We start from the raw sequence: 142,059 nt of genomic DNA on the forward strand, positions 1-142,059 counted from the left end.
GATATGGGGATATGGAAGCTCCCCGTTGCAGGGGGACTCACAAAGATGACAAAAGTTAGTGAACCACCCACTCTCTCCAGGCAGGTGGAGTCCATGTGCCAGCTGCAGCAGCAAGCATCCGGCCGGTCCCCCCTGGACCTGCAAACCCAGTCCTCAGATGAGCCGGTGCCCCTGCATGAGGCCCCACGTGGGGTCTTCCGCCTGGCAGCAGGAGACCCTTTCCAGGAGTCTCGGACGGTAGTGTGGCTGGGTGTGCTCTCATTAGGATTCGCCCTGGTGCTGGATGCCCACGAGAACCTGCTGTTGGCCGAGGGCACGCTCCGGCTGCTGGCACGCCTCCTCCTCGACCACCTTCGGCTGCTGACCCCTGGTACCAACCTCCTGCTGCGGGCTGACCGCATCGAGGGCATTCTCACGCGCTTCTTGCCCCATGGTCAGCTTCTCTTCCTCAATGACCAGTTCGTCCAGGATCTGGAGAAGGAATTCAGTGCTGCCTGCCCCCGCTGACCCCTCATTGGGATGGGACTTGCCAAGAGGGCAAGGAGGGAGGCCGGGGACTGACAACAGCCAGCAGAAGCTTGGCATCTGCTTCCTCCCCAGTTCCGGGATGCTGCCACTCCTGGGACAAATGGATGGGACAAGTTGGCAGAAAAGGGGACCATGCAGGGGGGGAGAGATGACTGCGCCTGGCCTCAGGCATAACAGAATACCCTGTGCCTGCAGCTGCCACATGACTTGTTAGACAGCTATGGTGGGCCAGCCTGCTTCCTCTTGACTTCACTTCTCCCATCCCTGCTAGCCAGCCCCACACGCCTTTAGCTGCTGGCCGGGGTGGGGAGGAGCAGCTGCTTGGAACTCCACTCACTTTCTTCCAAACCCACAGCCATTGCTGTGCAAAGAAGTCTCAGACCCACAGGGTCGGGGAGCTGGCCCCTGCCTTTGCAACCTGGGGTGACATCATCAACGGGGTTTTATTGGTGAGGGCCTGCTCGGTGTCCCGCCCCACCACAGGTCACAGGTTTTCAGCAGGGAGATTCTGTGACTTCCTTTGGGCCCATGCCCCTCTGGGCAGCCTTATAATATTGGGCTTTCCCATCTGCCCCACAAAGTGACACCATTCAGGAAGGGTAGGTATTCTCTACGTACCCAGGCACTGTGGCATTATGACAGGAAGTAAATTCACTGTGGTGGGCAGACTGAGCCACTTTTCCAGAAAAAGGCCAAAAGTATGAAGAAGATTGTGCTGAGACTTGAATGCAGTGAGCCCAGCTGCAAATCCCAGAGGAGGCTGCCATGCAGAAGCGAGCATTTTGAACAGGGAGATGAGACAAAGGGCCAGATGATCCAGTTCTAAATAAGCTTCATCTTTTGTTTGCTCTAGAGACGATACAATCCGCAGGTGATGTTCACATCAAAAAGAAAAAGACAAATGATGGGGTGCCTTCAGCCACAGGAGGGAAGGTGCCATCAGGTCTCGCTTTTCAATTAAAAGCACTGGCTGTGATTTCACCCCTTGCTTCTCTGAGATCAGCTGATGCACAGCTCCCATGAGTGCTGCCCCTTGTGACCCTGAAGCTGGGAGCCTTCATGGTCAAGGCCTCTGGGGGCCCATGCATAGTAGTCATGTCCTGATAACCTCACAGAGGCGCTGGGGCTGTGGCTGTCTCTCCTACTCCCTCCCCTCAGTGTTGGGGCTGATCCCAGGGCAAGTTTCCTGACTTTGCACCCAGAGGAAGCCCTCAAGAAGGGCCCACACAGTGGTCAGACTCATAGAGATATGGGGAGGGCATATTAGAGAGTCTGTAACCACCAGCAGCTAGTGGTGGTTTAACATGATTCCTTTGGTGGGGGGGGAAATCCCCCACTTTACATCTGTTTGCATGAGTTGGCTGTTACCTGTGAGGTTCTTCCTGAGTGGTCAGGGAACAGGTCAGTCCCATCTGCTTGCCAAGTGTCCCTTGCCCTTTGGCACCCAGGAGGGACCCAGCCACACCCACTTAGGAGGCAGCTTTTTTTTTTTTTTTAAAGATTTATTCACTTATGCATACAAGAACTGGGGTACAGGCCAGAGGTGTGGGGGTGAGAGGATTCACCAGAATGGAGTGGGGAGCAGAACAGGCAGAACGACTGAAATACACTGCTGAGGGGAGCAGCGGGCGAGTCAGGAGAGGTCTGCTGCACCATGTGGGCAGCTCCTTGGCTGGGGATCTAACTCTCACAGGCTTATTAGGGAAAGGAAAAGGGACAGGTTTGCTGAGAGAGGCCTGCATGGTTGCAGGCAGGCGGCCTTGAGAAGAGCTGCCTCTGCTAAGGGAGATCAGTGAAGAGAAGTGCCGGTATGGTACAGATCATGGGCAGCCAGAAAGCTGCTGCCCTGCAGAGGGAGAGAGTTGGTGAAAAGAGGCACCTGCATAGTCACAGGTGGGCAGTGGGAGTGCTGCCCTGAGCCAGTGCAGAGACTGCACTGGTATAGTCCTTTTTTCTTTGGGAGGGGTCACTCCTCCGTGGAGTGGCCTGCTTGTTGCTGATGTTGAGTAAGAGGCAAAACTAGAAAGGGACCAGAGATTCCGGGGTGGGCCCAATCTCCATATCTTTACCCTCAGATCTGTGCTCCACTCCCTAGAGCAGTCTGATCCTGCTTGGGTCTCATGCCTTGCGCTGCAGCAGCTGCAGACAGCGTCACAGCTTGAGTCTTAACCCCCTGCGCCACCAGGGAGGCCCAGAGGCAGCACTTTTGATCAGGTTTTTGCATTTTTAGAAAAATTTATTTTCACTTATACATACAAAAACTGGGGTGCAGGCCAGAGGTGCTGGGGGTGAGAGGATTCACCAGAGACAGAGTGGGGAGCAGAACAGGCAGATATACTGAAATATACTACCGAGGGGACTAGTGGTTGAGCAGGAGAGGTCTGCTGTGCCATGTGGGTCAGCTCCCTGGCTGGGGATTGAACTCGTAGATTAGTGGCTGCAGATAGATTCATAGTGCTGAGATACAACTCCTTGTACCACCAAGGAGACCCTCCATGAGGGCTTTTTTGTCAGTCTGGGTTTTCTACATAGACAATCACGTAATCTGTAAACAATTTTCTTTCTTCTCAGTCTATATATCTTTCATTTCCTTTTTCTGTGCATTAACTAGGGCTTCTAGTAAGTGTAGGAAGGTAGTGAAAAGGGATATTCTTGGTTTGTTCCTCATCCTAGCAGGAATGCTTCTAGTTTCTCACCACTAAGTATGTAGTTTTTGTAGCTATTCTTTATCCACTTGAAGTTCCCTTTTATTCCTAGGTTGCTGAGAGTTGGATAGCATGACTGTATGTACTTTAAAAAGATGGGGTTCCATCTTCAGCAGCTCAACTCAGCTTCAAAATCACAAGCCCTCATGAGACATGATTAATATTTAGGCAAGTCTAGACTGATGTCTGCGAGCTGAAGGGCACCATAGAAAGATAGAGCCTTCCATAAAAGAAGAGATGGAATTCTTGCCATTTGTGACAACATGGATGGAGCTGGAGGGGATTATGCTAAGCAAAATAAATCAGAAGGAGAAAGACAAATACAAGATGATTTCAGAGAAACAAAACAGAGGGTCAGATAGAACCAAACCAATAATAAAGCCTAAAAGTCTGACTTTCGGATAATTGACACTACTAGAGGGGGAGGGCAGAGTGTGGAGGGGACCTAGTGGACTGTGGTGGAGGACTGTGGGTGCCTTGGTGGTAGTTGTGGTATAGAAACACACATCTGAAGAGGTGTGATCCTGTATCTGAATCAGATACAGTGTTGAAAACCACTGTTACCTCAATTTTAAAGTGTCAGCAGGTAGCGATAATAAAAAAGTAGATGACTCTGGAAGGCTGTGTGTGTGTGTGTGTGTGTGTGTACACACATATATGTATATATATGTATATTGTATATAAAACCTTCTAGAGGTGAATCATATATTCCCTTTTTTTAAGAAGATTTATTTATGCATATAAGAGCTGAGGCGTAGGCCAGAGGGGTGGGGTGGGGAGCAGAACAGGCAGGTCTCCTCAAATACTGCTGAGGGGAGCAGTGGGTGAGATACGAGAGGTCTGCAGTGCCATGTGGATCAGCTCCCTGGCTGGGGATCAGGCTGCAATGGCTGGTGATAGCTTTGTAGTGCTGAGACTTAACCCCTTGCACCACAAGGGAGGGCCCCCCATATATTCCCTTTAAGAGGCAGATAGAGCTTAGCTCATTTTGTTGATAGCTTTTTCCATCCCTGCCATTGCATATGTTTATTGTGTCATTTAATAGTTCCTTTTTGCAACAGGTCATAATACCCAGGAGGGTTTTTATTGTGTCTCTGGTTTCTGCATTACACCCAAACACCTGGCACTATGCAGGCACCCTTATATATGGAACAAATGAATGCATCCATGCGTGAATGAATAAGTGATTTATCGGTGACCCTGGGGACCAGGGACTCTGTACTATCACTAAGTAGCAATTGTTTTCTTGTGAAGCAGACAGAAACAGAAGCCTGTGTGTGTTATATATCAAGATGATATATTAGGCCACAGAGTGCCTTTCCCAGAAGATAAGCTGCTTGTTCCAGCAAAGGCAGCAATCTTGTAGCATTTGTAAGTTTCCTGCTACAAGCCCCGTGGTTCCCAGGTTATGCTGGCTGGCTTTCTACACAGCTACTCTGCCACCCTGCTGTTTATGAGAGGAAGGATCTTCCCCCTCAGTGTTCTGAAAAAGGTGAGAGTTACCATTTACTTTGTCACAGGCCTGAGACTTCTACCCCCAGGCAAGGCAAGTGAAAAAAAAAAAACAAAAAATGGTCAAGACTCCCTCTCTTTGAAACAGTCACCTGGGTTTTCATAGCCTGGAAGGTTATAAAGCACGACCTTCTGTATCCACCACAGTTATACAAGCCACGCCTGTTTGAGAGTCCAGAAGTCTTTGAACTCCACCTTAAGCTAGAGCCGAAAATAGCATTTCCTTTTTGGGTATTGCTTGGAATTGATACTTGATCTGAACTAACAGGGCATTAAAATCCTTCGGCAGCTCTCTGGCTCATGTGGCCTTACAAATGAAGGAAGTTCTGGAGAGCAAGTAAGTGGAGCCTTCCCTGACTTGGAGAAGCCCTGAGGTGGGTGACTGATAGCAAAACTCCTAAGTAGAAATCAGTAACTTTCCTCTGTCCTTCAGGAATGAGTTAGTAAATAAAATGTAAGCCAAGATCCCATTTAGGATAAAGACAAAAAATATAAAATACCTAGGATCAGACAATTTGAAATTAAGAAGACCTATTTTGAAGATTTTGCATCAAACGTTTATAAGCTGGATCTCCTTGGTGGTGCAGGGGTTAAAGACACTGCTATCAAGCTATCCAGCCACTGTAGTGGCAGGCTATAGCTTGATAGCCCAAACCTGTCCTTTTATTTATTTTTTTTTTTCAAACCTGTCCTTTAAAAATGTAGAAAACAAAAACAAAAAACCAAGGTGACCTCAGGGAGCCAGAGGACTCAGAGGGCCTTTATTGTAAAAAGGAAAATACTAGGGCCTCCCCTGGTGGCTTAGCGAGCGCTGGGCTGCGAAGCTCTCTGCAGCCTCTGCAGTGCCAGTTCGATCCCTGGCCACCGGGCACCCACTGCTCCCCTCAGCAGTGTACTTCTTCGTCAGTCTGCCTCTTCTGCTCCTCACTCTGGCTCTGGTGAATTCTCTCACCCTCCCGTGCTTGATTGTACCCAGTGCTTATATAATAAATAAATCTTTAAAAAACAAAAAAAGAAGTGAAGCTTCTCCTGGACTTCAGGACCCTCATTAAAAAAATAAAAAATAAAAAGTAAAATAAAAAGGAAAATACTAGAAGAAAAGGCAACAGAGGGACCTTCCTGGTGGCGCAAGGGGTTAAGTTGCAGCACTATGAAGCTATTGGCAGCCACTGCAGTACAGCACAAGTTCAATCCCCTACCGGCCAGGGAATTGACCCACAATGGCACAGCAGACCTCTCCTGACTTGCCCACTGCTCCCCTCAGCAGTGTATTTCGGTCAGCCTGCCTGTTCTGTTCCCCACTCTGTCTCTGGTGAATCCTCTCACCCCGATACCTCTGGCCTATACCCCAGCTCCTTTTTTTTTTTTTTAATAGAGGCATGTTTTATTTATTTATTTGTTTGTTTGTTTGTTTTGTTTATACATGCACTGGGTACAGTCAGAAGCGCGGGAGGGTGAGAGAATTCACAAGAGCCAGAGCGGGGAGCAGAGCAGGCAGAAGGACCAAAGTACACTGCTGAGGGGAGCAGCGGGCGGCAGGAGAGGTCTGCGCGCCATGTGGGACCCTCCTCCGGTGGCCGGGGAGCAGCCGGGGATCAAACCGGTGCGGCAGAGGCCACGGGCAGCTTCACAACCCAGCGCTCAACCGCTGCGCCACCGGGGAGGCCCATACCCCAGCTCTTGTATGCATAAATGAATAAATATTTTTTTTAAAAAAAAAGAAGAGGCAACAGAGTGTCCCCATAGTTCCCCCTGGTTGGTGGTATTGTGAGTTCCAATTTGGGTTTGCTCATCACATTTCTGCTTTTCCCCAAATTGACTATATAAGTGTGTATTATTTTTTCCCAAGCTTTGTTGAACATACATTGTTTTGTTTTGTTTTGTTTTGCAATACAGTACAATAAAGTAAGAATACCAGATTTAAAACTTATATGAAATGAAGTTCTAAAGGTAGGGATTATATTTTGTTTTTCAGTCTTGGAGAGTTCCCTGAAGGGACTCAGACATGAGGACATTTCCCTCTTTGGGGTGCTCTGGCGTGAGCTGGCCAGAGCTGAGTCATGAGAAGTGAACCACAGCTTTCCTCTGAGACTGGCCTGCAGACATGGGCCACTTGCCTGGGGGTGAACTTTACTGGGGGGTGAACTTTTCTCCCTGAGGGGTGGCCTGGGGCATAGATCACTCTCTGGAATCACCCTTCCACTAATTAACAGGGGATGATCAATGAATTGTACTCATAAAAAGGGTAGAACACAATCAACAATAAAGCAAGATAAGCTAGTTAGCCAGAAAGGGTCAAAAGATGATTTTCAAATTTTTTATTTATTTATTTGTTTGTTTATTTATTTATTTATTTATTTATTTATTTATTTATTTATACAAGCACTGGGTACAGTCAGAAGCACAGGAGGGCAAGAGAATTCACTAGAGTCAGAGCGGAGAGCAGAGCAGGCAGACTGTCGAAGTACACTGCTAAGGGAGCAGCGGGCGGCAGGAGAGGTCTGTCACACCATGTGGGACCCTTGCCGCCGGCCGGGGATCAAACCAGTGCTGCAGAGGCTGCGGGCAGCTTCTCAACCCAGGGCTCAACCAATGCGCCACTGGGGAGGCCCTCAAATTTTATTTTTTATTTTGAAATAATTTCAGACTTACAACACAGCTGCAAAAATACAATATTTAGGGCCTCCCCTGGTGGCGCAGTGGTTGAGCGCTGGGCTGCGAGGGTCCCACATGGTGTGACAGACCTCTCCTGCCGCCCACTACTCCCCTCAGCAGTGTATTTCTGTCAGTCTGCCTGTTCTGCTCCCTGCTCTGGCTCTGGTGAATTCTCTCACCCTCACGCGCTTCTGACTGCACCCAGTGCTTGAATAAATAAATCTTTAAAAAAAAACAAAAAAAACCCAAAAACCAAAAATCCCCCAAAATACAATATTTACATCTTATGTAACCATAGTGCAGTGATCAAAACCAGAAAATTAATATTTATAGACAATTATTAACTAATTCAAAAACCTTAGTAAGATTTTGCCATTTGTCCCACTGACACACTTTCTCTGAGTTGGGGTACAACCCCGGATCCCACTTGCATTCAATCTTCATGTGTCTCCGGTCTCCTTTAGTCCAGAAGAGTACCTGAATCTTCCTTATCTTTGACTATCTTGACAGATTTGAAGATCTGTTCGCTACATACTGCAACATGACTGAGTGTCTATGTCCTCCCACCCCTGTTCATATATCAAAACCTAATTCCATGGGCCTCCCCGGTGGCGCAGCGGTTGAGCACTGGGTTGCGAAGCTGCCCGCAGCCTCTGCGGTGCCGGTTCGATCCCCAGCTGCTCCCCGGCCACTGGAGGAGGGTCCCACATGGCGTGCAGACCTCTCCTGCCGCCCGCTGCTCCCCTCAGCAGTGTGCTTCGGTCCTTCTGCCTGCTCTGCTCCCCGCTCTGGCTCTGGTGAATTCTCTCACCCTCCCGCGCTTCTGACTGTACCCAGTGCTTGTATGTATAAATAAATAAATAAATAAATCTTTTTTTTTTAAAAAAACCAAAACAAACCTAATTCCAAATGTGGTGAATTTGGAGGTAGGGCCAATGGGAGATGATTAGGTCTTAAAGGTTAAGCCCTAATGAATGGAATTGTATTTTTTTAAAAGAGACCCCAGATACCTCCCTTCCTCGCTCCTTCTACCACATGAGGACACAGGGAGAAGACAGTTATTTGTGAACCAGGAGGAAGGGCCTTACTCAGACACCAAATCTGCTGGCATCTTGACCTTGTACTTCACAGCTTCCAAAACTGAGAAATGTTTATGATTGAAGCCAACCAGGCTGTGGCATTTTTGTTATAACAGCCCAAATGGCCTAAGAGAAAGCCTCAGAGTGTTTTTGAGGAAGCCATATATGCATACTTTTACATTTTTAAAGAACAGGGAAAGGAGAAAGAAAAAGAGACACACCTGCACAGTCACAGGTGGGCAGGAGAGCTGCCAGAAGCTATATATATGTTTAAATGCCCTGCAAGGGCCAGCAAAGAAAGGAAGGGGTGACAACTGCATTTGGAAGCCAGTTACCACACACTTCCAGTGTTCATCCCCCAAGAATTAATTAGGTATGAAGTCACTGGACTTGGGATGGGTAGCAGGCAGGAGAAATTCTCCAACCAATCCACATTTCTCTAGTCTTGGCTAAATGAGGCAGAGCTGACTTTATTACAGTTGGTTGAGTTCAGGTATGATATGTGTAAAATGCTGAATGTTGTACTCACAGGGTTACCAAGCAAAGTAATGTAATGCCACCTGGAAAAGGTTTAGGCATCTTCCTATGATTCAGTTTGGGAACACTGGCTGTAGAGAGACATTTTGCACGGTGAGCAGGCAAATCTCTTAACCCCTCTTTTTGCTTTCTTTCTTAAGTTGCAGTACAGAGTGTAACAATCGTTAAGTGTACAGTTGCACTTTTTACATATGCACAAGCCGGTGTGCTTACTACCACTCACATCAAGGTATAGATAGACCCCTCCACAAGCCTCTCTTGTAGCACACCCCTCAACATCCCCCAGAGGTAACCAGTGAGATAATTTCCATTTATGTAGAGGTTTGCCTGCTTTTGAGCCTTGCCAAGACTGGGACCAGACAACATGTACTCTGTGTTTGGCTTCCTCAGCCGTGGTGCCCATTCATCCACGTTGTGTATATCAACACAATAGTTTGTTCTTTTTCACTGCTATTTACTATTCCACAGAGTGAGCCCACAGTGTTTCTCTTGTCTTACTGATGAACATTTGGGTTGTTTCCAGGGTTCACCTATTGTAAATAAAGTCTCTGTGAATGTTATTTAGTATGCTTGTTTCTGGGTGGATGCATACCTAGCAGAGGTTGCTGGGTGATAGGGTTGGCATGTTTAACTTTATTAAGACCTGCCAGACACTTCCCCAAATCTTTTAAGCTCTCTTTGAAACAGGAAAAATAAATCTGTCTCATAATTAGGAGAGCACTTAATGGGCCCTAAGGTGTAAGACTTTAAGCCTGTACCTTGAACGCAGTGGGCACCCAGCAGTCTCCTCTGCCCCAGCAGAGGAAGGGTGAAGCAGTTGGCAAGCACTATTGCTTGTACCCACCCGGTCCTTTGTGCTGAGGCTTTTACCACGCAGCACTCAAGGCCCACGCCCAGCATACTGGGCAAGCCAACCTTGGCACTCCTGCCCTGTTCCCAATTAGGGGTCCTCCCCAGCCTCCCACTCCTGGTTCCTTGGGTCCAGCATTCACATCGCAAGACTGAGCACTCACATCCTTGGGAACTTTGCATGTCACCGGACATTTATAGCAGTAATTGTGTGTCAAGCCCTGGGTGTGCAGGAGCGAAGGATGTAGTAAAGATCCTCACCTCTCAAATTACTCAGCGGGAGGAAGGTGTGCTTTGCACAGGGAGCACAGGCTCCTAGTTACAGACTCCGAGGCTGGTCACCCACTTGGTTTCTAGTCTGGCCCTGGATTTCCCCTGGAAGTTGCTGGAGGCTAAGGAGGGAAGAAAATAATCTGTGTCGAGCAGCCCTGGTGGTGCAAGTGAGTAAGTCTCAGTACTATGAAGCTGTTTGCAGCCACTGCAACACGAGTTCGATCCCCGGCCAGGGAGCAACCCACAGGGCGCAGCAGACCTCTCCTGTCTCGCCCACTGCTCCCCTCAGCAGTGTATCTCAGTAGATCTGCTTGTTCTGCTCCCCACTCTGTCTCTGGTGACTCCTCTCACCCCGCCCCCAACCTCCCCGCCTACACCCCGGTTCTTGTATGCATAGATAAAGAAAAATAGAAAATAATCCGCGCCTCCGCGCCCGCAACTGGAAACTAGGTCGGGCAGAGCGCAGGTTCAGCGTGTGTTAACGCCAGATCAAGGCCAAGGCCAAGGGCCCGCCCCTCGCCGCCGAGCCCAGGGGGGCCGCGGGGCCCCGCCCCTGTCCCCGCCCCGGCCTCCGCGGGGCTCCGGCGTCCGAGAGGGTTCGCCGCGCTCCGCGCCGTTCGCCTGGTGGCGGGGTCCTGGCTGCCCGAGGTAAGGTCGCCTCTCCGGGCGCTCGGTCCTCCCGGCTCAGGGCGCGCGGCGCCTGTCGGAGGTGAGCGCGGCTGCAGGAGCGGCGGGGCGGGCAGGGCCTGGGAGGGCACAGCGCGCGGCATTCAGGACGCCGCGGCCAGCGCTGGGGGAGCGCGAGGACAGCCGCGCGGGGCGTGCGCCGGGGCCGGCGGCGGGCGGGGAGGTCGGGCCCGAGGGAGACCCGCGGCCCCGCGAGCTGCTGCTGTCTGCCGCCCGCAGGCCCAGGGTGACCCTGGGCGGGCCCCAGTACGGCTGCGCCAACCTCTGGCGGCTGCGCCAGGAGCGGAGGCTACCTGGGTCTGCACAGTTCTCGGTGGTGACACTTGCCCGGAAGATCAACCTTCACCGCCTCCCCCACCCTGAACCCGAGCCGAGGCCGTGAGGCCCGGCCCCTCCCAGGCAGGTGGAGATTTCTTTCTGGAACGCACAGCCTCTGGGCCTGTCGGTTCGGAAACTCTTCGTGCCAAGCCCCGAACACTTCACTCCCCAACTTCTCTGCGATCCGAAAGAGGTGCCAGGAAAACATTGGGGGGAAAGAGTTCTCCGTATGGATACTGTGAAGTCTCAAAAATATCTGGGAGGACCGTCAGCCGTCTGGAACTGGCTGCCGCGGAGGGCAGGGGTAGAGTGGCCTCAGACCTGCCTCAAAAAGTGCCGTGCGCTCAAGAGAAGGAGCTAAGTGTATCCTCCCAAGCCACCCTCTCCCGGCCGTGACCTGGCCCCTCACAAGGTGGCCAGAGTCGAGTCTCACTGTGCCCTGCGAGGTGGATGGTGAGTTGCCATGAGAGGCAAGGCCTGGGTTCCTAGCCTGCCAGGGCCACTGGTCAGCGTGGCTCCCCTTCTCCTTGTGACGAGGATTAAATGAAAAAAAATTGGGACTTGCTGCCTATCACGGACCCTCAATAAATGTCGATATGGACTTCCTTTCTTTTTGCTTCGACCATATCAGAGCCCCATACCCTGACCCACAAATCCTGTGCCTTAAGGGCTAAGGCTGGAATGCAGAATATGACCCTCTCCCCGTACCTACCTGGATGCCGTGGGAGGGAAGGCCAGAAGGGTCTGTTGCCCATCATAGGGTTGTTCTTGACTCATCTCCTGAAGCTCAGCACATCCTCTCCTCCCCTCCCTCACCTGCTTGCCTGGCGGCTGGGAAAGCAAGGCATGCAGAGTGAGGCGGTGGGCCTGGTAGACAGGACTACTGCCCTGTTGCCCATGTGGGGAGGGATCTGCCGCGTTAGCATCTTTGGGGCACTTTCTGCTCTGCAGCACTGTCTCCTTGGGTCTCACCCAAGCCTGACACCCACATTTCTACTCCAGCCTGACCCTCTGTCCTGTACCCCCTTCCCTTCCTGAAACCCACTTAGCCATCCAGTCATATGTTAAGCTTCCCTTGTTCACAGTGTAGCTCTGGAGTCCCCTCATGCACTGCTCTTCCCCCAGACTCGCTGTAAGCAGCACCATCCATCCCCCAAGCACCTAGGAGTCACCCTTGGTTCTTGTCTTCCTCATTTCCACATCCACCAAACACCAGGAATCCAACCACCTCTCGCCACCAATGTGGTTTTCATCCTGGCCATCCCTGTCATGTCCCCTGCTGTGGCCTCCACACTTGTCTCCCTGCTTCCATTCTGTTCCCTCCAGGATCCAGTTTCCTCACAAACACTAGAGAGGTTTTCAACATAAATTCTCTCCTTTCCCTGCTCAGCACCTTCCAGGGGCTCCCCATTTCACTCCCAATAAAACTCAAAGCCCCCACCATCACCACCTTGACCTTGGTTTCTACCCATCCCCCTAGCTTTCTGAATCTGGACCACCCAGTCTGCTTTCTGTTCTTCAAACATGTCAAACTCATTTCCAAGTCAGGACTACTCACTTGCTGTGCCCCCTGCCCAGAAGACTAATCTCACAGAAGGGACCAGCTCAGCCTCGATATCCCACCTCAGAAAGGCTTTCCTGACCACCCCAGTTCACGCAGTATGCATGCCCTCCTCTAGGGCCTGTTTCATTACTCTGCTTTCTTCTTTATCATTATGTGCAAGTCTCGTTTATGTATATGTTACTGTTGTCTGCCCACCCAAATAGAATAGCAACTGGATAATGGCAGAGATGTTATCTGTTATTCCCTGCAGGCTTCCCCATGAGAGAGGCAAATAAAAAACAAACCTATCTAGAAGCACCAAATGTGGTAAGCGCTACATAAGCAACTGGCAGTGATTGTATTTGAGACACTTAAAAATGTCAAGCTTATGAAGCTAAGCTATGGTCAAACCAGCTGTCCGAGTCATTTTAGGAGTGAGGATAAACCTAGAGAAATGATTGGTAACTTTCCCCTGATCACATAGTGAGTAGAACTCAGCTTCGCGGCCTAAGAAAACAAGGCAGCAGGCTTTAATGGTGGGCTGGCCTCCTGATCCAGAGCCGGAGGACCTCAGTTCCTTGTTCTTCCACTAACAAGTCCCAAGACCTTGGATTTCTTGGTATTTCATTTTCTCCATCTTTGAAGTAGAGTGAGCCTACTGGGCTGCGTCTGCCCACCTCCTCCTTTTCTCCATTATACCCAACAGCTAGCAGCACTTCTGAGGGGAGTCCTCTTGCTGTTAGGGGCTGGGCATGCATACAGATCTGGCAGCAATGTGGGCAGCCAGAGCCCTCCCCAACACTGGACCGACCCGCAGGGCAGAAATGCACCCTAGACCTTCTAGGTTTAGTCCTTCTGGTTTTAGTCCTCAATCCATTTTTTTAAAAGATTGATTTATTTATGCATACAAGAACTGGGGTACAGGCCAGAGGTGTCGGGGAGTGAGAGGATTCACCAGAGACAGAGTGGGGAACAGAACAGGCGGATCTACTGAAATACACTGCTGAGGGGAGCAGCGGGCGAGTCCAGAGAGGTCTGCTGTGCCATGTAGGTCACCTTCCTGGCCGGGGAATCAAACTGGTGCTGCAGTGGCTGCCAATAGCTTCATAGTGCTGTGTCTTAACCCCTTGTGCCACCAGGGAGGCCCCTCAATTCTTTTTTTTTTTTTTTAAGTAAAAGTTTTAAAACTTCACAATTCAACTTGACAACAAAAATAGTATTCAGGCAATTTTCTGTGAAGAAGGCACAGGTTTTCTAGTTCCCCAGAATTTTTTTTTTCCACCAATTCATTTTAAAATAAATTCATTGAGGGCCTCTGAGATTCAGGCAATCACAAAACAGGATGTTTAAAAAGAGTAACAGGGGCCTCCCTGGTGGCACAAGTGGTTAAGCACAGCACTGTGAAACAATCCGCAGCCTCTGCAGCACGAGTTTGACACCGGCCATCCAGGGAGCAACCCACATGGCGCGGCAGACCTCTCCTGTCTTGTCTGCTGCTCCCCTCAGCAGTGTACTTCAGTCTGCCTGTTCTGTTCCCCGCTCCGTCTCTGGTGAATCCTCTCACCCCCTGCACCTCTGGCCTGCACCCCAGCTCTTGTATGCGTAAATAAATAAATCTTTAAAAAAAAACTTAGTTTGAAAACCTTTAAAAAAAAATAAAAAGAGTAACAAAACTGCCAGCATTCCAAAAAGCTGAGGAAGGAAGCCTCATCCAACTCCACTCCCACCCCTGTTGCCACATGTGATCTGTTCTCTTTCAGTCTTTTCTCCTCTCTTTCCGTCCACCCTTCATGGGTCCCGTCAGGGCCTGGACTGACAGCAATGACGTTTGCAGAGGAGAAGACTTATCAGTATATCCGCCGCTATCACAGCAACTTTTGCAGTATCCATGTTCTGGAGATTCTGCCTTACCTGTACTGCCTCACGACAAGTGACCAGGTGAGCTAGGGCGGGCGGCCAGCCTCTGAGCGGGGGCAGGGCTGTGGAATTCAGCGCTCACCCAAGCCTTCTTCCTTTTGTGTTCTGCTGGCAGTTCTTGACGATTTTTTTCTCTTTCTCAGCGAGGCGTGTTCAGGGTGGCTCTGCAACTTCCCCAAACTCCCTCTTGCGTCTTCTCTGTGTGGAGCCTGGAAACACCACGCTGGCTGAGATCTCTGTGCTCTGGTTTCCCCTCACTCACTTTTACCAGAATGTTCTTTTTCTTTGTCTCTTTTGTCCTGGCTCCTGCTCCTTTCTCCTTGTGGGACCCTGTCCTGGAATGGAGCTCAGGGCCCCGTTTTGAGAGTTCGTGGGCGCTTGAGCCCCTCAGAACTTGCTGGGCCCTTAGAGAAGGGGCCAGACCCCTGCCAGTTTCAGCTGCTCTCGGGTGGAGATGCACAGCTCTCTGCTCCTCCACACAGGTGCTGTTGGTTCTCAAGTCTGTGACTGAAGGGGTTTGGCCCCTTCCTCTTGTATCTTGGGGCTTGCGGGGATACCTGGTTACCTAGTTTCTGCAGTAAATGTATTCTGCAGGTTTTCATTTCCGCTTTCTGGTTGCCTGTTTGCAGGTGTGAGTTCAGGCAAGTGTAAACATTCCACAGCTACTGTCATTGTCTCAGAGTCTCCCCAGTATCCTCATCCTCCCTGTATCTTACTGTTGCCCCCCTCTCTTTTCCTCCCTTCCTTCTTATTTTTCCTATAAATCTTTTCCTTCTCTGCTAATTAAAACCCTTTTTTCATGCCTTGGGGGTCAGTATAAAACCACCACTTTGGCATCAGATGAACTGGACATGGATTCCCGCCCCACGGCAATGGGCTCTTTGCCACCTTACTTCCACTGTGCCTCAGTTTCTCCAGCAGTAGAATAAGAGTAATAATCGCATTGAGTAAGCGAAGCCATGCAAAGGCCTGAGCGCAGTGCTTGGAACACAGTAGGAGTCCATTTCCCTAATGCTGCCTCTAAACTTGGGCTACACCCTGGCCTCTGACCCAGTTTCAGATGACTGGCTCTCTGCTGTGACTTTGTCTTGTCCTTTCTGCAGCTGTCCCCTCCTGAGTGGGGAAGGGGTCAGGGCCACCTGGTTTGAGCAGGGCGGTGACTGTCTCTTCCAGGACAGACTGCGGGCCTATTTCAATCAGTGGGGCAACCAGAACACCCTCTGGGAACTCTTCCATAGTCTTCAGCGGCGGCAAGGCTGGGTAGATGCCTTCATCCAGGCGCTGAGGATCTGTGAGAAGACCGAGCTTGCCGACGAAGTGGCCAGCGTCTACCAGAGCTTTCTACTCCGTGAGCCTCCTGCCCTGGCCCTTCTCGCGTCCTGTCCCCTCATCCCGGCATCCCTAATGCTCTGTCACCCTCCCTCCCGTCACTTCAGGGAATGAACAAAGCTGGTGTAGACCCCAGCTCCATCACTTGTTGTGTCCCTTTGACAAAGTCTCTTAATTTTCCTGGGCCTCAGTCTTCCCTGTAAAATGGGGCTTAGTGGCAACATCCAGCTTGTGTGGTACCACGGGACGGTGGCTTAGTCGGGCTGGGCACTTCGCGTGTGCTCGGCAGGTGGAGCCTCCTCAAGTGTTTGTGGCTGTAACATCAGAGGCCTGCCCCTTTCTCATTCCTCCAGTCTCCCCTTTCTTGGTTCACCTTCCTGCTCTGCTCCCATCTCACCCCCTCCCTCTCGCCACTGTCTTCCTTTGCTCCCTCATAGGCTCCTGCCTTCCTTCCCCCTCATGTATTCCCCTCCCTTGGTTTCCCCTAGAGCCTTCCAGGGCCCCACCCCAGCCTCTCAGTTACCTCTCAACACTCCCTGCCCGCCCAAGCTGGCAAGAGGCGATCCAAGGGGCTGAGCCCGGAGGAAAGACCAGGCCAGCCCGGTTTATGTTGCAGACCAGAGGCAATGCCTGACCCGGCTCAGATTTATAGCCTTAGGATATCTCTACGTTCGCCTCCCTCCCTTAGACATTTCGTCACTTATGGACATTAACACAGATACCCTGAGTACAGAGGGGCGGGTGGCGGCGGGAGCTGGGGAGGCAGCAGCAGGTCAGGTGTCAGTCAGTGAGTGCAGGAGGGGGCGAAAGCCGCTGGGCCCAGGATGCCTGGGGTGGAGGAGTGGTGACTCTTGACCCAGTCTGGGTGAAAGACCCATGGGTGCTCACGTGTTCTTCTTTCCCCTCTCGCTCCTCCCACCTCTCCTTATTTTCCCCAGCTGCTCCCTGCTTCCGCTGAAGAGAAGCTTGTCTCCTCCGAGGAGTGCCTCCCACCTCAGGGTGGCTTTTGGAGTAGTGGGCAGCCAGTCACCGTGGATCTGAGGGTCCAAGAGCACTCACTAGGTCTCTCCTGTTACTGGGAGCACCCTGTTCCTCCTTGACCATGTTCCTCCTTTGTCCTCACCCCCCAGCCCCAAGGGAGCCAGCATCAGTTCCTGCCAAGCTTCCAGGGCCCTCCACAACCTCGGCGACTCCCAGCACTGCCCACAATGGCTACAGAGAAGAGTTAAGGAGCCTGGTTCCTGTCCAGGACTCCCAGTCACCACAGTTCCTGGGAGAGGTACCTCCTCGCAGTCTACCTTGGGCCCCTACATTTGTGCTCCTGTCTGTCCACTTATGCTGTCCCAGTCTTCCAGAAGCCCTCTCCTAGCCCCCACAAATCTCACCTAATCTCTGCTCAGAACCCCAGGTCTTTTCCAGCACGGATCTGTCCCAGCCCAGCCCAGACTGCCAACCAGGGCGTCATTCTGTGGCAGCCTCCTATCTCTGTCCTCACCAGCTGTGAGGGCACAATTTTGGGTCTTCGCAGTGGTCGGTGAGAGATGTTGAGCTTAGTGGAGGGGCCAGGAAATGACCAGACAAGGTCATTGGGAGTGCGAGGAAACAGGAGGGATGGGGTAGGGGCTGGGTAGTAGAGCTGCACTAATCAAGTCTTGGGGAAAGATGAGTGATTCTTTTTTTTTTTTTTTTAAAGATTTATTTATTTATATAAGCACTGGGTACAGTTAGAAGCGTGGGAGGGTGAGAGAATTCACCAGAGACAGAGCGGGGAACAGAACAGGCAGACTGACGAAATACACTGCTGAGGGGAGCAGTGGGTGAGACAGGAGAGGTCTGTTGCGCCATGGGGGACCCTTGCCGGCGGCCAGGGATCGAACCGGCGCTGCAGAGGCTGCGGGCAGCTTCGCAGCCCGGTGTTCAACCACTGCACCACCAGGGGAGGCCCAAGATGAGTGATTCTTTTGGGATGTGAGTGGACAGTGGGGTGTCCAGGAGCACCAAACTGTGGACTTAAAGCCCATGAAGCCCAAGAGGTTTGTGCAGTGGTCACAGAAAGGGAGACCTTTCTATAGAGCCAGAGAGATAGACAGGAACTCCCCATGTGTGTGTTTTCTATGAGGTGGGTTCATAGTCACCTATAGACAGATAGTCTGACTGACCAAAGCTGAGGCAAGAGCTTCCTTGGTGCTTGTGCTTCATGGTATGGCTTCATGGTATGCTGCCCTTGGCCAGCCCCTGGGAGATGTGATTGCCTTATTCAAATTTTCCTCCTTGTAGGATTCAAAGACAGCCTCACAGACATCTAGCTCTGGAACTGATTTTAGGAAGTCAGGCGACCCCCAGGAGCCCACCTCTGACATGGCGGCCCGCAGACCTCTAAGTTCTGGTGGACACCAGGAGCAGGACACAGAACCAAGCAGTGCCCACACGGCAGGTATGCATGGAATCCAGAGTTATAGGGCCTCTCTGACCTCTAGGGAGAGTGGGGGTGAGAGTGCCCCCCCCCCAGCTTCCTTAACAGGAGGCAAGGGTGGGAATAAAGAGCATTCACCCAGGGAGTAACCCATTTCCGTAGAGGGTGTATTAGTTAGTGTTTGCTAGGTAACAAACAGTCCCAACAGTTAGTAGCTTAAAACTTGACTATTTATTTAGCTCATGAATCTGTGGGTCAGTAATTTGTGCTGGCAATTTGGGCCGTTCTGATCTTGGCTGCGTTCCCTCTTGTGTACACACAGCGTACAGCTGTCAGTGGGGGCACTGTGCTTCTCTTTTATGAGTCATTCTCTAGCAGACAAGCTCGTTTCTGAGCAAGGTTCAATGGCATCTAAGATTCTGAGAGAGGGGTGGGGACTCCTGAGGCAGAGGCTTAAACCGTGTTCCTTTTTCTCAATCTATGGCCTGCAGCCTGAATCTGCTCTCTCATAAGAGTGAAATGGCCCCTCCCTCTAGCAGCATCCACAAGCTTGACGAGCGCTATTTATCTTTTGTTCTTTTTCTTGTCCTGCCTGGGGTGCCTCTCCCATCTCCTCATTAGCCTGGTGGAATCCTGGCTGCTGCTGTTGCCATCTTCCACCCCCAACCCCAGCACGATCAGGTCTGGTCCAGAGCAAGGGCCCAAGCAGAGGAGCTCACGACAGTCCTGGGGCATGGAGGCCCGGCCAGCCACCAGCACGTACAGGTCTCCTAGGTCTAGGGATGGGGGTGGGGGCAGTGGGGGCCCGAAGCCACTCCTGGGAGGAGGGTCTGAACTGGGGGAGCAGGTAATGAGAGTTCGTAAAGGCACTTATATCAGGATTCCCCATGGAACTCTGAACACTCACGAGACAGGCTAACGAAGGTCAGGCGTGAATCTGATGCACCCCCCTCACCTCCTCCTGTCAGTTTCAAGGCCAGCCCAAGAGTCAAGGAGTAGGGGAACAAGGAAAAGGACAAGACCATAGATCTGGGGTGTGCAGTGAGGGAGGAGTCTGAGTGATCAGAGACACAAGAGGGGGTGGATGTTGTTTGAGGGTGGAATGGTGGCAGGAGGGCTGTACCTAAGGGGAACAATTACTGTGCAAAGGTGACTGATGATGTAAGAAAAGAAAAAGGAAATGACTAGGGGAATAGACTTCCTCCCTAGATGAGAGGACTAACCAAGTCACATTGCAGAGGGCATGGGTGGTAAGGGAAGAGAATTAGGGCCATGTCCACTCGCTACCAAAGGGACTCTGTAGGGACCTTCCAGCATCTATGGGACAGTGCAGGAGGCAGAGGATGGGGCTGCCAGCTGTTGGCAGGGAGGCCCTTAGGCCCTGCCTTGCCCCAAAGGAGCCTCTAGCTCCCATCTCTCTAGCTCTGTCACTTATCTTCTCAGCCCCCAAGGAAGTATGGTCTTCATCAGCCAGGGGCCTGGACCCCAACACCAGTTTTCAGTGTTCAGGAACATAGACCTGCCCACTCTGACTTTCCCAAGGGGCATCTCTGCACCACTGTTTCCCAAAAAGTGTTCCCCCTGACACCAGACATGCGAGCAGTTAAGCCATCTTAGTGCCCCATGCTCCTGTCATCCTCAAACTGTGACTCACGTCTCCATTTGCAGTCCTCAGCAATGACCGCGCGCCATGGAACACCTTTCAGGAAATGCTGCCACGGAGCAGGGCGGCGAAGGGCACTTAGATTTCAGTATGTGCGTGGACAGAGGTCCCCCAAGACTCTGGTATTAGATTGGCAGGAGGAGGAGGTGAGGGGGGTGCATCAGAATCACGCCTGACCTTCGTTAGCCTGTCTCGTGAGTGTTCAGAGTTCCATGGGGAATCCTGATATAAGTGCCTTTACGAACTCTCATTACCTGCTCCCCCAGTTCAGACCCTCCTCCCAGGAGTGGCTTCGGGCCCCCACTGCCCCCACCCCCATCCCTAGACCTAGGAGACCTGTACGTGCTGGTGGCTGGCCGGGCCTCCATGCCCCAGGACTGTCGTGAGCTCCTCTGCTTGGGCCCTTGCTCTGGACCAGACCTGATCGTGCTGGGGTTGGGGGTGGAAGATGGCAACAGCAGCAGCCAGGATTCCACCAGGCTAATGAGGAGATGGGAGAGGCACCCCAGGCAGGACAAGAAAAAGAACAAAAGATAAATAGCGCTCGTCAAGCTTGTGGACGCTGCTAGAGGGAGGGGCCATTTCACTCTTATGAGAGAGCAGATTCAGGCTGCAGGTCAAGGACTCAGGACAGACAGGACCGGGATGTGCCTGCAGCTGTTTTGGGCCTTCAGACCTGGGAGCAGTGAACAACCTCCTACTGCTAAGGGTTGGGAGGTTGGGAGACTGGGTGGCAGTAGGGACAGTATGAGCTGGGGCAGTGGGCCTCTCTCCAGTCCCCTGAGGACTGTGATTTGAGTATGACAGCCTTACAGGTTTGTGTTTCCCTTTTTGTCTTGCCATCTGTAGGCGTGGCCTCTGGTCTCACATCACCCCGTGGGCCTGTTTCTCCTACTGTCTCCTTCCAGCCTCTGGCCCGTCCCAACCCCAGGGCAAGCCGCTTGCCTGGACCCCCAGTGTCAGCTCCTTATTCCGGCATCTCCCCCCCTTCCACTGGCTTTTCTTCTGTAGGGGGTGCTAGTGACCCAGTTGAGGATGCCATCTATTCCAGTGTCCCAGGGGTCTCTATCAACTCTATGACCACCAGCACCGTGCCTTCCAAGTTACCCATCAACTCTTCAACCACTGGCATGGTGTCTTCTAAGGGGCCCACCAACCCAGCATTTGCCAACACAGTGCCTTCCAAGTTGCCCACCAGCTCTTTGACCACCAGTGCTGTGCCTTCCAAGGGGCCCACCAGCTCAAAGCCCCCTGGTACAATGACCACTAACATGCCCACCAGTCTACCAGCATCTAAATTGCCCATCAACTCAGCTCGTGCTGGCACAGTGTCACCCAAAGTGCCTACCAGCTTGGTGCCTGACCACAGGATGCCCATGAGCTCAGTGCCCAGCAAGGCATCTGCCGACACAGTGCCCACCATCAAGAGCAGTAAAAGACCAACAGAGGTGAGTCTTCTCCTAGCAGTGATCCTGGTCCTTTCCCCCAGCCCTGACTCTGGACTCTTCCCACCCTTGTCTGTCTGGACCTTTTATGAAGGCATAGAGATGGCTCAGAACCAGTCACACCCAGACCCTCATACCAAGCAGGACAACTCGGTTCCCCTGGTCATGTGCATTAACCCAATTAGACCGCAGAGCTCCCTGTTTAGCTTAGCAGTGCCATTTTGCAGATGAAGAAGCTGTGAGGAGTAGAGCCGAGTGGCCTCTCTGCTCTTCACCAGCAGACGGTGCCTGCCCCTCTAAGCCAGGCTTTTCAGACAGTACCCGGCCTTTCTAGCCTGCAGCCCCACTCTGACTCGGTAGCCTTCCCCATCTGCCTCCTGTGAGCCCTCACATCTAACCCTCCTGCTGTTGTCTTCCTGGTGGGACCAAGTCCATGGGCATGGTCAGGCCTCTGACCCCATCTCCACTCCATGGCCCCTCAGACCCAGGCAGTATGTTGAAGTGGGATGGGGTCACATGCCACCAAACGCCCCCCAGAGTAAGGGTGAGGTCACCACCGATATGGTTGCAAGGCCTTGGTCCTCTCCTCACCCCTGCCCTTCTGCACCATCAATGAGTTGAGCCCCAAGAGAGGGTGGCCTCACAGGCCGTGTGGATTGGGAATTGGGGGATGGGGGTGCCAGTTCATGCCCTGGCCTGGGAATCGGACTGCCTGACCTGGCTTGTCCCCTGCCATCCTCTGTCCCGTCAGCCCCTCCTTTCTTTCTTAGGAGACCCCAGCGTCTCCAGTACCCACAGGTGCTATGACTGGAGGCAGCTCTCCCCATCCTGACCGCAGTGCTGGCAGCTGGAGCCCAGAACTGGAGCTGAGCAAGCCTGATGTGCTGATGTCCCGGCTGGACAGCTCGTTCTCTGGCTGTTCCGGGGACCTCGCCATTAGCTACAGCACCCCCTTGAACACAGGACGTGATAACACCCCAGAGGAGAACGAGTACCAGACACTGGAGAGCATCAGGATCCATGTGGAAGAGGGCGCCAGTGCCGACCTGCTAGCTGGCAACTCCCGGCAGCAAGGTGCCCTGAACCTCCAGAAGGGGCAGCTGCCAGAGGAGGCGAAGGCAAAGGCCTCCTGGGCCTCATGGCTCAGGGCAGCCACCGTGGGGGCACTGCTGGCTGGGCTGCTGGCCGTGCTGTACCGGCGGCGCCTGCTCCAGAGAAGCCTGTGAGCCCTCCTCGCCACGCATTGGCTCCCCTCCCTTCCGTGCTTCAGCCAGAGACTTGGAGCCAGGCTGTCCTGCCACTTTGTCCTTTCACTGGGCTGCGTGAGAGCAGGGCTCAGGGCCTGCAGGCCTGGCAGGAGGTGGTACAAAGGCTGGACTGAATCCTGGGAAGCAGCATTTCCAGCTGGTGCTCTACTCAGCACCCTCACCACCCTAGGCTTTCTGGACCCTTGGGAAGTGCTCCTGATCATGCCCACTGGGCAGTCCAGGTTGTCGCCCTTGTTCTGTGAGGGAGGTGACCCCAGGCAGGCTTTATCCCTGTTTGCTCAAGCCTGTGCATCAGGAGGTGCCATGAGAGAGTCCCACAGTCCTGGGGTTGGCAGTGCCCCTCCCTACTCCCCACACTCCCGCCCGCCCTGGAAGCTGACAGCAGATCTGCTGGGTGGGAGACCACAGAACCTCCCTCCAGCCTCCAGTGACGGAGCCAGAGGCCCTTTCCCAGGAATGGCAGGGTGGCCAGTCTCCAGGGACTCTGCTGCTTAGAAACCCTGCCTGTCAGGTCTCCTTCCTCTGCCAGGAGAGAGGGAGAGAGAGAGAAGGTCTGGAGGTCTGGAGTTTCCCTGGATCCTGGGAAGACCAAGGCAACTGCTAGGTCTGAGGAACACCTTGGGTGCCCCCTCCCTCCTCCTCACCTGCCTCTTTCCCTCCTTCCTGGTTTCCATTTTCTTTAGCTCCCTATAAGGTAGAGGCCCCTGTAGGGTTTGGGTTTCAGCTCTTCTCTGCTGTGTGTTCTTGGCAGAGAGTCAGACTTTTCTCATTTTGCTGCCCAATATGGCCAGTGATTGTCGTGGCTCATCCTTCACTAGTTTCTTCTGAGACTAGCGCGAACAGCTGCTTGTCAAGGGCCCTGCCCAGAGTGCTTGGCCACTAAATGCTTCCACCTCTCCCCTGCTCAGCCTGGTTGAAAAGAGGGCACGAGAGGCAAACAAGGACAAAGCCCGGATGGGGGTATCTCCTCCAGAGATGCAGTGTAGTGTGGCCTTGGCCTCATCCTGCCCTGCTTCCCACTAATTTTATGCTCTTGGCCACGGTATTAGCCTCCTGTGCCTCAGTTTTTTCATCTGTAAAATGGGGTTGAGTAGTAAATTACATATTTCTCCTAGTGTTTGAGGATTAAACGAGTTTATCTGTATAAATTCTAGAATGTTTTCTGGCATTTACTAAAGATTGGAAACGTGGTTATTATCATTGCTCAAAAGTAGAGGGAAGAGAACTCAGGGCTACAACTTTAGAAGCAGACCTGCATCCTGTTGCCCCTACCTCCTGCCTGGTATTTTCTCCTTACATTATTTTGTGCATTAGAGAATTCTGGGGGTGGAGAGAGAAGCATGTCCACTAGGACAATCTGCAGAGTAGAAGCTGGGTACCCCCCAGCAGCCAGATGAATTAGGGATATTCTCATGGGTTCTTTTCAGGTGCTCATGGCCGGAAATGATAGGCAGAGGAGACTTAGGACCTGCTTCCACTTTGCAGCTGTGTAAGGGACCTGGACTACAGCCCTGGCGAGATATCTGGGGTGGGCATCACCGTGGCCTACCCCCAAGCTGCCAGTCTATAGGGTTCTGTACCTTGTTTTAACTGCTACAGCCTTGGCACTGCCCTAGGGGGCTTCAGCAACCTAATAACCTCTTCCTCTATTTCTGATCTCTTCCCCCTTGCCCAGAACCCAAAAACCTATATACCCTGAAACCAGAAGTCATCCCTGCCCAAACAACCTGCTCCATTTCCTATTACCCTTGCTCTTAATCAGCCCTCTGTGCTTTCCCTCCCTCCAGCAACTCAGATCCAGGAACAATTCCTTCCCCAGTAGCTTTGGGAACAAGTATCTTTGTATCCATCAAAGCATGACACTTCAGTGGTGGAATTTCAAGCAAAATGATCAGCTGTTGTAGGAGCTACCTCTGGATAAGGTGTGTGGGGACCTTCCTGCAGGTTTCCGATCATGCTGCCCAAAAGCACTGACTAGCCCTGCATTGAACAGTCCCCCTATTTCAACAGCGATCAACCTGGCGGTCTCTAAAGGGCCAACTTCATCTTTAAGCGAGTTTGGGAATTGGCCAGTGTATGGAGGCTGATGGCCTGGGGACAGCTTGGGGTCGCTGATGGAATGTCTGATGTCAGGGGCCTGCTTTCAGCTACAGGAGGGAATGTGTTGGAGGAAGAGCCAGGCAGGTTCCCCTCACAGCCACGGCCTGGACCATGAGGCCAGAACCAAAGAAGGGAGGGGGAACCTGTGTGGGCCCCTACACTTAGACCTGGGGAAGCACACTTCGCCTTGGGGTAATGGTTGGGGTGGGACAGGGGACCCAGTGCCATCCTAAGCACTAGGGGCAGACTTACCAGCAGCTCAGTTACTTGCGTATAAATCCCTCTACCATCTGCCTCCTGCTGAAATGCTTCCCTCAAAGCATAAGCGCACCACTGCTGTCTCTCCTTGGGAAACACCTGCAGGTCCAGTGAAGCCAGACCAGTGCCTCACCCTCACCTTATCAGATTTAGGGGAATTTTTTAGTGAAAGATCAGGAAGATATCCTATACCCTGCCAGGCCTTGGATTATTCATAGCTGCTGCTTTTTTTTTTTTTTAAGATTTATTTATTTACACATATAAGAACTGAGGTACAGGCCAGAGGTGTGGGACTCACCAGAGACAGAGTGAGGAACAGAACAGGCAGACTGACTGAAATACACCACTGAGGGGAGCAGCTGGCGAGTTAGGAGAGGTCTGCTGTGCCTGGTATCTCCCTGGTTGGGGATCGAACTTATACTGCAGTGGCTATGGATAGCTTCATAGCTTGCATCTTAAATCCTTGCACCACCAGGGAGGCCCCCTATTCATAGCTTCTTTTAAGTAACATTTTTTATTGTGAAAACTTTCACATAAACACCGAAGTATTAAAAACTGAATAATGTCCCTTGTGCCCATTACTGAGCTTTAATAATTATGAACTCATGGCCAGTCCTATTCACCCTTGACTAATCCCCCCCTCCCTTTTTGGACCAATTCCTTTTGTAAGTCAGAGAGTATGAGGTTCAGAAAGCCAAGGGGCAGACTTGGGGGGGAGCATTTGTGACCAAGGCCCTGCTTCCCCCTGAGGCAGCATTAGGTAACAGTGGGGCATGCTCCTTTTGGCCTCTGTGGGTGACATCCTCTCTTTTTTTTTTTAAAAAAGATTTATTTATTTATGCATACAAGAGCTGGGGTACAGGCCAGAGATGTGGGGGGTGAGAGGATTCACCAGAGACAGAGTGGGGAACAGAACAGGCAGACTGACCGAAGTACACTGCTAAGGGAAGCAGGAGAGGTCTGCCGCGCCATGTGGGTTGCTCCCTGGCTGGTCGGGGATCGAACCCGTGCTGCAGAGGCTGTGGATTGCTTCATAGTGTGGTGCTTAACCCCTTGCGCCACCAGGGAGGCCTGACATCCCCTCTTGAACCAGTTAAAAGTAGGAGCCACACTGGGACCCTGTCATGGGAGAGGATTAAAGGAAGTCCCTCCATGGGTGAGCTCCTTGGCGCTGTCTGACCACTGCCCTGTGCCAGAGGGGTGATGATTGATGGCTGCGTCCAGTGCAGTTTGCCCTGTTGAACTAGCGGCTTCCTCTGGACCCTGTCAGAGCCCTTCTAGAAGCAGAAATTTCCATTCTGGGTCAGACTCAGACCACAACATGTCTCCTACTTTTCTAGGAGTCTCCTGGGAATGGAGTCTTCGGGCCTTGATGTCCCTGGCTTTCTGCTGAAGCACCATCCTGAAGCTGATGGCCACGGAACAGCCCCACCTTTGGGGAAAGCAGTGTGGAAGCATTAACTCCGTGGAAACAAATCACACGCCCCCCCATTCTCACCTTTCTGCCCTTTCACTCTAGCCCAGCTGCAGGCCCTGAAGCAGCTGAACTGTGGTCACCCCAGCCAGCTTTCTTCCCTCCTATTACGGTTGTTAACGAGGACCCCGCCCTTGTGTGCCAGGTGCTGGGCTAAGTGCTTTCACACATTAACTCCTTCCATCCTCACAATGACCTTATGAAAGGGGTAACCCAGTTTGTAAGCTAGTGGGAATAACCAGAGGTGGGCAACCAGAAAGGAACACTGATCCCTGAGCTCCAGAGCTGGATGGCCTCAGTGCCGTTGATCCACAGCTGATTGGGTGTCTGGAGCCTGGAGCCCAGGTAAAGTGAGATTTTTCCCACCAACACACCTCTACTCGATGCCTTGAGGCTGTGTGAGGCAGGGCAGGGGCACAAGCCTCAAAAGCCAGCACTCTCAAGAGGCCAGTTCAGTTTGGCAGACCTTGCTTATTAAAGGATTCCCCTGTGTTTGCATAAAATGAGTAAGAGCTGCGTGCCCTCTAGAAGTTGGGGATGGCTGGCAAAGTGTGGTGGTAACCAAAAGACTTTCATAGCATTCTTCGATGTATTTATACAACAAATATTTGTTTGACACCTACTGGGTTCAGAGCACTGAGACACAATGCTACAAAGCAAAGATGGGCCCTTAGAGCCTCCTTCCTCCTCCCGTTGTCTGCAGTACAATAATGAGTGGCCTAAGGGAACTTTCGGGAAGCTGCTCAGGATGGGAGGGGAAGGGATAGTGTGTTTTGATCAGATAATAATTACTATAACTAAAAAATTATAATGACATATAATTATAGTAGTGAAATTCAGGAAAACAGCTAACCTATAGGGATTAAGAAAAAATTTAAAACTTACAAATGCACCCATCAGCCTCAGATGGATGTGTCCGACAAGATGATGTGTTGATGAAAATATACAAATTATTCAGTAACTGAACTACTCATAAACTTTTTTTGCGTAGAAGAACTGGGGTGTAGGCCAGAGGTGCAGGGGGTGAGACGATTTACCAGAGACAGGGTGGGGAGCAGAGCAGGCAGATTGACTGAAATACACTGCTGAGGGGAGCAACAAGTGAGACAGGAGAGGTCTGCAGCACCATGTGGGTCAGCTCTCTGGCTGGGATCAAACTCAGGCCTTAGTGGTGATAGTGCTGAGGCCTAACTCCTAGGCCACGAGGGAGGGCACCCCCCACCCCAAACATTTGAGGGAGAGTTGATAAAAGCCCTGTGGGGAAACTAACAGTCTCTATTAACGCTGAACATATGTAAGACCTGTCACACAGTGTCTGCCAGGCTGTGGACACAGCAGAAACAAGATACGTGCAGGAGTGTTTGTCACAGCGCCAGTCATAGGCCCCAACTGGAATCAACCCAATGTTTGTCCACGGCAGGATGGGTAGGTAAGTCGAGATAAAGTCACACAGTGAAGAAGTAGTCAGCAAGACGATGAATGACAATACCTCTACAGGAGCCAACATAAATAATTGTCCTAAGAAGGATGTGGAGCAACGCAGTCGGCACACACACACTGAGTACTTGCTGTGTGATCCATTCTTATAAGGTAGAAGAAAATGCAGAAGTAGCCCATGGTGTTGAAAGTCTGAGTGGGTACTTTGGGAGGTTGGGAGGGACCTTTGGGGCGAGGGGGCAGTTCCTTCCCCTGCTTTGGGTGTGGCTGTCATAAGTGGTAGAAACTTAGAGTAGAAAATTTAGAATGAAAGGTCAGATCTGATCAGATGTATAATAACTGCCAGAGGTGGGTGGAGGGGTGATCAACCAGTCCTTCAACTGGCTGATGGATTTTCCAGGAATCTGAGGTAGGGGCAGAAAGGATTATCAATTACAGTATACCAACCCAACCTGCCCCCAAAGCAATAAAATTCCACTAAGGAATGACCCCCCCCCAAAAAAAGAACACTATATAAAAACACCCCTTGCTCTGGCAAAATGCAGATCTGGCCCCTAAGATGATGCACCTGTGGCTGGGCAGAGCCTTCTCCCCTCCCCATTTTCCTAATAAGCCTTTAAAATGCAGACTTTGCCTGTCTATTCAAATGTCTTTTTCCTTAATGAATGAGGAAACTGCCAAAATCTTTCTTAGAGGGATCCAAGGACCCCACTCACCGAACCCTAATAGCTGAGCCCTACTGAGAAGTATAGGGTAAATGAAGTTGGTCAGGCATTTTACGCCATTGGCCCCTGTGGCTACACCTGTGGCTTGATCTTGTTTACATCAAAAGTGTGTGGTGTGGGGCACGTGAGCCTGATTGTGGACACCTGCGCATGGGTGTGTGCGCATGTGCAAGTGTGCACGCCTGAGCCTGGAGGGAGGGGATAAAAGGGCAGCGTCAGCCTGGGGAAAGGGGGTTTAAGCTGCTGTCTCCTTTCCTCTGCTTACACTTATAAACTCTGCGAAGATAATGCTAAGGACTCCAAGCTTTTCTTTCATAATGGCTAGAACATTCGGGGAAACAAGAGGCGGGTTTAGTTTGTGTCCTTTCTGCTAGAGCTGTGGATAACCAGGAGCGCCCAAATGAAAAGAGGGGCTTAAGTTTGCATAGAGCCGGCCAGAGACTCCGCCACCATCCCTGGCTTTGTGTGGGGAGGGTTGCAGATGGAGCGGGGAGCGGGAAATTCGAGGGGGAAGGAAAGAAGGGGCAAGCTTCGGGTGTGGAGTGAGTGGAGGCTGGCTGCGGGAAAGATCTCTTGGGACTGGCTTGGGGAACATGAGGCTTTCTCTAGCTAGTCCTGAGTTGGAACAGAAGCAGCAGTGGCTGGGGATTGGGAGGAAGCTGGTAGCCATTGCCAAGCCCCACGGACCGGGGCTGACGCTGCAGAGACCATGCTCTGCCTTCCCAGGCCGGTCACACGGCAGAGGGTTTGCTCAGCATTCTCTCCGTGCTCTGGCCACTGTCCGTTTGTGTTGCCGGGCGGCTGAGGGGCCTCCACTGCTGGAATAGCAGGGGGTGGGGGTGCTTCTTCCAGCTCCCCATCACTCCCTGGGGGGAGTAGCCAGCGGCCAGCTCTGAGGGCTAAGGGCTCTGCGCTAGTCATTACTGAGCTATCTCCACCAGCCTCTTGATTTCTCTTAAGGCCTGGATTTTAAACCCAGCTTCTATGGAAAGCCTTCTTTGACTATCTCCCTCTGAGTCTGCCTAAATTCCATGTTTTGCCTCCAACCCTGCAATGTAAACTCTCATTTCCTTGCCTACATTTTATTTTTTTAAAAGATTTATTTATACAAGCACTGGGTACAGTCAGAAGCGCGGGAGAGTGAGAAAATTCACCAGAGCGGGGAACAGAACAGGCAGACCGATGAAGTACACTGCTGAGTGGAGCAGCAGGCGGCAGGGGAGGTCTGCGCACCATGTGGGACCCTCGTCCCGCCAGGGATCGAACCTGCACCTTAGAGGCTGCGGGCAGCTTCGCAGCCCAGCGCTCAACCGCTGCGCCACCAGGGGAGGCCCTTCTTGCCTACATTTTAAAAATCCATACTGCAGGTCTTTCTACTTACTGTAGTTTTATACGAAACAACTAAGCTGGGGCCTCCGGGGTGGTCTAGGGGTTAAGTCTCAGTGCTATCCCTGAGTTTGATCTCCAGCCAGGAAACTGACCCACATAGGGCTCGGCAGACCTCTCCTGTCTCACCTGCTACTCCCCTTAGCTGTATTTCGGTAAATCTGTTTTGCTCCCCGCTCTCTGGTGAATCCTCTCATTCCCCACCCTTGGGCCTACCCAAGTTCCACCAAAAAAGAACACCCAAACCAAAAATAACGCCAGCCCACAACTTTTTACTAAGTAAAATATACATATTGGAAAGGTAGCTCCGAGGCAGGAGAAGGGGAGGAAGAGCTTCGGGTATGTGTGTGGGGGGGGGGATGGAGAATTGGCAAAGGGGAGGAAGCTCTGGGTTCATAACCAACTCCTGGTTCTCCTTACCCTCCTGGCCCCTTAACCCATGAGGCTGGACCAGATGTCAAAGCTCAGATCCCTCAACCTTTGAGTGTCCCTGCACAGGCAGACCCCGTCAGCTTTTTCTCTTCTTATCCCCTGCCTCCCCTTCCTCAGGTGCCACTGTCATACTAGCTGAATTGCTGATTTTCTAGCAATCAGACACTGTTTTGCTTAATCAATTCGCTTATATTTAAAATGAGAAAGAAAAATCCCTTCATAATCACATGCAGCTGGGCATCGGCTTCTTGCAGGCAGCTTCTCCAAGGAACTGGGAAGAGTGGTAATTGCTGCAAGAATTACTTTTTCCTTACTTGCTGACACGACAAAGTCCTTCGAATTTGTGGGTTCATGGATACTCTTCTGCAGTTAATTGTTATCACTATTTCCAGAACTTAAGATCCTGTAACAATTCCTTTATTTAACCTGTGGTTGAAAGGCAGGGCTGTGAGGCTGCTGAGGTGAATGCAAACAGCTTGCAATCTGGAGGGCTTATCCTGGCCTCTGGATGAAGTGCCCCCACCCCCTGCTCCTACCCCCTTCCACCACTGTCGGGGATCTTCTACTCATGAGACAAGCTCCTCAGTTCTGCAATTTGTGGCCGCCTGGCCGGCACATTCCTGGCTGGCTTAGTGGACTCTTTCCTTTCCACCCAGTGCGAGGGGTTGGGGGGATGTCAATCTCCTCTCTGAATTTTCATCTTCCTTATAATCTAATCTCTTTAGGACAGCTTTAACACAAAGAATACTTAAATACCTGTGCTTTAAAAACAAAAACAAAAACGCCAAACTAAGCCATATGTGAGCCAGTTTCTCAAACTTCGGTGTAAGATTCCCTGGAGGGCTTGGTAAAGGCAGGTGCTGACTCTCAGGGGCACTGCATTTCTAAGAAACCTTTTTTTTTGAGTCAAGACAAAGAGCAACAATTGAAAATGTCCTTCACTCCCCAGCAATCTTGCTCTCTTTAGGGGTGTCGATAGGCATCGTTCCTTGCCTTTCTGAGTTTCTGTGACTTAATCTCCTCCTTGGCCGGGAGCCAGGATGCTCTCTGAGGTCTTGTTCATGGCAGCCAAGTGCAGGGCCTTCTGGCCTCCTACCTCCTCTGCAGTTCCCGGTAGCACCCCAGAAAGTATTGTTGCCCAGCTTAATAGGTCTTTGTTGGACTGAATTCAGTTCATACAACGACTGAAACAATTTGGTCATTGTGTCAGTTGGTTGAGAATCCTCTGGCACTGGATTTTTTTCCCACCATGTACAGGATGAGCTGAAATCACTAAATGGAACAGAACAGGGCAAAGCTAGAGCTTCTGGTGATCAGAATGTAGGGGTTCATGATTCTTGGAAATGTCTACATTTTTCTTCTATGGTCCTGATGGTATGAGACTTTAAGTACCTTCCTGAAAGCAGAGCCATGGCACCTGCCTCTTTCTCTGAGCTACCAGCTAGGCCCGCAACAGAAAATATTTAAGCATAATTTAGTTAGCTGCTATTTAAGCATTTCCTAGGTACTAGAAACAATTCTAACTGCTTCACATATATAAACTTTTTTTTTTTTCAGTTAAAGTGTTGTGGGATCACTCCATAGTACTTAAAGATATTACAAATTCCAATTCCTTTTGATGACTGCATGTGTTCCACTGTGTTATTCAACTGAGGTTTAGCTAGGTTAAGCAGCTTGCCCCAAATCACTCAACTAGTACAGCTGGAATTAGAATCCAGGTTTGGCTGTCTCTAGAATCCCTCTTCAAGTGCTTCTTAAACTTTAATGCATATATGAGCCACCTGGTGCTCTTGATAAAAATGCAGATAAGATGTGTCTGGGATGAGACTTGAGATTCTGCATTTTTTTTAAAGATTTATTTACATATATAAGAACTGGGGTGCATGCCAGCGGTGTGGGGGGTGAGAAGATTCACCAGAGACAGTGGGGAGTAGAATAGGCAGACCGAAGTACACTGCTGAGGGGGGAGCAGCAGGAGAGACAGGAGAGGTCTGCTGCACCATGTGAGTCACCTCCCTGGCTGGGGATAGATTCATAGGTTACATCTTAACCCCCTGTGCCACCAGGGAGGCCCCAGCTTCTGCATTTCTTACAAACTACTAATTACACCAAAGCAAGGCCACTCTGGAACACTGGTTTTGACTTTGCACATTGGAAATGCCTGGGGAATATTACACCCTAGTGATGCTGTGGTCATACCCCCAAAGATGCCAACTTCATTTGGAATATAGCTTAGCTATCTTCCCCCACCTCCCAGGTAATTGCTGAATGCAGCCTGGGCTGAGCTGCTTTCCCGGAAGTCTGCTAGTTCTGAGGAGTTCTTCCACCATTACTAACCTGTTCCTTATCAAGGGACTCCTGGGCAAGAGTTGATTGGCATCAAATGACTTCTAGTTTAGAGCAGTCTGGTGCCATATTATAGCCCTGCTCCAATTACCTTATCTGAAGTCAGTTCTACTTTTACATTTGCTGTATCACTTTGTGCCAACCACATATCTATTGGGGTGCAGGAGAGAATGCAGAGGTGATAAGGTCCTAGCTCTTAAGTTTTTCTCCTTGAGGTAAGCCTCAGATACAGTCAGAGTATTGAGGTTTGTGGACCCAAAGCACCACACCCCTTTTACTGCTGAGACCAATGTCAGGTAGTGATCAAAATACCATCTTTTTAAACATCTGAAACGGTCAGAAACATGGTTTTGTGTCAATGGCTACGTGCTCAAGACTTGAATTTGACAGTCTTGTCATAACAATATTTCCATTCTCCTCTGATCCCGACAGAGCTGGGCCTCTTATCAGGTGGGAGCTGGCAGACCAGAAAGCACACATCCAAGGCCCAGAATCCTACGAGGCGGGGGTAGGGCGCAGCCAAGCATGTCCCGTTCCTCTTTCTGAATTTACTAGTCAGATAATGCATTCTTCTCCTATGGGCTAGACATGTCCTTACCTGGTGAAATATAGTATATTGGATATATATGGTTAAAATCAACCTCACCTGTTTTTCTTAATGAGCAAATTGATCTTTGATCTGAAAGGCTTGTTCTCCATGGTGTGCTTGGTATACAGCTAATTAGAGCTTGAAGGAGGTAAAAATCTGCCACAAGCCACCTTTTGTTAGGACCTCACAGAGCACACCTTCTCTCTCTCCGGCCAGAAAGTCATTCTGCAGATTAAATTCCTGAACTTAGTTAAAATGCTGAGACAGAATCTTACATAGACATAAGAGAGAACATAAAAAGAATCAAGAAAAACAGATGATGTAGTTAAAGTTCTGGCATATCTGAATATTAGAATGATTTTCACAAGTTACCTTTTCTCCCCTGATCTTCCATGGAGTTCCTCCTACATCTAAATTTCTGGATTTTAACTCAAACAAGCAGTAGTAGAATTAGAATGAGGCTGACATGCAGGGGATGATCTAAGATAACAATTCAGTTTCCTTCCTTTCCCCCGTACTAGACTATTAGGGCTTGAGTCACAGCCAAGGGCAGATTCAGATGAAAATGGACAAGACTGAAGACATACACCACAAAGCCCCACAATCCAGGAGCACAGTGCCAGAGGCCTAGTTTGTCTAGTGGAATGTAAATATTATGGGCATTTCTTACCACACCCAGCAGAAGGGTGGGAGGAAAGGGAATCTCAAAGGACTTGAGCCAGAATCCGTGCCCCCAGCACGGAAGCTTTAAAGCCAGTTGGGGTAGGCCTTCTAGAGTTCCTGGGCCCCAGTTTCAATTTCTCCTGGGACTCCTGCAGAACCCTCAGCCACCTACAAGCTGAAGACTCTTGTCCCATCAGTAGGCATTGTTGTGGGAAGGAAAATACTGAGATGAGGCCAGAGTCATGGGGGTGCAAGAATTCGGAGACAGTGGAGGACAGAAAAGGTGGATTTATTGAAATACCCTACTAAGAGAAGCAGTGGGCAAGATGAGAGAAGTCTGCACCTGCATGGGAAGGAGGATTTAGGGCTCCCTTTTACAAGCTGTTTTGGTGGGCTTTTCATGACTGGGGAGGTGGTTTTTGCAGGTTATTATCTGCTGGGAAGTCTGGTTTAGGTGGGCCTTCCATGCTCAGGAGGTGTCCTGACTCATTCTGTTTGCCCAGAATTCTCAGTAGCCCCCTACTGGTCATATGGACCCATGGCCAGGTTCCCATGGCAACTCCAGCAAAGTGAAGTGCAGAGACTTTTATTAAATGATGCCTCCACGGGCATCACAGCTCATTTATAAGGGGAAACAGGGTAGTACATGAGTGAACGTTGAGCCCACTTTTCCTGATCCACTCGAGTCCAGACTTTCCAGCCCACAGGATATTGTCACAGGTGAAGTACAAGTTTCAAGAGATGAACAGTGATGCAGAATCTCATCTAATCTCATCATTTGGCGGACTCAAGGGCACCTACTGAGTTACTCATACATGGAAGTTTTTTCTAGACTCAGGTGACCTTCATTCTTGAATCTGTTACTGTAACTCAAGGACTGGCCCCTTGTTTGTCCAAGCATGGCTGAGAAGGGTGCAAGCGTACTGCGGTATCCTACTGCCGCTCCTGGACCTGGCTCTGACCACTGACCAGACCCAGGCACATATGACAGTGGCAACTCTGGCTTCATAGCCCTGCTTCCCTCACCTATTTTTTACTTTTCTAAAATGTAGCTATTAGCGAACATTAATTTAAAAAAATTAATTTAAAAAAACATTAATTTAAAAAAAATTATTCATAAAAGAGCTGGAGTATAGGCCAGAGGTGTTGGGGGGGGGGGTGGTGGTGGTGAGAGGATTCACCAGAGACAGAGTGGGGAACAGGACAGGCAGATTGACTGAAATACAATGCTGAGGGGAGCAGCAGGTGAGTCAGGAGAGGTCTGCTGCCATGTGGGTTTCTCCCTGGCTGGCTGGGGGATCAAACTTGTGCTGCAGTGGCTGTGGACAGCTTCACAGGTTGCATCTTAAACGCCTTGCGCCACCAGGGAGGCCCTGGATGCATTATATTTCTATTAAACAGTGCTGTCTTTAAGAAAAGGGGCGGGCCTCCCCTGGTGGCGCAGCGGTTGAGTGCTGGGCTGCCTGTGGCCTCTGCAGCGCCATTTAGTTCCCTTGCTGCCGGCAAGGGTCCCACAAAAAAAAGGCAAATGACAGGGAAAGAACCAAGTTACGATGGGCAATAGAAATGGCAGTATCATTCAGAGAACTAAGGAAAGTGGAATTAAGAGGCAAACCTGTTTTCGGAAGACAGGCTTCTACAGAGAGGTTATTTGGGAGTGAAAACAACACTAGCCATTAAGTTTTCAAAATGGAAAGAACTCTTTATTGTCTTTAGCATTAGAGTTGCAAGTGATTTTTTAATACTGAAAGAATTTCTCAGTGTATTCAGAGAAATAGTGTGAAAATAGTTCTCTGGTCTAGTACATTTGGTACAGTTATAGACTTCAGACGCCTTTTGGACATTTATCATACCCTTCAGCATATTAAAAGCTTTAAGAAGTTGCATTTAACTTTAGTTTATATTTCCCAAACTTATTTGAGCACAGATTGTTTTTCGTATAACTAGTACATGATAAACTACTAGGGGTTTAGTACTAATCTCCAAAACAGGAATATTTACTTGAAGGTAAGGAAGGCTTTAAGTTTGAAAGGGAAGAGAAAATTTCACCCTGTAAATACTTGAGAATGGATAGAATCTGCAGCTAGGAAACTCAACTCATTGTAGTTGATCTTATTTTCTTTCTCTGTTCTAAGTTGAGCCTTATTTGTGAAAGCAGGTAACACTTTCAGATTGCCTGGGAGTGGTGGTGAGTCTACCAGAATGCCACATGCTGGCTATACTGACACACTCTTACCCCTCTATATTTCTATCCCTCTTCACTAATGGACCGTGAGTCAGGAGCCAAGCCTTGGAAGAAAGTCAAGGGGCTTAAGAATTTTGTTATTCATATTTTTGTCCTTTGGGAGAGATAGCAGGCAAGGTTTTCTCAATTTCCACATCACTGCACTTTGGAAAAGAGGCTTTATACTTGAAAGAAGCTTGATCTACATCCTTCATTTCCCTGGCACATTGAAGTCTAGTGAAAGGAGAGAGAATTTGGTCTATAAACAAACCTCTGGTGCATTTATGATCATACTCTAGTTTTTATTTCCCGGTGACTTTCATTGCAAGAAAATTCCGTGGAAACTCAGTGTCTGTCACCTAGCTATTAGAAGTTAGGAAGAGATGAATTATTGGTGAGCAGGTGATGGGCTCCAAGATGGTCTCCAATGATTCTCTTTGGTACTATACAAGGATATATCTGTGTTGAATAGGGCTTATCTGTATAAAAAGGTTTATTGTAGAAGTGATGGAGTATGACTTTCCAGGCTAGATCTTAAAATACATTGCCACTTCTGCCTTGTTTCCTCTTGGATCACTGGCTCAGGGGGAAGCCAGCTGCTATGTAAGGACACTCAAGGATCCCTATGGAGGCCCAAGTTGTGTGGGAATTGAGAACTCCTGCCAATTTACCAATCATGTGAATAACCCATCTTGGAAGCCAGTATGCATTCAAAGCACTGCAACTTCCATGGAACCAGAACCACTCAGCTGAGTCACTCCCAAATTTTTGACCCACAGAAACTGAGATAACACGTAATATTACTTTTTTAAGCCAGTATGATTTGGGATTTTTTTAACCTAGCAATGGGTAACTAATATGGTATATGTGTGTTTTGTATGTTTTATCACTGGACTGGCTCTAGATTTTCAAGTCATTTTAGAATTTAGTTCCTGTGAAGCACTATGCTTACCATGACTCCTTTGCTTATTCTGATGTACACACTGGAAAATTGGCTTCTCCCTAAGAGAAAATAACCAAGAGAAGTGATAAATGCATAATGCTCTCCTTGTAAGCTTTTATAATAACTGCATAGAAAACTTAATTGCTATTTTCATTTTTTTGAAAAAAGCCTAAACTTAATCATGGTTTACTTGGCTCCAATGCAAATCTTCCATTTTTTAAAAAATCAGTTTTAAGTTTAACACATCAGAAAAGTGCAAAAATCAAATGAACATTTTGATGAAATATTAAGTGAAAACTTGTAACCTCCCATGTAACCTCCATCAAGATCAAAGAACCCTGACATTATCTGCGTTCTAGAATGCCTTTCTGATGCCCTCATTTCTGCTCTTTCCCTTACCCAAAAGTAGTCACCAATTTCATTAATGTTGAACTTCATATAAATGGAACCATACAGCATGTATTCTTTTGCGTTTGGTTTATTCAGTTTATTTACATTTTTGATTTGTAGTCAGTCCAGTGATAAACCTCTTGCCTAATTGCCATTAGCACGTTTCACATGTTATTTTGGATAGACTTTAAGGATACAGAATGTCAGCGAGTTCAAAGTGCAGAGGTCTATTTAAGAGTAGAAAAATATCTTCCAATAATTTATTGGACTTTTCTCTGAATCTGTGCCTTTTGGTTATGAGCAGTTAAACTCAGGGATCCAGACTATTCATTTTAAAAGGTGTGTATCTTTGTAAGTTGCCTAATTATCCAAATGTTGCTGTGAGAATTAAGTGATATGTAAAGGCAATTCTTAGAATGTAAATGTTACACGTTTTAGGTATTGTTTTGATAATTGGGGTTCATCTTGGCCACTGCAGATGATTCTTCAGGATGACCCATCAGTTTACAGACTTGGATGGAAGCTCCTTCAGGTCAAGGAGGACCTTATTTTGGGGGAATGGCGAGGATGGGTCAGTAAAGGTTAGCTATGCTGGCCACTAAGATTTGGAACAATAGCTACAGTTGCATTTAGTTTTATAGGATCCATCTGGGTTCTTGTAGCATCCATCTGGCTTCCTGCAGGAGCTGAGATTTCCAGGGTTAGAAAAGGTTTCCAGAGCTATACAGTGAAGGGAGTTAGTTTGGAGTGAGCATGAGAATTTTATTCAACGTGTAGAGAAGTTCATCTTCTTCAGCCTGCTACTTGCAATCATTACAGGAAGGGTGAAGAAAATAGGGCTATCACACAAGGGATATTATAGTCTCTCAGGGGAGTCACTTATGAAATAATTAGCAAGCAAGATAAGCCCACAGTTTGTTAAACTCGACTGAGAGAGTGACTTGATGGTACAGAGCTGGACTGATCATTCTAGGATTAGGTAACCTCTGAGGAAGGGATGCTTGGAAGGGCCTTTGGTAGGTGTGAGAGGTCAAGCTTTCAGGCGCACAAATCAAAGGCTGGAGGTGACCATTTTCTTTTTCCAAAGAGGAGGGAGGAAGATGCTCAATATACCCAGGTGCTCCACACAAAGAGGGGGCCCATCCAGGCTCTCCTTCAAAAAGCCAACCCCACTTCCTGGCTCCCACACACTTTCACCACAGAGGAGGGCGAGGGATTTATATGCCACCGCTTTCTTCCAGTTGCCATAGAGACCAACCCCAGTCCTTGCATCCTTCTGGTACAAGGAACATTTCTCCAGCGCAGGCGGAGTGGAGGGGGTTTAGCCCAAACGTGCCAGGGGCAGTGGTGGGGGAAGGGGGTAGCAGCGAAAAACAGCGCCGAGGGGTTGGCGGCCTCGACGGCCGCGGCGGGCCAGGCTGAGGCACAAAGGCGAAGGTCAACGGCGGTTCAAGTCCACCCAACGGGCGCGACCGGCCGCAGCCCGGGCACAGCGGGCCTGGCGGCGGCTCGGGCCGGAACTCAGAGGCGCGCGGCGCCGTCCTGGGAGAGTTCTAAGGCCTTGGGGCTCCGGCCGGTCCCCCCGTGGGGGCGGGTGCCCCCCCCAGCACCGCGTCCATTGGGCGGCGCCGCCATCACTCTGCCCTCAGCCACCCCGCCTTCTCCACCGCCGCCGGGCTCGCTCCCCTCCCCCGCCGCCCTCCGCCCGCCCGCCCGCCACGGAAGCCTCTCATTGGATAGAGGCGCGGTCGATCTGCCGAGAGTCAGGAAGCCTATTGGACGCGCGGCCGTGGTCCGCCCCCTGCCTGTCTGGATTGGCTCGCTGCGCGTTGGCGCAACGGAAGAGGCGGCCGGGCGAGGGTGCGCCTCTGCTCCGGCTGGGCTGCCGCGGCGGAGGCGACGAGGGGTCCGGCGCTGGGGGCCTGGCTCGGACGGCAGCGGCGGCGGCTGCGGATGGGATCGGGCCGGCTCGGCGAGCCCATGGAGCGCCACGGCAGGGCCGCGGCCGCCACAGCCGCCTCGTCGGCCCAGGAGCCGGCGCCCGGGGGGCCCGATGGGCGGCGGCGGGCGCCGCAGCGGCGCCGGGCGAGCAGCGCGTCGGCGCCCGCCGCGGGGGCTTCGGCGGCGGGGGAGGGCGTGAGGCGGGACCGGCCGGGCTCCTACGGCGGCGCCACCCCGGCCTCCCGCCAGCGCGTCGAGAGCCTCAGGAAGAAGCGGCCGCGTAAGTGCCCGGGGGGCGCCCCGCTCGCCCTGCCCCCTTTCCGGCCCGGCCGCCGTTTTTCCCGCGCGCCCGCCGGGGACGCGGCCCGCGCTCGGGGCTCGGGTCGGGGCGTGGGCGAGCTCCGGGCCCGAGGCCGCGGGTCTTCGGACGCGGCGGCTGCGGGGATCGGCCCCCGCCGGGGCGCACCCGCGGCGCCCGGCCGTCTGCTCGGCCGGATTGCGGAGCCGAGGGCGCTTCCTCCCTCTCCGGAGCTGCTCGGGCTTTCTCTGCCTGCAGGTCACATGATTGTATCCCCTGGAAGGCTGCTCTTGACTCACTTCCACCGCCTCTCCCCTCCCCCCAAATCCTTTGACTCCCAAATGTCTGTCTCCCTTGGGTTTTCAGGGAGCTGCTCTCCAAGACGCTAAATCCTTTTAATAGGGCGTTGGGCTTTACTGGAAGATGGGTAACTGCCCCCTGAATTGCTGCAGGCCCAGAGCTGGATTCCATGTTGTGTGCACCAAGCCTGGCTTTCTTCCCGTGGTAATTCGGGTCACCTCTCACTCACCTGCTCCCTCTCTGTCCTCCCGGCCACCCCCCCAATTTGCTGATTTAGGTCTTTTCTTTTGAGGCAAAACATTTTCCTGAGTCTTGCCTTGGGAGTTGCACACGGTCTTCCAGAATCGGTTTCTCCATTTTTGTCAGGTTTCTTTTTCTGCATTGTGAGCTCGTCCAGTTATTTTCTCCGCTTTACACGGCTTCAGTTTGGAGCCTGTCTCGCAGCCATTGCTCCTGCTGAAAGTATCCTGTCTTGATACTCTGGTGGGAGCTTCAAATACAGTGACATTTTACATATGGTTACTCCTACCTCCCCCCACCACCCCTTATTGCCAGATTCCTATTTCAGGAACTCGGCTTGCCTTAGATGCAGATTTTGAGAGGGAGGGAAAGTGGTAGGATGAGCCCTTACTGGAGTCTTGTACCCTAGCCCAACTACACGCTACCCTGCTGCTTTACTCTTGTTTTCTGTGGTCTGGATGATTAAATATTAAATGTCGCCCTATTTTATTACAAAAGTTTGGGAGTTTTAAATTCTTGTCTTTTCTTCTTGAACAATTTGGAGAACGTTATCCACTTTCAACATGTGCCATTTTTAGAGCCTGTTGCCTGGTTTGTGTTTTAAGTGCAGCAAAACATTAGTTCCTTCGTGATTCTTGTATATAGTCATTGGAAACGGATGTAAATTCCAGAGATTCTGCCAAGAAGAATTAAAGCCATATCCCCGATATTTGTGGCCATTGGACCCAACGATTCAAAATACTACTGTGTTTAGGGGCTTGCGGGGTCAGGCACTGTTTTTAAACTTTTTAGATTTATTTATGCATACAAGAGTTGGGGTGGGTGGGTGAGAGGATTCACCAGAGACAGTGGGGAGCAGAACAGGCGAATCTACTAAATACACTGCTGAGGGGAGACAGGAGAGGTCTGCTATGCCAGGTGGGTCAGCTTCCTAGGTAGGGATCGAACTCATGCTGCAGTGACTGCAGGTAGCTTCATAGGTTGCATCTTAACCCCTTGTGCCACCAGAGAGGCCCCAGAATCTGCATTTTAAACATTCAGATATTAGGTGACTTAAAAGATACTCTGAAAATGGGCCTCCCCTGGTGGCGCAGCGGTTGAGTGCTGGGCTGCGAAGCTGCAGGCAGCATCTGCATGGCCGGTTTGTTTCATGGCCACAGGCGAGGGTCCCACACACACACAAAAAGATACTCTGAAAAACACTGGTTTCGATTGTATTGGAAAGGTATATAAAGTAGTTCTGAAACTTATTTAAAGGAACTAAGATGATGACATGATCTCTCAATAATGAGACCTGCTGAAGAAATAAGCAGGGTATTGTCTTTTCGTCCTCTCTCTTCCATCTGCTCTTTCTGAACTGTGAGGAGTGGACCTGTGAGATGGAGAGGCTGTGTTTACTGTGGAGCCCTCAGGAATATACTTTGGTTTCCTTTGAGAGAAATTCAATAAAGATTAAATGTTTGTATTTCTAGTTCGGAGAGTCGGGTATGGGGTAGTGCCACCTTACTTTCTTGACATCAGAAAATCTACTTCACACTACACAGTAAAGGTAGGAAACTGTCTTTTGAAACTAGTGGAGCTGTCCACCCTGATTATAGTCCGGTTCAGCTTCACCTGTTCCCTAGTGCTCTGTGATCCCCAAACCTGTCTCCATCTCAGACTTAAGGCAGCACAGTTACTACGGATGAGGCTACCTAGGCATGTTCTTCCAAAGCTGTAGATTAAGTGGTGTATCTCTCACAGGACAGAGAAATAGCAAGTAATGATGGAAACAAAGATGCTAATGATGGCAACATAGTTCTTACTTGCCAGACATTTTATGCACATCTCATTTAACTCAGATATGCAAAGAGGTAGATTTTTTTTTATCCGTGGTTTTAAGATGAGGAAACATTTCAGTAATAGTTGTGTTTTGAGTCTAGATGCCTAACTTCAAACCCAGCATTCTCGACTTCCCCATTTTCGAGTGGGGGACATCACATGCAGTGTAACTCAGAGCAGCGGTTCTCAGCTGGAATCACTTAAACGCTTTAAAAAAAAAACTCAGGTCTGCAAAAGTTCATCTTTTTGCAAAAAGTATGCATATCTTAATTTTAAAAATTTTATTGAGGCATAATTATATATAGTAAAATGAGAATTTTTGGAAAAAAATATATACTCTTGTAACTAGAGATCATTTTTTAATCACATGTTCAGGAGATGTGGGAACCCTGGGGCCAAAGTGCTCCTTGGTAGTATAAGGGGACATGCTGAATCTCTGAATGTGATGCCCAAGCTTGTAGCACATCAGGGTGACCTTTGCTGACTTTGGACTCATGCTTAAACTCCAGTAGTCCAGAAAATAAAATTATTTGTAGCTGACAATACTAACCTAGAAAATGGATGGCTTTTCTTTGGCTTTTGGGGGAGCATCCATGTTGGCAGAATGGAACCAGTACTGAGGCCCCATGAAACTGCCCTTTATGAGATGCAATGTTTCATCTTCAGTTGGGAAATTAGAAAGGGATGCCCATTGGGAACTCAGGAAAAAAGTTTGATTTCTGTTGCTTTGTGGCCCATTTTTGAGAGGCAGAAGATGATTATTTTTAACCTATTATCAACCTTAAATCTAAGTGAAATTAAAGATGGCCCCATATCTTGGCTTATTAACAAATATAAAGCATTAAGCAGGGTCTAAAAATAGTCCAGTTATGCAGCTGTATAAAACGGTACATTGTTATTTTAGGGGATGTACGCATGAATCATGCATTCAGATAATATTGTGATTGTTCAGTCTTGGCATCCCTGCTCTTTCTGGGAGGAATGAAAACAAGCTAGAAGAAATGTATGCTGCTAAGAATCTTTTGCTTTAACAGGTTAAAAGGAGAGAGACTGTAGGTTGTTCTAGAGGACCTGATCAGGCAGTGAAAAGAGGCTATTTAGACTCTTCATTTTAAAGAGTGATGATGATGTTCCTTGGATTTAAATTTATACACTGAGCATTTTCCAGATCATAGCTAAGGTATCTTTTTTTTTTTTAAAGATTTATTTATGCATACAAGAACTGGGGTACAGCCCAGAGGGGTGTGGGGGGGAAGTGTGAAAGGATTCACCAGAGGCACAGTGCGGAACAGAACAGGCAGATCTCCTGAAATACACTGCTGAGGGGAGCAGCGGGTGAGACTGGAGAGGTCTGTTGTGCCATGTGGGTAGCTCCCTGGCCAGGGATCAAACTTGTGCTGCAGTGGCTGCAGGCAGCTTCATAGGTCTTAACCTCTTGCACCACCAGGGAGGTCCCACAAGTTAAGGTATCTTTATTGTCAGACACTGTGGTTTCTCAGTTGATTGTCCGCGAGACTGACTAGGATGTAACACCACCCCTACTTTTCTAAAACATGGCTTTAAATTTGCTTTCTAAAAGTGAAAGCCATCTCTGTTTTTTAAGCAATCTGTTAGGTTTTGTGTTTATAAAATTCTCAAATATAGAATTAAATATACAGTCTTGTTTTATATATTTTAGAAGTATCTGGTTCCCAAGTTAAAACTATTTTGAGAAGAATTATTAAGGTGTATTTCTTAATGTGGGGCCAAGGATTGCTGCCTAGCCAGCCTAGGATTGGGTTTGCAGTATCTTATAACCACATGTGGTCTGGTAAAAGTGTAATTGAGAATGTTGAAAAAGTGAACACATTTCCATAAACCATATATTTCCTCTTGGAAGGCATTTTAGTTGTTGTGACCTATTTTGAGACAGACATTATGCTAAAGATGGTTTCACAGGGCCTCCCCTGGTGGCGCAGTGGTTGAGCGCTGGGTTGGGAGGCTGCCCGCAAGCCTCTGCAGCGCCAGCTCGATCCCCAACCACCGGCGAGGGTCCCACAAAAATAAACAAACAAACAAATAAATAAATAATAGTATTTAAAAAACAAAGATGGTTTCACATACATAACCTATGAGGGAGCGAGAGTTTAAATTATTTCTAGAAATATGTCCTAAATTGACTGACTGAATACCTTAGAGATCTTAGTATCAGGAAATATTAGAAGCTGCAAACATAGCGAAATATCTGTGAAGATGAATGGCAGGACTCATTCTTTAGAAGTGATAATAGGTGTCCTGTTGGTGTTATGAGGAAATATGACCGTATAGCAAGATTTCCTTTTTTTCATGACTTCCCCATCAGAAACATAGTATTTTGAGAAAGAATTGGAATGCTTATTTCAGTTTCATTATATTATAGTATAAAACATGGCTTAAAGTTTTATACTTGAGGACCTCCCCGGTGGCGCAGCGGTTGAGCGCTGGGTTGCGAAGCTGCCCACAGCCTCTACAGCGCCGGTTCGATCCCCGGCTGCTCCCCGGCCACCGGAGGAGGGTCCCACAAGGCTCGCAGACCCCTCCTGCCGCCCGCTGCTCCCCTCAGCAGTGTACTTCGGTCCTTCTGCCTGCTCTGCCCCTCGCTTTGGCTCTGGCTCTGGTGAATTCTCTCGCCCTCCCGCGCTTCTGACTGTACCCAGTGCTTGTATAAATAAATAAACAAACAAACCTTAAAAAAAAAAGTTTTATACTTGAGACTTTAACATTTAATGATGGGAATCTAAGCTCGTTTGGACAGACTGAACGTTTAGAAGTAACAGACAGTTTGAGACAGTTTCCTGTAACAGAGACAGAGACAGGCTGAGACAGTTTCCTCAGCCATTATCAGTGAGCATGGGTCTAATGGCCCCCACGCCTCTCAGTTCTGCACTGTACAGTCTAAGCAGGAACCCAGAAACCACTAAGACTCTAACACGGATATGAACTGAGCTATTCTCTTCAGACTCCTTATTTTTCCATGTATTTTAATATTTAAAGAGTGGGGATTTATTAAACCACTTTTAAATCTTTTTTTTTTTATTAACCCGAGAATGTTTTCTGTGCTCTTAGATTTATACAGACATCTCTTAAAAGCATTTAGGAAATTTGGATTTTGAGTTCCACTTCTGCCTTCTTTTGACTTTGACCTTGGCCTATTTTGCACATCAGTTTTGTATGTTCTGTAAAATGGTATGATTATAATACATGGTTACTTGTAAACATTAAATAAGCTTATGCACTGAAGTGCCTAATATAATGCTTGATTGTTAATGATTACTTAACATAATAGTCATCTATCAGAGTTTCAGTTTTTTAACCTAAGGAAATATGAGTTAATTTGCTTTAATGTCCAAAATTTCATAGTCCAATCTTCTTGACGTGATGTTTTGTTTTTGTTGATAGTGTGCTGTTGTATTTCTTTGCTCTCCACTGGCATCATCTTAAAAGATGGTTAAAGAATGGTGCTTGCTGTTATGAAAATAGGAATCGACTCTCCCTCCTTTAATCATAACTAGCACTGTTGCTTTCATAACAGTGAGGCAACTTTTTTGTAGGTGCTAGGGACAGCCAATTCATACTCAATCCAGGTTGGTTTCGACCTGTCACTGGAAATGGACTTTGTGTTGGTTTGAAGAAATCAGGATTCCCAGAGGCTCAGAGGTGCTGCTGGGGATTCAGCCACAGTATTCTCTTTTGAAATGCATGGACATCGGTAGATTAATTAAAATTGACATTTTAATTTTTCTGCCTGGAACAGGATGTCTTCCAATACACCATTTAATAATGATCCTACAAATTTAATTTCTGAACATTTTATGACTTGTTATACTGCTGTACACAACATTTTTCCATGTCATTTTGTTGGGTTTTGCTAATTTTGTAGGAAAAGCTGATTCTTCAACTACCTTTTTAAAATTTTTTATTCCTTCTGTTTATTTCTCAGTTTTTATTTTTTGTAATCCATTGAGCTCTTCATGGTTTTTCTCCTTTAATTTAATGTAAACAGGTTTCATTAATTGGAATTTTTAATGTGAAAACCACCTTACATTCCTGAGAAGAAACCCCGTTTACCTGCTGGTGTATTTATTATTCTTACTGCACAGCTGGATTCTGTTTAATAATTTAATGTTTTGCATACTTGGGTCCTCCCATACTTTGATATGAGGTTAAAGTGACTTGGAAATATTTCTAGATTTTTCTGTGTCCTAAAAGTTCTTCAAGGTTTGTCTGAAATCCACTAGAGCCTGGAGTTTTTTGTAGTTGTTTGGGTGGTATATCTTTAACCTTCTTACAATTTTTCAGTCCTTTTGGTTTGTTTTCTATCTCTTCTTGAGCCTCTTTTTTGTACTTTGTTGCTATTCCTTTGTATAGTGTACATTGTCAACTTATGATGCCATATACTATTGGTTTACTTACATAATACTTGGTTATGTACTCTTTCATCTTTGATTTTCATATCTTTAAAACACCTATTTTGGGATATACTTAGCAGAAATTTGTTTTAATGTCATTTTCAAAACTTGATTTTATTGCTTCAGCTCTACGTGGCTTTGTTCAGTGCTGCTTTTCTAATTTCATTTATATCTTGTTTTTAATCTTTTTTAAAAGATTTTTTATTTTATACAAGCACTGGGTACAGTCAGAAGTGCAGGAGGGTGAGAGAATTCACCAGAGCCAGAGTGGGGAGCAGAGCAGGCAGAAGGACCGAAGTACACTGCTGAGGGGAGTGGCAGGCGGCAGGAGAGGTCTGCGTGCCATGTGGGACCCTCCTCCGGTGGTGTTGCAGAGGCTGCGGGCAGCTTCGTAACCCAGCGCTCAACCGCTGCGCCACCGGGGAGGCCCTCTATGTTGTTGTTAATCTTTAATAACTTCTGTTAATTTTGGGTCTAATGTGTTCTAGCATTTCAAATTGTATGTGACATTCCCTTTTATTCATGCTTTCTTCATTTTGAATACATTTGGTAAACATTTAATTGCAGAAGTTTTCCCTTGTGTACCTCCTTGAGTATATCCTATTGGTTTTGATGCATAAAGTTTTCATTGTCATACATTTAAAATAAATTTTGTTTGAATTTCCTCTTTAACCTCAAATTTACAGATTTACAAATTCCCAGTTGGCTAGATTTATTTTTTAAAAAAGATTTATTTATACAAGCACAGGGTACAGTTAGAAGCGTGGGAGGGTGAGAGAATTCACCAGAGCCAGAGTGGGGAGCAGAACAGGCAGACCGATGAAGTACACTGCTGAGAGGAGCAGCGGGCGGCAGGAGAGGTCTGCGCACCATGTGGGACCCTCGCCCAGTGGCTGGGGATCGAACCGGCACTGCAGAGGCTGCGGGGCAGCTTCTCAGCCCAGCGCTCAACTGCTGCACCACCGGGGAGGCCCGGCTAGATTTATTTCTGTCTATTAGAGTATTTAAAATTTTGAGATAATAGGGGAATTGAATGTGGTTTTTCTTTGAAATTTCGCGATCTTTAAGTCAATGCAGTTAATTTTTAAGACTGCTTAATGGGTACTTGAAAGTATTTGGTTTTTGATGCAAACTTTTTGTGTTTAAGACAGCCACCTTACCTATGATAGACCTATATATTCCTTTTTGTGTGTGTGCACCTTTCTGAGCCCTGTGTTCCTCTCAAACTGATTTGAGGGTTTGTCAATTTCTTGTTTTTCGAGTTTTTTGAAGCATGTGTTAGTATCCTATCATACTGTGCACATGACATAATATCATTTTGTCCCGTTAATGTTTCATTTGTTTGAAATGTTTTATCTGCTTGTATTGTTTGCTTTCTGTTAATGTTGGCTTGATACAGTGGAGTAGAATTGTCCAGGCATTTATTTTGCTTCCCCAAATTCACCTGTATAAATCAGTTAAATAAATTGTGCCAGTGAGTCCACCCCCTGACTTGGTCTGTGAACATGGAATTGCAAGTGAGGGTAGGAATGAGTTGTGACATCTGATTTCTTTGGTAGATCACTATTTGCAGGACCCTCTCATAATGTGAGCATAATAGCGTCTGTTAGATGCAATGTTGGTCTTGAAACATAATGTTTGACTTCTTACTATACTGTAAGTCACCTGCTCTGTTGGTTTCCAACGATGTGCTTAAGATTTTGACGTGCTTCTGACTGCTGTTTTTTTTTCTTTTTTTAAAGATTTATTTATACAAGCACTGGGTACAGTCAGAAGCGCGGGAGGGTGAGAGAATTCACCAGAGCCAGAGCGGGGAGCAGAGCAGGCAGAAAGACCGAAGTACACTGCTGAGGGGAGCAGCGGGCGGCAGGAGAGGTCTGCGCGCCATGTGGGACCCTCCTCCGGTGGTCGGGGAGCAGCTGGGGATCGAACTAGTGCCACACAGGCTGCGGGTAGCTTCGCAACCCAGCCCTCAACCGCTGTGCCACGGGGAGGCCCTGTTTTTTTTTTTTTTTTTTATCTTAAAGCATCCAACTCTTGTGTTTTTTGCCATCTACCTTCAGTCTACATGTATTATCCTGTTTTATTTTTTTAAACATTTATGTATGCAAGAACTGGGGTACAGGCCAGAGGTGTGGGGGAGGGTCAGAGGATTCACCAGAGACAGTGAGGAACAGAACAGGCAGACTGACAAATACACTGCTGAGGGGAGCAGCAGTGAGTCAGGAGAGGTCTGCTGCGCCATATGGCCGGTGATTGAATTCGTGTTGCAGAGGCTGTGGATAGCTTCATAGATTGCATCGTAACTCCTTACGCCACCAGGGAGGCCTGTATTATCCTGTTTTAGATTTTTTTTTTTTAATGAAAGCATACAGTTGAATTTCCTCCAAGAGGAAAGACGTTTGAACTATTTGTGTTAATATGTTTGCAATGATTCCTGTCAATTTTTGTTTTGTGTTTTGTATTTCCCATACTTTTTTTCCTTCCTTGTGTTTGAACTGGTGTGTTTTTTTTTTTTTCCCCTTCGTTGTTTAAAGGTCACACGCTCTTCTTCTGGGGCTACCTATAAGCTTTTAAATCACTTCTCTATTATTTGGAATTAATCAGAATCTTTCTCTCTCCCCAACTAGATAGAACTGCTGCTTGTTTCACTTCCCTCTCCTCTCTCTTCCCTCTTTGAGTTCCTATGTTGAAATCATGTAAGTATTTTAGTTTCAGAGTGCTTTTCTAAAATTCAGCATGCATTGGTGCTTTTGCTTACTTCTTAAAGGTCATATCTTCGCTGATGCTTTTAAAATTAAATTATAAAGTGCATTTACTAATTATTTCAGAGAAAGTCTTTGAGTAGTAAACTGAGCTCTTTCATACATGAAAATTTCTTTTGCACTCCCACTTGAAAGTTGGTTTGACTGGCTATGAATTTTTAATTTTTTTTCCTTACAACTTTAGAAGCCAGTGCTCCATTGTCTTTAACATCAGTGTCACTGATGAAAAGTCTAAATTTACCTTTCTTTGTAGGAATTCACTTTTCCTTTGGTAATCTTTCTTTTTAAAGATTTATTAATTAATGCAAGCACTGGGTGCAGTCAGGAGCGCGGGAGGGTGAGAGAATTCACCAGCGCCGGAGCGGGGAGCAGAACAGGCAGACGGACCAAAGACACTGCTGAGGGGAGCAGCGGGCGAGGCAGGAGAGGTCTGCGCCATGTGGGACCCTCGCTGGCGGCTGATGGCTGATGATTGATGATTGAACAGGTGCTGCAGAGGCTCAACCGCTGCGCCACCAGGGGAGGCCCCATCTATAGATTCTTAAAGCCACAGTTGGCGATCATTTTTGTGTTTTTTTTTTCCCTCTGGTAGCTTACTCTGTTTTCGAGGATCAGATTTTATTTCTGAGAATCTTTATGGTTGAATCATTGAAAATATTCTGTTTGTTCCTGCAGTTCTTTCTTCAGATGTTTAACTTCTCATTTTCACAGTTTGTCTGTTTTGGTGATTCTAGCTTGTAAAGCAATTATCTCTGGTTTGAGGATTGTTGTTCCCTTTTCAGTGGATGTGGTTTGTGTTTACCAGTCTGTCAGGATGTATTGTGGGGCACAGGTGAGATATATGGTTAAGTGTGGGGTTCCCCATTGTTGGGTAATAGCAGCTACCCTGGTGCCATCCTCACTCTTGCATGCAGCTGCCTGTGCTCCGCGAACACTTATCCTGTGTAGGTTGGAGGTGGGCTGTGGCTCAGTGCAGGGAAGTGGCTGGCATATTGGGTTACACCAAATGCATTTCCCCAGCAGACACTGACTGCACCAGAGCCTGCTCTTGTTTCCCCATGGCACCTACCTCTGCCTACAGCTTGGATGGAGCACCTCTGTGTTCCCCCACCTTCATAGCTACCCCAGATTATTACAGCATTCTTTGGAGGGTTCTGGGCATTTATTGTCTCTTTCTACGTAATTCTGCTGATTCTGTCACCTCTTATTTCCTAGAATGACTTTAGAAAATGTCAACATATGATCTGCAGGCATTTCCAGGATTTACAGTGGGAAGGGAAGATACAAATGTCTCTGCAGTCTATCTTGATCTCCTGAAATCATTTTTTGGGAGAGATTTCTTGAACAGATACAAACTTTGAAATATCTATTTCATTATAGTCCTTTGAAAAACTTTGTTTTTAAGACATAAAGTTTTGAGAGAGAATTGACCACTGGAGTGTCTGTATTACATAGGGTTGGGAATTTCTTCTTTCCTTAGTTGGAGTACTAACTCAGAGCTCAGGAAATTATCAACGATTTTTCCTCTAAGCCAAGGGGAAGGGTGAAGATTTGCTTTCTTAATCTTTTCCCCCTCTCTCACATACCCCAGAATTGAGATTGCTGGGTAGTCATTGTTATTAAGTACTTTGTAGTAGAGGTCAGGTTGGGTTGGTTCAAAATTCTGATATTTTTCTCTTTGACTTTTCTAACATTTAAAAAAAAGTTGTGCTTCTAAATCAGATGGAATCATTATTTTCCCAAAAGGCTTTTTGTTTGTAATACTAGTCCTTGGAAACTCTAGGGTATGAAGTAAATTGCTAATCGAGTAAGTGTAAATTTAGTTTTCAGGGAAAAAGGCTGTTCTGACTTTTTTTTTTTCTTCCACATTTAGTATTTCCATGGTTTGGCTTGGATATTGGTGGAACCTTGGTCAAGCTGGTTTATTTTGAACCCAAAGACATCACTGCTGAAGAAGAAGAAGAAGAAGTAGAAAGTCTTAAAAGCATCCGAAAGTACCTGACCTCCAATGTGGCTTACGGGTCCACGGGTATTCGGGACGTGCACCTGGAGCTGAAGGACCTGACTCTGTGTGGACGCAAAGGCAATCTGCACTTTATACGCTTTCCCACTCATGACATGCCTGCTTTTATTCAGATGGGCAGAGATAAAAACTTCTCAAGTCTCCACACTGTCTTTTGTGCCACTGGAGGTGGAGCGTACAAATTTGAGCAGGATTTCCTCACAGTATGCATTTTTTAGCTTATATACAATTTATGATAATTTGTTAAAAATATTAAGTAGCAAGTGATGGAATCATTTCCATCTATAATGGAGCCTAAATTGTCTTGAGTCAGATTAAGATTAAATATAAATTAGTGATAGGCAGGGCCTGACATCTAGAGGTTGTTGTATATTTTACTTTTTGCTCAGTTCAGATGAGTTGATGAGAATTGGAACCACTGACCGTAGAGCATTTGGTTTTTCAGTATGAAAGAATAGTCTAAGCAGAAGGAACTGCCTACCTATCAGGGTGGACATCATTACATCTTGAGCAAAAGATACTGAAAAGCAAGGGGAACAATTAATGTCATTTCATGTAGTAATACTGTTGCCAGTTTCATCTACCACATCATTCCTCTTCGTCTCCTCAGTTTCATGCATAGTGTACTAATTAAGGAACTTGTGTCAAAGAAGTGGGTTTTGGGTCTTCGGACTAATGGAGATGACTGACAGCACAGCCCACAATGCCTCTGAGGTGTTCTGTGCTGCACATTTGTTAACAGGAATCCCTGCATCATGCCTGACGCTGAAGGGGAGTGCCAGGGGGCCCTTGATTTTGTTTTTTTTTTTTTTTTTTTTTTCAGTGAATATTGTCAGGCCTTGAGGCTAGGTCCTTTGAAGGTTATGTGTGGGGGTAGATGGGAGAATTCACAAGTGAATTGACTGAGGCAGATCATCAGGTGCGATTTAGATTTAAAATCTCTTCTGTGACCATTTCATAATGCCACCAAATGAGAATATTATTTCAAAGATTCTTCATTTTCCCTTGTTTGTCATTGTTGGGTTTGTGACTATGTCCTCATTCTTTGTCCTCCTTATATTGACCCATAGCTGATCATAATCCTAATACAGAATCAACTTGACTTTTTAAACAAGGTTTTATAGTTTGTTCTTAAACTTCTTTTGGTGGTTGGTTTTCAGTGGTTTCTACCTGTGAAAAAAGGGGAAGGGGGCAGGAGGAGAGAGAGTTCCCCTCCTTTGTGGAGCCTCACAGAGGTCTGGATCATAAATAACTAAGAGATAAAGGGGGAAAAAAAACCCTTTTTCCAGGACACTATAGAAGTTTCCTTTGGAACATATCTGGACTCCATTCAGACTGTTTCCACAGGCTTAGTGCTGTGCAGTAATGCTAGGAGAGGGTGCACTGTGGATTCTGAACCTTAGGGATTGGTGCTTAGACTGCTGTGCCTTTTCATTTGTATGCTGCAGCATTAGCCTTGAAAGTTGCTTGAGAATGAAATGCCTATCAAATGCTTGTTTGTGCATTAGGAGAGACTAATATTTAATCAACCACAGTGCAATATTTTTTTAAATACTTAGTTTACTCTCTTTAAATGTTGTTTGCTAGGTATCAAAGTAATTGGGCTGGGGTTCATTAAGAGTAGTAGCACAACAGAGGAGACACTTCAGGATAACATGAATTATGGGAAGGATAAAAGATACTGGTTTGACATACAGTGGCGGAAAAAAGCTTTGATTCCAATAGCTGCTGGTGTCGCTATTGAAATGAAAATATTGGCACTTGAGATTTCAAGGTTCAGGAAGTTGGTATTATTGGCCTTGGGTCATGAACAGATGAAATAAGGATAGTGATAAATACTTCAAGGGTTTGGGTTTGGTAAGAAGACTTAATATTCTTAATTGGGGTTATTTAAAGATTGAATGAAGTTACCTATTGACTTATGTCTTCATGGCAGATCAGAATAAACAGTGTAAATATAATCAAATAAGAATTTAGTTAGTGGGGGAGAACTTGTCTGGACTAAACTTGGTTGAAAAGTGGAAAAGTTGCTTTGAGGCATCTTTACATTTTCCACGTATATTGAATATACTTGTAAACAATCAAGTGGTTTAAAAGTTCCTAGAGTAAAATGTGGAAGTTTCTTTATGCCATCTCTAAAGTTACCATTGTTAATGAAATATTTATCTTTTGTGTAACTGTGATAACAGACATGTGCATATAAATTTGGTTTTAAAAATAGGCAATTTGAGTATATATATATTTAGTAGTTGAACCAAGCAAGGCTTTATTACAGAGACTCATGCATGAGGGAGCCAGTTTAGGGAATGAGAATATAACCTGACTCCAATTTGAAAATTTTATAAAGTGTTTCTCAACTTTTTATTAACACTTTCTTAGATCTCTTCCTGATGTAATTCTTAATTGAATGATGATCCTCTTCATTTTTAATTGCAATACAGTGTTTCAGAATATGAATAATTTAGTAATTTCTTTTTTAAATGTAATTAAGTTTGATAACAGTGTTTTGAATTTTGGTACTGCTAAAATCTCTCCCTCCACCAGAGGCTGTGACCAGTTTAGAGAGAAATCTTACCTTCTAATCAGACATTTTCAGACCTTTGGCTTCAGGTTACTAAAGAGTAAAGCGTGACTTACTTTGATGCTGCTCCATGGCCTTGAGGTGGTCTTTGGAAAAAAGCAGGTGTCAAGAGTCCTTGCAGCTCTGTCTTGTGTCGCCAAGTGCTTGAGTCACTTGGAACTCTGAAGTCTGTTTTTCTGCTGATAAGGCTGTGATCTCACCTGCGCTCCTGCCTTATGATCTCTGCAAAGAGACATCTTGTTCTTTGCTTGAGTTTTTGGCACATTTCTTCAGCTGCTGCAGTGGTTTGTAGTTTTTCAAAGCAAGAGTCTGTCTTATCACTTTGTCCCTATGTTGTCTCCAGATCTGTTCTGGAAAGCATGTGCAGATAATACATGTTTGTGTGCACTTCTATGGTTTTTTTATGAAGAGAGAATGCCTTATTAAATGTAATTTTTGTATCTGTTTCGCTGGTTAAAAAGTCTGAATACTTTTTTATTTCATTACAGATAGGTGATCTTCAGCTTTGTAAACTTGATGAACTAGATTGCTTAATAAAAGGAATTTTGTACATTGACTCAGTTGGATTCAATGGACGGTCGCAGTGCTATTACTTTGAAAACCCTGCTGATTCTGAGAAATGTCAGAAGTTACCATTTGACTTGAAAAATCCATACCCTCTACTTCTGGTGAACATTGGCTCTGGGGTTAGCATCTTAGCAGTATATTCCAAAGATAATTACAAGCGAGTCACGGGTACCAGGTAGGTCTTTTAATAAAGGTCATTATTCATTCTTGATATAATGGGTTAAAGCTGAGTTTTTAAACTGTTGCCTGTAAGTATGCCTTTGAGAACCTGTTACATGAAAGATGAACGTTTTTCTGGGATTATACAGACAAATAATTGTTTCTCATTGAAAATTTCTGATTTCATGACCAACTTTAATCTTAGTTGCTCGAGATATCATTACCATACTTTCAAAAATATCTGATCAGTGGACTCATTGAACTCATCGTCCCTTACCTTAGGTAATGTATTTTGTGCATATGCCATAAAGCAAATCATCGTTACTAGGTAGCATCTAATAAGGCGAGGGAAGATACCAACTTTCAGACAGGCATAGATATGCATGTACACACAGCCCTGAGGATGTTGTAAGATCCAGAAGTCGAGGTACTGAGTAGTGGAAAAATGATTGGGGGAGGGTACTCAGAAAAGGGAGGATTCGGTGGCAGATGAAAATGTTTGGTTTAAGGATAAGAGATCACCTGAGGAAAATCAAGATGCTGGGGAGGGCTGAGTTAAAAAAAAGTTTAATAGGTGTGAGTTAATGAAAGGAGTAATTTTTGGGGGGAGAAAACATTCGCGGAGGAGTTTGCGTGGGGCTGGGAGCTGATGAGCCTGGGTGACAAGGTGCTTGCATGAGGATTACTTGGAGCATATATGTGGAAAGAGAAAGGCAGGAGCTGTTTCCATGAATATGTATTTTCAAAATGTATGTTTAGCACCTAATTTTTTTTCCCACGGACTTTCCCATGGTGGCACTGCATGATTGGATTGGGGCAGTGGGGTGATGCAGTAACACTGTTTCGGTTTCTTAAATATTACCCTCCTAGACTTTTTAAAAATGTTGTAATACTTTTGTTGTTTGTTTTTAATCAGTCTTGGAGGAGGAACTTTTTTTGGTCTCTGCTGTCTTCTTACTGGCTGTACCACTTTTGAAGAAGCTCTTGAAATGGCATCTCGTGGAGATAGCACTAAAGTGGACAAACTAGTGCGAGACATTTATGGAGGGGACTATGAGCGGTTTGGATTGCCCGGCTGGGCTGTGGCTTCCAGGTAAGGAGATAAGTGCATTCTAAGAAATAAGACTAATAGGGGCTTCCCTGGTGACCTAGGGGTGAAGTCTCAGCACTATCACCACTAGAGCCTGAGTTGCATCCCTAGCCAGGGAGCTGACCCACATGGTGCAGCAGACCTCGCCTGTCTCACCCACTGCTCCCCTCAGCAGTGTATTTCAGTCAGTCTGCCTGTTCTCTCTATTCTCTCTGCACCTTTGGTCTACACCCCAGTTTCTTCTGTGCATAAATAAATCTTAAAAAATGTATAAGACTAATATATTTAAATTTGAGTATGTTTCATTCCTTTTAAATAGCTTTACACACTATAAAGTCACCTGTTTTAAAGTGTACGATTTAATGGTTTCTAGCTTATGTATAGAATTGTGCACTCATTACTGTAATCCAATTTCAGAGCATTTTCATCATCCAGTAAAAAATTTTATCTGTTAGCTGTTACTCCCCATTCCCTCACCCATAGTTCCTGGGAAGTGGTAATATATTTTCTGCCTTATAGATTTGAAGTATTCTGGATACTTCATAGAAATGATATACAACAGGTGACTTTTATGACAGACTTCTTTCACTTAGCATATTTTCAAGGCTCATCCATGTTGTATCATATATCAGTATATTGTTTTTTATTGAATACTGTTTGATTGTATGGGTATACAGTATTGTATTTATCCATTTATCAGTTGGTAAACATTTGGGTTGTTTAAACTTTTTGATTGTTACAAATAATGCTGTTAACATGACTCTTCATGTGAGCATATCTGTAATTCTCTTGGAGATATATATACCCAGAGAGGAATTGTTGAATTATGTGGTAATTCTGTTTAATCTTTTGAGAAACTGCCAGACTTTTCTTAAAGGACTGTACCATTTTACAACGCCCCCCTGCCCCCAGCAGTGTATAACTCTTTAAATTTCTTTACGTCTTTGCCTATACTTGTTATTCTCTCTTTTGGTTGTGACTGCCTTAATAGGTGTAAAGTGACTGTTCTGGATTTGACTTGCATTTCCTATAACTAATGACATTGGGCATCTTTTCATATACATATTGACTGTCTTTGGAAAAATGCTTAAGTCTATTGCTCATTCTTTAGTTGAATTACTTGTCTTGTTATTGTAAGAATTCTTACATGTTCTCTATGTAAGTCCCCTTATCAGTTACATAATTTGCAAACATTTTCTCTCTATTGTCTTTGCACTTCCTTTGAAGCTTAAAAGTTTTGAATTTTGATGAAGTCCGTCTTACCTAATCTTTAATCATTTGTGCTTTTGGGGTCATTCGTGTATCAGAAATCCTTGCCTGTGGGCCTTCCTGGTGGTGCAGAGGTTAAGTCTCAGCACTATCAAGCTGTCAACAGCCACTGCAGCATGAGTTCGAGAATTTTGATCCCCGCTAAGGCGCTAACCCACATGGCACAATGGACATCTCCTGTCTTGCCTGCTGGTCCCCTAAGCAGTGTATTTCAGTAGATCCACCTGTTCTCCCCGTCCTGTCTCTGGTGAATCCTCTCACCTCCTGTATCTCTGGCCTACACCCTAGTTCTTGTGTGCATAAATAAATAAATCTTTAAAAAAACCAAAAACTTGTCTAAGTTCACGAAGATTTATTTCTGTATTTTAAGAATTTTATGATTTTAGCCTTTACATTCAGGCCTTTGATCCATTTGTACATGGATATACAGTTGTCCTAGCACCATTTGTTGAATAGCTCCCCCTCCTCCCCCACTTAAATTCCCCCACTTAAATTTCACTTGGTTGAAAATCAATTAACCATAAGTATATGGTCTTATTTTGGCTCTTATCCCTGTGCCAGTGCTGCACTGCCTTCATTACTGTTGTTTGTACTAAGTTTTGAAATTGGAAAGTTGACTCATCCAACTTGTTCTTTTGCAAGATTGTTTTGGCTAGCCTGGGTCCCCTGATTTTTCCATATGAACTTTAGAAGTAACTTGTCAATGTGTAGGGTCAGGACAGGGCACAATGCAGGTTTTCTGATCCAGCAGACCGGGTAAAGAAGGAGGCCTTAGTGGCTTTTGCAAGCTTTTATTGGGATTTACTAGGCACATGGCAGGCAAGGGTGTTGGGGGGTCGGGAGGCTGGCAGTCCTCCCAGCCCCCAGCAAATCCTCACTCTATCTGGGCTCTCTGGCGTTCTCTCTGCTTCTCTCCCTCTCCTCTCGGCTTCTGTTTGTTCTTGGCTTCTGCTGGCGTGCCCGTGATGCCACCCTTATAAACGCAGTCTCTCAGCCCAGGTGTACCCACTTCAGGCGCCCGCCGTCAGGCATGCATTCAGGACCACAGGGTTCCCTCATCCATACTAATGGTGGGAGGGCAGAAAAGCCTGATACTTTTTCCTTACCCTACACAATGTATGCAAAAACAAGGCAGATGGGACTTGGATAGGAATTGTGATGCGTCTGTAGATCACTTTGGGGAGTATTGTCATCTTACCATGTAGTTCTCTGAATCAAGAGGATGGGATGTCTTTCCATTTTTTTAGATTTTTGCCTGCTTGCTTCATTATTTTAGTTTCCAGTGTACAAGTGTTACTTTTTTCTTAGATATTCCTAAGCATTTATTCTTTTAATACTATTGTAAGTGGAGTTGTTGTCTTAATTTCATTTTCATATTGCTTAGGAACAGTTTTTGTGTGTGTGTTTCCAAATGGTTTTTAATACTAGAAAAGGCAGTCATGCATGCTTTGCTGATTTTAGGCACTCTGTAAATGCTGTAGATTTCATTTTCTATGTTTGCAGCACTTGCTTATTGATAATTACTTCCTTTTCTGTCTGGTTGGGTTTGTGTTCTGGTCAGTTAGTGAAGTAGTTTAAGTACTTTATCTACAAGGCAAATCTGAAGCTCGTAAGTAGTTTACTGTGGCACTCAGCAGTCTGTCCTTCGTTTGCTCTGAAAAAACAATCTGAATGTGACTATTCAGCTGAGTGTAGCAGCTGTGCAGTTGGGCATAAATTGCTAATAGAGGTGTCTTCTGGAACTCCCTGGTTGCAGTAGGAGCAGTGGTGCCTTTCAGTGGATCTCATGAGATCCTAACAATGTGCAAATAACTGATGTCAAAGCTAGATTTCATTAGAAACCACAGGGAAAGCCTTTTTTTTTTTTTTTCATTCAGAGTGCTTGAGGGCTCTACTTGAAGCAGTATTCCCTTTGAGCAGATGCTCCATTTTGTAATTGAAAGTTTGAAAATTTGAACAATGTTGGTCTAAAATAATCACTTGTCATAGTAAAATAGCATTTATATTCTTGTGGTCTGTGTTGCCTTTGGTCTAGCAATGGATTTTTTTTTCCCCATCACAGCTTTGGAAACATGATGAGCAAGGAGAAGCGAGAGGCGGTCAGCAAAGAGGACCTCGCCAGAGCGACTTTAATCACCATCACCAACAACATCGGCTCTATAGCAAGAATGTGTGCCCTTAATGAAGTAAGGGAACATGGATTTCTGTAGATGCTCTGAGAAAAATACAGAATGTACTTAGTGGGCCCCAACTTGTGTACCTCTGTCTTCTACAGAGTTCTACATTTTGTTCCTAAATGTAGTAGTATGGGGTGGAGTTTGATTAGTACAGTTAAAACTCTTCACATGTAGAGTCATCCTGATTTCTTTTTTTCTCTATTAGAGATAAATACTATCTAGAAGTAGAGGTAAAAGTAGAGAAAGGTAGCAAGGTAACTCTTCCAGATGATGGTGCTGTTGGGTGGTGGTGATGGATCATGTTGCTGAATCTAGACTCCAGGCTCATGGTTGAACTATAAGGCCTCTGGGCAGGAATCCAGAGGAAGTCACTGACGCTGGGAGAAGACTGAGTGGGCCGAGGAATGCCCACCCGCTCCCCCTCCACTGCAGCAGAGCTGTCTTTGTGCTTTCAGCTTCTTTACAGTGCTGCCTTGTAGCATTCAGGTCAAGCAGCATTGTACAGGGCTATGAAAGAACCAAGAGTGGCCTTCCCCTGGGCATCCCGATGGTGCAGCTTTATGGCTTGTCCCTATTTGTACATTTTTGTTAAACTATTTTAAATAGATATGTTCCTTAAGGAATTTTAAAAGGTGCAATAGGTTTTGTCTCATTTTTAATTAAAAATATACTGTATCAGTCAAGTAATTAAAAAAATGACTTATGTATCTGAACACTACTTTTCGTTGCATATTCCCTCTTATGTGTTTTAAGATAGTTTGTGTACATATCCTTTTATATTTTTTATTTAAATATAAGTTTTATGGCTATATAATTGATCAAGTTCTTTTTATATCAGAAGTCATTTACATAGAACTGGGCGGGTATTTGGTCACTTGCCCTTGACAGCTCTACAGTCAAGCATATGTGAGCGTGAATATTCCTTGGTGGAATTCTATTCTTGATAAGAGCTTTGAGGATTGCGTCTCTCTTCTCGGGAACATGATCATGCATATGGATCTTGATATGTATTGTCAAGATGTTTTGCCCAAGCGCTGTACCAGTTTAGATCCTTAGCAATGAATGAATGAATGAATGAATGAGTGGATGTTTTACCGTAACTTGACTAACACTGGGGGAGGAATTTCAGTTGTTTTGCTAACTTTCAATAGATCTAAATTTTCTTTGATCACTTGTGTGTGAGGTTGAGGTTTTTTTCTTACATTTTTTGTGTAATTTGCTTATTTATGACACTTCTATTGAATTTATATTTTTCTTATCTCAAACTTTTAATAGTAGTGATTTGTCATATTTAATACAGATGTTTTTCCTAGTCTTTTTTTCCTCAAATGACATTTTCTGGTTTGGTCCAATGTTGGTGGGGGGTCAGATTTAAGTAACTTTGGACCAAGTAAATGAATGTAAATGCTTTTTTTTTCATCAGCAGCCAAGTTGCTGCTAAAAAACTGCAAATGGTGCTCTGTTTTGGGTAGCTTTTATGAACAGAAATTAAGATGAAAACTAACTGCCTGTTTTTGATGTGCTCAGAACATTAACCAGGTGGTATTTGTTGGAAATTTCTTGAGAATTAATACGATCGCCATGCGGCTTTTGGCGTATGCTTTGGATTATTGGTCCAAGGGGCAGTTGAAAGCACTTTTTTCGGAACATGAGGTAAGCGGCCTTAATTCCTGTGCTGTGTTACACACGTGAGGGGCACGTGGCTCACACTGCTTTGAAACTTGAGGTGAAGTGGGCTGTAGTTCTTCTGTGTTTTTTGTAATTACAGGATGAGGGGTTGAACATTCTAAAGCTCTTTCTTAACCTGATTGAATGCAGGGTAGATTTTTGGTTAATTCTGAGTTTAAACAATTCTAAAGAAAAAAAAATTTGAGGAAGAACACTCTCCTATATTTCTGATACAGGTTCTTTTCTGAACCATACTTTATATTTTTCCCATTGTGCACTTTGTAAATGTGTTTACTGTGAGTTCTGCTTTTTTCTTTTTCCCTTTTTTTTGGTCAGTTTTTATGTGCTGTCATTTCATAAGCCATTTTAAGGTGTTCTAAAAAGAAATAGATAAGTAAAAGATCAGATCACACTATCATAAGAACTCACTATATAGACGGACCAGAAATAACAAAATGGGGAAGAATCATTAATTGCTCAGCCTGATACCCTGTTTTGGAAGGCGCCTTTTAATTTTTCTTGTTGGGTTAAATAGAACCAGAACAATGGAAGTGGGGGAACGCTTCTCTCTCCTTGGTTCTTGAGCAGTTGAACTATTTCACATGTTACTGGATTTTAGATAGTGTTGAACATTTGTTTAGAATAGTGTGTGCACAATTATGTTAACAGTATTTTATGAATTGACAGAATCAAAACAGGATTTGAAATTAGAAAGAGATCCTTTGTCTTCAATAATTGCTTTAAGTTTTTCCTTTTAATTTGCTCTTAAATTCATAGTTAAAACCCAAAGTGCAAGATCAGGCATTTAAAAATCTTAAGGTTTAAGTGATCTAACTTTCCTTTTAATGTTATTATGTTAGCAGATTGGTAGCAAATTATCTTTCAAGTTTTTTATGCCTTTTATGTACATCTTTTGTGACTTGACCTGTTTTGGCTTGCTTTATCTATTAAATATAAAGAAACCCCATTTAATGTTATATTTTAGTTGAATTTCCTGCTGCCAAATGTCTATCTCTTAATGAACCTTGACCTAGGCAGAGTGTGGAGGTTAATTTTCTTAGGTTACTTTTTTTAAAGTGTCATATAATATGAACCTAATGATTATTATATGAACCCTTTATGAAATTTTGTTTTTACATTTCCCCCCATTTTATTGGGACATAGATTACTGTGTTTAAGATCTACGTCATGGTTTGCTTTACATCTTGTGAAATGACCACAGTAGGTTCAGCTTACATCCATCTTCTCGTAGATTACAAACAAAAAGAAAAGAAAGGAGACAAACCCTGGAGGCACAGAGATTAAGTCTGAGCACTGTCAAGCTATCCCCAGCCACTGTAGCATGAGTTCGATCCCCGGCCAGGGAGCTACCCACATGACGCAGCAGATTTCTCTCCCGCTGGTCCCCTCAGCAGTGTATTTCAGTCAGTCTGCCTGTTGTGCTCTCCACTCTCAATGGTGAATCCACTCACCCCTCATACCTCTGGCCTATACCCTAGTTCTTCTGTGCATAAGTAAAAAAAAAAATTAAAAGGGGGAAAAAAACCACTATTTTCTTGTGATGAGAACTCTTAGGATTTACTCTAACAGCTTTTCTGTGGGGCATATGGCTGTGTCCACTGTGGTGGCCACGCTGTGCCATACGCCCTGCACTGGCCCGCGTTCCTGAGCACCTTTCCATAGCTCCCTATCAGCGCTTTGCCGTCCTTTCTGCCCTCAGGCTTCACTTCTCTCTGGTGAGCAGCGCTGGCCCTGTCTTGTGTTTCCATCTGCATTCAGACCTGTGACTCTGTTGCTTCTGTCCTTGTGGAACTTTGTCATGCTCTCTTGAGTCTTGACATGTTCTGCTCTCACACTGAGGTTGTAACTACTGTTGTGAAAGTTTTGTATAGATTCTTATTAAGCCTTTATTTTTTTATCCTTTACTGTTCTCATACTGCTTGTACCAATGTACCAACCTCTCTCTTACTTGTATAGGTTCTGGGTCTTCAGTGAAACTCAAGATAGTGGTTAACTTTCTCTTTTGTCGTGTAAAATAAAACATACAGAAAGCTACATAAAGCACAATGTGTAGCTTATTGTAATGAATGCCCTTGAGTCTGTCCTCTGGTTGTAATTGGGGAGTCCTGAGCATTGCTCAGTTGTGTTGCTTCTACAGTTTCTGGCCCCCATCATATTTGATGCACATGGCTGCCTTCTTAAAAACAAAACAAATGGGGGGCCTCCTTGGTGGCGCAGGGGCTAAGTCTGAGTGCTTTCAAGCTATCGCCAGCCACTCCGGCCAGGGAGCTACCCACATGGCACAGCAGACTCTTCTGGAGTCTTCCCCCGCTGCTCCCCTCAGCAGTGTATTTCAGTAGATCCACCTGTTCTGCTCCCACTCTGTCTCTGGTGAATCCTCCCATCCCTCTTTACCTCTGGCCTAGACCCCAGTTCTTGCTTGCATAAATCAAAATAAATCTTTAAAAAACAACAACAGCCAAATAGCGTGGCAGGGCAGGTGTCAGCCTTCCTGCTGTGTGGTCACGTTTCCTGAAGTAGCCGTTCTCAGAAAATAGGCTGCACCTGAGTTAGGACTATTGCAGAGACTTTCAGTACATTCTGCTGAGGCTTGGCAAGCAAGTCTTTGTGGATCTTCCCACATTCCTTTTCTGTCGTCTCTCTCCCTTAAAGCATCTTATTCCCTGTTCTCATCTTTTGGAGACTGGTTGAATTCTGTGTCACTGGAGGTCCTCTGACTCCTGCACACTTGCTGAGAGAGTGGGTGTCGTTTCACTTTCCTTCATAGTCAATCCCTTCAGATTTTTTTTGTTACTGGCTTACCATGTCTTGGTTCTTGGTTGTAGTTGACTCGGCTGCTTGCTCCCGGGCCGGGCTCGGTACTTGTCCGTTAGCCGCAGCTTTGTCTCCTGCCTCTGCTCTCCACTCCTCTGCCGCCTGCCGCTCCCAGTGCAGCCCACCTGCTGCTCTGCTCCACCTCCAGACATCCCAGTGGTTGGCTGCGCGGGCGGCTTGGCTGCCTGGGCACCTCGGCTTTGCCCCTTCTGTGTGAAAAGCCTCCTTGCTCTCTGCATCTCGTACTTCTGGGATAGCATCACCCTTGAGAGGGACCTGCATGTGGCCCCCCCTTTCCTTCCGAATCCATCCCACCCGCTTCTCACTCCCTTACAGCCTATATAGCCAGTCAGGCCCTCGTTCTGTGATCTGCCCGCTGCTGCTGCTACTCACTGCCCTTCTGTCCCATCTCCCTTTCGTTCTTAGTTGTGTGGAAACGCTCCAGGCATTCTAGTTCTCCCTTCCTGACTGGACAGCCCAGGTACCAGCCCTTCCCGGGGGAGTTGAGCTGCTGGCCTCACGCTCCTGAGGCCCTGCGGGTGCTGGCTGACGTGCAGTGTCCGGTGCAGCCGGCCCTCCTCCCCAGCCTGGGCTCCTCAGAGCTGCTCTGCTCTCACGCTGGCCTTGGGCGCCGCGAAATGGGTGCTCAGGGAGCGGGTGTGAGGAGGGAAGGGCAGCACTGGGTTAACGCCAGTCATCTCACTTGTGATGATTCAAGTCAGTCCAAGGAAAACTGCTCTTATTTTTGGTGTGTTTTTTTTTTTTTTTTTCCAGGGTTATTTTGGAGCCGTTGGAGCACTCCTTGAACTGTTGAAGATGCCCTGATCTTTACCTGGGGAGGGGTTCTTGGAATCTTCCACCCTGGGATCTCTGGACTTTTGTTTTTTAAGAGACTTGCTCACTTTTATGATTGTGTACTACCTGAATCAAAGCAAGAAAGGACAAGTGTATTTTTCTAAGTCATCAAGATCACTCCTTAAAAATTCAGTCTAAAGTAGTAACCATAAGGAAAGACACGTGTGTCTAAAGAAGTGGACATGTCCATGGCAGCGACGAGTTGCTGTTTAAGTTGCTGTTCAGTGTAGCCTTGTTAAACATGCTGCGTGTTCCTGAAATTCAGCTCTACTGGGGCCACTTCAGGGGAGAACTGTTCTGTGTTCGGCTGACTGGTTTTGTGTCCTGTTTGAATTTGCTGAATGTAAAGCAAGCTGCTGTGTGATACAATCACAATGTTGTCACCGGCCGTGGAGATCATCCGAGCGTTAGCTCTGGTGCGCATGGTCCCTTTGTGTGAACAAATTGAAGAACATGTTGTATTTCAAGGTTCTGCACATTTAATTGGGCAAGTTAGGTGTGTACCTAGAGCTTGGAAAAGCAATTTTTGGAAGGGCATTTTGGGTTTCTTTACACTGCAAGACCTGGGAAGGACTGTTCATAAAGATAGGACTTCCCTGGCCAGTTTCCTCCAGTTGGGGGGCCATTCTTGATCTGAGGGAAGTGGATCCTCCAGTAGAAAAAGCACAGCATGGAAGACTAAACTCAGACACAAGGGGCGCTGGAATCCGCATCTCCTGAGACCTGGGGAGAATCTGGTTATTCTTTCAGGCTTGTGGAAATGGAAGGGGAAGAGGGTGGGGGGCGACACTGGCTTCTCCCTCCTCCAGCAACTTTCCCCCTTGAGCAAACTGCCTGGCACGGTGCTGCCATGGAACTGAATCAGGTTCAGAAGACTGCTTGAGAAGGGCAGGATTTGAGGTGTAGTCTTTTTTTTTTTAATTGACCTTATATCTTTATTTTTTTTTAAAGATTTATTTATACAAGCACTGGGTACAGTCAGAAGCGCGGGAGGGTGAGAGAATTCACCAGAGCCAGAGCGGGGAGCAGAGCAGGCAGAAGGACCGAAGGACACTGCTGAGGGGAGCAGCGGGCGGCAGGAGAGGTCTGCGCGCCATGTGGGACCCTCACAGGTGGTCGGGGAGCAGCCGGGGATCGAACTGGCGCCGCAGAGGCTGCGGGCAGCTTCGCAGCCCAGCGCTCAACCACGGCGCCACCAGGGGAGGCCCTTGAGGTGTCGTCTTGTTAAAGGTTGGCTTGGAGTCCTTTTGTGCGGAGTAATTTAAAACTCGCCCTTGGCGCTAGAGCAGGCTCTGTATATTGTTGGGTGCCTGGCACCTGTTGACCTCGATGAAGGGTCTGTACAACGCAGGAAGCCCCAAGACACTGGCCACCTCCCCTCCTCTTCGGGCGAGGGAGCAGGGACTGGGCACAGCGGGAAGGAAGGTTGCTAAGGCACAGAGGACTGGCACAGGGGGGCGGGGCTTGGGCCGGGCGCGCCGCTCCCAGATCATCCCGATTCCTTGGCGCTCCCGGTGTCGGCCGCGTGGGGGCAGCATAGACCACAGCCCTCGGCCTGGTCCGCCGCCGCCAGCTGAAGATGGTACAGGCGCTTGTGGTTTGGTGCTGCTGGTCCGCGCAGGCCTCGCAGCTGTAGGGAGCTGTAGGAATGGGATTGGTGATTGGTGTAGCTCCTGCTTCCATGCTGCGCTCCTCCTGGCACCCTCACCCCCAGCCTCCTGGGTCACCTCCAGTCCTGGCCCACTATCCTCATCCAGGCTGCCTCCTACCACGTGACGGGTGCTCCGCCTTTCCCTCCATGACCGCCAAAGACAGTGCCACCACCTCACGGGTGCCATAGTTGTGCTTCTCAAGCCCCATGCTACGCAGGTTCTCCCTGCTTTCTCTAGGCAGAGAACTCCGTGGTTCTGGATGGAGCAGCAGGGAGGGAGCCGGAGCCAGCTGTTCTCTATGGAGACCTGTCCTGGTCCAGGACCTCTGCCAGCATCCTAGCTGCCTGCCAGTGTACCTCCAGCTTCGGGAGATGCATGTAAATCTGCAGTCACGTTGACAGCACCTGGTTTAAGCCACTCCGTGTCTTGTCTTAGCACTTGTCTGTTCCTGTCTACTCACGTCACGGAGCCCTTCCTGTCCCCCTACAGGCTGTGTTCTTGGTCCCGACAACTCTACATGGGCTGGAGAGATGAATGTTGCCGCCTGAGTGGAATGTGATGTATGGGGGTGCTGTCTGTGAGGGCATATAGGCTTTTGGGGGAAGATTTGCTTTTGGACTGCCTGACTTTGTGTCACAGAGGCAGCTGGGGATTTGGAAAGATGTGCATGTAGGTGGGATTTTAGTGAACACCAAGGTAGAGTGAGAAGAACAGTAGATGAGCAGAAGGAAGCAGCTGCAGGGAAAACTGAGGAGTGGTCAGGGGGGCTGGCAGGGGTGTTTCTCCAGGCACCTGCATTACGAGGAGGTTTAAAGAGGCGCCTGGTTTTGGCCCAGGGTCACGAATGGCCATGAGGGCAGAAGCCCCGAAGCTGCGACAGAAACTGACTTGTGGAGGGTCTAGTGAGGTGTGGTGCTGAAAAGCAGCCACAGGACAACTCTGGACCAGGAGATGATTTTTCGTCTAGCACAGTTGGCATGTCCAGCCTGGGATAATAAGCTAGAGGGTAGGGTGTGGCCTAGATCTGCCACTATAATCCCTCTGAGCTCTGCTATCCACCCTCAGGAGACTGCTGGTCTGTCCAGCTGCATCTGCACCCTTGAGGCCAGCCTGGTGGATGGGGCCGTCCTCTGCCTTCTCCCACACTGGCGCGCTCACCGCAACCTGCACCCCCACCACAGGAGGGGCTAGGCCAGAAGCACCTCCATTACAATCACCTGATGCTGGTAACCAGCTCCATTTGAGCAGAACCACTCACCTTGACTTTCCAATTCTTGCTAAGGGGGCTTAAGTGGTGCAGGTTCCTGTTCAAGAGTATAGGCTCAACACAAAGTATTTTCAAAATCTGCTTTTTATTTACATTTAAGTCAATCACATGCATGTTATATTTCTTAAAAACGAGTAATTAGCAAAAAATGCATTAAAATTTTAAAATAGCAATTAAATATACAAAAATATAGCTTACAAAAAAACTGCGAATGTTTAAAAATATTCTGCTGCAGAATTCTTAGTGTACAAACATGTCTATGAAACCTGAGGCTCAGCGTTTCATAAACGGTCTGAGGGTGCTGCACATCTAGTAATTGTGATTAAATCCCGATGAGCTAAACTACAAGACAAAACTACCCCCTTCCTGGCAATGGTCCAGAGATGAGTTATCAGGAGCACTCATGGGAGTCAGGGCCATCATGGTGGGCGGGGTGGGGGGGCTTCCTAGCACCCACCAGCACTATTGGGGAGGGGGAGGGGGAGGAGGAGGGCAGATGGGGACTGCGCAGCTGACTGGAGGTGCAGATCCTCCAGACGATGCTGGCACGGAGCTGAGAGGAGCTCGGTCCAGTGCAGTCTCTGGACACTGGTGGGGTCCACATTATGGGTTTCCTGGAGCAGGTGTTCTCAGGTCCTATAGCCACAGAAGCGAGCACTGGCATGGTGAGCCAAGAATGCAGATGTTTGGTCTAAAAGTAGTCAACCTGCTGCATCATGTAATAATTGGGTCTCTAAAGCTGAACTAGGACAGTAACATTTACTGTACAAGCCCCTCTTTCTCTTGATAATCCACAGCACGGGATTCTCCACTAATCCAGCACAGACCCACAACTCATGATCTTCCATTTTTCGACAGCAGATTTCACCAGAGTTCAGACAAGCTCAAGACAGTCCCGCACAACTAATGGGCAGACACTATTGGCCAAAGGCTCACTGAGTGACAGAGGGGTGGGGCCTCACATGCAATTTCTTTTTAAGTTTCAGATCAGAGGTCAAAGTTGTACTTAGTCCTGGGGATGCCCTGGGCTGCTGCTCTGGGTGCATGGCACTAGGGAGGTGGGTGAGGACTAGGGTTTCAGTCCCTACCCTTCCCCTCAGGGCTTCCTGGAGGAAGCAACTTTAGTCTCCTGCAGGAGTGAAATGAACTTAAAATAATTAAGATTACTGGTGGGGTAATTTGTTGCTGAATGGAAAAAATACTGCATGAAGAGAAAATGAGTATGCTGTGCATCAAGATGGAGAGAATAAAGGCACAGATCCAGGACTTGAACACGACAGGTGTATCTAGAACTAATCCTGAGACTACTGAGCACCTTCAGCAACCTCGGAGACATCTGCCCCATGAAGCAAGGACGCCTTGGCCTTCGTTACTGCTGTTTCTCAAACTTGCCTCAAAAACATGAGCACTTGTCAGAGAGGCTGTGGCAGCTGTAGCCAGACGTCACTGTTGGGTGTGACTTGAAATGGGTCAAGTTGGGGAGCACCAGGGTGTCCAGGTCCCTGCAGAGTGTGCCCATTCCTGCAGCGATTACTCGAGCATCACAGATCAGAAGCACGCTCTGGAAACCGTTTGCTCTGGCATTATCTGGGTATCTGTGGTCAGGGTCAGGGAGGGATTGCAGCTTGTGATTTGTATAGAAAACTAGAATTCTGGTATGCTGCAGTCAATAAAAAATAAGCTACTGAAAAGGATCGTGATTCCAAAGATCCCCCAGTCCTGGGCTCACCTTTAAGACAATCCGACTTCTGAGGTGGTCTTTCCCACACGAAGTGTCCGGTATCACATGAACAAAAAGGAGGAAAGCTTACACGTGTGTGCACACATGTATGTGTAATTTGTACATGCAGAAATGATCTCTGAAACACCACAAACACAGTGGGTGAGAAGCTGCTCAGATGCAAGGAAGACTAAAATGTATAAACATTTTACATGACTCGTGAATCGTGGAAGCCTTTGAAAAATACTAAAGCAATATTCAGCACTGAGCAACCAAACTGGGGAGTGCTGTGGTCAAAGGCAGTTGGAGAGGACTATGGCAGGTCAGAAGAAAAGGGAGGCGGATGAACACAGACCCTGGGGAAAGTGCCCACACCCAGGAGGTTGTCGCTGGGGTTCTGTTTCTGCAGAACAGTAGTCTCAAGCATCCTGCATGGTGTTACCCAGTATCAGTAGCACCCAGCACCCCAGGCCTGCAGGATGAGGGGCATTAATCCTCACAAGAACCAGTAAGGACACAGTACAATCCCGGGATGACTGATACGGAACAGGCTTTGAGAGGTTAACCTGTGGGAGGGCACATAGCTGGTGAGTGGCAAGTCACTGAGTGCACACTCAGCTCAGCACTCTGGGGGTGCCTCTCTCTTTCAAAATGCTCACAAGACCTTTCAGAAAAGTCATTAGTCGCTCAGAGTAGCTTAATGGAGTGGACTCAGGCCAGGGAGATGACATGCTTTGGAGTGGGGTTGTGGAAGGGTTTGGGGACCTGCGGAGCTTGGCACTGAGGACAAGGATCTTTATGTCAACACTTGTTGAGAACAGGGTATTTGACTTGTGGAGGGAGGGCCCCTGTACCCTCGAGTCCAGGCTTCCCATCTGGTCATTTCTGACTTGTCCTCCCCAGCTAGACAAGCACAGGCTATAGGAATTTACCTGCTAGGGACAGGCCTGCCACGTCATGTGGCAAAGGAAAGTGGCAGGTGACACCGCCTAGTGTCAAGGCTACTCACCCAGGAATCAAGTCAGGCTGATTCAGGGGTACCTTTGCAACTAGGTAATGATTCAGCTACCTGTGGCGTCCACATGGGGCCCAAGTTCTCCACTAAACACACACCACGCTTCACCCAATCTTTGAGCTGCTTAAGACACATTGAAGACAAATCATGTCACCAGTCAGTGGCCCCCACTGTGTACCTGGACCCCCACGACTGAAGATTAGCAAAGGTCACGAACATCTTGGAGATGTGGACAGGGCAGCCTTACCTCTCTCACTGCGAGGTGTGAGCCGCAGACAATAATATGAAGGCTCCTCAGCTCATTAAAAAACATTCTGGGCAGAGATTTAACCTTGTCCTTCACGCGAACCTGACTTTAATCAGGCGCTGAAGTAAACCCAGCCATCAGTTATAGCAGCACAGGAAGCAGACGTGGGTGTGACCACATTCTGCTTATGTTGATGAGAATCATGGGAATGACTGAGCGACACTGGCCAAGCTGCAGCAGGACAAGCCAAGGGGGAGTGGACACCCCGCTTTAGGGTCCAGCCCCACCCCACCCTGATGGGGAAGCTGCATTTTCAAAAGCCCTCCACCTTTACCTGTGTTGAGGTTGGGTCAAAGGTGCCTCATGGGACAAAGCCCATGCGCGATGGCGCGCAGCGGAGAGTACCCCGCCTCCTCGGGCTTTCGACTGATGGCTGGAACTACCTGGCTTCTGCTCCTTGTTCTGTGCTGGCACCAACCACCCCACTTGCCTTTAGCTGTGACACAGCGAGATGAATTAATTTACTTCCCTGTAAGTACAAGGACTTGGTGAGATTCTTTGGTGCTGATGCAGAGGGACAGAAAGCCTGCAACTGAAAGACTAATCCTACAAAACCTGTGAATTAAAATAATCTGCAGTAGAGAACACACGAATTTCTCTTTTGAGGGGAAAATTTTTCTGTTGGAACCCACATGAAGAGATGACATTTGTGCCAAGCCTGTTTCTGAAACTGGTCACATTTTACTGTAAACTGGGTGCCATGCAGCACTCAACGCTATTGTGCTACAAACCCAGGAACAGGGTGGGAGTAGCATGTGCAAACCGTTCCTTTCACGGGGGCCGCGCGGGCTAAGGCTTTCACATACAAACACACCAGGCCTCCCGCGCCCTGTGCAAGCAGCAGTCTGGTCAGCCTGCCACGGGCAGGTCGCACACAGGAAAGAGCCAATCTGACCCACTGGATTTGTAATTTTCCAAACTGGATTCTGCCCAGCACTTTTCCAGGTGAATGAGAATTTTCCTCTCATTTGACCCCAACCTCCCGAGCCAAGGACAGGTTTCCTTTCCCATTCTAAGAAGGTAGAGGCTGGATTCCAGAAAAAATTCCTGGAGACAGGCCATGACAGAGCAGCAAAGCTCCCTCCATCCCTATCCCGACACAGCCTGTATTTCCAACAAGAAACCACCCCCCACACACCTGTGGGCCGGTGAAGCCTCTGGACCTGTGACGGGCGGCGGATAGCAGGGGTATGGACAATGACTTTCTCTCTGACCCGGTGCTGCTTCCCATAGCTAATTTATACAACAGTCATGAATCCTAATGGACTCCGAGTCATTTCTAGAAAAGTTGGACAGAAAGAACCAAAGAGCAGCATGCATTTCTCTCCTATAAAGACACTGTCAATTAGTTATCCAAGTCCAAACACTGAGGCACACACCACTGGGTACACAGCCCTGCAGGAGCTTCCAGAACTATTTACAATTCAAGTAGATCCCGGCTTCACACGTACCAGGGATCTTATTTGGAATACCTTAAATCGTTAAAAAGCCAATGACAGGCATTTTGTTTTAAGTTGAAACCGGGAGAAGAGGACAGGGGACGGGAGGAAGGAGGAGGAAGGAGGGGGAAGGAGGGGTCCGCACTCTCCTCTCAGCTCGCGGGGCCAGGACCGGCCATTCTCGGAAAGCTGCTCTTCTCCGGATCTGCGCAAAGGGCTCATGGTGACATCCTTGAGGCAGTGGGCCGGGCCAGCAGCTACGCCGACCCGCACTGTGGGTGTGGGGCGTGGACAGCACCCGCGGGCTCCCCGGGTCACACAGGGACAGCATGGGCTCGGGCTCTCCCCATGCGGGGGCTCCTCATGGGTGGCTTGGCTGCACCCCACTGTCGAGGAGGGGTAAATAAGAGGAAATGGCTTCTGACCAGGCCTTTCCAAGTACAGCTAATGTTTCTAGCTCAGATGATTTGATAAACGAGTGTCGTGAACTTGAGGGAGGGAAGGCGGTGAGGGGAACCGCTGCTCTGGTGTGACCAAAGCGCTGGGTTTCCCAGCTGGCCTTAGCAAAGGAATGTAACAGGAGCAGCCTGTTGGCATTGCCTCACCAACTACTGGTGCCTGGTCATGCTTTGGCTGAGGTAACCGCTGGTTTTAGTTGGCTCGGGGGCTGCCGGGAGGGTCTGCTGCGGCAAAGGCATGCACGGTCTGTAGAGAAGCTCGTCTGTTCTCAGGGTCGGGGTGGTGCTAAGGACCTGCCTTTAGTTCCCTTCTCTGACACTCGTGTTTATCTTCCCTTCTGCCTGATAAGGATTCACCTTGCCGTGGAGAGAAGTGTCTGGGAGACAGAGTACAATGGAGTTAGCGAGAGACCTCATGAAGTTTCTTGAACCAAACCCGCAGGCTCACCGACGACTCTGCTCTTGGCATGGGGTAGTGTCAGAGTGCTTTGGTTGTCACTAGACCCAGATGTTTGGGTTCCAAGCTTAGCTGGCCCAAGAGTTCTTCATGAGACAAAGGAAGTGGCAGCTGGTGCCCCAGGTAGAGCAGCCAGCACAGAGACCGCTTGTGTTCCTCCTGGCTCCACGCGGACGTCGGACCGCAACAGTCTGACCTTTGATGAACTATACAATGTTCTCTGCCCCGGGGAGGGGCCCCTGCGGGGGTCCTCGGTCCTGCTTACTGTGCAACTGGGCCAGCTGCAGAACTGGCATGTTGCACAATGGACACACTTTCCTGACCTCCAGCCACTTAATAAGGCACCTGCAGAAGGAAACAACACATACAGGAGGGAAGACGTCAGCCCCGTGCTCCTGACACCCCCTGCCCACATCTTGCTGCTGCCCTGCCAGAGGAACACATCTGATGCGCGTGCGTGTGTGTTTATGTATGTGTGTGTGTGTGTGTGTGTGAGCGAGCGAGCGAGCGAGAGAGAGAGAGAGAGAGAGACGCTGGCTGTCACGGAGCTCCCTGACTGGATGGGAAAGCATTTTACCTCTGGAGGAACCAGAGCCTCTGCCTTTCCAAAGAAGGTACCGTGAAGCCTCAGCAGCGTGCCCTACCCTCAGTTAACCATGTCTTCTCAGAGTAAAGTGCAGTGAGCAGGGAGGAAGGAAACAGAAGTAGAATTTTCTAATGGAAAAAATAAAACACACATGATTGCAAGAGAAGGGAATATTAATCTCTCTGCAGAAAGGGGGAGCAGATGGCCCAACACTACCATTTACATTTAGACTTTATTTTGATTTCAAAATGGTTTAGGAAATGGAGCTCTTATTGGAAAATTCCAGTTGAATAGCTGTTCATAGCTGGGCTCCAAGGAGGTGCGGGCTTGTCTGGCTCTCTGCCCGAAGTCCTGCTGTGGTGGTCATGTTCCACCACCCTGATGCCACCTGACGTCACGTACACACACATGCTCCACCCAGCAGGTCTTTTCTGCTTCACAGACCAATCATGAGGTCAGCAAGCTTGTTGGCAAGGCCCCAGAGCCCGTAAGTAAGCTGAATCTACCTCAAACTCCGGTCCCTTTAAATAATTCCACACCAATCAATACTTACTTTCTGTGGAAGGCATGCTTACATGGACAAATCCCCAACTCATCTCGAGGCTTGAAGTCTTCTAGACACACAGCACAGAGCTGAAAGATAATATCACATGTGAGATAAGTGTCTGCTAAGCACTCTTACAGGCCACAAGGTAAAGTGCAGAAGCCCTTGAGGTCCAGCCATTTGAAGGAGCTTACAAGGTCTCATAACTGGTTAAGTGAAAGGAACAGGCATGTGTGGGTAGGTTTTTCTAAAGAAGAGCCAGCCTCCTGTTCTTCCTGTCACCTAGCTCAAGATGGAGGGCAGACAGGAGAAGACAGAAAGCAGAGGCAGCTACCTTTACCCCCCTGCATCAGCAGAGTCTATCTTAGGCTTGTCCTTACTACTTAGGCTGACATAATAATGTCATCTTTCTGTGCTGTGCGGAGGGGCTGACTCTGCCTGCTCAGCAGCACAGCCCTGAGGGAGCTGCGTGCAGCCTGGTACAGGCCCCAGGGTTCTCAGATTTTGCACCAGGGCAGAGCCCACAGTGACGTACTTTTTTATAGTTCCTGGGGCCCCTCACTATGGCACTAGCCTTTGTCAGTGTTAATCCTTATCCTATAAAAAGTCATTCCAGAATCACAGAATTTAAACTTAGGAAAATTTCCTGGACTCCTCTTTGATAGGTGGCTAGGCTCTCCAGTGGAAGAGTCTACTGCTTGAAAGCAGGCCTTCTCTTTCATGCCCGGAGGCCGATTTCTAACTTTTTGGGCACTTACCAGTACCCATGGAGACCAGGTAGCATTGTGTTTATCCATTTTGCAGATGAGCAAACAGAAACGCACAACAGTAACTACAGGCCATTAGCCAGTGAGTGGACCTGGCTGGGGACCCAGGACTGTCACACCTATGTGCTGCTGTCCTACTTCTGCCTTCTGTCCTCTACCCAAGTCTGGATTGAACCACCCCTGATTGCCTCTCTGTCTATCCCCAGGAATTCTGGTTCAACTCATCACCACTTCTTGCCCGGTGTGCTGACACAGCCTTCCCGTTGCCTGTTTTGTGGCCTGCATCATGTAATCTCATCTTCTCAGGTTAGGTGTCATGCCTGAGTGGGACACGCGGCTGTTCATGCCCTGTGGCCAGTGCTGTGATTGTTGGTTTTCCAACACCCTTCTCCAGGGAGTTCCCAGAGCCTGTGTGTACAGCAGACAGCATCTTCAAGGAGGAGATGGGCACTGTCTTCACAGATTGGGCCTTACTGCAGAGACAGCAGGAGAGGGAAGAGGGCGGGGCAGATGGCTGGCGTTGGCTCCGTCCCCCACTAGCTGCATGACATGTTAGGTGCTGCCTCTGAAGCTCTGTTCCTTCCTCTATAAAATGAGGACACTATATGCCCCATTCCCCTCAGAGGGCTGAGAGCCCGGGACGGAAGGGCGAGGGGACAGTAAGACAGTCTACCAACACCACTTGTTCTTACTCATGTTTAACTTTTGTGATGGGAGCACTATTTTCAAGCTTATTTTTGTTCTCTGGAGCCAGGCTGAGAATACGCTGCGGGTAAAGATGAGAAACTAACAGTTTCAACCTCAGGGTGCGCTTTTTGGGACTCAGCTTCCTAACTGTAAAGGAGGAATGATATTGCTAGCTCCCAGACTGTGCGAATAGGTCATCTGGCCTTAAATACTGTTTCCCTTCTAGCACAGCCTTCTCCTGAAACAGGGTCAGGACCATTGCTCTATCCTCTGGCAATTCAGTGCTGATCCTACCAAAGGGCAGAGAGTTGGACAAGTCAGTCTTACTTGCTTATTTTCAGGATTAAAATTAGATTCTAAGCCTTTTCAAAATAGTTGCTATTTGAAATAGTAACTTATTTGAAACATAATGTGCTATTATGTTCTTTTTTTTAAAAGATTTATTTTTATTATTTATTTGTATTTAATTTATTTATACAAGCACTGGGTACAGTCAGAAGCGGGAGGGCGAGAGAATTCACCAGAGCCAGAGCGGGGAGCAGAGCAGGCAGACGGACCAAAGTACACTGCTGAGGGGAGCAGCGGGCGGCAGGAGAGGTCTGCGCGCCATGTGGGACCCTCCTCCGGTGGCCGGGGAGCAGCCGGGGATCGAACCGGCACTGCAGAGGCTGCAGGCAGCTTCGCAACCCAGCTCTCAACCACTGCACCACCGGGGAGGCCTGCTATTATGTTCTTTTTTTTTTTTTTTTAATAGAGGCATGCTTTTTATTTATTTGTTTGCTGGTTTTGTTTTTGTTTGTTTTGTTTATACATGCACTGGGTACAGTCAGAAGCGCGGGAGGGTGAGAGAATTCACCAGAGCCAGAGCGGGGAGCAGAGCAGGCAGAAGGACCGAAGTACACTGCTGAGGGGAGCAGCGGGCGGCAGGAGAGGTCTGCGCGCCATGCGGGACCCTCCTCCGGTGTCCGGGGAGCAGCTGGGGATCGAACCGGCGCCACAGAGGCTGCGCGCAGCTTCGCAACCCAGCGCTCAACCGCTGCGCCACCGGGGAGGCCCGCTATTATGTTCTTAAACAAATTCTAAAACTATAGAGTCCTAGAGGGAGAAAGAGTACAATGCAGAAAAAATTTTGAGGAAATAACGGCGGAAAGTATCCCAATCTTGGTGAAAGACAAACCTACATTTTATGAAGATAAGTCTCAAACAAGATAAATCCAAAGAAATCCATGCTCAGACATATACTCAAATCGCTAAAACTAAAGAAACTAACCAGAGAAAAATGATGCATTACTGCTAGGAAATCAATGATTCAAATGACTGTGAAGTTCTCTGCAGAAACCATGGAGGCCAGAAGGAAGTAACACAACCTTTTAAAAGTGCTGAAAGAAAACAACTGTCGGGCCACCCCTGGTGGCGCAGTGGTTGAGTGCTGGGCTGTGAAGCTGCCCGCTGCCTCTGCAGCGCCGGTTCAATCCCCGGCCGCGGGCAAGGGTCCCACATGATGCACAGACCTCTCCTGCCACGCCTGCTGCTCTCCTCAGCAGTGTACTTCATCAGTCTGCCTGTTCTGTTCCCCACTCTGGTTCTGATGAATTCTCTCACCCTCCTGCACTTCTGACTGTACCCAGTGCTTGAATAAATAAATCTTAAAAAAAACAAAACCAAAAAACTGTCAACCTGTGTAAAATATTCTGACTTTTTGAATATGTAAATATTACCTCCTTAGCGTCATTTTTCTTAGTGTGGCTCTATTTCCTAGACTGGTGTCTTTAAGAGGTGTGCAGTAGGATAAACACACTTTTGGATTTAAGTTACAAGCATAACAACATGGTAGATATCTGTGAACCAAACATGCAACCTCATCATTAAACATGAAGGATTCAAACCTCCCTATATATTCTTCCCTGTTTGGTTCCTCTGTCTCACTTCCCCAAACCTGTAACACTATGAAGCAACCATTGCCTTTTTTGTATCACTGACAAGAAGGGAACTACTGGGAACATTTCTAAGGGTGAAACAGGTGTAAATTCATTTTAAGTAGAAAAACTAAACTATCTCATATATAGCATGGACGGTAAACGGCATCCTACTTCATACTGCTATTAAATCTCAAATTGGCACCATCCCTATTAAAAATGAACCATTTGGGCCTCCCCAAATGGTGGCACAGCGGTTGAGCGCTGGGTTGCGAAGCTGCCCGCGGCCTCTGCGCCACCGGTTCGATCCCCGGCTGATCCCCGGCCACCGGAGGAGGGTCCCGCATGGTACAGACCTCTCCTGCCGCCCGCTGCTCCCCTCAGCAGTGTACTTCAGTCTTTCTGCCTGCTCTGCTCCCCGCTCTAGCTCTGGTGAATTCTCTCACCCTCCTGCGCTTCTGACTGTGCCCAGTGCTAGCATAAATCAATCAATCAATCTTTTAAAAAAATAAAATAAAAATGAATCATTTAGGGGCCTCCCTGGTGTGGCACAAAGGGTTAAGACACAAGCTATGAAGCTATTCGCAACAACTGCAGCACGAGTTCGATCCCCGGCCAGGGAGCTACCCACATGGCGCAGCAGACCCCTCCTGACTTACCTGCTGCTCCCCTCAGCAGTGTACTTCAATCTGTTCTGTTCCCCACTTTGTCTCTGGTGAGTCCTCTCAACCCACACCTCTGGCCTGAACCCCAGCTCTTGTATAAATAAATAAATACATCTTAAAAAAAAAATAATTTATTTAAGTTACTTTCTAAAAGCTTTCACACAATTGATTTCTATGTGACCTTACCCTCAAATAGTCTATTAAACTGATCAAAAATAAGCCTAATTTGTTTTCAGCTTCTGAAAATCAAGATGTTCAAGGATACCACAGCATAGCATTCTATTAGAAAATGGCTCAAGAAAAGGTTAAAATATTTATAGGTACCTTACCTCATGTAAATTCAGTTCTTTTACTTTCTCTTTTAATATAACCTGTAAGACAAAAGTATGTTCTTATGTCCATATAAATATATAATTAAAAAATTTCTCATTATACTCACAAATATTTTTCTTTTGTGTATATAGCTCATTTTCCCTCATATTCAATATTGGAGAGAATCTCTTTTATAGTTTGAGACAGAACATTTAAGCAACATTCTTTTAACTTGAGCAACGATGCAAAAGTCTCCTGAAAAGCAATTTTAAGATCTCTTTGAGAACAGATTAAATTTTGGGAAAAGACATTTATACATGCCCATCAGGACTAAGCTCAAAAAATGAGGGGGAAATAAATGAGGTCAATTGCCTCATCATTCAATAAACACAGCACTGGCTGATGGGACTGAGTTACTTGTAATTTATAAAACACAAAAAAAGTTAGGTCAATTTTACTTTGGGAAGTTTTGCTTACTATAATAGATCATTATTATCAGAAAATATCAGTTTTACTCAGAAAAAGGGCTTAAAATTCACCCAGATGCTATCCTGAGTTTGAAGTCAACAAATTTTACTTGATATTCAAGAAGAGCTAAGTTATTTCCTTAAAGAACAAACCAGTGAAGATATGTATAAGGACTAAGGGTTAATAGCAATGATCCAAATATCTGGATCAACTGAGACCAAAAGACCAAACATCAGTTAAAAGGAATGCCTAGTAATAGGACAGATTACTACATAAAAAGGAAATTTCTGAGATTAACTTACTAGAGTTATTTCATCTCAATGATATTTAGAGAAAATCTTTTAAATTTTGAATCCTACATTCCTGAATCAAAAGTAGCTTTGAGGGCAAATCACACTTTCAGAAATCACAATCAGAAGTGATCATCCAGCTATGTAGGAATCAACTAAATTTTCAACTCAGTATTCATTTTTAGTATTCAGTATTCTTTTTCAAACTTTTCATCTTTCTTGTGACTTTACTAAGTCTATTAGTCAGTGAGGGAGATCTTTCTTATATGTAAACCTTACATACAAATATCTTATATGTAAGGTTTATGAATTGAGACAAAAAGATTCATTCATTTAGAAAACTAAAACATGCAATTCTATGTATGAATCCCATATGAGACCTATGGCCAAGAATCTAGGGTTACCTATGGACATTAATGTGGGCATTTAAGAAACTCACTAGAGTCCAGATTTTACTAAACACAGACAAAGATGGGCAAAAAGGTATATAATCCTAAAATCGTGAAATGGTCTATAATGTCTGACACTGACTCAAACTGTTTTGACTCAGACTCAAACTAAAGTTTGAAAAAGGAATCCTAAGGACACAAGAATAATCTCATGTTTTGGACTAAAAGAAAACTAAGAAAAACAAATTTTACTTGGTCTTCAAGAAAAGTTATTAACTTAAAGAACAAACCAGTGAAGAGCTGTGCAAGGGCTAAAGGTTAATGGCAATGATCCAAGCATCTGGACTTTTAGCCATGGGAAATGACCTAACATTTAAAGCCAAAGGGATGGAAATGAGAACATTATAACACAGCTAGTTATTTCCAAGGAAGTGGTCTTTCTTTCTACTGGAGAAGGAGGTAAAACATTTATTTAACTGCATCTCTGAACGCCAGTGGGAGTTCATAGCAATAATATTAAGGATTATTAGCTATAGCATTTCCCTTTAGCAAAAGGCTGGCTAAAGTTACTTGTTAAATTGTATTATATCACCTGAAATTCTATAATATCAAGGATACGTAAAGTGAAGTTAATTTACTTTGTATCGCAAATGGGCAAATGAAATGCTAAAATGCACACAAATCCACTCCTAGTTAAAATACAAGTGGAAATCTGAGTTCTCATTTTTTGGTTAAAAAAAATGGTGATCAAAGTCAATCTGAAATATATTTCTCACCTGTTTGTAGGCATAAAATTCTTTATGTGCTTGATGTCTTAGCCTAAAAGACAGAAATGAGCAATGTGATATTTGAGGTATCCAACATAACACTTTAAAAAAATGCTGAATTTTGTTATTAATTAATATATGGTTTAAAATCCAGAATCATTATCCTGGAACATATCCAAATAACATATCTGTACTATGTTATGACAAAGTGCAGTGAACCATAAAATGTTACCCAAATATAAGTTCTAGAGAAATCTCATTAAAACAAAATCTCAATATATTAATGAAGCCTCAATTCTTTGTATGATGATAATCCATGTTTGAATATTCTAAATCATATATTTAATTAAAAAATTTAAAATATCCAATAGTAAATAAAAACTTTGAGTACAGATATACATACAACAGTATCACTATCACCCAGTTCAATATTTAGAACACTTCCAGCACCCCTGTAATGATTTGCTTAATCATTAAAAGGAATATAATGAGCTAAAATTGTGCTGCACAACTTATTTCTCAAAAAAAAATTACACAGAATCACAATTGACATAGTAATAAAATGCATAATGTGAGCAACACATTTTAGAATATTTTTTTTAAATGTAAAAAAAAAGTTTCTCCTGACTGCTATAATTATTATATAAGTATTATTTCTTTGACCATCACCAAAAAATTATTACGCAACCAGCATATCTTTGAGATAGAAGAAATGATTATATTTTGTAAGAATATCAGGAAAGATTTATTTTCTATCAAGACTGTAAACTGAACTCATTCAAATCTGACTATCAGTAAGTGCTCCAAAACACTGGTGGCAATAATGAATTGTATGAAAGTTATTGATGATGATGTCCATCTTAACTATAGTCATATACTAGGCAAACACTAAAAGTTATTAGATGTGTAACTGTTTAATCAAATTTAATTTTCTACTCTTTCATTCTATAAAGTTCATTGAAGAAAAGAGCATAAAAATTTTGACAGTTTCAGTTTTGGCTTTGAAAATTAGGCCCTCATTTAAGAGAAATATGCTTGTTTAAATAATTATGAACCAATCAGTTGGCTAAATCTATTACTCCCTCAAAGTCAGGTGTTACCCTTCTTCACTTGTCTGTACTTGTGCTGCAGGGCCTAGTTTACTGTATGTAAATGATAATAGTTTGCTACTTTTAATATTTCAAATGTTAAGTGTTTTATACAAATAATCAGTTTGATGATAAATAGAAGCTTAACATCTTGAGAGACAACAAAAATCTGTTTAAAGACTTTGCTTTTGGGCCTCCCCGGTGGCGCAGTGGTTGAGCGCTGGGTTGCGAAGCTGCCTGCAGCCTCTGCAGTGCCGGTTTGATCCCCGGCTGCTCCCCGGCCACCAGAGGAGGGTCCCACATGGCGCGCAGACCTCTCCTGCCGCTCGCTGCTCCCCTCAGCAGTGTGCTTCGGTCCCTCTGCCTGCTCTGCTCCCCGCTCTGGCTCTGGTGAATTCTCTCACCCTCCCGCGCTTCTGACTGTACCCAGTGCGTGTATAAATAAATAAATAAATCTTTAAAAAAAATATATAAACAAATACAATTAAAAAAAAATAAAGACTTTGCTTTTGTTTTGGACATTGTTTTCTGATTCCTAATGACATTAGCTAACAATGATGCAAGATCCTCTTATAAGAGTGAAATCTGTAAAAGTAAATCCAGTTTTGGGGAAAATGACTAAGTGTATCTGGATCAATGGCTACTAGGTTGGAAAAACAAATGAGGACAATTTTTCTCCTATGGAGTAAAATACATCAGCATTGAAGGATTCATGACTTGTTTAAAATGTATTTTGTTGCTTAGTAGTTCACATATGATAATTTTAGAAGATTTGCTAATTCATTATACTTACAAAATTTTTTAATCTAAGAGCAGAAAGTTGATTATTGTTTAACATATTTTGAAGTAATGTAGAATGAAAATTGATTACCTAATCAAATAGCAACAGAATAGCAAACTAAGGATGAAGACAAATATAGCCGTGCCAAAAACCACAATATATATGTTGAGAGGCAAATTCTGGAATCCAATATTAGGCATCCTGAAATTGTAATGTGGGAAATCCGAGCTCATGGATGAACTGTGGAGGAAGAATAGAAAAAAAATTAAGAACCGAGATAGCATTATCTTTGTACTTGTATAGAGGCAAAATTTTTCTAAGGTTTAATATCATTTGAAACATACAATAGACAAAGGGTTATATTCTTGTCATTCGTTTATCATGCCACAAATAGTTTATTTAGTACCTACTATGTACCTGGCACTATCACAAAAACTAAGGATCCTAAGAAGCTTTACAAGTTACATTCATTCACAAAAAGATATTTCACTGAAATAATGCCAGTAACCAATAAACATGAAAGAGTTCAACCTCAAAGAAATGTAAAAAACCAAAAAGACAAGTTTTAAGATTTATCAAGTACTTTAATCTTGTAGTGACAATATTTATAATGATGAAATTTTGGAAATAACCTGGATATCTTACAAGGAGGTAATAATTAGGTAATTATGTAATGTTACCATATTATAAGGTTATGAAAATCTATCTTTTCAATAAATTTAACATCAAGGGGATGTAAAGATATGTGGGGAAAGCTAATCAGGATATAAAAGATGATCCCAATTTTTAAACAGTTGAAAAAAGGTGGGTAAACATGCACATATGTATATGTACACGTACATATGGTGGGGAGGAGGGGGCAGAAAATGCCTGAGAATCAACATATGAAAATGTTAACATTGCCTTGTGGTTTACTAGTCATTTTAGTAAGTCAGGCCCACTTTTAAGCAATTTACTGTTATTATTTTACTTAATTCTCACATAAAATTTCCATAGGTGGGTACCGTAATTTCTCCCCATTTTACCCAAAAGGATTCAAAGTTTAGAGAATTTTTGTCACATAACCATGACTGACCATGCATGTATGAGAACCAAGGCCTCTCCAATTCCAAAACTAGTGCTCTAGGCATACGTGCTCTATAGTCTTTTACATGTGGTACCTTTTATTATGGAAAAAACAGCAAATATTGTTTAAACATAGAGATTGCTTCTGTTAATTTGTTTGGTAATATTTACTCATCACTACGCAGTGAAAACTCCATGAATGGAGACTGCCCCCTCCTTTAGGTGATGAGCTACAGTGATAAAGTGGCTCATGAAACCCTGCTAGAACTTACCTTGTCATTTTGATTCTTATATAATGAAGAGCAACTGTCAGACTTCAATATTAAGACCACATACTGATAACTGAATTACAACTTTACTGCCAAAATCAAAACCAACAAACCTACTAACCAAACAAACTTGTGTTTTTATTTATACAAAGTTAATTAGAAATATCTCTCACCAGAAAAATTGGGCTTGGTAAAATAGCTCTCACTTTAGGAAACAAGAAATTAAATATTCCTTGGTGTCTAGTAGGGAGGAAATAGGCAAAACAAAAAAGTTATGTGGTCAGAAAAGGGTAGGTTTATGGTCAGCATCTCTGGATGTTTTTTCCCAGGATGTCACTAGTTAGATATAGTACTTGGCCTATTTATACTGCAGTTTGTTTGTTTTTCACCTTTCAAACTGGACAATGCTTGGAAGGATAAAATGAGACCATAGATATTGAAGTGTTTGAAACTAAGAGTTAAGAGCAAAATACTAAGGCTATAGTGTGTGTGTATGTATACATTTTGACAGAGGTGGGGGATGATATTAAATAAAAGCAGTAAAATAACATAAAAGAAGCTTCTGGCAAAGGAGCCCAAGAACTCTTCTGCACACTCTGCCAACCAAAATATTAGTATTTTCAGCAATATATAAAAAGAATTTCATACCATGATCAAGTGCGGTTTATCCTAGGATATAAAGCTGGTTTAATATTTCACAATCAGTATAATTCACCATAGTAAGTGGCTACAATAATGAAGATAAATCACCTCACTTTATCAACTGATAAAAAGGCATTTGACAAAATTCAACTTCTACTTATTATAAAAATCTTCCAGAAATAAAACAACTGAAGGAAACTTCCTCAACTTGATAAAAAGCATCTACAAAACCCAAAGCAAACAAAAACAAAAACAGGTGTTAATATGTAGGGAGTCAACTAGGAGGGAGGAAAATGAACTAAAGAAAACTGGCTCATATCAGTAAAATTGAGAAAGTAAAAAATGAATAGGGGGCCTCCCCGGTGGCGCAGCGGTTGAGCGCTGGGTTGCGAAGCTGCCAGCGGCCTCTGCAGCGCAGGTTCGATCCCCAGCTGCTCCCCGGCCATCCGGAGGAATGTCCAGCATGGCGCACAGACCTCTCCTGCCGCCCGCTGCTCCCCTCAGCAGTGTACTTCAGTCCTTCTGCCTGCTCTGCTCCCCGCTCTGGCTCTGGTGAATTCTCTCACCCTCCCGTGCTTCTGACTGTATCCAGTGCTTGTATAAATAAATAAATCTTAAAAAAAAAAAATGAATAGGGGCCGGTAATCATAAGAAAGCAAATGAACTATAAAAAAGTAAGAACAAGATCTAAATTTAATTATGAGAAAAATGGATGACTTGAATTCCCCTGTATTAAAGGAGTCTCTAACCTTTAAGAGTACATAAAAACAGTATTCAGCTATATGCTGTTTGTGTAAAAAACAACAAACGCTTAAAACAATTCTAAGAAACTTTTTTTAAAAAGATTTATTAATTTATGCATACAAGAGCTGGGGTACAGGCCAGAGGTGCAGGGGGTAAGAGGATTCACCAGAGACAGAGTGGGGAACAGAACAGGCAGAGTGACTGAAATACACTGCTGAGGGGAGCAGGGGGCGAGTCAGGAGGGGTCTGCTGAGCCATGTGGGTAGCTCCTTGGCTGGGGATAGCTTCATAGGTTCCGTCTTAACCCCTTGTGCCACCAGGGAGACCCAATTCTAAGAAACTTTAAATGAGAATTGGTGATAAAAAATACAGCAGGCAAATATTATCAGAGAAAGTAGGAATGCCAAACTTCAAAATAAGAAATGAAGGGAAAAACAGTCACATAGAACAATGAAGTTTTATAGTGATTAAAAAATTAGAGTGATTAAAAAAAAAATAGAGCTATAGGGCCCCCCTGGTGGTGCAGGGGTTAAAGACAGTGCTATCAACTTATCAGTGGCCACTGCAGCATGAGTTTATCCCAAGCCTCTCAGGGAGCAGCCCACATGCGCAGCCCCGGGGTTTCCTGTATCTCCTGCTGCTCCCCTCAGCAGTGTGTTTCAGTAGATCTGCCTGTTCTGCTCCCCAACTCTGTCTCTGGTGAATCCTCTCAAAACCCCCCTCCCCGCACCTCTGGCCTGTACTCTAGTTCTTGTATGCATAAATAAAATCTTCAAAAAAAATTAGATATAAAATAAAATTTTATTAAACATTTAAAGTCAGATCTACAAAACCAAGTATGTTTTAACAGACAGGAAACTTAACACAACATGAAAACACAGAAGCAAAGGTAATCAGAAACACAGAATTTGGTGAAAACATCATCATGGTGCACTCAGAGTCTAACACCTCTCAACAGATCAGGAGGGAAGAAAAGAGGGGAGAGAGAAAGGGTGTGGGAGGGAGGGAAGGAGGAGGAACAAGAAGAACAATAACAAAACAAAACCATTAACAAATAATACTTATTTGGAACCTTTTGTCTTACAGAGAAAACATATTCTTTTCAAATAAATCTGAAATACCTACATTTTAGATAAACTACTATGTCACAAAGGATATTCAAGAGTATAAATCTTATAGACCACATTCTGTAACCACAATGCAATAAAATAAACTCAACAATAAAAAGGACAAAAGAAAATTAACTAGTTGGAAATTCAAAAAAATAATCTTAGAAATGACTTGGATCTTGGTAGTCAAAACAAGTCACAGACCATTTATAAATTAATCACATTGCAAAGAAAAACCTTTTACTCCGAAAAATTATCTCCAATACATTATCAACCTAAAAACAATTATGAAAATAAAGACAAAATAATTCACTTTAGAAGCTAGGAAAAGAATAAATCAAATAAAATAAGCAAGGAGTTTAAATAAAGGCCAAACAAAAATAGATTAAAACAAATAAACAAAATCCAGAGAGGAAGTATCAACCAACCAACCAACCAAAAATTAAGAATGGGAAATAGATAAAAACTACTGGCATACACAGATTAAAAAAAAAACCAAAAACGAAGACTTAAACCAAATTAAAACGCATGGTTTTGTAAGAGTATAAAAACTGCCTGAAGAAATCCTGGAAATACAGAACTCTGTCTTTGCAAAAAGGTCCCAGAGTCTGAACTCCATCTATACCTGTAGAGATAATTTATCCCTAATATAAACAGATTGAGAGCACAGGAAAACACAGGTTTCCCAACTCATTGAAAGAGATAAATATAATCCTGAAACCAAAAGCAAAACTACCCAGTGGAGTTCACAAACTAAAGGCCTATGGGCTAATAAATCTGGCCTTGGGAATGTGTTTTGTTTGGTTTGTGGTAAGTTTTTAGAACTGAGCTAAGTTAAAATTGTGAGGTTTAACATAGAATTTAGTTTCCAGTTTTCCATGGAAAAAAACTGGTATCTGTTAACTCTGGGCTTCATTCTTATACAGCAATAACTGCTTGGAGTTCAGTGGTCTTGGGGCCTCCAGGCTGCCATGTTGTTGCACAATTGCAGAAGAGGAGTCTTCTAGACTAGTATGAGTGCTCACCTGCAACTAGGTCAGCATACTCTGCTTTGTCACATTTCCACCATTCTCTAACTCTGAACCAAACGCTGGAGGTCACACACATATACATATACACACATTTTACACACACACACACACACACACACACACACACACACATTCTTTTGTATATTTTCAATTTAAAGTAAAAAAATCAATGATGTATTTAGCCAATACGTGTCATCTGCACATACCAGCTGGTACAGAGACAATGGTATTAAAGGATTAAAAGAGAGGAGGTGTTAAAAGTCCATCTGTATAGAAGTGTAGATTTTTATATATATAGAATTAAGCATATCCAGAGTGTACTAGTGAATGTCAAACACTTAGGTCCCCTCAATAGCACCCCTATACTAGACAACAATGCCTGAGATTTAGTTGAGAAACACATCTTAAAATCACTCATGTTCCTTTTCCTAACTCTAAACTCATGAAAGTCATACATTTATTTTAACTGTTTTTCCCACATGATGTACTTAAGAGTATAAACATTTTACTTTTGCCTAATCAATGTTTGAGTTTTACTTTGTATGATACATTTATAAATTAGCAGTCCTATGAGCTTTGGTTAACACATGCTTTTCCTAGGCCCTAGCTGTCCTTGGGGAAGGACAGCTTGCATTTCTGTATGTAGACCCATACCCTGGAATGTAGCGCCCTGGGTGGAGATACTGTATTAAAGTTTTGTTTAAGCCTAAGCACCTAAGCTGGCACTCTTAGATGATAGCCACCATACTTCCTTCAAAGTTTCTACCACTTGCACTTCAGAAGTTTCCTCTGCTTTCACAGTCTTTTATTATAATCTTTTCTGGTACTTGGCTATTGGAAACTCCTCCAAGATATCAAGGTTCAAAAATCTTTTATCTTCAAAAAGCAAATAACTGGGCAAGATAGTTGGCTGGCATTCTGTATATATGTCTGTAAGTGCATTTTTTCCTCTGTTGTTTGAGTTGTAAAGTCTGAGGTCATGTTTATCTTTCATTCTCTAGAGGATTGTTTTACTTCCCAGTTTTATCTTCTCAAAGAACCAACTCTTAGTTTCACTGACCTTTTGTATAGTCTTTTTGATTTCTGTTCATTAATTTCCATTTTAATTTTTATTATTTCCTTCCTTTTACCAAATTTGGGTCTTATTTGTTCATTTTTTTAAAGTTGCTTTAGATGTGATATTAAGTTAGTTATTTGGGATTTTTATGTTTTTTAATACGGGCTTTTACTGCAATTATTTTCCCTCTTTAAACCATTTTTGCTATATTCTATTTATTCTGATAACTTGCACCCTTCTTTTCATTGAGATATTTTAAATTTTTTTGCTTTAATTTCCTCTTTAATCCAGTAGCTATTAAGTAGCATGTTGCTTAATCTCCCTGTATTTAATCTTAATCTCCAGATTTTTAAAAAGCAATTGATTTCTAGCTTAATGGTGTGGTCAGAAAGACTTGTGTCCCAACATATGGTCTATTTTTGAGAATGTTCTATGTATACTTGAAAAAAATGTGTATGCTGTGGGTTTTGGTGCAGTATTCTGTAGATGTCTGTTAAGTCTATTTGGTCTAGCGCCTCACTTAAGGCTAGCTACTGTTTCCTTATTTATTCTCTGTCTTGTTGATCTGTCCATAGTTGTAAGTGGATTACTGAAACCCCCTCTTGTTAATGGTGCTGTCGTCAATATCTCTTTAGGTGTGTTAAGAACAATCACTTTATATATTTTGATGCTCCATAATTTTATGTATATATGTTATTTCTTCTTCCTGTGTTAGATCCTTAATCATAATGTCCATTTATGTCTTTTATTACCTTTTTAAACTGGAGATCTATTTTATTTGATATAAGTATAGCTGTTCCGGACTCTTATTGATTAATGTTTGCTTGTAGGACCATCTTTCGGCCTTCTACTCTAAGTCTGTGCTTGTGATACAATGAATTTCCTGTAAATGGACAGTTGAATTGTTTTGAAATCCATTCAGCCATCCTATACCTTTTATTTAATTTTTTAAAGATTTTATTTATTTATTTATTTATTTATTTATTTATTTATTTATGCAAGCACTGGGTACAGTCAGAAGTGCCAGAAGGTGAGAGAATTCACCAGAGCCAGAGCCAGAGCAGAGCAGAAGTACACTGCTGAGGGGAGCAGTGGGCGGCAGAAGAGGTCTGCGCGCCATGTGGGACCCTCGTCCAGCAGCCAGGGATCAAACCGGTGCTGCAGAGGCTGTGGGCAGCCTTGCAACCCGGAGCTCAACCGCTGCGCCACCGGGGAGGCCCCCTATACCTTTTAATTGGTGAATGGAAGCTACTTACCTTTAAGATGACTAGATATCAAGGGCTTGTTGCCATTTTATTTGTATTTTTTAGTTTGTCTTTATTTTTTGACATCTTCCATTTATGCTTTGTTTAGGTTCCATTTCCATTGTCTTAGTGTTACTTTTTTTTTTTTAAATATGTTTGTTTAGATTTTTTTTTTTTTTAAAGAGGCATGTATTTTATTTATTTATTTATTTGTTCGTTTGCACATGCACTGGGTACAGTCAGAAGCGCGGGAGGGTGAGAGAATTCACCAGAGCCAGAGCGGGGAGCAGAGCAGGCAGAAGGACCGAAGTACACTGCTGAGGGGAGCAGCGGGCGGCAGGAGAGGTCTGCGCGCCATGTGGGACCCTCCTCTGGTGGCCGGGGAGCAGCCGGGGATCGAACCGGCGCCACAGAGACTGCGGGCAGCTTCGCAACCCAGCGCTCAACCGCTGCGCCACCGGGGAGGCCCTGTCTTAGTGTTACTTCTATTGATTTTTGTTTGAGGGTTATACTGAGGTTTGGGTTATGATCAAGGTTGTGTTTGGTGGTCTAAATTTGTGGCCCATTAAATAGTTTAATCTCACATTCATTCTGATGGACTACCTTTTTACTCTCCTCCTCCACACTGTATAATTTAGATGTCCGTTACCTCTGGAGTAGTGTCGTTGTTACTTTATAATAGTCCCTTTAGTACTTCTCTCAATTCCAGCTTGGTGTAGATATACTCTCTTGATTTTTGTATTTTCTAGGAAGCTCCTTACCCCTCTTTCTGTCTTGAATGATAGTCTGGAAGGATAAAATTATCTTAGAGACTTAGAGAGAAGACTTAGAGTAGAAGGCTTGGAAATACTTTGCTTTCAGTATTTCAATTATTTTTTTTTTAAAAAAAGAATTATGCATACAAGAGCTGGGGTAAAGGCCAGAGATGTGGGGGTGAGAGGATTCACCAGAGACAGAGTGGGGAACAGAACAGGCAGACTAACTGAAACACACTGCTGAGGGGAGCAGCGGGCGAGACAGGAGAGGTCTGCTGCACCATATGGGTTGCTCCCTGGCTGGCCAGGGATTGAACTTGTGCTGCAGAGGCTGCGGATTGCTTTATAGTGCAGAGCTTAACCCCTTGCACCACTAGGGAGGCCCTTCAAATATATCTTGCCATTCTGTTCTTAACTGCAAGGTGCCCACTGAGAAGTCCTCAGTCTAACAGATGTTCTCTTGTAGTCTTCTCTCTTTTTTTTTCTTGATGCATTTAGTATTCTTTCCTGGCCATTTGTTCTCAACAGTTTAATTATGTGATTTGAGGTATGTCTGTTTGGTCTCACTTTGTTTGGACCTCTTGGATCAGAATATCTGAGTGATTCCTGAATTAAGGTGGTCCTCAGCTACTATTTCTTTCTTTATTTATTTTTTTTTAATTTTTTTTTTTAAATAGAGGCATGTTTATTTATTTATTTATTTGTTTGTTTGTATGTTTATACATGCACTGGGTACAGTCAGAAGCACGGGAGGGTGAGAGAATTCACCAGAGCCAGAGCAGGGAGCAGAGCAGGCAGAAGGACCGAAGTACACTGCTGAGGGGAGCAGCGGGCGGCAGGAGAGGTCTGCGCACCATGCGGGACCCTCCTCTGGTGGCCGGGGAGCAACCGGGGATCGAACCGGCGCTGCAGAGGCTGTGGGCAGCTTCGCAACCCAGCGCTCAACCGCTGCGCCACCGGGGAGGCCCTACTATTTCTTTAAATAAATTTCCTATGTTCTTCTTTTTCTTGTCTCCTGGACACCTGTGATATGGATCTAATTCTTTTAAAATTATCCCAAAGAGCTCTTATACCACTTTCATTATTATTTTGTTTTTGGTGTGTATATATATGTATTCTGTCACTCTGCATTCAATTTTGCTGACTCTACACATTATTTACATTTGCCTATTAATGCTCTATCCTATTTTAAAAATTCAGTTATAACATTTTTAGATACATTAATTCCACTTGTAGCAATTTCATATTTTCTCTACTATTTTTTTCATAGCTTCCACTGCTTTTCTTAATTCAATAAGCATTGTCATAAATGTTACCTTAAACCCCTCAAGAGGCAGATTCGACAGTTCTGTGGGATTGAGACTTCTCATTGGTTTTTTTCCCCTCTTCAGCATTTGTGTATGTTCTTCTGTCTTTTCACTTTAGTCTTTATGGGTTTGTGATAAGGAGCTTCCTTTTCTTGTAAAGTTGGCTTTCTACCCTTCCTACAGGTAGCTGGGTATAATTCTAGATTTTTTACCCAGGATCTTTATTTAAGTATCTATTTGATTTTATAGTCTGAAGCCTCTGTACTTGTTGAGATGACCAGTTCATTAATGCTGGTAAAGGGTAGTAGATAGGAACTGGGTTAGCAGGGCACCAAAAGATCACCTCCAGTGACCTTTAGGAAGTTCAAGCTTCCTAAAGTGCTATGGTACCCAAGTTGGGTGGTGGGGATCCCCCTCTCCTAGGCCAACTCCTCTGCCAAAATGTCCCAATGTGGTGCTCACCTCAATCTCTAAACTGTGTACAGGTCCCATTAGTTTGACACTGTTGATAATTAGGTTTTTAGATATTACAGTCCTAAGCATAGACTTAAAATCCCTCCTTTGTTGACTAGGCTCATGTACTTTAAAGAAAGACATGGAAAAAATTTATTCTTAAGATGATTTTGGGCAGACAATGGGAGAGCTGCGACAATGGTGCATATGAAATATGTTATTTCAATATTTCAGAGGGTGAGTCTGGTACTGCTTATTCTATACTTTAAAAAATTTCTGAAAAGGCGATCATCATCCTAAAACAGTAAATAACTCCCTACTAGATGGTTTTTTGAGTCAAGACTTGTAATATCATTAGCCCTGGGAGGATCTTCCACTATTAAAACACTTTACATGACCACCACTAATTTTCATCAGGCAAAACACTATTATTTTAATTTTATAGATGAATATATTTAAAACTATTCAAGTTTGTGATCTACCCACACCCTCTCAAAATCAGGAATGAGAAATGGGTGGCTCAAGTCAGGTAAAACCTTATAAGGCAGATACACTCAATAAGGTCACACATCTACAGTTGAGTCTATTTTCTGCTTGATTAGTTTCCCCCTGACTAACTGGCTCATTGGGAAAAATTCAACCTAAACTCACAAGACGCTGACTCATAAATCTTAGTATCAACTCATGAATTCAAACCAGGAAATGTATCTAGTAGTTCTCTCTTGGAAGATTCTGTGAACCTAATTACAGAAAGGGGAATGATATATTCTTAAGAGATGTTTCCATTACTTTGTCAGCATTTCACCTACAGAAACATTTTCATTTCTAATATCAGCTACTAGAAACACAGAACCCTCTTCTTTATTAGAAGAGATATAATGGCAAATACCCCTTGGTTTTCCTTCTGTTACCATTACCATCCCCTAATGTCTTATCTCCCTTTCACTGTAATTAGAATTTTTAGCTGGGCACATGGCTATACTCCTCAGCTTTCCTTGCAGTTGTGCATGGTCATATGTATGTCTCAATTTTGGCCAATGTGAAGAATGCACATGGAAGTGTCTAGGAATCCTGCTTAATAAAGCACTGAAGGTGTCTTCTACTTGCTATTTCATCCCTTTCTCCATCCTGCTAGACTATTTTCTCACTAAGAATATGGTTTATACCCAAGAAAGGGACAGAGTGCTAAGAGGCAGATGGGCACAAGTGGTAAAAGGTCCCAAAATCCATGAAACTCCATCCCATGCCTGTGCCACCTTTTACATAAATGAGAAATACATTTTATTTTATTTTTTAAAAAGATTTATTTATGCATACAAGAACTGGGGTGTAGACTAGAGAAGGGGTGGTGGTGAGAGGATTCACCAGAGACAGAGCGGGGAGCAGAACAGGCAGATCTACTACAATACACTGCTGAGGGGAGCAGTTGGGTGAGACAGCAGAGGTCTGCACCATGTGGATTGCTCCCTGGCTGGTGGGGGATCAAACTCGGCTGCCAATAACTTGATAGCGCTGTCTTTAACCCCTGCACCACTGGGGAGGCTTGAGAAATAAATTTTAATTGGGTTTTAAGTCATTTGTTATTTTGGACTCATGTCCCTCACAGCTGAACCTGTTAATCTCATACTATTCTAAGTAAGTATTATCTTAAATTATTTTGTATTAACAGGCCATTTGGAACATCAGGCTGTGAATCTTGATTCTAGGTCATAAAAATATGATTTTTTCTAAGACTATACATACTATTTAGGTAACAAATTAGAACAAGAAAGAAAATCCAATATCATAATTCAGTCTTCTGGATGTGATGTAGGAAGTAGTCTGGGACCATCAGGAATAGATTTACTAATTATCTTCATAGAACCATAAGTTAAAAGCACTAAGTATCACAGTCCAATCACCCTACTTTCATAGGAAGAACCTGAAGGCAGAGAGAAGCTGGGGTTTTTAAAGTCAAAAGGATGGTTAATTTTTTTAAACTACATTCACAAATTTTGGGGGAAATATGCTGTGAGGATTTTACTTCCAGGTATTCTGATTCCAGTAAGTTACTTATACTAATATGTAATTACTTGTTATCCCAAAATAAAACACCTACCATTTAGCTCATCAAATTTATATAAAAACTAAAGCATGTAACTAGCCCCAGACATTAGCATGTAACATGTAGCCTCAGGCATTACTCAGCAGGAAAATTAGTTACAGGATGAAAATAGTAAATAAAATGACAGTGGTGCAACCAGTTTGAGATACAATGGTTCCAAAGATTACATGTATTATATATACTGAAAGAAGCACCAACAATCATGAGGTTATTCACTACACAAACCTAGCTTAAGAGAATGTCGGACATGACTCTTTTCCATATCCTACACTGGAATATCATTCTCTGGTTTGCAGCTATAGTAACTGTTTATTGGGCTTTTCTCATCATTTATGACTGACAAACAATCATGGGACACAAGTAAATTTTCCTTACCAGAAAAAAAAGTCACTTCATCCTTCTTCCTACAGGATAGGTGTTCCTCTGAGAATCTTAATGTAACAAAGAAAACTCTGAATAAAAGTTTTTGGACAAACTTTAAAATATGCTAGGTAAAAGAAGCTGGTCACAAATGACCATGTACTGTATGATGTTGCTTATATAAAAGGCCCAGAATAGGCAAATCTATAGAGACAGAAAGTAGACTAGTGACCACTCAGGGCAGAGGGAGTGTGCTGTGGGAGAGGGGTGGCACCAGAGCTGGGGAGTGATGGCTAGGGGAGTGATGTTTCTTTTTTGGGATAATGATAATGAAGATGTTCTAAAATTAATTGTGATAATGAATACACAGCTCTGTGAATATACCAAAAACCAATGCATTGTAAACAGAGAATTGATTTAAAACAATTAACAGAAATAACATATTCAGAATATCCTAAAAAGTTAAAGTACATAAAACAGTTAAGTAGTAACAATTATTTTTATATTATCTGATTGTCCTTGAAATGGAAACTTCCAACCAGCCACAGCTCAGCAGCCAGGTTAAGCTGGCAGAGTACCTGGTATCATATTTATGAAAAGAAGAAAACTATGCTGTAGCCAAGATAAGTTGTCCTTGTGTTGACTCTTTCTACTGTCCCATTCCTTGCATAACAACAATCACTAGGAGAGCACTGTTAAAGGAGATAAACTACCTTCATAATAACTCTGATGTTATTCAGTTATAAATTCAGTGACTCCGAAACGTTCCATTATAGATTACCACACCTCAGTTGTGAAAGAAAAGCAATCATTCACATTTTGCTACAGTACTCAATTTCATTTGAATACTCATTAAAAAAAGATTAATTCAATTCCTTTTATTTTGATTCAAATTTATTATCTTCCATTAAGAATATAACAGCATAAACTTATTTGGCATATAATAAGAATATAATAGCATAAACTTAATTGATACTGATGTGACATTTCATTGTGAAGGGAGCAGACCCTGGGTTCATACTCAGGTTCTGTGAGGACACTTTCTCTGTTGGTCTTGTTTCTTATCTTAGTATCTCCCAAGGACTCATTTCTTTCTCCTCCAGGAAACAGTGTATGGAGACCACCAGTGGCTTGTTCTTAGGGAAGTACATTTATTACTAACATAGAGACCTTCACCTTCAGTTACTATACTCTGATCATTACCAGAGTGAGTTAGCCAAATATAGGTCTCTGGATGTGATGTATTAAGTACCTCTTGATCCTTCTTGCCAAAAACTTAAATCCGAGATTAATCAAGTCTCTAGAGCTAAAGTCCATATGTAGGTAATACAGGGAAACATGCAACAAACTGATAACCAGTTCCTGAAACTTGTCCATGACATACAGAAAAAGGTGGGGAGCGAGGGAGGGAAGAGGAATTGCCCTAGAACATAACAGACGTAAGAGACAAAAATGACTAAAGATGATCTGTGGACGTTGAACCCTGGTGTGAACAAAGCAACTCTAAAAAAGTCTTAAGACAACTGGGCAAACCTAAAAAGGATCTAGCTGTATGTAGTGCCAAGGAGTAACTATTAATTGCATTAAGTGTAAGATGACATTTTGGCTCTATAAGATATCCTTATTTTTAGAGATGCAAATAGAAGTATATCAGGATATACATATAGAAATGGTAGAAATGCCTAGAATTTGCTTTAAAATACCCTAACAAAGCAATGTGAAGGAAAAAAGAATGAAAACAAATGTGGCAAAATTTTGAAAATAATTGAAACTGAGTGATGGGAATATAGGAGGTATGATTTACTCTTTCTACTCTGCAGTGTATTTGCAATTTTTCATAATGAAAAAATTAAAAAGGAGAACTTCACTAGCAGAGAAGCCTGAAAAAACAGTAGAGACAAATCTATTAATAATAATCTTGTGTGGAAAATTAATGAATTAATGAAGAAAAAAATCAACACAGCAGCTGATTATTTAGAAATTAAGCAAGTTATAGAAAAACAATCAATTTTTTCCTATCAATAACTAGTCAATGCTACAGACTGAAGGTTTGTGTCCAAATTCACATATAGAAACCTAATCCCAAAAGATGGCATTTAGAGGTAACTAGGTCCTGAGGGTATAAGAGGCCTCTCACCCCTTTTGCCATGTGAGGACACAGCAAAATAGTGCTGCTTATGAACCAAAAACAGTCTCACGAGACATTGAATCTGCCAGAGCCTAGATAATAGACTCCCAGACTCAGAACTGTGAGAAATTTCTGTTGTATACAATAGCCAGGCTATATTTTGTTATAGCAGCATAAACACACCAAGACAGTTAGACAGCTGTGTGAAATATAATTTTGTTCCTGAAGGAGATTATTCCACCAAAAACCCAGTAGAGAATAAGCAGTTTTACAGGAAACATTAAAAAGAAAAAAACAGGGCCTCCCCTGGTGGCGCAGCAGTTGAGCGCTGGGTTTCGAGGCTGCCCGCAGCCTCTGCAGTGCCAGTTCAGTCCCCAGCCGCCAGCGAGGGTCCCAAAAAAAAAAAAAAAAAAAAAAAAAAAACCCAAAAAACCACCTTTTTAGGAATGCAGCTGTCTGTTTCCTCTCCTCAGAACTGTGTCATGCTTTTACGTAATTGTGGACTTCTAAATGGACGGTGGTACTGAACTGAAATAAAGAAAATTGAGACACAGAAAACAGAAGTCACAGCTGCAGTTTGAAATGAATGCTGTGTCTTTTGTGTGTGTTGTAATCATTTGATCACGTTTAAAAGAACCCAGGGCCTACTTCACATCCCTCCTGAAACAGTCCTTTAACTTTTAATATACAACATAATATTAGCAATTTATTCCACGATGAGGGCAGACTAAGACTCTTTGGAGATCCATTTTCAAATTATCTTCCAAGTAGTTGAAAGTAAACCAAATCAATAATCAAATTTTGAAGCATATTCAAAGCATAAAACAAGATTTCTTTTCTAATAAATGAATGGTTCTTAATCCTTTGTTTAGGGTTATTGATTCCTCTGAAAATCTTTCAATACAAAAAAAAAAAAATCTATACCCTTCCCTCTCCCCCTCCACAGGGTTTTTATCAGAGCTCTGAAGGCTCATATTTGAAACCCTGTAATGCAGTGTTACCATGGATAAGTAATTCTGAACAAAGTACAAATTCAAGTCAGTACTAAAGGTCTCCAGTGAACTGATCTGGAATTTTCAACCCAATTCTCTAGTATTTTTCTAAGGGTTACACCTTAGTTAAATGTATTAGTTATGGTTTCCTGAAGATGCCTCCCTATCTTGGTTCTTGAGATTTCCACTATTTTTACATATTCTTGGCTATCTCAATTACTTGATAAAAGTCTATCCTTCATGATCTGTCATAAGCAATAGAGCCTCCATGAAAACTTCACTGATTCCCTAAACCTTCCTCTGAAGTTTAGTCTTGTATCCTTCTGTACTTTCAACACCTTTCTCCATTTGGTATTTTGGTCTACTAAATAATCTGTCTAATCTGGGATTTTAGGTGACAGAGAAGTTGAACTGAAAATTACTAGTAAGTTCTACTACACAGAATGAACTGAATGGTGCTCTGAAATGATATATTCATAGCCTAACACCTTATTTGTGATCTTATTTGGAAAAAGGATATATGCAAATGTAATGAAGTTAAGGATCTGAAGATGAGATCACTTGGGATTATCATGAGGGCTCTAAATCCAATGAAAGTGTCTTTAAGAGAAAGAGAAGTAGGCCATGTGAAGACAGAAGCAGAGACTGGTGTTATGTAGCCACAAGCCAGGGAATGTATGAAGCTACTAAAAGCTGGAAAAAGCAAGGAAGGATTCTCTCCTAGGGTAGCTGAAGGGGGTGCAGCATTTCTACTGACGCTAATTTCAGACTTTGGCCTCCAGAACTGTGAGAAAAGTAAATTTTTATTTTAAGCCATCAATTTTGTGTTAATTTGTTATAATAACCTGAGGAAACCATATAACCACTTAGCCCCATTCTAATTCTAGCAAGTCACTTTTATTTACTGAGGCAGTTCTATAATGGTTAATTACTTCAAGATCATCAGAAGGGATAATACAGATGCTCTCCTGAATCTTTCTTATTCTCCAGTTGTTTTCTGCAAAGGTCTCTAAATTTTCTTTATTAAGAGTTGATCCAGGGCTTCCCTGGTGGCGCAGCGGTTGAGCGCCGGGTTGCGAGGCTGCCTGCAGCCTCTGCAGTGCCGGTTCAATCCCCGGCTGCTCCCCCCACATGGCGTGCAGACCTCTCCTGCCTCCCGCTGCTCCCCTCAGCAGTGTACTTTGGTCCTTCTGCCTGCTCTGCTCTCCGCTCTGGCTCTGGTGAATTCTCTCACCTTCCCACGCTTCTGACTGTACCCAGTGCTTGTATAAATCAATCAATCAATCAATCTTAAAAAAAAAAAAAAAGTTGATCCAAAAAAGCCAGAGCAGGGTGGCATCTGAATAGCAAAGAGCTGTATTCTTGTGAAAGCTGACAATATCAGTTATAACATGTGGTTAGTCCACAGATGAAGGTCTGGGTTTTAAACCTGGCACCTGACCTTATGGACAGGTTACTTCTTTGATCTTTTATTGTCTGCAGACAACTCTTTGAGGGTTGATGCAGTATGTTAAATGAGCAATGCATATAAATCTAAAAGATCTACAAAAAGATTTTCAGCATAGCAGAAGATGATTTTCTGGGTATAATACTATCCCTGGCTATAGATTTATGTTCTATAATTGAAACAAAAATTCCTTCTAGTCTATTTTCAGAGACAATCAGCAAGTTTCAGGAAAAATTTTAATTTAGACATAGCCAAATATGACTTTGCCAACATATTTCCAAAGAAGTTTTGCAGTTTCTTTTGCATTAAAGAATGAAAGTCTATGCCTTTGATTTCCCTTCCCACCCATTTCTCATAAAATAATTAGCTCATACACTGGTGCTTCATTATCTGCCAAACCTTTTCCTTCAGTCCAGATGAAGAGCCTATTTGGATACGACACCTAGATTCTGTTTCAAGTTTACACCATTGAGCATAAATGTTCATGCTCTAAATAGTTGGGAGAGAGCAACAGATACAGGTAGTTCATAATTTTTTGATTTGCCTATATGAACTTAACAAACACAGGGAATGCAACACACTCAATCTCCAAATTAGGACAAAATCTTCAAAGGGAAAATATAGCATACTGATAGATTATGGTAAAGTTATTAATTTTGAGAATTCAATGAACAGTCATCAAACAAACTGAATGCTCATTATACTTGCAGTGTCACACTTGTACTTCTTTTGTTCTCAACTATTTGATATTACGTTTGCTAAAGGAAGTACTGTATCTGATACAAACACCTTTTTATTTAGTAAAACATGAGGAACAGACAATATGAGACAGATTTTAAGTCAAAACACACAGTTAACCTTCTACAGAAGCCTATGGTTTGCAGAGGAGCAAGTTTTACAAGATGAAAGCATTACTAATACAAATGACCAAAACTTTAGAAGATGACAATGAAAAGAAAAGCAAACCTCACTTTAAGAAAAGTCAATAAATGAAAAGAGAAACTTCAAAAGCAGATAAACTAGCAATTATATATAAAACATTCACTGTAGTTATTTTAGTAGTAATCAACTTCTAATACACCTAACGGCAGTGAATCCATAAAAATTCATTGCATTACAGGGCCTCCCCGGTGGCGCAGCGGTTGAGCGCCGGCTTGCGAAGCTGCCCGCAGCTTCTGCAGCGCCGGTTCGATCCCCGGCTGCTCCCCGGCCACCGGAGGAGGGTCCCACATGGCGCGCAGACCTCTCCTGCCGCCTGCTGCTCCCCTCAGCAGTGTACTTCAGTCCTTCTGCCTGCTCTGCTCCCCTCTCTGGCTCTGGTGAATTCTCTCCCCCTCCCGCGCTTCTGACTGTACCCAGTGCTTGTATAAATAAATAAATCTTAAAAAAAAAAATTCATTGCATTACACCTTTTCCAGAGCAAATCCACAAGTTGATGTGATGTTTACTTGTAATGCTATCTAGAAAGTGGCTTCCTTTCCTTGTCACTCAGACTTGCTCCAACACCCTGGAGCACCATGGAGATACTGAGCAACTCTCTGGTGTTAGACTGTCTTTAGAGCAAACAGAGGGTCCAGGTTGGCTTTCCCAGGAATGGTCAACTAAAAGTAAGGCCAATGGCCAGCTATGCTTGGGCCAGCTGGCATGAAACAGAGTGTCTGGTTCCTACCTCCCCAGCAGAGGAGGCTCAGCCAGCTGGCTTTCAATGGACACACTAGTTGGAGTGCTCACAATTCCTTTCAAACCATCTGGCATTCTTTTTGAACCCTAAATTTACCCAACATCACACTCTGATGTCTGAAATGCTCAGATAATTGGAGTAGTCCCCACTGTCTCTCTAAATAAGAAAAGAAAGGCACAAAAATGAAGTCAAATTTCAAAATACAATTTCTAAAATTAAAATTTGCCCTCAAATTCAGCTTGTGTATTATCTTTCTTAAAATCTAAATTAGTCCCATGATTTTAAAGCAAACTTTCAAAATAAATATTAGGCAAACAATAAAGGAATAGACTAAAACAGACAATTTAACATGCAAAGAAATTATAAGAATCCCTAAAGGCTGGCAGAACATAGCTCTCCCTACTCAGAATTTCTACAGAGCCAGTCTTTATCCCTCATGTGGCTTTCAGAGTGGGCTTTGTACTGCTACATATATTTATCTTCCCAGCTAGCTAGTAAATGAAAAGAACAGTGTCTTATAGCTAGTTAAAAAAAAATCTGTTGATGATGTATTGCGTGTTTTTAATGTTTCATTTCCAGAAATAAGAAAATTTAATGTGGAATAACATACAGAAGGAACCTCACCTCTGGGCAAGCCAAATAAACAAAGAACAAGATTTGACTTCAAATAAAAATATTTTATCATGTGATCAAAATGATTTATCAAATAACCAAAATGCAGGGAAGTGCAATAGGGTACTTAACTGTCAACCATACAATCTATCACAAGGGGTAATCTGGGAAATAGAGAAGAAAGAAATCAGAAAAAACATAAAACCAAAAACAGCTAAGTCACATTTATGGCCAATAAATCCTAGCAGATATAAGTGCTATGCATAAAAATATTGCAGCGACCAAATCACTTCAAGTATCAAAAATTGGGGAAGGCTATAAAAATGATTATTATAATTATTTTTTATTGCAAGTACCCCCATGCCAAATAATTAGTTTAGTATTTGACATATGATCTCATTCGACCTATACAACAAACATATGAAATGAGTACTGGTATTATTTCCGTCTTGCAGATGAGGAAACAGAGAAGTTGGAAATTTGACAAGATCACAGGACAAAAAGTGAAAGAGCTGGAATTCAACTCCAAGTGGTCTGAATCCAGAATCCAGGTGTAAAAAAGACTGCCAGTGTTAAATTATACTTATGAAATTATAAAATCTAATGTATATATACATTAGAGCTATATAATTGCATTCATCTCCATCTTTTATCACAGGAATTCCTGCAAATAATGTTCTTGCCACATTTAGTCATGACATATTTAATCATGAAGCTTAAAGATTGTTTCTTTTTGGTGATGAATGGTTCTAGCACTTCCTAAGGTAGATTTTAAAAATGTACCTGATAACCTTCATGCTGATTTCCAGAGGTGATTGCACTTATGACTGATGAAACTTTCTTCACTGTTAACTTATATTTCTAACTTATAATTCCATTTAAAAGTGGAAAACAGGGCCTCCCTGGTGGTGCAAGGTGTTAAGTTTTAGCACTAAGCAGCTATTGGCAGCCGCTGCAGCGTAAGTTCGATCCCTGGCGAGGGAGCTGACCCACATGGCGTAGCAAACCTCTCCTGTCTCACCCGCTGCTCCCCTCAGCACTGTATTTCAGTAAGATCTGCCTGTTCTGCTCCCTACTGTTTCTGGTGAATCCTCTCACCTCCCCTCCCCATACCTCTGGCCTATACCCTAGGTACTGCATGCATAAATAAATGAAAAACAAAAATTAAAACACAGGACATACTCCCAAGGTGCTTTTGATCACCCAGCTGTGCTCCTAAACTATGGTGTTGACTCAGGACCCAAAACATTCTGAGGAACTTTCATGTCTTTAGATGTTCAAGAGGAAGATGCAAAGCCTCCACCTCTTGATGGAGGCATGTAACACCATAAAGAATAATTTATTTGGGTGAGATAGTGTGTGTTTGTGTGTGTATACACACACACATACATGTCAGTTGGGAAAATATCTGCCCCACGAGTAAAAGGAAAGAAAAACTCCTATGCCAAGGAATTTCATGAAATGTCAGAAACACCAGGGATAAATATCCTAACATCTCCCAGAGAGGTAGGAAAAAAGGGAATACAGATTAGAAAGTCTGGACTTCTCAGTAGCAACACTGGAATCTAATGGAAAAACGCCTTCAAAAAAGGACCACTAATTTTCAATCTAGAATTCAATATCCAGCTAATCACCATTCAAAAGTTAGGGTAAAGTGATGACATTTCCAGACATGCAACTTCTGAGTTAGAGAAGTAATGAGTTTGCATGTGCCCTTTCTCAGGAAGCTACTAAAGAATAGGGAAGGCATAGGATCCAGGAAATTAAAAATCCAAAATAGGATAAAAGTAAAGGGAATTCCCAAGATGATGACAAAGGGAAATCTTAGGATCACATCTAGGAAAAGGAAATGAAACTAAGAGATTACCTGAAAATATTGAAAGACTATCAGGAATTTGAAAATGAATTAATGACTGGTACAAAAAAAACTAAAATGAAAAACATACAGAAGAAGCAATTACTTAATTCAGGAGAAACAAAAGTTATACAAGAAAGAGAATGCAGTAGTAGTACCCTACATGGTTCACCTGTGATTAATAAGCATTGTCACAGTCAATGCACTTTAGGAAGTATTAAGTATATGTATGAATAGCTGATGGAGGATGATTGTGTGGGACCTTCAACTTCCCAACAAAAGTACACAGATAATATCCAAAGATGGAAAATCAAGAAACAGCAGTATAAACATTAAAAATGAAATACACAGGTAAATATTAGAAGGAAATGGAAAGACTTGAAAGCGGTTGGAACATGCTGAAATTGATGGGTTTTGACTACTTCCCAATCTTAAAAATGGCAATTTCACATGGCTTAAATTAATACATTAGTATAACATTACTTTATTACTGATTAGAATAAACGGTCATTTGAAACAGAAAACAATTATTGATACAGACTGTTCAATGGGAAAAAGCTCTACCTTTTGTTATCAGACATTGTTGGGAAGATAATATATTTCAGTTTTGGGTAACAAATTCATATATGATATTATCATTACTAAAATAGCAATAGCATTAGATTTCTAATGAATATAAAGAATATACTTACTAAAACAGCATTTAACATAAATTTATTTTGATAAAGAATTAGAATTTTTCTTCAGTCATTATACTCTACAGAAATGCTAACAATTAGTAAAGATTTTTATTAACAGAAGACTGAATAACAATGTTTCTAGGTTCCTTTGTTGATACAAACAAGAGCTAAGTCACTCTTGCAAAATTAAAGTTCCACAATAGCATGGTACTGTGCAAGTCTATTTCAGTGATAATTTCCGTTATACTGCTTTGTTTATCTAAGACTTCCCCTTATGGTTTGTTTTAAAGGTATTTCTAAAAAATCATTTTATGTAGGCAGTTCATAAATTATTTTGGTGGCTTCATTCTCATCCACTAATAATATCTCCAATTAATAATGTTTTTAAGTTAGCGTATTTTGAATTAAATTCATTGATAGTCAAATTTCATTTAAATCTCACATCATAAAACCTAAACTTCTCTAAATTGAAAAATCAGCTTTACGAATTTTAACTTCTACAAAATAAGAATTTGATTACAACATAAGGTAAGAATTTTACTAAGAATAATGGATCTTGATCCAACCAATGGAAAATTTCCCCTTCAAATTAAAAGCAAATGTTTTTTACAGAGGGAATATACACAAACAGATGCTGTGGAAGACTGCTTAGTTTAGATTTCATTTTGCACTAAAACCTACCAGGAATTAAAGTACATGTGATTATAAATTAATCTCAAAGAGACTCTTAAAGAAAAATGTACCAATTATGCATATCATTCAATAAGCTAATTTTTAAATTAACATCTCTATTGAGGTAATGTTGATTTAAGCGTCTCTTAACTTTTTACCACTGCTTTTTTGAATCAAAAGATAATAATTAAAATATATTTTGGAGGGTATGTTTCTTATAACTAAGTTTATCTAATTTCCATCACTGCAAAATTACAAGGGTTAAAAAAAAAAAAAACCCTGAAAATGCAACCAAAACAATATCTTTTAAAAATTAAAAAAAAAAAAAACCACCCTGTTTTAAAAGGTCGAAAAAGGAATAGCTGTACTATCACAATTGCCTCTTTTTATTTGGTCTGCATCAACTGTAACCAACTTCATACCTTTACCTACACAACAAAGTCAGGCAGTCAGACCAGGCCAATCTGTGGGAACCTGCAGGGCTTCCTCCTCTCTCAGGGGATGAGGACAATGATAAAAGGTATTCTGTTTTCCAGTAGTCCTGTAAGAGGAGCCATTGAGCTGGGCAGCACAACCCAACAACAGAACACAGAAAATTTCAGATCAAAGCAAGAGCGCATGCCAGCATAATATGCAATAAAACCCTTTGCCAAAGCATTAAAGAGAAAAAAAAAAAAAAAGCAAGCAAGCAAGGAGGTGTCGAGAACCTGCTGGACCACCTTCTTATTAACACAGGGAGGCAGGAAGAAATAAAATCTGCCTATCCGAGGAGCTGAGTAAAGCAGTGCCCGAGACACACGAGCGTGTCTGCAGACCTGCATGTGCACAGACAGGGGCCAGCGGCCAGAAAGCAGCGCCCTGTATGCGCTGGAGCCCGGCCAAGTGCAGATCGCCAAGCGCACTCTCACCAACGAAACCCCAAAAGCAAAGTGTCCTAGACCTACCGACAAGAGCGCATTCACAGTCAACTAACACACCCCACTGGTTTTGCAGCCAGAAACGAAAACACCGTCTGCGAGAGCATCAGGACAGAACTGGGCGAAGCGCTGATGAAGTGATGCGCCTCTTTCTCTCGCGCCCCTAAAACGACCTGTTTATCTTATTTCAGCGGCGAGACAGCTCCGCACCCTCGCACGCACGATCCGCTCTCCGGAAACAAAGAGGGTCCTCGCTTCTCCGGCCTGTGGGAGCACAGACGCCCCCCGATCCCCAGAGGAGTCACCCCGAGGTTTCCAAGGAGGGCGCCGGGGCGAGCGGTGCCCCCCGGGGTGCGGGCAGCACGCGGTGACAATCGGGCACGCGACATCGCCACAAAGAAAGGGGCGTCGCAGCGGGGGGCCCGGGAAACACGGCCACGCCGCGCCCCACGCGCGCGCCCCCCGCAGCCCCGCGGCCGCCGCGCTCGCCCTCCCGGCCCGCGGCCGCCGCGCCTCCCGCGCCAGCCCCGCGGCGCGAGCCTCCCCGGCGACGTCCCGGTGACAGCCGCGCCGCCTTTGTGCGGGGCCCGCGCCCGGCCCCGACGCCCCTCCGCATCCCTCGCGCCCCCCCGGGCCGCGGCGCCCCCGCCCTGCCCCCGCCGCGCGCCCCGCCCTGAGGGGGAGGCCGGCGCGGGCCGCGGTCTCCTCAGCATCCCGAGCCGGGACCCGCCCGGCCCCCGAGCTCCGGATTCGGGGCGACCCCCAGCGCCCCCGCCCCCGTCCGCTCGCTTACTCGGGTGTGCCGGCAGCGGCGGCGGCGACAGCAGGGGTGCGGGAGCCTCGGCGGCGGGCGGCGGGCGACGAGCGTCTGTCGGGACCCAGCGCGGCTGAGGTGGCGGCGGCAGACGGCGCGCGGCGGCCCCCGGCGAGGGGCGGGCCCGGCGGGGGAGGGGCGGGCGCCGCGCCTCTCATTCATGCAGCGGGGGCGGGGTGAGGGACCCGGATGCCCGGGCAGCCCGCCCACCTCGCGAGGGCGCCGGGGCTTCAGAGGCTGAAGTGCGCAGGCGCGACCCGGCGCTCCCTGGCCGGGCCTGGTCCAGCCGCGCCCGCTGCTGGGGACGGTGCCCCCGGGACTGAGGTACGGTGGAGAGACGCGCTCCCTCACTCCCTCATCTGTTTATTTTTGCAGGCTTTATAGGCATTTATAAAAGTGGAAGCTTGGAACACCATCTTCCTAGCGTCTTGTCACCCACCCCCGGGGGCACAGGCGTGGACATAGAACTGCCCACTAATTTGGAGGGTGCACACCGCCCCCTCCCTCCAGCTGCCTTTCCCGCGGTAGCTGCTCTCAACTGAATGCTGGGACCGCTGTGACAGATCTGCCCAGATATTGGAGGAAGGTGTGTGCAAGAAACCAGTGCATTGCTTTATTTTCATTGACCTAGTAGTGCCCTCGGCCCCTAGCTCCGCAGGACTGGCAAGAAATTGACCTCGGTTGGCCCCGGGGCGAGGGGAGGAGGTGAGAATCAGCGCATCCAGTGACACTAAAGCCTAGAGTCTGTCCGAAGCTGCTGCGAGGATGTGGGGAGGCCTCATGTTGATGGAAGGCTGTTTAGTCAGCAGGCACCCTTGTTTCCAGCGCCGTGGTTTTGTCACTTGTGGGCCACAGAACCCCCAGATGAGGCTGGGATCCTGCAGCAGACCGCACAGCCACCTCCTCTGAAGCTGTTCTGCTGAGTGGGGCCGCTGCTACTCAGGGCTTGCAGAAAAGACTGTGCCCCCCACCCCTTCTCAGGTCCCATGTCCCCCTCTAAGAGTCCTTCTTCGATCCTTCAGCCCCCCTCACATAAACCATAAATGGCCCAATAGTTTAACTTTGGGAAGCAAAGTTACCATGGAAAGTGCCTGCAGGCAAGTTCCGTCTACTTTGACAAACCATAAACCTCCAAGACAAGGAGAAAGTCCCTAAAGACAGACACCAGTGAATCTCTCCGAGGTACCCAAGAGTCACAGTCCCCCTAGGTGAGCGAGAGTGTAGCAAAAGTGAGGGCGCAGAACCTAGACCTCAACTCTGCTTTGCTGATAACCCTCACTCAGTCTAAACCAGGCCTCCTCATCTCTCTGGCGCTAGGGCTGCAGTCTCATTCCATTCTCATGCAAATCATCCTCATGATATGCAGATCTGCCCCAGTTACCATCTTTTTCTCTTTCCCTCCTCCAACCCCCAGCTTGGCACTTATTTTCAGAGCTGCAGAATGGCGTTTCACTCTCATTGTGTTCCTGCTGTTCCCTCTAGGAAGGGAACACTCCAAAACCACTTTGTAATGACGTTTTCCTTCCTGCCCCCTAACTTGTTAACAAACTTTCTTTGAAACGCCCACCTGAGCCCTGTACCCACTTTCCTGTCCACACAGGGCACATTCTGGGGTCCCTACTCTGGCATATTTTCTGCCCTAACCAGAATATGAGCCCTTCCACGGGAACAGTGTCTCCTGGAGACCTTAGCACTTGACTGGTGTGGCCAGGGAGGCTCCGCAGGGGAGAGAAAGGCTGAACTCCTTTTTTCTTTCTCCTCCCTTCTTGTGGCTTCCTTCCCCTGCCCTGTGTTTGGAAACCTGTTTTGTTTGTTTGTTTAGAAAGTTTGGCTAGACATTTGCTAGTCCAAACAGGCAGTAGGCTAGAGGGTGGAGTGACTCCAGCTTTGTGTCCTTTGTCCTTGTGAAAATTAGGGGAGAGAGAAAGAGAAGGTGTGGGGGAGGAGAGAGAGAATAAGGGTGTAAGGAGTAGGGGAAGTTTTCAGTTGTTGTTTTTCGGGAGACTCATCTAATTAAAATTTTGTTGAGGCATCAACTAGCCCAGCTGCCTTTTGGGGTCAGGAAGAAAATGTCACCTAAGGATGGGGAACACATATGGCAGGGTCCTGCCTAATGTCCCCAGAAGTGGACTGCTTCTTGTTCTTCTTGAGGGAGAAGTCAGAATTTCTGGCCTCCTGGGGTCTCTAGCTGATGATTCATCTGCTGGTCTGTGATCCTAACTGCCTAGTAATACAGATGGTTCTGTTATAGAGCAACCCCGATATTGAACGGGTTCCTGACTCCTTTTCCCCCTAACAGTTCCTTCCTCACTACCACTCCCAACACCCTCCCTTCTTTAAGCAAAATACATATAGTGTGGGTGCACTAAGATAGGTCTTGGTAGTTTAGGTGGGTGCCCCCAAACAGCAGGCATCCAGGACTTAAAGCTGTGGCTTTTTCAGCTAACATGTTCCCTTGTTCTACATGATAGGGGGAGAGGTCAGAAGGGTTTCACTGTTTAGGACTTGAGAGGATGTCCCTCTTTCTATCTCTTTCCTCCCAGTCTTCTAGCTTTCTATACCGTGCTTGCTTTAAAGCATCTTCCTTATACCCAACTCATTGCTCAGAAAACCACATCCCAATTCACATAATTAGAAGTCCTTCAACACTCTTCTACCTTTTGGAAAAGAATTGATATTTAATTTTAAATCAAATACCTGCAACTAATTTTAGATAGCAGCTTTCTGGATGATAACTATAGTGGGATTGGGGGCTGGTTCGAGTCATCCTGGGATCTGGTGTGCAATACAAGTTTGTTGAATGACTGCCTGACCAATAAAGGCAAAACCAGTCTTTGAAACAGAAGCTAGAAACCAAAGGTCTTGCAACCCCACTGCCCATCTGCCCTACATCACATTGGCCAGTCACTTGGCTGCTTAATTATCTAGTGCTCCAAACGACCTTCTCAAGGGTTGCCCATTCAGTGCTTTGACTCTGTAGATAGGTCAGTAGAGAAGTCTTTTCTGTGAGAATCTGGGGTGTGCTCCTGTGCTCCCTGAACCCCTTCATCCAAGAATTCCAAAGTGTTTCCTCTTGTACCTTCTGCTCAACCCTCCTGGGGGTCCTCCCCTCTTCATAGGCCATGTGGACCTGTAGCTGGAGTGTGAGCCAGCCCTCGGAGGAATTGCTTTCTAATGCAGGATGTGTGTGCATGACTGTGCAAGTGTGATTGGGGAGGAAGTACAGGTTCCGGTGTACAGGTCTCTAGCTTTGGGTCAGGCCAAGAGGCAGGAGCCAGGAATTCTGTCTCCTCAGCCACCAACAATCCACATTGCCTTTCTGGCACATGCAGGCCCCATCACCCAAACAGAACTCAGAGTTCCTGAGAAAATATAAGTGCTGAGGAGCTCGTGTGGGAGCTTCTAGCTGAGACCAGTGCAGACAGAGGAAGCAGAGGCACAGCTCCCCAGGAGTGGTGCAGCCTGCTCAGATTTGCTTTTGAAATGGAGGAAACCTGTCTTAATGAGGATTCTCCCAAGAGCAGGTGCTGAGACAGAGGCTGGGATGTAGGTCATCTACTTGAGAGGTGAGCCCAGGAAATAGAAGTGAAGAAATGGGGAAAGGTGATATGGAATGGAAAGAAACCCATACTAAGGTGTGAGTCAGCAGGTGAGTTAGTTACTGCCATGGACAGCTGAGGCTCCATCCTGCTGGGAACCCACTGAGAAACCTGGGACAGCCTCAACACTGTCCTCTCAAATGATGAGGAGGCTGGAGTATTTATACACTGACTTCCATCGCCCCTGCTGCTTATAGAAGCCATTGGGGAACTTTCAAGTTAGATCTGTGCAGTGAAAGAAGCTGTCAAGCTCAGCTCTCCTGCCACTTGGTGCAAAACTTCTACCACTAACATCACCTGTAGAATACCACAATCACCACAGTTCCTGCCTCTCTGGAGTTCTCTGGCCCGACTGTGTCATTGCCAGATTTGTAGGTTTGAGCTTGAAAGAGGAAGTGAAATGGGATATCTTTGTCCACAACCTGTTCTAGGAAAAAGGAACTGTAGTAGTTTACTTCTTCCCCATTTCAAACTATACAGTTTACCCAAGATCTCGTAACCACCATCACCTCATCCCAAAGTAAGGGGCGGGAGAAGCAGATAGGCGTTCTGGAATGACTTCTTTATCACCAAATCATAGAAGCAGAGGGAGGACTGAACTTCCTCATTAGAAAAATGAGACTCAGTATCTTTTCCATATTACTGCAGCACATCTTCTTGGTAGGCTTCCTTGGATTATCTTGGCTTTCTGCCCTTCCCACCTCCATGATCATAATCAGGACTCTGACCTTTATGCCCTCAGACTGGGGTGACACAGTGTGAACTTCTAGGGGTGAGTATGCTTCCTGGGGAGACACAGCTTCCCTCACAGGCCTCTGACTCCCTTATATGAAGTTCATACTCATCTGTCTACCATCCACAGACGTTCACAGGAGGGGAAAGATGGGAGGAAAGGTCTAGTACCAATGGAGCTTGGATTCTTTTTTCCGCGTTAAGGTAGTGAATTGAACCTACACATGTACTTTTGTTCCTTCCTGAAACCCACTAAAATTACTTTAAAGAAATTTTTTTTAAAAAGGCACACACAATAATAATAATAATAATAATAATAATAATGACAAAAAGTCATGAGGACAGAGAGAACAGAAGAGGAGACAATAGCAAAAAAGAATTTTGGAAGCTGGAAACAGATGGATGCCTGGTAATTGACTTAGCAGCCCTAGGAAAACTGAAACCCAGAGAAAACGAAGAACAGCCCTACTTTAATGGAAAATCCTAAAAATAAAAAAAATAGAAATTGGCAGTCCTAGATACCACTGGAATGAGCAAGCCAAAATCAGGAGAACTGGGTGAAAGGTGATTGGGAAGCAGTTAGTCCTAGTTCCCCTCTCCCACTCTCCACGCTGCAGCACCTCCTTACCACCAGGCAGAGGCATGAAGATTTTACCTCTGGAGAGGCTATTCCATAGGGTCTCCGTACTGGCAATGTCAGGTACCGCTGAGGACAGTTATCATATGCAGAACAGGGGCATTAAGTGGGTATTTACTCACTGTGGGCTGAGATCCTCAACTTCCTTTCTGCTTATTCCCCAGATCACTGGCAGCCATACTCCACCCTTCTTTTTTGGGAACTCTGGCCAAAATGAAAAGAACTAAGAATTCTGGCACTGGAGTTTCCAAAAAATGACCACCCATGTCTCCCCACAGTGAATCTCAGAGTTGACAAGTCTGGCTCACTCACGCAGGGTTTTCAATAGGCTTTTTAGGTCTTTACTCTTAATCACAGCAGTGAAAGAGTATGTCTTATGTTTCCTAGAAACAGAGGCCAAGATGGGGATTCAGATGCTTGTGATTTACCAGGGTGTGTTCTCAGGAGAAACCTTATCTGCGCTTTATACCCCGAGAGGCAGGGGAAGGACGGTGGTTTTAGTTGAGACCTGAGCAAGGATGAGGTTTTTAGTTGGAGGTTTTTCTGAGTCAGATCCTATAGGGGACCCTGAGGCATGAATTGCACCAGAGTTGATCTCACCTTGAAGCAAGAAAAATATTTTGTATTCACATATTAATCAGTCATTGCTTATGGCCTACCAGGAAGAGACTATGGCCTTCCTGGCAAGGCAGCTCCTGGCTGAGGTGAACTCTGTAGAGAAAGGGGAAGTTCTGATCCATTAACAACCAGCACAGCAGCTAGGCGTGTGGGCAGGACATCAATAATGTCTGCTACAGATCACAAGCTATCTAAGGAAAACTGTTAACATGGAAGGTAGAGAACAAATAATAGTAAACACAAATCAAAATAAACAAGCAAACTAATGATCAAAATAAACAGAGAAAAGCAACTTGGAAGACACCAAAACTTACTTTCAAGGCTAGAAGAGGATATTATGAAATACAAGTAAGGTGCTATTTTAAAGGATAGGAAACAAAATAAGCTTTAAACGTTAAACAAACAAACATGATAGCTGAGATGAAAAGCTCAGTAGGTGGCTTGGGAAGTAAAATCTGGGTTGTCTCCCAGAAAATAATTTCAAAAGACAAGAACAATGAAAACTAGGGGGAAAAAATAAAGTGTGTGAAAAATTATCCAATAGGTTTAACCTCTGAACTATTAGCACCTCAGCTTCCCAGAGAGGAGGAAATTATTAATGAACTGATTCAAGAAAAAATTTTTACACTGAAAAAACGTAAGTTTCCGGGTTGAAAGGGCCAACCATGTGCCTAGTTTAATAGTTCAATGGGTAAAAATGGGCCCCCAAAATGCACATATTCCTGAAATCGGGACCTGAGGGACAAAGAAAAAGGACCATATGTCAAGTTTCAAGAACCAAAAAGTTTTTAAAGTTTACTGGAAATGTTGAAACAACACTGGAAGGTAAAGTACTAGCGTTATATACTCAAAATTCTAAAGGAAAATTCTAGATCTAGCTAAACTATTAACCAAGAGACAAATAGAATAAAGACAATTTCAGACACACACAATCTCATGCTAGGAAGTAACGATCTCATTTCAGGAAGTAACTGCAAGATGGCGTGGTTTACCAAGCCAAGGGGGTAAACCAAAGAGAAAGACACAGGACACAGGGCCTGGGTCCAACATGCGGACTGGCGTGTGTGGGAGGTGTGTGGAAATTCCATGAAGCTCCTATAGTGTAAGCCTAGGAGGGTTGGAGTAGAGTCTTGAGACACAAAAATGCTATGAACTGTCATCATTAAGATGACTGCAGTCATTGTGCCATCTTTACAACCAGTTTGCTTGTAGACAAAGTTGACTATAAGACAGACCCCACTTACATTGTTGGGAAAAGAACTAGGCTAGTTACTTTGAGGGTTGGCATCTAGTCTTGGATTTATCTTCAAGTCCTTCTAGGACTGGGCAAGTCTTTTTCACTCCCTGGAATTCAGGATCATCTTTTGTAAATGTCAAGAATGGATGAAATGAATTCCATTTGTCTTTAGAGCTATCTGTACCTCTGTGAGATTTATTCTTCATGGTATACTGTCCTATGGGTTTTGAAAAATTGTCATCTAACCATCTCCAAAACCACGCTATAAAACCATTCCATCACCCCACAAAACGTACTCATGCTACTCATTTGTAATTACCACCCCCACCCCACCCTTTGTCAACCCTGGAAATCAATGATCTATTCTCAAATTCATATAGTTTCACCTTTTCTAGAATAATAAATGAAGTTGTATGGTATGAAAGTCTTTGAGTCTGTCTTCTTTCATTTAACACAATGCATTTGGTTTAGCAGAGTGACCACTGACCTTGCTTCACTTCTCCATGTGCACATGGCCGTCTCTTTTGGGAGGTCTTACTGGTGCCCTGAGTGCTACCCAGGACTCTGAACATGGGGTCCCAGGACCCTGAATATGGGTTTCATTTCTATAAGATGTAGAGCTCCTTTTCTCAGGCATCTACCGCTATGCAATGCTTCTGACCTCATAGTTTGGGGATTTATTCTGGTGTAGTGTGGTGAGGCCTTGCTTTCAAATCCCATGCCTTCTCTCAAACATGTGATATTGTCTACATATATGTCTTTCTAGGTTTTTTTCTAGCAAGCTTCTTTTAAAATTAACTTTTGAGATTGTTGTCAATTTGCAGAAAGACTTTGTGTATGCTCCATGCAGTTTCCCTCAATAGTAACATCTTCTATCATAGCCAGGAAATTGACATTGATAGAACATCCAAACTTAATTGGGTTTCATCAGTTTTACAGGCACTGGTGTGTGTTTGTGTACACTTAGTTTTATGTAGCTTATCACACTTGTGATTCAGGCCACCATAGTTAACATTCAGAACAGCTTGGTTACCGCGAAGATGCCTTTTATAGTCAAAATCACATCTTTCCCACCCTACAGCCCCCATACTGTCCCTAACTCCTGGCAACTGCTAAAGAGATCCTCCATCTGTCTACTTTTGTAAGTTCATGCTTGTTACATAAATGAAATCATATAGTATATAACCTTTGTGGATTGGCTTTATTTGTGTAACATGCTCCTCTGGAGATCCATCCAAGTTTTTGTGTGTGTCAGTAGTTTGTTCCTCTTTATTGCTGAGTGGTGTTCTATGGTGCGGATGGTTTACAGTTTATTGAATCATTAGCCCATTGTTTCTAATTTTGATTATTCTGAGCAGTCAAAACAATTTTGTAGGAGAAGTCAAAACAGGAATAGTTTTGAACATTCATGTGCAGTTTTTGTGTGTGTAAATCTACTTTCTCTGGGGTAAGTGCCCAGGAATGCTATTTCTGAGTCATATGGAAGTTGCATGTTTAGTTTCATAAGTAATTGCCAAATTGTTTTTTTCCAGTGACTGTATCATTTGATGTGCTCACCAGCAATGGACGAGTGATCCAGAATTTCTGTATTCCCACCAGTATTTGGTGTTGTCCCAACTTTTTATTTTAGTCATTCTGGTAGGTGTGTGATGATGGCTCATTGGAGTTTTACTTTGCGTTTCCCTAATGGTTAATGATGCTGAACATTTTTTTTTCAAGTGCATATTTGCCATCTGTATATCCTCCATGGTAAAATGTCTAGTCGGTTATTTTGTCCATTTTCTAATTGGATTATTTGTGGTTTTGTTTTTGCTATTGAGTCTTGTGAGTTTTAAAATATATTTGAGATACTTGTCTTTTGTTGGTTGTGTGGTTTAAAAATATTTTCTCCCAGTCTGTGGCTTTTCTTTTTATCCTCTACAAGGATCTCTTACAGGACAAAAGTTTTACATTTTGAACAAAGTCCAAATTTTCCTTTTATGGTGTCAAGTTTAAGAACTGTTTACTTAGCTTTAGAGCCTAAAGATTTTTCTCTTTTTTTCCCTAAAGTTTTTACATTTTAAATTTACGTCCATGGTTCATTTGAGTTCATTAAAAAAAAATTTAAGTAGAAGTTTCCTCTCACCGCTGCCCCATCTTTGGATGACTAACTGTCCCAGCACCATTTGACTATTGTATGAAAGGCTTGCTTTCTTCCATTTGAATTGCTTTTGGACCTTTGTAAAAACTCTATTGTGTGACTCTAATCTGGGTTCTGTATTCCATTTCATTGACTTATATATCTATCCCTTTGCACAGTCCTGATTACTATAGTTATGTAACAACTCTCTAATCAAGTGGATACACTTGATTCCTCTTACTTTATTCTTCTTGTACATACTTAGTTTATTTATTTTCAAGACTTTTTTATATGCTTTTCCATATAAATTTTATTTCATTTTTCTAACTTTTCTGAGATGCAATGATATGTGACATTGTATAAGTTTAAAGTGTGCAATAGAGTGATTTTATGTAATGTATGTATTGCAAAATAGTTCATAAGGTTAATCATTAACAGGTCTATTACCTTACAAAGGTATTTTGTGCTAAGAACCTTGAAAATTCACTGTTTTGGCAACTTTCAAGCATTTATTTATTTATTTATTTATTTTAGAGATTTATTTATTTATTTATACAAGCACTGGTTACAGTCAGAAGCACAGGAGGGTGAGAGAATTCACCAGAGCCAGAGTGGGGAACAGAACAGGCAGACTGACGAAATACGCTGCTGAGGGGAGCAGCGGGCACAGCAGGAGGGGTCTGGACACAGCAGGAGAGGTTTGCGCGCCATGTGGAACCCTTGCCGGTGGCCAGGGATCTAACTGGAGCTACAGAGGCTGTGGGCAGCTTCGCAGCCCAGCGCTCAACTGCTGCGCCACCAGGGAGGCCCTTCCAAGCATTTAATACAATGTTGCTTACTATAGCCATCATGCCGTACATTACATCACCAGAGTTTATTCATCTTATAACTAGAAGTTTGTATGTTTTGACCCCTTTCAGCTACTTCCCACCCCAACCCATTCCCTCCATTTGCCCCTGGCAACCACCAATCTCTTCTGATTTATGAGTTTGGGTTTTTTTATTCTACATAAATGAGATCCATAAAAATTTTACAATAAACTTGCCTATGTCTAAAACCCTTTTTTGGGAGGGATCTCCTGGATTTCTGGAAATGTGCTATACCTAGATTGTGGTAGAAGTTACATTGTTGAATATATACGTAAAAATCCTTTAAGTTGTACACTTTACAGTTTATGCTTCATATCTCAAGAAAATAATTTTAGAAGGAGGAAGTCCTATTTCTGCTTTATCTCCTCCATGAGGCAATGAAAAATCATTCCAGTTGCAGGCTGAATGAGGGCTCAGTCTAGGCTAGGCAAGAAATACCAGAAACAAAGACTCCAATTAGTAATTTGAAAAGGTTCTTTTGCTCCACTGGGTAACTAAGGGGTGCTGGTGGCCACCCTGGATGTGTCATGCACTTTCATGTACATTAATTAATCCCACAGTAAGCCTCTGAGGCAGATAAAATTATTATCCCCATTTACAGATGAGGAAACTGAGGTACAAAAGAATTTAAAACTAGGTCTAAAATGAGGAAAATAAAAATTACCATTAGGCAAACCCTATAGTAATAATAGTTGCAGGCAAGATCCATTGATGTTTGTTAAAAATAGTGGGAAATCTCCAAGTGTCTCCCTGGGATACTCCAAGTAGCTCCTAATATAACTTTTTGGTTATAAAGGGAAAATATAGAAGTGGAGAAACCTGAAGACACCAGGTTTAATCAAGGACAAGGTTAAGGTCATGAGCAATAGCCATATTGACATTATGTAGCCCTAGTGTGATGTGCTAAGGGCACATTATTGGTTTTTCCTCAGTCCTAATCATGATGAAAGACCAGACAACCCCATATTGAGAGCCATTCTGCTGAATGTTATAGAACCCAGTGCTCACAGTCTTTCCATTCTAGTCAAAAGTGTTACAGTGGCCAAGGATCTGGGGGTAACTCCTTTCTGAGGGTGGTGAACAGGCACCCATATCACTGCTTGGGACTCACTGTTTCAGCTTGCTCTATGGCAGGGATCCACATCTCTTGGCTTGAGGGCTTTCTTCAAAGCACAAAGGTTGCTGGAGACCAGAACACCCTCACACCACCTGTATATAGCCCTCAACTGATAGGGGTAGCTGTACAAACATTCCAGCTCCCTTTCCATTCTGGGGCTGTGGGTAACACTGAGCCATTATTCTATATTGGCCCCAGAGTTCCTCCCAGGAACTTAGTTCTAGTTGCCAAACTGCTAACTTGTTGATAATGTATCCTTTGCTGGCTGCATTCCCTTCCCTGTCTCACTCCCCCACACCCCTACACCCAGTGTCTCCTGGCATCTCAAACTACTTGCATGTAATTCTATGTCTCATAGTCTACTTTTGGGGGAATGTAAACTAAGGCAACCACTATCCTTCAGTCACAAGCACATTGCAGCCAGCAAAGCCTGATGCATGGGCAACACCAAATAGGGTTACCATGAAATGCTGCCCGGGAGGCACACTTCACAGTCATGGGAGTTGTACAGACAAATGCCCATACTAGTTTCCTATTCCTGCTGTAAGTGGTTAGCTTCAAACAGTGTGATTTTGTTATTTACAGTTGTGGAGGTCAGACGTCCACAAGGGGTTTCACTGCACTAAAATCAAGGTGTTGCCAGCCTCATGTTCCTTCTGGAGGCTCTAGGTGATCTGTTTATGTGTCCTTTTCAACCTCTTGAGGCCTCTTGCAGCCATTGGCTTGTGGCCCCATCCATCTTCAGAGTCAGCAGTGTAACACCTTAATTTTTTTTCTCTCTCTTTCCTCTGTTTCTATCACTACATCTCCTTCTCTGACTCTCTTCCTTCCCTTGTGATTACATTAGACCAATCTGGGTAATCCAGTTTGGATAACCCATTTCAGTATCTTTGATTCAATCATACCAATCATCTATGGTAACACATTAAAAGGATCGGGGTATAGGATGAAGACATCTGGGCTGTGTGTGCATTATTCTGCCTTCCCTAGTGCTCAAGGGATCCAGAATAAAAGGGTTGAGAGTTAGAGACACCTGCCTATAGGAAGTCAGCACTGAGAGGGAGGGGTTAGGTAGCAAAGGGGGCGATGATATAAATGGAGAAATACATATTTCAGTATTTGTGCATATGTATGTGTGTATATATGTCGGTGTATGTGTATATATGTATATCTGGGAGAAGGGAGTGGGAGAAGTGGTGGCGGGGACCTGGAGGGAACAAGAGGAATATTAAGGAGGAGACAGGTAGGATGGTGAGGAAGTGGCCCTGTCTGAAGTTGGGTTGTAGAAAGGCAGGGTGAGGGTGGAGACCATGGATTTTACAGAGAGTCTTAAGGGCTGCCAAGAATGTGCATATGAGGTAAAAATAGAGAAGGGAGTCTGGTCTGGAGCTCCAGGCAGCCCGGAGGGTGGGCAGAACTTCCTATGCTATCCAGAACTGCAGAGAGGAAGGGGGCGGGGCTCTGAGACCAGACAAGGAAAAAGAAAGAGAAACTAGAGTTGTTGTGGGAAAGGGGCTGTGTTTTCGTATCTGGAAGTGTCTGTGTGTGTTTAATGTCAGTGCGGGGTTTGGTAATAGGTTGGGGAAGAATGACTAATTTGCAGCTTCTATAAAAACTTTGTCCCCTAATAAAAATCCTCTGTGAGTAATATGGATTCAGTAACACTGAGTGGCTGCCAGGACCAGGCAATGTTCTCTGTGCATGAGTGAGGAGTGTGAATGGACTCAGGGAACCTAGTGTGAAAGGAAGAGAAAGACAGGGGAGTGGGTGAGTGGATGACTGAGGCGGAAAAGACTTTTCTCAGCTGGGGATGGTGTAAGGTTTTCAGTTCCTGGTCACCCACGGATGGCGCTTGCAAGCAACCACCTCCAGCCCACCTGGCTGGGGACAGCCTTGAAATACATGGTCCTCACTCTCCTTGGAACCTGTCTCTCCTTTCTGCGTTTCCCCCCTCATGTCTTGCTTTGCCCTGGATCTTGGGAGAACCAAAGCTGTACGAGATAATGACTGTGGCTTCTTTCTCTTGTTTCCATCTTTTGTTTCTACCCTTTGTACCCATTGTGGAAAACAAAGATGAATAGAGGCCTACTATGAGCCTGGCATCATGCAGGGGGTACCAGATAGGAGATCCCATGGCTAAGAGTGATTCTGCAGCCTGGGGCATGCTGGACCGGCCCAGCTGCCGGGTTGCGGGGGGCACCAACCAGTAACGGGGCACACACCAATTAGTGTGTGAGGCACTCATATCGTCCACAAATGTAAGGATCTAGAATAGCAGGTAATCTCATAATCTGCTCGAGGGAGTGCACATTGGTATAAAACTTTGGCTAACACTTTGGTGCTATCTTACGGAGTGGAAGAGACTCATGCTCTGTGAGACAGCAACTCCACTTCTAGTCAGACACCCTAGAGAAATGTTTGCATGTATCAGAGGAGAGCAAGAATGTTCATTGCAACATAGTTTGAAATAGCAAAACTTGGAAATAAATGAATCCATCTAATAAGAAGTTGGATACATTTCATGGAATGAAATACAGCAGGTGGGCCTCCCCTGGTGGCGCAGCGGTTGAGCACTGGGCTGCAAAGCTGCCTGCAGCCTCTGCAGCGCCAGTTCGATCCCCGGCTGCCGGCGAGGGTCCCACATGGCGCGCAGACCTCTCCTGCCATGCCCGCTGCTCCCCTCAGCAGTGTATTTCATCACTCTGCCTGTTCTGCTCCCCACTCTGGCTCTGGTGAATTCTCTCACCCTCCCGTGCTTCCGACTGTACCCCAGTGCTTGTATAAATAAATAAATAAATAAATAAATAAATCTTTAAAAAAAAATTAAAAAAAATTGAAATACAGCAAGTAAGTGAACAAGTTACAAGTGTCAGAAATAACTCTAACAGCATAATGTTGAGGGATAAAAACATGCTACAGAATGACATGCATAGTGATACCATTTATAAAATGTTTTAGAAACATGCAGGGTTATATGACAGAGTGTTTATACTTATGTGTGTGTGTGTGTGTGTGTGACTATGTGTACTACACACACACATACACCCACACAGAGTATAAGAGATTGATGCTTCAGAGTGAGAGTCAGCATAGAGCAGTGGGACTTGAAGTCAGTTGTGTGATATACATCCTGTCCTTGTATAATCTTGGAAAAGTTCCTCAACCTCTACAGGTCTCAGTTTTCCTATGTATGAAATGGGAAATGACAATAGTATTAGTCAGCAGTTGCCGCACTAATAGTGTGTAACAAACAACCCCTGATCTCAGCAGCTCATAGCCATAGCATTTCTTTTTCATTAGAATATATGGGTGACTGTGGCTGTGCTGGGCTTGGCTCCAAGCTGTGGGTTGGACTCAGGTCTGCTCCACTTGCCTCCATTAGCAACTACCCAGGGTGTGTTCATGGCAAAGGTCACAGACATGAGTGGCAGTTGAAAATGCTGTTTGCCTTCTTAAGTCTTTGACTTAGTACTGGATGTTGCTTCCGCCCGCATTCCATTGTCCAAAACAAGTCACCAAACACAAATCAGTGGTGTGGAGGAAGCACATACCCCACACAGAACCTGAGCAAGGACAGGAGGAGGAGGGAGAATTGTGAGCAAACAATAGCACGCTAGTGCCTACTTCCTAGGATTGTTTGGAGGATTAAACAAATTACTATATGTAAATGGCAGGCATGGCACATAGTAGGTGCTCTATTTTTTTTTTTTTTTAATAGAGGCATGTTTTTTATTTATTTATTTATTTGTTTGTTTGTTTATACATGCACTGGTTACAGTCAGAAGCGTGGGAGGGTGAGAGAATTCACCAGAGCCAGAGCCAGAGCAGGGAGCAGAGCAGGCAGAAGGACCGAAGTACACTGCTGAGGGGAGCAGCGGGCGGCAGGAGAGGTCTGCGCGCCATGTGGGACCCTCCTCCGGTGGCCGGGGAGCAGCCGGGGATTGAACCGGTGCCGCAGAGGCTGCGGGCAGCTTCGCAACCCAGCGCTCAACCGCTGCGCCACCGGGGAGGCCCTAGGTGCTCTATTTTTATTAAGCAGGAGAATGATGAACTCTGGGAGAAAAGGGGATTTAATTCTGCTAAACTTTCTTTTTTTAAAATAACAAATAAAAAGACAAAAAAAATTTTTTTTTGAGGAGATGGCTTTTGAGATGGGTAAGAATTGGCTAGTCCCAGAGAATGATGTTGGGGAGGGACAGACATTCCCAGGGGGTGGACAAGTGAGGTTTTATGGGAGAGGAGAGAGGAATGCTGCAGGCCAGACCCCAGAGCATTGACATCAGACTCGGGAGGAAGAGGAAGATGAAAGGCTCCACTGTAGACTCCAGAAGTCAAGGCTGTGTGGTCTTCTCGCCTCAGTGTCCCCTGCATCGTGCCTGGCATGCAACAGAGACTCCTCGGGGACACAGGGAAGGAAGGGAGAAGCAGTGAGAGACAGAGGTCAGAGATTCTTTGGTGTCCTTGATTTGCATCTCCTCTCCAGCCTGCTTCCTCCTCAGGTCCTCACTCTGAGGAGGACTCAGCAGAGGCCCAGATAGGAAGGAGGCCTAGGACCCGAGGGGAGTGAACAGAATGGAGCCCCGCTTTCTTGCTCCCTGCTTTGACCTGAAAAACTCCACCGAGTCTTCACGAAGGGCGGGTAGCCAAAGGCCTGGGGAGAAGGTGGAATCATTTCCTTATAAATTATGTGGTTATGAGGGCGGGAGTTTCACATGTGGCTTTTGCATAATCAGGTTATCAGGTAGTTAGCCCATTAGAGGGCTCATAAAGTCTCCAGCTGCTCTGACTCATGGCATGAAACATCCTTGAGGTGAGCCAGCAGGGATGGAGCTCTGAGGAGGAACCTGCCAGTGGCTTGTCAATGTGAAGTCGGGTGGGGATACTCTTGGGACCCAAGTGTCGTGAAACCTGGGCCTTAGAAGTCTTGGTGCTGCCGCTTGCGGCTGTGTGACCCTGGGCAGGTGGCTGACCCTCCCCAGCCTTTGTTTCCTCAGGGCAGTGATGGTGGCTTGGAGGTGGAGGATGGGTTGGGGCAGTGCAGCTGGCTGCTCTGACAGAGCCCGAGGAGGGCAGTTGCTTGGGTGTGGGCACCAATTTCTAGAATCTAATCCTTGAATTTCCCACAGAAATTTAGTGGTTGACATTTAGGCAAATTCTTGGGCAGTATCTGGTGACTGACTATAAGAGAGTTTCCTAGGGCTGCCATAACAAAGTACCACAAACGGGGTGACTTAAATCAACAGACATTTATTCTCTGTCTGGCAACCAGATGTCTGAAATCAAGGTATAAACACCAGAGGTTTAGGGTGTGACCTCCTGTGGGGGCACCATTCCCCCTGCCTAAGGTGTGAACTCTTCTGTGGAGGCTGGGGGCAGGGCAAAATGATGTATTTGTCAGATCTGATGACTGTGGAAGGTTGGGAACCTTTACTGCAGGAAGAAAGGGGGGAACACTATGGAGCATAAGTCCATTGGAGAGAATATTTGGAGCTCTCCACTTCCTCTCCTGCCCCTGGAGATGACCAGAGGTCCGCAGCATCTGGTGAGATCACCAGGAGTGGGTGGGAACAGTAAGCTCCAGCAAATATGGCCTCTTCTGGATCTCCCTCTCCACGACACAGGGACTTGCCCCTCTACCCATGTCCTTACCATCGAGTCTGGGGAGGGCGGTGTGAGGAGAAGCTGGAGGAAGGGCTGGTGGGGACTGGTTGTAGGTGTCTAGGGAGTGGGGCGCCCTCCTGAAGGGGATGCTTAGAGAGGTGACTCAGTGGATCACGGACAAGCTGGGGAAGTGGGTCTCTATCTTCATTTCCAAGAATTCAGTCTTAGAACAAATGGGAATGTGGAGTAACATGATCTTCCTACAGGCATGGTTGGATGGTATTATAGGGCCGGTGGCCCTGGACTGCTCGCCTCTTGCTTTCTGTCTGTACTAGTCAGGGTTCTCCAGAGGAGATAGATAGATAGATAGGTAGATAGATAGATAGATAATTTTAAGGCATTAGCTCACATGATTATAGAGGCTGGTAAGTCCAAAATCTGGAGTGGGTCACCAGGCTGGTGACCCAGGGAGGAGCCAATGTTGCAGGTTGAGTCTAAAGCCAATCTGCTGGCAGAATTTCCTTTTGTTAAGGGGAATGCAGGTGTTATTGAAACGCAAACCTTCAACTGATTAGGTGAGGCCCACCCACCCTATGGAGAAAAACTGCATTACTTAAAGTCCACGGGTTTGAATGCTAATCTCATCCAAAGCTGCCCTCACAGAAATATCCAGAATAACATTTGCTCAAATATCTGGCACCCCATGGCTTAGCCAAGTTGACACATAAAATTAACCTTAAAAAACTGATCTTTCCAAGCAATAGGAATGGTAACTTCCCGTCGCTGAGGACTTACCATGTGTTGGGGACCTTGTGCTTACTTCCTAAAACACCTGTGTGGGACATGTTCTGCTCGTTTCCCAGAGGCATCATCTGGATCTTGCCCAGGATGAGAGCTGATGTTGGTGCCCCCCTAGATCTCTTTGCCTGGTCAGCAACCCCTCCACCAGCTGTAGCCAGTGCAGTGGCTAAGAACTCATATCTAAACCTTCTCTGGAAGGTTGACTGACTTGTCCAGGAACTTACACCCCTTCCCCCCATGCCCTGTGCCCTGTTCTCCAGTCTCCTGTGATTGATTGACACAGGAATACAAAAGCCTGCCTTCTTGCCTTAAGTGGGGGACAACTCTGGACTATTTGCCCTACCCTAGGCTGAGGGTAGACTCAGGTTGAGACCATCCTTTCTGAGCATCTTCCCTGTCTTGCTTCCTTCCCTCCCTTTCTCCTGAGATCATTTCCTCAGTAAATCAAGTACCCACCAATCCCATCTCAGGTCTGATTCCAGACAATGGATGAATTTAGAGCCAGGTCTAGCCAACTTCAGAGTTGGCCACTGGACCCCTGCATTATCCTTGGCTGGGAGAAGGAAGGGGTAAGGTGGGAGGCCTGAAGGGGTCCTTGGGGGAGGCGCTTTTGGCTGAGAGAAGGGAGAGTCCAGCCTAAGGCAGTTCTTCGTGGCTTTGTCATCCCCTCTCTCACTTGCTCAACTCCTGCTCTGTCCAACAGACAACAGTGTCAGCCTCAGGCTGTTCTGCTTGGCACCTGCACAGCGGGGCAGGGAGGGGCCAGCTGAAGGTTACATCTGTGGATGGAGAGACCATGAGTCTGAGTCCCATCCCCAAAGATTCTCAGAACAGGGAGTTACAGCTTTCAGGAGCATGGGGCCAGATGTGTGGCAACAGGAATATACTCAAAGTCCTGTGTTGTTCCTTAGGAGACAGTGCAAGCCAAACCTATCGGGCAGGCTGCCTGGTTAGCAGTATCCAGGCCTAGGCTGTGGTCTGAGGCCCCCATTTGCAGCCCCCTGCTTGTGGGAGCTCTGAGTCACCACACTGGGAAGGCCTCTGCTGGATTTTTCCATAACTTGGACCTTTGGGAGTGCCCCCGTCACGCCTGTTCCAGTTAGAATTTCGCCTCCAGCTTTCCCAGGCAGCCTCCAGTCCTCTCGGAGAGACAGCTGCTCAGGGACAGCAAATCCATGAGAGCTACACTCCCAGGTGGGGATGGGGAAGCCTGGACTGAGAGGGAGCCAAAGTCTGCAGAGGATGTGACTGTGGAGTGGGGGAAGATTTCCCCTCTGGCCCTTGAAGAATCTTCAACTCCACCTGGTTGGAGAAAACAGCAAAGGATGGGGGTGCCTGTTGGCAGAAGGTTTTTCTTCACAAAGAGAGGAGTGTTGGGCTGTTCTCTTTTGTTAAAGATATTTACTACTGCCTTCTCTATGAAAGGATGTAGTGTGGGGGCTTCGGTTTCCAATAGGCTTGATTAAAAGCCTCTGTTCTCTCCTTATAGATTCCATGATGCTGGGAAAATCAATATTTCAGAGCCTTAGTTTCCTCATCCAGAAAATGGGTGGCCATGCTCTGTGTACAGCCTTGCTGTGGGGGGTGAGCAAGTCAGATGGAGGAAGTAGCTCAGCAAGGCAGAGATGACCTTGGTAGAATAATGCTAAAGGAAAATTCAGCCAACCTCACTATGAAGGAATAAATTTACTTCTAGAGCTATGGTGATGGACATAGGGCCGCTACTCACCCATTCCAATGCTCAAGGCAGACATCACTAGTTACAGCTGTACCCTCTAAGCCTGGATGGAGCCTCAGGCAGCTTCTATCAAGTGAATAGAACCTATGTATTGAGATGAACCTATGTATCTTCTCTGTCCTCAGGTCTCCAGCTGTCAAAGCTATCATGGGGGAGTCCTAGAGTATTTCAAGAAGAGTTTTAAGGAAAGAAAATTATTTGCCTTTTAGGTGTCTTTTAGCTTGAAAGCCAGGGAAGGAGAGTGATTCTGACTGAGCAGTCTTTTCAAGCAGCTTGAGCTATTGAGCAGACAAATGTTAGGCTGGGTGTGGACCTTCCAGACGACCACTAGCTTGGCGGAGTGGGCCTCACCAAAGGTCAGCTCTTAGACTGCCTGCTCCTGGGAGCAGACCCTGAGATAAGGACTCAAGTGCATGTAGCCTATTGGTGAATTGATCCCAAGGCTGTGGTAGGAGATACAGGTTTTGAAACAGAGAATGGAAGGAAGTTAAGGCAAGTTACAGTTCAAAAGAAGTTTTCACTGTGATCACCTGAAGCTTATTCCTGCTGAGGAAGTCTGGGAGACAGAGTAGAACACACATCTGAGTTGTGATATCAGAGGGGTGAGGGAACTGGGGCATTTATTATATTCCAGCTCCTACCAGTCATTAGTTGAGGCTACAGGAGAAGGCTGTTAACTCTGGTTTCAGATGGTCAGAATGGGATTAAGTGGCTAGAGAAAAGACTCAGGCAAAGAAGCATAGGTACTGGCAGCGAGAAGCATGAGAGTCAGAAGCAGCATGTGCTATTCATGTGGTCCCCAAATCCCAAGAAGCATAATGAGTCTGTTCATTGAAAAGCAGGGCAGCCTACCTTTTTCCTGGATGGTGTTCTCTTAACAATGCCAGCAGCCTCACCCAGCGCATTGTGCCTCATGCCTCAGGGCATAGGATGCATAGTTTCTGTTCCTGACAGAGTCACTGGCGTCACGGGAACCCTACTGATTAAAATAGTCAACATTTATTTCACACTTGCTGTAGACCAGGTCCTCTGGTAATTGCCTTACAAGCATGATCTCATTTAATTTTACAACTCTGTGAAACAGGTGCTGTTATTATGTCTGAAATTCAGAGAGGTGAAGTAGCTTGCCCCACATCACACAGATGGTGTTACTGACTGAACTTGTAGCTCTACAATTTGTATGTTGAAATCCTAACCCGCTGTGCAATAGAATTAGGATGTGGGATCTTTGGGAGATAATTAGGTGATAATGGGGGAGCCCCCATGAATGGGATCAGTGCACTTATTAGAAAAGACAAGAGAGGGCCTCCCCGGTGGCGCAGCGGTTGAGCGCTGGGTTGCGAAGCTGCCCGCGGCCTCGGCGGCGCCAGTTCGATCCCCGGCTGCTCCCCGGCCACCGGAGGAGGGTCCCACATGGTGCGCAGACCTCTCCTGCCGCCCGCTGCTCCCCTCAGCAGTGTACTTCGGTCCTTCTGCCTGTTCTGCTCCCCACTCTGGCTCTGGTGAATTCTCTCACTCTCCCGCGCTTCTGACTGTACCCAGTGCATGTATAAACAAAAAAACAAGCAAGCAAATAAATAAATAAATAAATAAAAACATGCCTCTATAAAAAAAAAAAAAAAAAAAAAAAAAAAAGAAAAGACAAGAGAAATTGCTTCCTCAATGTTCTCTCGACCATGTGAGGATCAGTGAGAAGATGGCCATCTGCAAACTGGGACTCGGAATCTATAACACCGTCATCTTGGATTTCTCAGCCTCAAGATGTATGAGAAATAAATGTTTGTAGTTTAAACCACCCAGTTCATGGTAATTTGTCATAGCACCTGGATTGACTAGAACAGCCCCTACCCAGGTATGCCTGCTGTCGTTGCCCTGTCTTACAACCATGACAGACATGGCTTATTTACCAATGTAGCACCACACTTTTCAATGAGGGCCTCATAACCCCTCTCAAGAGAGTGAGTGCTCCAGTGAAGCCTTAAACACAGAGGGCACAATCCCAGAATAATCTCTGATAAGTACTTAGTATGAGAACTGGCACATAGTAGGTGCTCAATTCATGGAAGCTCTTAGTTTTACTATTGTTGCTGCTAAGAGATGAAACCCGGTAGGCAATGTACCCTGGCACTAAGAGGAAGGTAGGTTTTGTCAAATTAATTCCTCTGTAACATCTATAAAAACAGGGAGTGAAGGGAAAGAGTTATGGAAAGCTAGAAGTTCGGTTAATTTGAAAGGGGGGAGGTTTCAGAGCCTTGAGTCCTGCCAGGATGAAGGCCTGGGTAATGAGTCAGGATGGTGGTGGGAGCTTGGTGTTCAGGAGAAACAGGCAAGGAAGAAGAGGAGGTGAGAAAAACTAAAATTGTCCCTGTTCTTCATCGTTTGCATATGGGTCTTGTCACTGGAAAGAGGTGTCTAGCCTCCCACTGCTGCTTCTTATTTGTCCTGCCCTGCCTTCCTTTTGGTACCCACTCAAAATCAGAGATGAGGACTGACCACAAGTATCCCCCTGACTTGTCCCCATGTTCCTGCTTGTTCTAGACTTGAGTGAGAGAGGGGATCTAGACTTGAGTGGAGAAAAGGGCCAGGGGCTATCATCTAAGCATCAGTCAGTTATTTATGGATTTGCTTGAAAACCTAAGTTTGGCAGGTTCTATGCCAGGAGTGCTGATGACCTGTACAGCAAAGTGATTGCAAAAAAAGCCCCAATTCTCCCCTGAATTCATACCCTTTATGATGTGGACTGTAGTCCCTTCCTCCCATTGAGAGGTGGAGTCTGTTTCCCTACCCGCTGGATCTAGCTTGGACTTGTGACTTGCTTTGGCCTGGAAGCTGGAGAAGTGATGTTGAACCCTTTCCTGAGCTTAGGCCTCACAGGGCCTTGCCTCTGTCTGCTTGCCCTCTCGAATGCTGCCATGACCATGTGAACAAACTCACACCAGCCTAGTGGAGGATGAGAGACCATGTGGAACTGACACAAGCTTCCTCGCCAAAGCTATCTTATATCAGCCGCTAGCTGGCCCCCAACATGGCAGAGCCCAGCCAAATGAACAAAGATACCGACTTGACCCACAGCTGACCACAGACGAAAGAGTGACCCAGACAATACTACAGCTGCCCAGCTCACCTGTAGACTCCTGCTTACTATTTTAAACCCTCAAGGTTTAGAGGGATTTGTCCTACTGCACTAGCTAACTGATACACCCAAAACCTAGAGGTCAAACCTCCTTCCCTTGGCCCAGCTGGACACATACAGTAGCAACTTCCAGCCAGATTGAGGCATCTGTAGATGGTCCCTCTGCAAGTAAGCTCTGTAGAACTGCCTTGCCACTCTTCCATATTTTTCCTGTATTCCTCTTTGAGGAGGTTTGTGCGTGTGTGCATGTGAGTTTGCACCTGTCAGCACTAAGGCGCATTTCACATCTTGGGTTCAGTCTCCTCATCATGCTGAGGACTCCCTAAAGGCCAGTCAGTGCTTTGGTCCTCAGGAAACTTTCCCTATGCAGGGGTGTGGGTCCCTCACTCCTTGAAAGCTGTTTCTGCCTTAGTGCTCAGCCCAGGTTGACAGGCTCCAGCTCTGTGGGTTCAGGTCAATTCCATGAGCTTCCTGCTCTGCCTCCAAGTCCTGCGAGACTGGAGCACTGCAGCCCCCGCCCACAGAGCTGAAACCCGAATCCCTGGCAGGGCTGGCTTGCCCTGCAGCTGCCCTCCACAGCTCTCCCTGCCCTCTGGCTTTCCCTTGTGAACCGGCCTGGTCATGTGACACGCTCCCTCTAACTGCCCTACCCCCAGCACGGTGGGACTTGATGAACCAGGGTGACTTAGGATACCACCCAGATCTTTCTGACACTCAGTCCTGGGTTCTTTCCACACGGTACTTACCAGTCAGGGCATCTGGTCTCCAACCACAGGAATGGCACCAAGTGGCCTAAGCAGAATGGGCATTTATTAGAAGATGACAGGGTGACTTATGGGGTTGATTAGGAAGACTGACCACGGAGGAATGTGGCTGGGCGCTGAAGCTGCTGGCACCACTGTCTCTGACTCTGGCTGGGTTTCCAGTCCCTGCTTTCTGTGGCCTCATCCCAGATCCAGAGCTCTGGAGCTATTCCCAAGAGGCTGAACTGGTTCTGAGCCTGCACTTACGTCATCAGATAAAGCAAGTCCAAGGTGCAGGGTTTCTCAAGTGTAAGGAGGACTTTCAGATGTTGCACAGCCAAAAGAAAGGCCATAAATCCCACCACCCCACATCACCTTTTTGAGATCTGCTGTAATTTACCCACGATAAAATGCATACATTGCAGGGAGTCAGCTCAATGAGTATTTTTTTTTTTTAAAACCTGCTTGTACATGTTGTATCGCTGTCTGACCACCCAGACAGAAGATGGCTTGTGTCCCTCCCCTTTTCCCAAAGAAACGTTCTTTCTTTTTTACATTCATTTATTTATTTTTTTATTTAAATATTTTATTTTATATAATTCTTACATCTTTTTTCATCTTTGCACCATGTATGCATTTTCATTTTGGTTATATTCCCCATACAATTGCACCCCCCCTTATTTTGACTCTAGTCCTTCCTTTCCCCGCCCCTCCCCCATCACCCCCACAGTATGTCTCTGGTTTATAGTTGCTTGTTGATTTTGATTTTTACTTTGTATTGATTAGTCTTTTTCCTGGTCTCTTATTTAGGTTTTCTAAATTCCTACTATGAGTGAGACCCAAAGGAACGTTCTTATTTGAACTTAGTTTTGCCTGCTTTTGGATGTCGTAAAAATAGAATCACACAGTCTGTACGCCTGTGTAAGCTTCCTCTTGCTTAGCATAGTGATTTGAGAATGCAGCCATCACTGCAGGTATCAGTAGTTTCTTCCTTTTACTTGCTGAGTATTATCCCTGGGCAGGACTGAACCTGTACATTGAAATGCAGGTATCAAGTATTGTAAAATGTGATATACTAATGTGTTTCTTTTGAACATATTAACAAAACCCGCCAGTGGATCTACCAATATCTATCATAATCTCATAGATATTTTTTTCAGTTTGAACTTCTGTATTTTTTTTTAAGATTTATTTATTTGTTTGTTTGTTTATACAAGCATTGGGTACAGTCAGAAGCGCAGGAGGGTGAGAGAATTCACCAGAGTCAGAGAGGAGAGCAAAACAGGCAGACTGACGAAGTACACTGCTGAGGGGAGCAGCGGGCAGCAGGAGAGGTCTGCGCGCCATGTGAGACCCTCACCCAGTGGCCAGGGATCGATCCGGCACTGCAGAGGCAGCCCAGTGCTCAATAGCTGCACCACCAGGGAGGCCCATGTATTTTTTTAATTAATATAAACAGAATGTAAGTTAGTAAGAGAAGCATGGATTACAGAAATGAAAATCAATCTGGGAGAGACTGGAAGGGAGGGAAAAATTAAGTTATTGCGGTATTCTAGGAAGTGATAAGGCCGTAAATGAGGACAATGGTGTAGAAAGATAATAGATTATATATAGATATTAGGGTGGATGTATCAGTCTGTTGTTGCATAAAAAACTATCTCAAATGTATTGGCTTACAAAAGCAACAATTATTTATTTAGCTGATCAGGTTGCAGTTTGGCTAGGCCTTGGTGGGGATGGCCTGGCAGCTCCATATGGGTTCAGAGGGATCTGAAGGGCCTACTTTTTTAAAAAAAAGATTTATTTATTTATGCATGCAAGAACTGGGGTGTAGACCAGAGGTGCAGGGAGCAGGGGGTGTGGGGGTGAGAGGATTCACCAGAGAGTGTGGGAAGCAGAACAAGCAGATCTACTGAAATACACTGCTGAGGGGAGCAGTGGGAGACAGGAGAGGTCTGCTGTGCCATGTGGGTCAGCTCCCTGGCTGGGGAATCAAACTTGTGCTGCAGTGGCCGTGGGTAGCTTCATAGTGCTGAGATTTAACCCCTTGCACCACCGGGGAGGCCCCTACTTTTAAGACCCGTTACTCACATGTCTGTCAAATAGGTGTTGGCTGGCACATTGAAGCTTGGCAAGGGCTGAGACTGAGAGGTGTTTTTTGTTTTTAATTTCCCAAATCTGATGAGGGCTGAGGAGTGGGGGGAAAGATACCCCAAACTTGGCTCTGAATGTGCCTCCAGCTCTCAGCAGCCTGTTCCTTCTGGGGTAGAGAGGACCTGGGGCAGAGAGGTTGCAGCCCCCCAACCTTGGGCGGAGGTGGTCCTCATCTCAGTGTTGGCTGGTGGGTTACTGGGAGAGACAAGATGAACCCATGTTCTTGCAGCCTAGACAGGAGGTGGGGGCTGATTCTCGGGGACTCACTCCCTTCTGTGTTGGGTTTTGCCTTTCAGCTGGGGCCACTGGGTCTTATGGTATAAACGACACTCAAGAGGCTTCCTGGGGTCCTGGACTGGTTGGGGGTGTTTTTCCTTCTGACTTCTTTGTGACCATGCGTGTCTGTGTGTGTGCGGTGATGCTGTGGGAGGGGGAGCCCTGGGGATTGCAGCTGGGCACAGGCTGTTCTGGGTAAGGCTCTGGTTGCCACCTCCTCTGACCCATGTCTGGTCCCTTACTCAGGCAGGAACAGTCATAGAGTAGCTGGGCTCCAAGAGGTCCAGGTCACTGCTGGGAGTCAGGGTGAGGGGTCAGCGTGGTCCCACTGCATCTCCCATCTTGCCCTTACCAGCCAGGGCAGCTCATCTGGTCCCCACCGCGTCCTCCCTCTTTGTCAACACTTTCAGGTATTCCTGGTGGTGCCTTCTGAGTTGCTTCTGCTCCGCTGGGGATGATCTGCTTGATCTCCTGTTCTTTTGTGCCACTCATCATAGGTCGTGCTTTAAGGCATCTGCAGTGATTAGAATGTGATAGGGAGACAGCTGTGCTTTCTATTGGTGAGTCTCAGGTAAAGCTGGCAGTAGTTCGTTCTTCGTCTACATAACACAAGAGAACAGTGATGACGTGGCACCTCCTGGGGGTTGACAGATACAAAAAGTGTACAGGTAAGTGTGCCGGTTCCTTAGATTTTATTAACTGAATCTATTGGATTACTAGAGCTCAGCATTTGCATTTGAACATTTTTGTCCTTTTCAACTTTTAGGGCACTTTTTGCTTTTTATTCTCTCACTTCCGTACAATGTCTAGTTTTAAAGATGTTCTGGGAAATGGTGTGATGGAGAGGTGAGAAAGAAGGGCCAAAGGGTCTCTGCCTTGACGACAGTGCTCCCACATTAGTTATGTCCCCTCTGGCTCCTATGATCAGAGGGGGAACTCACTGCTGCCTCATCTCCCTGGGGCCAGGAGGCCTCCCCACCCGAGCTTCTGGAACACTGGTTCCCAGAGTATGGACAGGCTGACTTCCAGCATCGCAATCACAGGGGTGCTTGTAAAAATGTAGCTCTTCAGGCTGCTCCTCAGATAGCCTGAATCAGAATCTGGGGGTCTGAGGGGAGGGACCTGTGATCTGCATTAATTGCCATGTGTCCTAGGAGATTCCTTCACACAAAGTGATAACATTATGCTTCAGCAGGACCTGACCATGGAGCCTGGCCTCACCTTTCTGCAGGTCCTGTGTGTTCCAGCCCTAGACTCTGATTTCCAGAATTACAACAGTCTGGACAGTTCAAAGACAACTGTGCCAGTGTACGTGGGAGCAGAGGGTGTGCAAATAAATGTAACAGTGAATGGCAATCATTTGAAGCTTTGACATGTCTATGCCTTGTTGCATCAATGTTAGTAAAAGCAGACGCTTGATGATGAGAGACAGCCTAAGTGTCTTCCAGTAGGGAATAACTAAACTATGGTTTGCCCATATTCAAAAATACTACCTGTGGCAAAAAACAAAGATTTCTAAGATAGGGCCTCCCCTGGTGGCGTAGTGGTTGGGCGCTGGGCTGCGAGGCTGCCCGCAGCCTCTGCAGCACTGGTTCAATCCCCGGCCGCCAGCGAGGGTCCCGTATGGTGCACAGACCTCTCCTGCTGTGCTCGCTGCTCCCCTCAGCAGTGTGTTTCATCAATCTGCCTGTTCTGTTCCCCGCTCTGGCTCTGGTGAATTCTCTCCCCCTCCCTTGCTTCTGATTGTACCCAGTGCTTGTATAAATAAATAAATAAAATGTTTAAAAAAAAAGATTTCTAAGATAAACTTGTGGTGAAAAAAGCATGTCCTGGAACACACTGATAGTATTGTTTTGCATGGATATGTTTTTATACTAACTATGTCTGCAAATGCCTAGAAAAAATGATTGCTTCAGTGGAGGGAATGGGAGAGTAGAGAGACAGCCAAAGAGATTGTAATCACATCGGTAGTGATTTTCTTTTTTATATGGAGAGTGTGTTCTGACATAATATGGATAGTTAAAAATTAAAACCAAAAATTTTCTACACATACTCGTATCCTGTGTGATTGGGTCCTTAGAACTGTTGGGAGAGACATTGATTAATCCATTAGGCAATGCTGAGTGTTTATTTACTGCTTCATTAAACAGATCATGTTTGGCTGCTTACATGCTATGAGTTCCTGGAACAAGAGACTTAACTTCTCTGATTCCTGTCTTCCTGTGGTGTTAGGCTGAGTTTCCTCCAAACAGATTCTGACAAAGGAGTGAGTAGGTGGTTTATTTGGGGATGTGACCCCAGGAAAGAATAGAAGAGTGAAACAGGGAAGGTGGAACAGTCACTACAAGATGTGTCATCACGAGTTGGCCACAGCTGTGGTGTCTGGGACTCGGTGCCACCACAACTTCCGAGAAGCCTTCTTGGTTGTTTCTCAGAATTCTCTGCTTGGGTGCAAAATGGAGAAGCATTCATCCATTGGCTCTTACCCCCCATGGATCAAGAGAAACCCACTGTAAGTTCCCTGAATTTTGAGGCTATTTATGCATGAAGACCAGGAGGTTCCCTTGCGGATTCTACCAGACTGTACTGGAGCAGCACCAGGTCAGGATGAACTTTCCCAGGACAGGACAACTTAGCACTGAGGCTGAGGATTTTGAGGTAATAGGCAAAAGTTCCCAACACATTCATCTTTACAAGGAGAAGGAGAGTTCCACTCCAATGGATACTCCAATGGATAAGTATTTGGCTGAATGCCATACCTAGAAAATGAAAGACCTGGAGTTGAGCCCTGAAAAGGGCAGGGGATGTGCAGGCCTGTTCCCCCTACTCCGTAATGTAGGACTAAGGGAAGGTCAGGTCTGGGGCGAATCCCCAAAGTTTGTCAAACAAACAGCATTTCACCAGAAGTAAATTCCTCTCAAGAAACCACTTCCTTTGCTTATCCATGAGAAGCAACTCTTCATTCATTAAAATTTTATCATGAGATGGCGCGCAGACCTCTCCTGCTGCCCGCTGCTCCCCTCAGCAGTGTTCGTCAATCTGCCTGTTCTGCTCCCTGCTCTGGCTCTGGTGAATTCTCTCACCCTTCCGCGCTTCTGACTGTACCCAGTGCTTGTATAAATAAATAAAATAAATCTTAAAAAAAATTTATCATGAGAGTTGAGCAATTCAGTCATGTCTCCAGGTTCCACTTCTAATTCTAATTCTCATGCAATCTCCACCACATTTGCAATTGCTTCCTCCACCAAAGCCTTGAATGCCTCCAAGTCATTCATAAAGGGCGGAATGACCTTCTTCTAAACTCCTGTTAATGTTGCTATTTGGACCTCTTCCCATGCATTGTAAATAGCACCTGGAATGGTGAATCCTTTCCAGAAGGTTTTCAATTGACTTCCCCCAGATCCATTAGAGGAATCACTATCTCTGGTGGCTATAGCCCTTTGAAATGTATTTCATAAATAATAAGGCTTGAAAGTTGTGTTAGCAGGCATGGAAACATTATTCTCCATCAGAGAATAATGAACGATCAGAGTGATAAGAGCTTGAGTGATCAGAGCTCTGAGTGATCAGGTGCAGGTGCATTGTCAATGAACAATAATATTTTGAAAAGAATCTTTTAAAAAAATCCTGAACAGGTTTCAACAGTGGATTTAAATATACGTAATAAAATATACGTAAACCAGCTTGTAAACAGATGTGCTGTTGTCCAGCATTTGTTGTTCTGTTTATGGCTCATAGAAAGAGTAGGTTAGCAGAATTCTTTTGTTTTTTATTTTTCGTTTTATCCCAAGGAGATTTAGCATAATTTTTTTTTTAATTTTCTATAGGGGTATGTTTTATTTATTTGTTTGCTTGCTTGTTTTTTTTTTTTTTTTTTTGTTTATACATGCACTGGGTACAGTCAGAAGCGCGGGAGGGTGAGAGAATCCACCAGAGCCAGAGCGGGGAGCAGAGCAGGCAGAGGGACCGAAGCACACTGCTGAGGGGAGCAGCAGGCGGCAGGAGAGGTCTGCGCGCCATGCGGGACCCTCCTCTGGTGGCCGGGGAGCAGCCGGGGATCGAACCGGTGCTGCAGAGGCTGTGGGCAGCTTCGCAACCCAGTGCTCAACCGCTACGCCACCGGGGAGGCCCTAGCATAATTCTTAAGGGCCCTAGGATTTGTAGAATGGTGAATGAGTCTTGGCTCCCACTTGGGCTGCATTAACCCATGATAAGAGAGTCAGTCTGTCCTTTGAAATTTTGAAGTCACATATTGACTTCTCCTCTCTAGCAATATAAGTCCTAGATGGCACATTTCTCCATTATAAGCCTGTTTCATCTGCATTGAAAAACTGTTTTTAGTACAGCCACCTTCATCACTTATCTTAACTAGAGCTTCTAGGTACCTTGCTGCAGCTCCTACATCAGCCTTTGCTGCTCTGTCACCCACCTTTATGTCACAGAGACGACATCATTCCCTAGACCTCATGAACCAACCTCTGCTGGCTTCAAACTTCTCTTCTGCAGCTTCCTTACCTCTCTCAGGCTTCAGAGAATTGAATAGAGTTGGGGCTTTGCTGTGGATTAGGCTTTGGTGTAAGGAAATCTTGGGACTGGTTTGATCGTCTATCCCGACTATTTAAAATTTCTCCCTATCAGCAAAAAGGCTTTCACTTTCTGATCACTTGCATGTTCACTGGAGAAGCACTTTTCAGTTCCTTCAAGAACTTTCCCTTTGCATTCTGTACATGGCTGCAATTTGGCATAAGAGACCTAGGTTTTGTTTTGTCTGGGCTTTTGGCATGTCTTCCTTGCTTAGCAGAATCATTTTTAGCTTTTGCTATAAAATGAGAGGCATATAATTTTCCTTTCGCTTGAATACTCAGAGACTATTTTAGGATTATTGTCATAATTTCAATATTGCTGTGTTTCAGGGACTAAGGAGGCCCAAGGAGAAGGAGCAAGATGGGAGATTGGCCAGTCAGGGGAGCAGTTAGAACAGTCTTATGAAGCTCAGCTTCTTATATGGGTGCAGTTCATGGTGCTCCCAAACAATGACAACAGTAGCATCAAGATCACTGATCACAGATTCCCATAACAATATAAAAATAAGGAAAAAGTTTGAAGTGTTGTGAGAATTACCAACATGTGCCATAGACACGAAGTAAAGAGGTACTGCTGGAGAGATGGTACGGATGGTTGTCAAGGACCTTCAGCTTGTGAAAAATGCAATATCCGTAAAGTGCAACAAAGCAGCACAATACAAGGAGGTGTGTCTTAGAGAGGAGGCCCAAGGGTGGGACATGGTTGGGGAGCAATCAGTAGTGACTGGGGCGGAGGACAAGGGAGACGAAACAAGTCTCTGAATTTGGGGCTGCCTGGGTCAGTAAGGGGCATAACCACTCACAGAACTTGGGTTATAGCAGGTGGCTGCTGAGAGAAACCCTATCTGATTTGGAGCTTTGCTCTGGAAGGGCCTTGAGGCCTTGGAGATGGCATCTGGGTGTGCATTTGAGCCCTGAGGTCCCTGTAACTATGTGAGACAGCTTGTCAAGTCTTTTCACATTTCCTGGGCTTGGTATCTCCCTCTGTTGAGTAGGGGTAGGAATTCTAACCCTGCAGGCTATTAGATAACATACACACTCAAGAATGTAGAAGCATTGTGTAAGCCCTTCTGGGCTGTATGCACCTTAGTGGTTTTGTGGCTTGGTTTTGTTTTTAATTTGAGACATTAGTCACCTAGGGATGGTGAATAGGAGAGACTGAGGAGGGAGCCAGTAGGAAACTTGAAGGCAAAAGAGGAGAGCTCAGGCATCTGTTTGGGGGTAGGGCTGACATTAGGAGGTGGAAGGAGTAGAAGAATCTAGAAAGAGAGAAAGGGTTTGACCCATACACAGTCCTTCAACTTGGGGTGGGGAAAGTCTCAGGACAGCTGCCACGTGGGATGTTCACTCACGGCTGCTCTGTGCTGGCTCAGATGTTGGGCACAGAGTTGGGAGTTGGAGTGGGGGGGAGTGTAGTGGGAGAAGCTTGTCTCCCTACTTAGCCGTCCAACTGCAAACTCGTGGGTGGTCTGGACCAACCAACGTCAGTCAGCATTGCTTTCCCCTCCTTTCTCCCACCTCCTCCCTGCTGCTCCAAAAAGTCCAGTGGCGTCACTCTTTCCAGATGTGGCCTCCAGATGTGGCCTGGAGCTGTTCCAGGTGGATCAAGGATGCAGAGGCAGCAGCCAGGCTCCTGCCTTTTCCTTCTCTCTCCTTCTCCAGTGGGGCCTGCCCCAGCCTACCCCTCCCCTGCCTGCCTTCCACTACTAGGTCGGGGTTCCAGGGACCGAGAGGCACCGATAGGTGGAGGAATAAATACCAGTTATGAGTAAACCTGAGCCAGAGAGATGCGTCTTTATTCTTGTCGGAAAGAGCTTCTAACTGGGGTAGTGGAGATCGCTCAAATGTTTCTGTTCTGAGAGCAGTCCCAGCGGCTCCAGGAGGAGGAAGTGAGCTGTCTTGGCTGGGGACCTGCCAGGGCACTGGGCTCAGGGCCAGCCGGGGCCTGGGAAGGGTTGCTGAAAACCTCCTTGTAATGGGAGCAGCCTGGGCCCTGGTGTCTCACCGGGATGGAACCCCAGTTTAGGGGGAAGGCAGCTGTTTCACTAGTGGCAGACTGTGGAAACCAGGTGGTGCGGCTAGGATTGAGTTGTCTGGTTGCCTGGTCCAGCATGTATCAACCGGAACACAGAGCTCAGATTCCCTGGGACGCTTGCTAAGATGCAGAGTCTGACCCAGTCCATCTGTGGTGGGGCGTGGGGTTCTGCATTTCTATTGTTATAGAGCAGCCCCGATATTGAACGGGTTCCTGGCTGTGGGTCCTCACCCGCGCGCTTACAAGGACTTATGAATACTCCACTACAGGCACACACAAAAGGTTAATAAAAGGTTTATTTACAAGGGAAAAGGAAATAAGGAAAATGTACAACTCAGGGAGAAAATAGGGAAATAAAGTCTTTAATGCGTCCTACCCGATCCGACGACCTGGAAACCCAAAGTCACTCTCAGAGCTGGCCAGACGCTGCGAGCTGGTGGAGAGTCAAAATGGGGGGACCCCCAAAGCCCACGTGTCTGCCTTTTATATCAACCCGGCTGCTTAACCCCACCCTCAGGTCCCAGCCACCTTCCCTTGGGTGGTGATGGGATTTGGAGTTCCCAGTGTCTTTGGCTTTGGCCTGGGGTGGGGGTGGAGTCCACAAAGCCTGTATGGAATTAGCTTTAGGACATCCTGTTCCCCCTAACACTATCACTCAGGTGATTCCAGTGCTGCCTGTCTATGAATCACATTTCAACTAGCAAGGCTCTAGATTGGACATCTAGAAACCATGTCTACATTTTTGACACTTCTCTATTTTTTCTGCAGATTTTCCTGTTTTTCTTTTGTTTTGAATTCATAAAGTACCAAAAGGTAGACAGTGAAAGTGGACTTCTTCCTGTGGTCAATCAGTGCACATCCTTCCAGAGATACTTTATAAATATACAAGCAAGTATGTGTATTTTCTTCTTACTCCCTGCCCAGTTTTGGGTGTTCCCTGAGGAGTATACTGTTTTGCATTTTGCTCCAGGTCTTTGTTTTCAAAACTTGCTTAGGCCCATTATATATCCCCTCTTACTGAGCAAATCTCTTGGTGGACATTCAGTTGTGTCCAGTCTTTGGTTCTCAGGAACAGTGGTGCAATGAATATGTCAGGAGCCCGTCACTTCCCCAGGTGTGAGTCTGTCTGGAAGATAAAGATCTGTAAGTTTAAAGGGTATGTGCATTTTGGGGCCTCCCCAGTGGCGCAGCGGTTGAGCGCTGGGTTGCGAAGCTGCCCGTGGCCTCTGCAGCTCCGGTTCGATCCCCAGCTGCTCCCCGGCCACCGAAGGAGGGTCCCACATGGCGTGCAGACCTCTCCTGCCGCCCGCTGCTCCCCTCAGCAGTGTACTTTGTCAGTCTGCCTGTTCTGTTCCCTGCTCTGGCTCTGGTGAATTCTCTCACCCTCCCGCGCTTCTGACTGTACCCAGTGCATGTACAAATAAAAACAAACAAACAAACAAATAAATAAATAAATAAATAAAAATACATGCCCATGCCTCTTTAAAAAAATAAATAAATAAATATAGAGTATGTGCATTTGAATTTTGATGAGTACTGCAAATTGACACCCCCACAGAAAGTGAAAGAAGCTCTGTTTTCTTTACTTTCCCAATGCCATGTGCTAACAACTTCTGGATCTTTGCTAATTTGATATGTAAAAAGTGGTAACTGCTCTTTTGAAACTCTTTCCTCCTTCAGCTATTTGTCAGAGATTCATGGCTTATCTCCTCTGAGCCAGCCACCTTATCAGGTGCTGGGAATCCAAGGGAAAACAATGCCTACATAATGTGCTTCCCTCTGGTAGGGAAGACAAGCGATTAATTAGTCAGTTCCTAATGAGCAGCAAGAGTGCTATGATAAGGGGGTGACATCTTAAAGCTCAAACTTCAAAGTCCCCAAGTATCAATCTGAGGCTCTTGTTAAAATGCAGATTCTTATTTAGGAGATCTCAACTGGGGGCTGAGATTGTGCAGTTCTTTTTTTTTTTTTTTTTTTAAAGATTTATTTTATTTATTTATACAAGCACTGGGTGCAGTCAGAAGCGCGGGAGGGTGAGAGAATTCACCAGAGCCAGAGCAGGGAGCAGAGCAGGCAGAAGGACCGAAGTACACTGCTGAGGGGAGCAGCGGGCGGCAGGAGAGGTCTGCGCGCCATGTGGGACCCTCCTCCGGTGGCCGGGTAGCAGCCGGGGATCGAACCGGCGCCGCAGAGGCAGCGGGCAGCTTCGCAACCCAGCGCTCAACCGCTGCGCCACCGGGGAGGCCCAGATTGTGCAGTTCTAATAAGTTTCCAGGTAAAGTTGGGGCTGCTGTTCCTGGGACTATATTTGAGTAGTAAGAGCATACAGAGCTTTTTCTGAAAAGGGTCAGATAGTAAATAGTTTTGGTTTTATGGGACATATGGTCTCTGTCTTAGCCTTTCAACTCTGCCTTTGAAAGTAGCCGTAGGCAATATGTAAATAAACTGGTATGGCCACATTCCCGTAAAAACTTACTTACAAAATAGGTAGCAGGCTGGATTGGTCAGTAGGTCATGGTTTGGTGACCCCTGGTCTAAAACACCAGTGGTATCCAGTAACTGCTTGTTGAAATAATGAAAGAAGTAATAGCAGGGGTGTGAACTTGCCTAGGGCCCGGGGTCTCTGAGGATAGGTGTATTGGTTAGAGTCTCACCAGGAAGACAGAAACCAGGGTTTAAACAGAGGTAATTGAGTACAGGAAATTGGTTACACAGGTAATGGGAGAGCTGAGAAGTCAATGTGTGTGTGTGTGTGGGGGGGGGGGGATGGTGGTGGAGGGAATCAAGAGATTAGCAGTGGTAAGTTGTAACCACCCTGGGGAGGAGGAGGAAGAAAAAGTGGTGTTATTGGGGCTCAGATCACTCAGCGGGAACTGGAACCAGGGTGGGTTCTAGCTTCTGCGAGTTGGAATCATGGATAAGACCCCACCATCTTCAGAGACCCCAGGATGAAATATCCTGGAATTTTCCTTTTCTTCGCCCTCCTGTCTCCTACCCTTCAGCTAATCCCAGCTGTGATCTGGCGTGTACAGGAACCACAGGGGCCGGCTCTGGTCATAGGGAGTAGAGCAGGGGAAGTCAGGGCAAGGTCTGAGGCCAATAGGCCCAGGCCCACCCAAAGGGCCCCTGGGAATGAGACTGGAAGTGTAGGTAGTAGACCAGGCACTTGAGGGAGGAAGGTGGGCATTCCAGGTACAGGGTAAGACACATGATGTGTCGGGGTGAGTGTGTGGGATGAGGCCAGCAGGAAGGCCACTCCCTTAAGCATGAGATTTAGAGTTTAGAACGGGGTTGACAAATGTCTCTGTCACATAGTTTTCTTTAAAAACAAAACGTGAAACCCATACTTAGCTCACAGTTCACATGGGAACAGGTGATGGGTAACCTCTGGCCTATAGTAGTTTACCACTCAATTTTAGAAAGATCCAGATCAGAAAGATGAATTGGGGAAGTCAAGAGGCTAAGAGAAGAGACAGAGAGGCCCAAAAGGAGGCTGCTGAAGATGCCAGGCCGGAGACCTTGGGAGTTAGAGATGTAGACCCCGAGAATGACAGTCTGGGCTGGTCTGGAGGGATTTGCAAAGGGACACATCGACTTTTTCCCTGATTAGCTTGGAACCCCTGGCTCCCTTGTCTCAGAGGTTGAAAGGGAAACCCCTCATCCTTCACTAAGCTATACCCCCCAGGCTCCATTCCTCCCACCAACCCCCCCAGTTCTTTCTTTAGGTGGAACAGTGGAGGAGCTGGTTGCACTGCTTCTTAGTAAACCAGGGGCCTTCCAGCAGTGGGTGACTCAGTGGTTACTCACTAGAATATGGATACTGAGCATGTCCTTTCCTTACTTTCAGGCT

General features: G+C 45.4%; 4 protein-coding genes and 1 long non-coding RNA gene across 22 annotated transcripts in view; 3 read left to right on the forward strand and 2 right to left on the reverse strand.

The window, feature by feature from the left end:
- Positions 1–6,097, forward strand: part of AP5S1 (adaptor related protein complex 5 subunit sigma 1) — an 8,840-nt gene extending 2,743 nt beyond the window's left edge. For all 5 annotated transcript variants that reach the window (XM_037521386.2, XM_037521379.2, XM_054697555.1 and 2 more), the window contains one exon: positions 81–6,097. In XM_037521386.2, the coding sequence (XP_037377283.1) occupies positions 81–507 (427 nt within the window). In that variant the 3' untranslated portion in view covers positions 508–6,097. The remainder of the gene's footprint in view (positions 1–80) is intronic.
- Positions 6,098–10,715: 4,618 nt separating this feature from the next.
- Positions 10,716–24,115, forward strand: MAVS (mitochondrial antiviral signaling protein). 4 transcript variants are annotated; one of them, XM_037498488.2, is made up of 7 exons: positions 10,716–10,786; positions 14,491–14,624; positions 15,777–15,951; positions 17,063–17,211; positions 18,210–18,366; positions 20,858–21,456; positions 22,224–24,115. In XM_037498488.2, the coding sequence occupies exons 2-7, from the start codon at positions 14,508–14,510 to the stop codon at positions 22,677–22,679; spliced, it is 1,653 nt and encodes a 550-aa protein (XP_037354385.1). In that variant the 5' UTR covers positions 10,716–10,786; positions 14,491–14,507; the 3' UTR covers positions 22,680–24,115. The 4 variants fall into 4 exon arrangements, with proteins under 4 accessions (XP_037354385.1, XP_037354392.1, XP_037354376.1 ...); XM_037498495.2 differs by having other exon boundaries at positions 10,754–10,786; positions 14,447–14,624; positions 21,020–21,456; XM_037498479.2 differs by having other exon boundaries at positions 10,754–10,786; positions 14,447–14,624; positions 22,224–24,114.
- Positions 24,116–30,936: 6,821 nt separating this feature from the next.
- Positions 30,937–39,075, reverse strand: LOC129146123 (uncharacterized). 2 transcript variants are annotated; one of them, XR_008552608.1, is made up of 4 exons: positions 38,947–39,075; positions 37,308–37,357; positions 33,526–33,693; positions 30,937–30,959 (listed from the first exon to the last, which is right to left on the reverse strand). It is a non-coding gene; the product is annotated as an uncharacterized LOC129146123 (long non-coding RNA). The 2 variants fall into 2 exon arrangements; XR_008552607.1 differs by lacking the exon at positions 30,937–30,959 and adding an exon at positions 31,400–31,805.
- Positions 39,076–39,298: 223 nt separating this feature from the next.
- Positions 39,299–65,689, forward strand: PANK2 (pantothenate kinase 2). Of its 4 annotated transcripts, none has more exons than XM_037498510.2 (7): positions 39,299–39,909; positions 51,354–51,706; positions 54,573–54,826; positions 55,727–55,903; positions 59,232–59,355; positions 60,874–60,999; positions 64,624–65,689. In XM_037498510.2, exons 1-7 carry the CDS (start codon positions 39,642–39,644, stop codon positions 64,672–64,674), a joined length of 1,353 nt encoding a protein of 450 aa, XP_037354407.1. In that variant the 5' UTR covers positions 39,299–39,641; the 3' UTR covers positions 64,675–65,689. The 4 variants fall into 4 exon arrangements, with proteins under 4 accessions (XP_037354407.1, XP_037354416.1, XP_054553548.1 ...); XM_037498519.2 differs by lacking the exon at positions 39,299–39,909 and adding an exon at positions 48,772–49,414; XM_054697573.1 differs by lacking the exon at positions 39,299–39,909 and adding an exon at positions 50,011–50,424.
- A 1,793-nt stretch (positions 65,690–67,482) lies between these two features.
- RNF24 (ring finger protein 24) lies at positions 67,483–111,329 on the reverse strand. 7 transcript variants are annotated; one of them, XM_037498556.2, is made up of 7 exons: positions 105,614–105,769; positions 96,984–97,075; positions 82,370–82,519; positions 80,420–80,462; positions 78,514–78,555; positions 74,159–74,238; positions 67,483–73,364 (listed from the first exon to the last, which is right to left on the reverse strand). In XM_037498556.2, exons 3-7 carry the CDS (start codon positions 82,510–82,512, stop codon positions 73,226–73,228), a joined length of 447 nt encoding a protein of 148 aa, XP_037354453.1. In that variant the 5' UTR covers positions 82,513–82,519; positions 96,984–97,075; positions 105,614–105,769; the 3' UTR covers positions 67,483–73,225. The 7 variants fall into 7 exon arrangements, with proteins under 7 accessions (XP_037354453.1, XP_037354446.1, XP_054553570.1 ...); XM_037498549.2 differs by lacking the exon at positions 105,614–105,769 and adding an exon at positions 105,431–105,459; XM_054697595.1 differs by lacking the exons at positions 96,984–97,075; positions 105,614–105,769 and adding an exon at positions 111,308–111,329.
- Positions 111,330–142,059: the final 30,730 nt, after the last annotated feature.

Source organism: Talpa occidentalis, unplaced genomic scaffold (assembly GCF_014898055.3).
Source record: "Talpa occidentalis isolate TD23 unplaced genomic scaffold, MPIMG_talOcc4v2.1 talOcc4.10, whole genome shotgun sequence".
Classification (NCBI taxonomy): Eukaryota; Metazoa; Chordata; class Mammalia; order Eulipotyphla; family Talpidae; genus Talpa; species Talpa occidentalis.

What these genes read in the sequence shown, in the direction of transcription:
- RNF24 (XM_037498541.2), bottom strand. An exon ending in TTCTGTTGCTATTTGATTAG is followed by an intron (nt 80,463 to 82,369) that starts GTAATCAATTTT and finishes TCTGTCTTTTAG; the next exon opens with GCTAAGACATCAAGCACATA. An exon ending in AAGCATGCCTTCCACAGAAA is followed by an intron (nt 73,365 to 74,158) that starts GTAAGTATTGAT and finishes TTCCTTCTGCAG; the next exon opens with GTGCCTTATTAAGTGGCTGG.
- MAVS (XM_037498488.2), top strand. Translation starts at nt 14,508, where the DNA reads ATGACGTTTGCAGAGGAGAAGACTTATCAGTATATCCGCCGCTATCAC. An exon ending in GCCTCACGACAAGTGACCAG is followed by an intron (nt 14,625 to 15,776) that starts GTGAGCTAGGGC and finishes TGTCTCTTCCAG; the next exon opens with GACAGACTGCGGGCCTATTT. An exon ending in CTACCAGAGCTTTCTACTCC is followed by an intron (nt 15,952 to 17,062) that starts GTGAGCCTCCTG and finishes CTCACCCCCCAG; the next exon opens with CCCCAAGGGAGCCAGCATCA.
- PANK2 (XM_037498510.2), top strand. Translation starts at nt 39,642, where the DNA reads ATGGGATCGGGCCGGCTCGGCGAGCCCATGGAGCGCCACGGCAGGGCC. An exon ending in TTGAGCAGGATTTCCTCACA is followed by an intron (nt 51,707 to 54,572) that starts GTATGCATTTTT and finishes ATTTCATTACAG; the next exon opens with ATAGGTGATCTTCAGCTTTG. An exon ending in GGCTGGGCTGTGGCTTCCAG is followed by an intron (nt 55,904 to 59,231) that starts GTAAGGAGATAA and finishes TCCCCATCACAG; the next exon opens with CTTTGGAAACATGATGAGCA.